This window comes from Cryptomeria japonica, chromosome 10 (genome assembly GCF_030272615.1).
Source record: "Cryptomeria japonica chromosome 10, Sugi_1.0, whole genome shotgun sequence".
NCBI classification, from domain to species: Eukaryota; Viridiplantae; Streptophyta; class Pinopsida; order Cupressales; family Cupressaceae; genus Cryptomeria; species Cryptomeria japonica.
Window position 1 is genome coordinate 50,889,984 of NC_081414.1, and position 144,179 is coordinate 51,034,162.

Below are 144,179 nucleotides of genomic sequence, written 5' to 3' on the forward strand. Positions count from 1 at the left end.
TATATAGTTTATTGATAAAATCTATCAAGCTAATTTCAATAATATATCAATTCTTCACACATTGGGCTTCAAGGTCATGGACTAATCCACACATATTGAATTCACAAATGACAAAAGGAGACCTCTCTTGGCATTTATGTTTGACAAAATACATTGATAAAATGAGAAGAAAGTTCATAAAATTTATGGGCACATTTGAACCTGAGACAAGTGCAAAATTGATACAATGTTGTGCCCTTTGCTCCACAAGTATGTCACTTACTTGTAATGCTTCGTTTGAAAATTTAAGTGAGAAAATTGAAGACTCGATGTTCATTGATCCCCAATTTCATGTATACTGAATATAGTATTCCTACAAAATAGAATTGTACATCCAACTTTTTGAAATCAATGGTTTAGGATTGAGGAGAAGGATGCAAGACAATAGAATTAATCTCAACTGCATGCTTATATTCTAGTATTCTCTTCTTGACTCTCTGTTTGTATCTCTTTTGTGATTGAATAAAAACTTTACTCCTTTTAGTAAAAAAAATATTAATTAAAAAAAAAATTATAATAAAAAAATTAAAATATGTAACTTAATATCATTAATTAAAAAAAAAAAGTGGATAAGAAATACATCTTTTATTATTATCTTCTTTTGATAAGAATATATTTCAATAGTATTTCTTTATTAGGATATTCTTTCTTGTTTTTGTTTTTTTTCTAAAGTTTCAAAAAAAAAATTAAAAAAGAAAAACTTAGCTTTATTCCAATTCTTCTTTGTGCTCTTATTCTTTTAAGAATTAATTTTTAATATTAAAATTTTATTTTAATTATTTGTTTTTTTATGGAATTATTACTAATAGTTAAAAGATATCAAAATTAGTTTATTTATAATTTTTTGTCTTATTAAAATTTTATTATTGCAAAATCATTATATTTGAATTTTTTTTATTTATATAATAAAATAAATTTCAACTCAAACCCTAAACTAAAAGTTTAGAGCAAGAAAGAAAGAGAGAGAAAACTAACCTTTGATTACTCATTTCATGCCAATAATTTAAGGATAGCATGTGTCCTTGGGAAGTTATGCTTAGGGTAGCATGTCATTTGATTATTATCTTCATCTATCTCTCTATCTATCTATCTCCTTATCTCTCTATATATATCCCTCTCTCTCCCTCTCTCCTATCATTCCCTTTTTTTATCTCTCTACTTCTCTATCCTCGCTCTATTTCTCCCTCTTTCCCCATCTTTATATATATCTTTCTCCCTATATCTCTACCTCTTACTATCTCCATCTCTCCATCTTTCCCTCTTTATATCCCTATCTATCCCTCTCCCTCTCTCCCCATCACTCCATCTTTTTATCTCTACTTCTCCTTTCTCTAACGTGTACATAAACAACACTCCCTATTTCTCCCTCCCTATCTCTCAATATTTCCCCTTCTCTATCACTCTCCCTCTCTAAGCCTTTCTCTCTATTACTTGTATCCATCGCCTTCTTTCTATCTCTCTTTCCCCCTCTATCTTTATCTTCGTATATCTGTATCTACCCCTCTTGATCTATATATAATATTTCCACCTCTCTCTCTCTCTCTCTCTCTCTCTCTCTCTCTCTCTCTCTCTCTCTCTCTCTCTCTCTCTCTCTCTCTCTCGCGCGCGCGCGCGCGCATGCATCCCCTCCCTCTTTCCCCTCTCTATTTCTCCCTCATTGATTCTCTCCCTATCCCCTACCTATCTCTTTATGTATACCTCACTCTCCCTCTCTCTCTCTCTCTCTCTCTCTCTCTCTCTCTCTCTCTCTCTCTCTCTCTCTCTCTCTCTCTCTCACACACACAGATTCTCTCCCTATCCCCTACCTATCTCTTTATGTATACCTCACTCTCCCTCTCTCTCTCTCTCTCTCTCTCTCTCTCTCTCTCTCTCTCTCTCACACACACACACACACACACACACATCTCTATTTTTCTATCTCTAGTTCTCTCTATTTGTCTATTTGTTTATCTCTCTCCCTCTCCCCCTCTTTATATGTCCTTATATCTCTCTATCTATCATTGTATCTCACCATCTATATATCTCTCCCTCTTCCTCTATAGATCTCTCTATCTCTTCATGTCTATCTCTTCCTCTCTATCCTTATATATTTATATATTTATCCTTCCCTCTATCTCTCTTCATCTCTCTATCTATTTTTTCTATCTTGCTCTATCTTCATCTCTAACTCTATCTTCATATCTCTCCCTCTATCTCTAGACCTGTTTCTCTCTCTCTCCCTCTATCTCCCTCTCCCTCTCTCTCTCTCTCTTTTTAAACCTATATATCTATATGTCTTTCCATCTATAACTATCTCTCCATATTTTTTCTTTCATCTATACCTCTATCTCTATCTACTTCCCTATTGCAAACATAACATGAGCCTATTGGTAAAGAAAATTTATCATATTCTTGATTTAAAGGTTTTGTTTTTGTTATGATTGGATCCTTGTAAACAAATGCATAGTTGATTTGAAACTATCAGTTTTCCATTGAGATTTTTTTTGCATGAATATTTTCTAAAGGGCTACAAATTAAGCTCATGTACTACACAAATTTATGCAAAAAAATGACCATTTTTTTCATAATTGACCTTCTACACATCTTCGACATACCCATTGCACACCAAGGTGCAATTGCTAGTTTATAGATATTTCTAGAAAAAATCAAATGAAAGATGAAGATGAAATCAAGGATCTAAATTGGAAAAATTGTCATTTCCAAGTGATAAGGTGGTAATGATGATAATGATGAATTATATAATCCAATTTATGATAATTATGAGGATAATCTTTTTTATTTTAATTTCAAAAAGAAAAAAGAAAAGATTATTAAAAAATTAATAATATAATATAATAATTTAAATTCTCAATTTTCCACTTAAATAATATAATATTATATATCATTTTAAAGTATTTATTATTAAAAATATTAATTTAAATTTTTTTAAGAAATTAATTTTTTTTTTAAATTATCCTAAATATTTTTTAAATATGAATTTAGAAACTTACTTTTAATTATGTTTATTATTTAACATTTTTTTGGAAAGATAATCTTTCATTCTTATGCTTTTTAAATATTGATAAAATATTTACAATTTAAATATAAATATAAATATTTAACTATTATATTGAGAGACTAATTAACAATTAGACAGATAAATAGCTGTCACAATTTATGTGAACACACTTGTGCCATCATAATCAATCCCCTGACTACTATTGTGAAGTGTAATTAAAAAACAAGTTTAGATATAATATAAATTCCCTAAGCCTTATTTAATTGCCTTGGTTTAAATTTTCATGAATATATTATATTGTACAAAAGACAAAAAATATTCATTTTTAACTTCATCCAAAATATATGCTTATAGATCCTTTGTTCCCAATCATATCTTTGTTCCTCTGAACCTTGTACAACTGAAGAGCATCTATTCTAGAAACCTTTGGTTTACACCATTTATTTATTCATGGCAACAAGTCAAACCACGGTTCAGAATGACAATGCCCAAATATAAGATATGAGATTCTCCTTTGAATGGACAAGGCCTTACCAAACCTTTGAATTGAGAATTTCACTCTTAACTTCAAGCAAGGATGGAACAGTACAAAAACCTCCAATTTATAAAACTAGTTTTATGCTTAATCTAATTTGCAATTGCTAATGAAACACCAAGATAATTTGATCTGCAAGTCCTCACCCAAAGGTTACAGTAATTAGTTGCAATTGTGGAATAATTCTTTATAGAAAACAACCCCTGCTTCGGTCCTATGACAACATTGATTCAAACAAATGCCAGAGCCCAATCCAACAAAATAAAGTTTTGTGCTCTCAACTTGATTGTAACACCTTTCTCATGGAGCTTCAAGAGTTATTAAACTCTGCCATCTACAAGGCTACATGCACCCTAAGAGACAAATGGGATGAAAAAGAAAGGCTTGAGTAAACTTGGTCAAAGTCAGCTAGAGACTCGATGCGAAGCACAAGCCTGAGAAGACATGTGCCATCAAAATATCTATGAAAAGACTTCCTCGCCTTCCAAACACTTCCAACGAATGTTTGAAGCATTATAAGTAGGTATTGGAGCCCAAGAAACCTCTATATAACTGTTATGCAGACTGAATGTTTAGGTTCTGATATATTTGTAATCTTTCTGAGTACATTGGTACATTCTGCTCGGTCATCAACGCTTCATAGATTCTTGAACACAGTGCACATTTTTTATGACAATGGAAACAGTAATATAATAATATTCGCCTTTGCTTATTAAAAATAGGTTCAAGAATAATCCAAATTATTGCCAAAATTGTAAGAGATAATCTGAAACATTCCGATTTATAACATCCTATTATTGTGTTCTGTATATAAAATATGCCTACCTGAATTTCTAAAGAATCGCAGGAAGAATAAAATTAAATATATGGCCAAACAAATAAGAAACCCAGCTTCTTGGTAGAGCACAGAGATTGGAATGCTAGAAACTATTTCAAACCTTAAACATAAAAGACACAAAAGGTCTAAATATATAACTCGTCCATTCTATAATGCAACTCCATTGCGTGACTCTCAGAAGAATTGGAAATCTAGCAATTGCATTCTCTCCATCATATAACGGGCCTTTTCAATCTCAAATTAGATACACCAGGACTCAGAAAACATGCAATCAATCTAGAAACTTTATGAACGAGCATAGTATCCGATCAGAATGCCCAAAAGACCAACAAGAATAACCAATAGAAAGGAGAAGCCTGGTGCTGGAGCTTTGGGTAATCCTTGTTTCTTCAATGATGCCTGCAAACAAATAAGATTAATTCAAATAAAAGTGAGCGTAGACTAAATACAGAAAGTAGAAAATATGGGAAGACAAAGTTAATAAATATTTAAGCCTTTGAGGTAGGCTATGTCATCCTTGCTGACAAAGTTCTCTGATTATGTATAAATACTTACTGAACATTACGGTATCAAAAAGGTTCTTATTCATTGGTAACTATATAACTTTCATTTATTCATAAGCTTGTTCATAGATAAGTAACCATGCTAAAATACTAGCAGCAAAACAACAATTTGTTTTAGAAAAAGTTCAATGACCGAATTAATGCAACTTATTGTGAGAAAACAAGTAATTGAGAGCAAAAGCAAGAAGATCAACTTCAAAAACCAGAAGAACAAGTTTCATACCAAGAGCAAGAATGCAACCTGTTGAAATAAAGAAGTTATTTATAGTATAATAGTAGAATAGAAACATTTAGGGAACATGATTTAAAGGTAGTTAACGAGTACAGACTGGGCGTACATTAGTGCCAAAAATAGAATCCAATTTCCCAATAAAGTAAGTCAACTGTGGATGTCCATGGAAAAAAAATCAAACTAGCTGAAACATTTTTTAAGAAAATTCCCATAAATATTTTAAATTTGAAATTTCATATGAATGATAGATGTCCACATAGATTGCATGAGTATATGTAAGTTGTAACAATAGAATTGCTGATCAAGAAAAAATTTGGATAAGTTCTGCAAGAAATACAAGTTATGCAGGCAACATGCCATCAGAGATACAGTTCAGAACTACATACACCAAAAGCATTGCTATCAAGGAAATCACTATCATATCCCCAAGAAGTTTATGCACATACCAGTTCTTGCTGTAGGCTTTGACATTGATGAATAGACACATTTCTCTCTTCTTTAAGTTTCGAAAGAGTCACCTCAGTCTGCATGAAGTTTAAACATTTAATCAAGGAGTGAACCTTCCACATATGACAAGGGATATGGCATTACCACAGTGCCCAAAATATAGTTTATATGTTTTCTGATACAGATTAACAGCCCTTTAATTCACCAATCATAAAGGACATCAGATGTGGATTTTTGGAAATTTTGTATCTATAAATGGAGAAAATGGTATTTCAAATACAGCCAAACACAATCCATTTGTTAATATTTCAAATTGATTATAAGTTTATATAGAATCCCAAACAAAAAAGTGAAGATTGGTAAACAGAAAATAGAACTTATTGAAATAAAAAGTTCATATAACATCTGTTCTGAATGTCCAATAATAAATTTTATCAGCTTAAGTGAAAAAAAATATTGTCATCGTATATGTATTCAATGCTGTCATAAACTACCCAATGGCAGAATAGTGATTCTACAGAAGTTCTGTCAAAAATGAGAGGGCTATACGCTATCACTAAATTGTTGATAAAATTGTGGATGATAAATCTCTTTCATCCATTTCTGATGAGCCCATACATTTCATCAACGGTTACAAAATTACAGGTTAAAGGTTTTAGAATGTAAGTCACAGATTCATAGATAAGGACAAAAAACAGAACCTATCAGTCTCATGTTTCCTATCTCTCGTCTTGCTTAAAATATTTGATGCAATCTCATTAACCAAAAATAACTAATTTAGTAGTGAACGGGACCCAAACGATACCTTTGTAATTTTGCCAGCGTAGGCAGGCAGCTATCAGGTAAGGAATACTTTGAGATCCCAGCTATTATAGGTAATAGACATTATGAATTCATACCAATTCAATATGCATGGTATCCTTCTGATATAGTACATTGATACGACTTACCATATAATATGGCAAACCTGATCCGAGATCCTAATTATATCTAAATTGCATAGAGAGATCCTTCACTTAACAGATAATTGTCAAACCTGATCCGAGATCCTAATTATATCTAAATTTCATAGAGAGATCCTTCACTTAATGATGAATTTACAATAGAATATTGTAACAGAGTACACAACAGAGAGCAGATAAGATTTACATCAATAAATATTGTAAAATCATAAACATTAACTTTTTTAAGAGTAGATAACATGCATAATGGCTTTGGTGTTGTGCTGTTTATGATAAGCATCAAGAGAAAATGTAATAGAAAGGGACATGTTAAGACCCCCAATACAATACGGGAAATGCCTAATGCGAAATGACTGGATTTCCTGAATGTGCTAAGGCGTTCACTATTTAAGGCTATGTTGCCTATCATATGATGATAGTTCTATCCAAGAGATGTTACTATAGGAATCCCCTCTCTGCTCTGCTCTGCCATATAGATGTATATGTGAGTAATATGAAGATTTTTGCATTCCTCGTGTGAAGGTTCCTTCTCCATAGCTATCCCAAAAGCTTTCAGGCAATTGAAGATGATAGGTGTTCTTGTTTTTAATAAATTGAAAAAAAAAGATACTATATATATGAATGTAAACCCTAGAGCCAAGATTCAGTTTCAGCCATCATTGGCCAAGCCAATGGCATCAGTTAAGATTAGTGATGATATAAGACATCATTGACCCAGCCAATGGCATCAGTTAAAATAGTGATGTTATAAGATATCATTAGCCAGGCCAATGACATTAATAGTGATGTTATAAGATATCATTAGCCAGGCCAATGACATTAATAGTGATGTTATAAGATATCATTAGCCAGGCCAATGACATTGGCTACATTCGAACCTCAAGGAAAACCAGAAGAGTGAAAATCAAGGAAATAAGAGGACAAAAAGTGATTTGAAGGAAGGATGGATGATGATAGATCTCTTACAAAGTAGCACAAACTGGCCCACCCCAATCCTGGCATATGCATTAATACTCATGGAGGTTAAAAAGGCAATAAGTCCTGCATGAGAAAGTCAGTAAAACAAATATGTGTTGGTCTACACCATCTTCTTGCCACTAAGTGACACCACTGTTTGCTCAAAAATTGCAAAACTCGGGAGATATCACCAGAATCGGCAATCCAATAATGTTTTGCAAACAAAATTAAAATGCAGTGGCAAAGAACCTCGGTGGACTTCATAGTCACTCGAGGAGACCAACCTTAATTTGCAAGCACTACTGAATTGAGGAAGCATGTGTTCAAGCTCATTGCATAGAAAACAAATGTAGTGGAAGGATGGGAAAGAAGTTCATCTACATCAAATAAGTGGGCATCTTCCAAAAAAACAAAAAGGTAACTGGAAGGTAAATGAACTGCAGTTCCTATTCATAAATATAAAACCCTGAAAACCAGTGAATTTTTTTCAGATAGATGATCACACCAAGGATAAGAATAGGGAAGGACATCCAATGTTGAACCCAAAGAACAGCACCAAAAAGCAACTTAAGAAGAACATGACAACTTTGATGGGAGAAGTGTAATACCTATGCATATACTTGTAGTGTAGTGCCTAGCAGCTCATATATGCATATGATTGCCATTTCATGAGCAAAGCAAACGAATATTACCTTGTCAAGGGCAGACTTAGCTTCATCATCAATGCATACAAAGCAAGTTCAAATTTTCATTTATAAATGCTAATCAGGGCAAGAAACTCTGTAATGTCCCCACTTTGAAATATAATTTAATGATAAATGATAATAATAAAATTAAAATTAAAAAATGAAAGAATAAAATTAAATATAGTTAAATTTTAATTAAGTTAATGAATGGTCAAAGACATGAAATGGAAAGTTGTGACTCCCTCAAACATGAGATATAAAAGGGAGAAGAGAAGCTCATTTGAGGGGATAATTTGGAGAATCAGAAGTGCAGATCTGAATGTGAAAGGTTGTGTTCGTTTCAAAAGGCAGAAATAATGAAGAGTTGCACTCTTTCAAAGGGTGCTAATGGTGGAAAGAGTGTGTCTCTTGCCAAAAGGGCATACATGATGAAGAGGTGTGACCTCTCCCTCACATTGGAGGATATAAAAAGGAGAAAGTCTCATTTGAGGAGGACATCCAAGGGAGATCAATTTGAAGAATAATTTATTATTCTCGAAGGGTAGCAATGAAGAGTGATGACTCATTTCTTATGAAGAGGTGTGACTTCCCACAAATGAAGATATGTAATGTCCCCGTTTTCGTGAGCATCAGAGTTCGAGGGATTAGCCTATTATTTGGACTCTCGTAAGCTAACATTCAGGATAGAGAGTCTCAATGGCAGTTCCACTTCTTCAGTTCAGTCTTGATTTCAGTTTCAAGGCCTTTGCAGTTAGTGTATAGGCTTAGTTGAGGGACTTACTATTTATAGCAAGTCAATCTAGCAGTTGTGATATTTTTAGTCAGGGCACTTGGACAGATGGGAGTTATTCAATGTTGACTCCAGCTTCTGATGGCACGTCAAAAGACTGAATATTGAGGGAGATATTAATATTTTAGTGGTTAAGTTATTTAATTAACTTATATGGATATTATAAAGTCATAAAGTGACTTTATTAAAATTATAAGCCACTTCAATATCATAAAGTGACTTTATAAAAAATTAAAAGGTCACTTAAAATATTAAAAGTGATTTTAAATCATTTAAATGTAAAAGTGCGTCCAAGTTGAATTTAAACTATTGGAAAGTGATTTAAATACATTTAATGTATTTAAAATTGCATTTGGGAGTACTTTCTTGGAATTTGTGCTTTTGGGGTTATAAGGAGAAAAAGGCAATTAAAACTCATTATTGATTATTGATTATTTGACATTGCTTGACTTTTCTCAATGGATTGTCTGAGACAAGGGTTTCAGAGGGTTTGCTATTGAAGAACATTCATTCTTCAAGGATCTATGATTCTGAGGCTATGAAAGATCCGCTAAACTATTACAAACTGAGAGGGCTTCATCCAGAAGTCTTTATGTGCTTCAACAGTGGTTTATTTCTTCAGTTATTTACAGTTTTGGAATAAGGAAGGAGGTAATCAGGTTTAGACGCCTCATTAGCAGCATTTTGAATTCAATAAAGGCAGTCGTACACTTCTTTGCTCGTCGTACACTTTCAGCTTGCCACGTGGGGTTCCAGGAAGGACATTTTTTTGGCAAGAGGCTGAAACGCCTCCCTAATTTGCATTCTAAGTGCACAGTTCCCAACGCCTAGCCTATTCAGGCTATTCCATCAACTTTCTAGCTCAAAGAAATCACATTCTGGATTTGTACGCTCATTTTGGTTAGTTTCCCAGTTTTGGCTGGCAAACTTCAAAATTCTTCATTTAAAATAAGTTGAGGACCTATGGGTATGCTATTAGCAATAGAATTAATTGTATCTGTTATCTTATTCATAATTTAGATGTAGATGCTCTCAATTCCGTTTCTATTCAGTTTTATGTGCAATTCTTGCCTGGCACACTTGTTATTTTTTGCTTTAAAATTGTTCAAAAACCTTGAAAATCCAAAAACACATTAGCAATAGTATTTCATGAGAGTTAGAACCAGTAGGATTCTTACAAGATATAAAGAAGAGATTAATTCAATTGAGAAGGGGGAATTGGAGGAACCATCCATAAGATCAAAGAAGACAAGAAGGTCAATGGATCAATATCTAATATCAAAATTAATAAGGGTGAAAATTAGTAGACTTTGATATTTACAAGGGCAAGATTCAGGGCAATCCCAAAAGGGGACATTACAAACTCATAAAAGAAAACAAGAAATGTACTTTGTAGGATAAGCAAGATACTAGAGTGGTCAAAATAGAAACAATACAAGATATTTGCATTAGAAAAAGTACCTTCAAATGGAAAAAATTTCACTATCTTTGAAAGAGGTTTTCCAACAACCAAAGGTTTTCATCCACCAAAGAGGCAGAGAATAAAGCCTGGTCATTGTCCAATTTACCAGTGCCATATGCAGGTCTTTATCAACCATCCATATTAGAATCTAACAAGATCGTTAGACTCTAATGAGGTCCAAAGACAACTCAAAGATTTTTTGGAACAAGGAAATTATTCATCCAAACTCTATCACCATAAAAGTCTCCAATTGTAACCCTTTCAATGAAAGAAAGAATATGGAATATACACATTTATCATAGGGTAGAAAAATATTACTATAAAAAATAGATGTATTCTAAGAATATATAACTTGTTCGATTAGATTTAATATGCCAAGTATTTCACAACACTGAAGTTGAAATTGATCTACCAGCAAGTCGAGGTGGACACATGGAAAACTACTTTCAAGAGAAAGAAAGCAGTACATGAATGGATAGTTTTCATTTGATATTTGCAATGGACCAAGAAATTTAATGAGGATAACAAATGATTTGATATGGTCATTCATAAATATATGTGTGAAGTACTTGGATGACATTATGGATTCAAATAAATTTGCAAAGTAATAACTAGAATTTGGGCTACATGGTTGGAGGAGGTGAAGTAAGCATCAACTTACAAAAAGTAGAGATCGTTATCAATTGCATGAAACCTTTAAAATTTTATGTGAGCAAGAAAATTCATTGCTTCGTTTTCTTCATAATCACAGCTCCTCTAGATGCCATTGTAGCACTATTATGCATAATCCCAAGTTTAGACAATATATATAGTCGAACCTGAGTTACTTGTCTTAGTACTAGTTCATGTTCAGATTTAGGGGTTTGGTTTGTGGGTTTGGTCCAAAACAAAATTAAGGTTGGGTTTATTTTGGGTTTGTCCATACAAAAACATATTTGCAAAAATTTAAGTTCAAAATACCACACATGCCTCATATATTGTATAATAAGGATTCATTCTAAATTGTCTAATTTCATATTTGGGGATTCCTATGGCAGTTGGTCGTCAACCTAGACCCTTTTGGCGGGATCTTTTGGATAAGTTGCGTCGAAAGGTCAATCATTGGACTCATCGTTGGCTTTCTACTACGGCTCGTGTTACACTTCTTCAATCTGTGACAAAGGCTCTTCTTGTTTCTCGAGGTTTTGTGCAGGCTGCTCCAATGTATTTCCTCAAGGAATTTGATGCTTTATCTCGTCAATTCCTCTGGGGAGGTAATTTACAGTCTTTGAAGTGGAGTTTGGTGAAGTGGGATTCTATTTGCCAACCCAAGTATGAGGGTGGCCTTGGTCTTCGCTCTGCAGTTTTACACAACCAAGTTTTGGCTGCTAAGTTATACTGGCGGTGGTGTACCAATCAGCATCAAGTGTGGGCTCGTATCCTTGTAAGTATTTGGGACCCATTCATAGTTGGGATGTTCCTCATTGCCAGATGGAGGGTAGGGGTTCTGTGATATGGCATACTTTGAAAACCGGGGCTCGGCTTATTAAGAATGGGCTCTTTTGGATTTGTAATAAAGGCTCTGAGGCTCTTTTTTGGTTGGACTCTTGGGACGGAAATCCCCCCATTCTTTCTGTGTATCCTCATCTACAACCTCTTTATGATATCTTTGTGGTTGTTGGTTGGACTACGGTTGGGCATTACAAGACTATTCAGCATTTTGGGCCAGCCATTGGTTATAGATGGAAGGGTCATGATGAGTGGCCGCCTAGCGGTTCTGAGGATGCTCGGCGAGAGTTGGCTAATATTTTGTCCTCACGTGATTGTAATTCCTTGTCCGGTCCGGATATTTTAGCTTGGGGCAATGATTCTTCGGGGAAATATTATGGTGCTGCATTTATAAGCAGTTGGTTCGTCAAATTTATGGTGGGGATGAGGTTCCTTGGTGGAAGCATGTGTGGAATAATTTTTCCTAGCCCAAATGTAACTTTTTCATGTGGTTGGTGGTCCAGAACAGGTGTCTTACTTGGGACACTTTGTGCAAGAGAGGTTTTTGTGGGCCTTCTATGTGTTTTCTGTGTTGTAATAGTGAGGAGATGGTCTCCCATCTTTTCTTTCATTGCTCGTTTTCTAGGTGGATTTGGCACTCTTGGTGGGACTGTTGGAAGCGCCCTTGTTGGCATGTTTCTTCCCTTGCTGGATTTTGGGAGTGTTGGGGTCGAGCTCCTGTTCAAACCCCTTTTCTTCAAGTTTTTTGGACTTTAGGGCCTCCTTTTATTATTTGGCACATTTGGCTCGAGAGGAATCGTCGGATTTTTCAAGATGCTAGGTTAGCTATTTAGCATGTATGGTGGATAATTATCCACTCTCTTCGAGAGACTATTATGGCTAAATGTGATTTGTCTGGAGGCCCTGCTTCTGGGGAGATTGATATCTGTAACCATTTTAATCTTCCTCTTTAGGGGGATATTCAAGATTATGGTATGCAGAAGACTAGACAGCTCTTCAAAAATAGATGTCGTCACCCTCTGCGAAAGATCTCTAGAGTAGGTTACCGGAGCCCTCCTCTTGGTATCCTCAAGGTCAATACAGATGGATCTTCAAGAGGCAACCTTGGACATGCGGGTATTGGTGGTGTGGCACAAGACAATTTGGGGCAAGTTCAATTTCTTTTTTCTATCTATAAGGGTTTTCATACGAACAATTACATGGAGGCTCTGGCCATTTTGGTTGCTTTAAAGTGTTGTTGTTCTATTGGTTGGTAGCACATTGTGTTTGAGTATGATTCTCAGGTTGTGGTGACTTTATTGAACCACCAGAGTTGTGATGGTGTTAGTTGGCAGCTTCAAATGATTATCTGTCAGATTCTCTCGCTCTGTGAGTTTTGTGTGTCAATCACTTTCACGCATATTCCCAGGGAATGGAATGGGGTGGCTGACTGCTTGGCCAAGTGGGCTGCTGATTTTGGGGAGGGTTGGTCTATTGAGGATAGGGGACAACTCTCTCCTAAGTTGTCTCAGGTGCTTGATCAGCTTGTTAGTCATGATAAGTCTATGATGTAGTTGTTCTTGTTGGGTTGTTTGCCCTATTTTGTTGTTCCTCTTTCTCTGTTTTCAATAAGTTTTTACCCCTTTTATTGTATAATAAACAAAACCACCATAAAAATAAAAATAAAATATTACAATGTCAATTAGTCAAATTTGAATGTCATGATATATATTATATATTAAAATTAAATTATAAGAATGTCAAGCATCAACAATCAACCATCACTAGTCAAGAATCATCATATGGGTCTTCAAAAATATTATCATCACCATCCATACTAGATGTAGGTACTGGTAAATTAGAAGAACCACAAATAGTGCCACTAGCAGTAGGACCTGGCACTCTCATGCTCACTAGCTAGCTTGTCTTCAACATCAAGTGCAGCAAGCTGGGAAGTGTAACTCAATATGCTTGACTCGATATCCCACTTCCTTGTAGCCACTTTGTGTGAATGGAGGTGGAAGTTTGAATGCACACACACTAAGTTCTCTACTTTTTTTTAGTGTAGTTAAATGTGTTTTAATAAGTAGATGGAATATGTGCTCCAACCTATTAAGACAAAATTAGAGAGCTAAGAGACAAGATTAAAAAAATTAAATTATAAATTATAAATGAAACTTAAATTCAAAAGAATTTGCCTGTAGAAATTGCAATAAAAATTTTATCACAAGAGATCATAGGTGTGTAAATAACTACCACGGAAGTACCACCAACTATGAGCATCATCCTTATACTTGTCATGAAGAGAAATACTACTAAAGTCATTAGAGCATACAAAATCCATGAAATCAATCCTCACTGCATCCCACATGTCAAGATCAATGAAGAATCTATGAAGTGTTGCCTTGTACCCTTGGTTGACTTCAACATCTCTGTAAGGAGAAATTAAAATTATTGTTGACATAGAAAGGGACCTCAACAATATAATATTTGGGGCTCAATGCAAAGGCAAGAAGATGTAGAGGAATGACCATTTGTTACATCTCCCTTCTATATGTTTGTGTAGTTGTTTGAAGAAAATTTCTTTAGGATCTTGCTCTTTTGCATTTATGATGGCTTTCATCTTCTCAATCATTGAGTTGATGCCATCATATATCTCTCCCAAAAAAAGCCTATCTATCTCAATATAACAGATCATACTCAATATGGGCTTAATCAAGCTAGAGAGATACTCAACACAATCCCACCAAATGTCATTTAGGATCAACTACTTAATATTTGTTGCACTTGTAGTGCTAGATTGCCTCCACAACCAATTTGTGGTTGATGACTATGTTAAAAAGTGCCTCACAAACCTTCCCAAGTCATCTCAAAACAATTGTATTGGTGGCAAAACGGGTCTCAACAACCTATTTGAAAATCAAAATTAAAAAATTAAAATTTACAAAACATAAAATTAAAAGCTTTACTAAAGTAAAATATATTTATTAAAATAAATCTTATTGCTTCACTTACCTTCAACAACTCTAATTTCCAGAATATTCTAAATATGACTTGTTACATAAGGTGATTGGTGGTGAATATTTGGATTTCTTTCCTCAACATACAATCCTTTAATCCGATCAATTTTGGTTTTTGTAGCATATGGTTGAAGGAGTGGACAATACAAGGTATCCAAAAAGTGTGAATAATTCTCCTCAAGCAATAACCCAACGGCTCTACAATTTTTGGCATTGTCTGTTATGACTTGCACAATGTTTAGAGGGTCCACTTCCTCAATGTTTGTCATGAGAATGTTAACAATAAATGCACCATCCTTCACCTCCCCTTCACAATCCACTACTCTTAAAAACATTGCCCCTTAACACTACTCTTAAAAACATTGCCCCTTAACACTAATATAACATTGATCAATGGCCAATTTCTTGCATCTTTCCATCCATCGGAAATGATGAACGCCCCTATTTCGCCCAATGAATCCCTTATGGGATTCAATGGCTCCTCTACGAACTTAACCTCCTTTTCTAATAAAGTGATATGCACTTTCTCAAAACTCGGGCCCATATGCCCTTTTGGAGCCTCATTAATTGTCTTCACCATTTGTTGTCAATATGGTGAACAAACAACATTGAAAGCCAATCCATTAGCATAAATACATCTCACTATGTGTTGATCAACAATCTCTCAAGACTCATTTTGAACTGCCATTTCCAACAGTCCCTTTGTTCTCTTATATATAAAGGCCACAAGTTGCTCTTTAGGTGTGGCCAAAAATGGGCGGTCTCTATAGGTTGAAGATTAGAGGGTGGAGGGAGGCTTCATTCCTCGATATCCTTTCTTTAACAAAGGATGATTTGAATTGCGACCTACTGCTTGATCTATTTTTCTTACTCGTTAATATGTGCCATGACTTGTGCTTTTGGATGGGTACACCATTTTTCCCTTGGAAAACTTTGATGCCTAGTCTAAGGATGTAGCACAAATGGCCTTTCACCCGACCGTAAGAACTTGAACACCTAACATCACACCCACTCAAATCCAAACATAACCTCCAACCCTTGGAAGCTTCTATACCATGTTAACATACTTCCAAAGGGAAGAATTTGGGTCTGTTTTGAAGTGAGTTCAACCTATGGAGCTAGAACCGGTTGCCATTGTAATACCTATGACAACAACTTCAATAAACAACACATTTGAAGAATTGAAACAAATGAAAAAAAAAACATATACACTTAAACTCATTTTAAAAAATTAAACATGTGTTATAGATTCATAGAAGAATGAAAACCAAAGAAGAGAGTTCATTTGTAAAAAAACAATGTAGAAAAAAAAAACCAAAAACCTGAAAAAAAACCTAACTTTTGCAAAAATATTTCTCTACAATCTCCGTAGCAACAAATGGGCTCTTGCAAATGTGTAGGAATAGCAAATCAATCACTTTAGAACGTTCACCAATCAATCTTCAACTCTATTTGTGCAATGAAAAGCAAGAATGAAAGTTCAACAAGGATATTTTTATTTTGCATTCACAATAAGAGAAATAACTTTGTTTTTATTTTCAAAATGTCTTAGAGTCCACATTTTAGGATTAGGCAGCATTTTTGGGTTTTTGGTCAAAGTCAAAAGTCAAATTAAAAGAAAAAAAGTTTTAAAAGGGTCAAGTTTGTCGGCTAGGCATGAAAGACAATGGAATTCACTATAGGTCCACCTACTTTCATCTTCTCCAACAGACTCATAGGTCTAGAATGGGACCCTGGACAGCCCTCATTTCGGACTAGATCCAAACTTCTATCCGGGCTAGACTAAACCCAAACCGATAACATAGAGTGTGTCTGTGTATACAGTCATCTTGAGATGAACTGAACAGTCATTTCATATTCATAAAATATGTATTTTTTGTCACATTTTCATGTGAATGAGAATTGGGTTTCACTTTTCTATATCCAAATTCATTCACGATCCATTTTTTGGCCTAACATTGCTATTAGAGCACCCAACGTGAATTTCCCTTCACCAAAACTAAAATTGTACTAAAATTATTTGTTCAATTCTTATTCCATCCATAAGTCCCTTCCAAACACCTAAAAAATCCATCATATAAATCCCAATATCTCCATGGTGTTGTTTCTCACAACCTGCAAGTTGTTTGACTTTGAATGCTGTACGATTCAAATCAAGTTAACTATATAATTTTATACAATTTGTAGACAAAGTATTGTTGTGTCTATGTGTTGAGCATCAGAGATAACTTTTTTAGCGACCTTGCCTCCACTATAAGTAGACACAAATAGTACCAATAGCAGGGTCCTTAACTAGAATGAATTGGTAGTACATACACCTTTTTATTTTTATTTCATTTTTTTTGTTTCCAAAAATCACCAGTTGAAGATAGAAGTTGAATCGACATTCATCACTAAGAACAAAAAATGGTGATGAATTCACATGGGGCCATAGTGAGGGACAATCATATCATGAAGTAGTTAAAGAAGAATAGATAAAGCATGGAGATTGAACAATTTTTTTGGGCATGCAATATAGTATCATCTCAATCGACAACTGAGTCAACTTGAGAAATTTCTAAAAGCAAACTCAGGTCTTCACCAAGTCAATACCTAGATTGATGAAAACCTAAAACTCCAAAAGAAAGCAGGCTATCACTTCGACAAAAACTTTCACAAAAGGCTTGAGCGTCAAATCAAGAAAATGAGGTGCCAAATACACAAAAAAATGTGTCAAAATGAGCAACACAAACATTTGTTTCAAAACCACCCCCGTGGATTATGGTGGGTATGCAACACTATTGAACATAATCCTAAGTGCAAGCAAGCAATGTATATAATAATATTTTATATGTTATTATCTAGATATATTAGAAGCTGAACAGGCATCTTGAAGATGAACTGAACAATCATTTCATATTGACAAGCATGTATTTTGTATCACACTTTCAAGTTAATGAGAATTGGGCTTCGCTTGTCTACTTCTAAAAGCATTCATAGTCCATTTCTTGGCCTAGTGGCAAATCTTTTTTTTTGGGGGGGGGAACTGAACACACTTTATTTAATAAATTGAAGCATAGAATCAGCAATGGTCCAGTTTCGACTTTACCTAACTTGCAACAACCATTCAAGACTGAGATGAAGGCCACTATGCTATCATTCTAAATAGTTGAATGGGGCAGATTCAAATTGTCCTACATAGGACAAAGACTTAGTTGCTCTTATTCAAGAAACAAATATTATACTATATAATTTTTTGGGCAAAGAAACCATTGTTCATACTAGCTGTCAACCTCTTCACTATTTTCAAGCAAAGTAAATTGCAGAAAGCAAGAGGCTTAGAATGAATGAGTTTTCTACAACTCCAATTGGTTATCGAATATGAGAGAATCAAAAAAGGTGAAAAAATTGCAAAGTATTTCAGCAATTACAAGAAACCTGTGTTACATGGTGGTCCCCACACCTCAAACGCTCGTCCCCATCCTCTTGGACATTTCAGGAATGGTTGGGAACATCCCCTGGCCATTCCCCCCAACAAGCAGATTCTAGAAACATCTCAGAAACACATCCCCATTTTAGGGGACAACAAGAAACAGTTAGGGGATGCCTAGCCATCCCCAAGGTGGCTGGGGATGTCTTCAGGTATGCCTAGGCATTCCCTACAACAAAATAATTTTTTATAATATTAAAAAAAAAATCATTTATAACATTAAAAAAGACTGTTAAAATATATCATGACAGCATTATAACAGCAGCGACAATATATCATGGCAGCAGTATACAAGCAATTAAATCATACAGCAGTATAGCAGCAATTAAATTAATCATGACAGCAATAACTGTAGCATAACAGCAATAAATATATCATGATTCCGATTCACAGTTAATGATATAAGTTATATACAAGTTAACACTAGAAACAATTATTTGGATTTCTGATTTTATTGTTCAAAAAAGTCTCAAACTTCAAAATTCTCCATATGGTATTATAGTCAGTTGCAAAAGAGGTTAAAAGTGCATCGGCCATGGTCTGGTACAATGAGGTATTGTGTGAGAAGTGCAAACAAACAATTCATTTTTGGAATATGGTTGGCATGCAGGCTTCTGCAGACATCATCCAAGATCATTTTAACAGTTTTATGTCATATTGCTGTTGTTATACTGATGTTCATTAACTTGTAGAAATCTCTCTCTCTCTCTCTCTCTCTCTCTCTCTCTCTCTCTCTCTCTATATATATATATATATATATATTTTGCTCTCCCCAAAAAATGGCCCTCGAAACATAGCAAGAAACCAAAAATGCTGATTATAAAGGCTTTGCTCATTTCCACTTTAAGGAAGGGCCGCTATACAAACAGAAAGTTATGTGAACCAAAAAATGAAACAATTCAGCTCAATTGGCAGCATATACCTCCAAAACAGCAAGGCACTTTAGGTAAGACTGGCAAATTTTGAAAGGTATGTCTATGAACCTTAAATGGATAAAGATGCTTCCAAGTTCATTAGAGGGTGTGTATTATGTAGCACTGGCAAACCAAGCTATAAGAATTTTGCTGTGTATGCCTTTACTGGTTCCAACTAGGCCATTGGAAAACAATTTTATGGATTTTGTTGTGGGCTTGCTTATGTCAAAGAAGGTACACAGCTCTCTCTTTGTGATAGATCAATTTAGCAAAATGCTAGATTACTAGGTCCACCCTGCACCCAAGTCGTACATGTACGAGGTCTGTACAGAGTATGTCTTCCACTATATCCCAAAGAAACCCAAGAAGGACCCATGGTCCCCAGTCCGTCAAACAAAACAAAAATGTTTTTTTATTTTTTTTAATTAAAAAGTTTAAAAACTTAAATTAATTACACTAACATTTTTTAGATTTATGTTATCGGTATTCTTCTATATTTTATAATATTTTGTATGGCCATACCTGTTGTGAGGTATTCACACATCACCCCATTGCAAATGGGGACCCCCACTTTTTGCTTTCTCGGTTGTGTTAGAGTCTTTGCTATTAATCTTTGCATTGAAGGGATACAGTTTCTCAAGTATCTAGAGGGTCATCATGTTAGGTTGGTCTCCTGAGTGCAGTGAAGTAAGTCATCAAGCATGTGGCAAGAATGATTTATGGGTGGAAGACTTGAGGATAGAACAAACTGAGCAAAGTAGGGTGAAAGGACTAAGTCAAGATTCTTTCCTAAGGATGCGTACCTTGCTCCCTCGCTGGAGCGAAATTTTCCCAAGTACCTTGACCCCATACCTTTCTAAGGGCATAGACTCTCGTACCTTGCAAAGGTCCTAGAGCAAAATTTCACCAAGGTCATGTCCTTGCCAAGGTCCCAGAGCGAATTTCCTCCATAGGTGTTTTTAAGGGTCGAATTGATGGTGCTTTTATGTGGAAAGGTTGGAAAACTTGAGCTCAAAACCAACCAAGTGAAAGAAGATTTCCAAAGTCATGTCCTTAGAGAAGTCTTAGAGCAAGTTTGGTCCAAAACATGTGCGTACCTTCCGAAGGACACAGAGCGAACTTAGACTTATTGATGTACCTTCCTAAGGGTCCAGAGCGAAATTTTGCTAAGTTGAGCGAATTTGTTCAAGCATGTACCTTGTTGAGATTTGAGATCAAAACTAGTAAGTCTTGTACCTTCCAAAGGACATAGAGGGAAATTTTTATCAAGTCTTGTCCTTGGAGAGGTCCAAGAGCGAAATTTTTTATCAAGTCTTGTCCTTGGAGAGGTCCAAGAGCGATTCTCAAGTCTTGTCCTTGGAGAGGTCTAAGAGCGATTTTCAAGTCTTGTCCTTGGAGATGACATAGGGCGATTTTCATTTTTTGTTTCATGTCCTTCCAAAGGTCTTAGAGCGAATTTTTGACCAAGGTCGTGTACCTTCCAAGGGTCATGGAGCGAGATTTTAATTGAGGTCATGTATCTTAGAAAGGACATAGAGCGAATTTTTCATACAAGTCATGTCCTTGGAAAGAACACAGAGCGAATTCTATTCTTGAGTCATGTCCTTGCTAAGGACATAGAGTGAAATTATTATCAAGAGTCTTGTCCTTCCAAGGGTCCTAGAGCGAACTTGTTTCTTGTCCTTCCAAGGGTCCTAGAGCGAATCATGTGTGTACCTTGCCAAGAACCCAAAGCGAAATTCCCAAAGCCAAGCATTTTGGCACCAAAAACTTATTCAAATTCAAATTGCTAAGAGGGAGAGTTCTAATCTATCAAGTCGGCTGGCATGAAAGAGGCAATTTATCTTTTGTTTTTATTAAACCAAGTCGGCCTTAACTCCAAAAGTCATGACTCTACCCTAAATCGCATATATAAGGAGGATCAAATTAATCATTTTAACATCAATTCAAAATGCAATTCCTCTCTAAAAGCGAATTTTGTCAGCAGGTCAGCAAATTACTTCAATTGAACAGTGAATTTCATCAGAATATAGGTGAATTGCTCCAGCACAAGGGCGAAATTGGACATTGAAGGTGCAGACCTGGTAATCAAAGAAGATAAATTCGAGCATTAAAGGTACAGATCTGATGTTTTAGGAAGGCGAATTTACCATAAAGCATCTGAATTATTCAAGAGGGAGCGAATTGTACTCAGCTGGGAGACATATCAATCAGTAAATTCGATCATTAAGACAGCCCAAATTTGCCCTAGGACATTAAGTTTGTCTTCTACATAGTGAATTCATTGATTATTGTCAGTCCTTTGTTCAGATTTAGAAAGAAATCATCAAAAATCAAAGATTAGATCAAGCTGTATATCTTGTGTGTTTGATGTGCAATTGTTCATTTTGCAGGAGGTAAAGAAAGAGATCAAATGGGCCAGGTTGAAGGAAGATCGGAACAAGGATCTAAAGGAGAGAAGTTCAGCACCAAGGTCAAGATACAAGGAAGACCTCTTCAAGAAGCTCCATCAGCATCAAGAACACCTCAAGTGCATGAAGAAGACTCAAAGTGCTAAATACCTACAAGCAGTAGAGTGGGATATCTTCAAGGGTCTCATTCTATCACATTGACATGGAGAGATCATAAGATGGCAAAGGGGAGATCATACAACCATCATAAGGCAAGATATACAAGCAAGGATTGAAGGAATGATTTGACCATGACAAATACTTCCTATCACCACTATGCAAGATCAAGAGGAAACTTCATCAGCAAACACTAGAGCATGAAGGAAGGATAACATGCATGAAGGAAGGATAACATACATGATGGAAGAATGTTTTACAATCTTGAATTCCCTTCGGGAATCCAAGAATCGAAGCAAGTATAATGAAGAACTACATTCAACCAGTTGCATCATTCATCAAGCATATCATGAGCAAGAGGAGGATCAACCAAAGTCATCACAAGACCTACATCGAGCACAATTGAAGAAGCAGATAGTTTCAGAAAAGTTAATCAAAGTTTGCTTCTCATCATCATCATCACATTGAGCAACCGATTAATGTTGAGTATCAAGAGATATCTCTCAACATCCCTTCATGATGGTGAGTCAAATCAAATTTACAAGTGCAAGATTGAGGTAGCATCCCAGTCACTACTCCACCAATCAGAGAGGTCCACATCAACACGTCTTGATTCAATGAACCAAGCTCACCCATAGATGCACAAACTCCAATGTACCTACCCTTGATATCTATTGGTCCACACTCATTGAATGTAATTTTCTCATTGGCTAAGGAGAGTTTGTTATAACAAACCCTAATTAGGGTTTCATTGTAAAATCTTGGCCATTGATGGAGAATCAATCCTAGTCGTTCATTGTAAATGGTCTCTCTATATAAAGCTCAAGCTCTTCATTTGTAAAGGTTAATAGTGGATAGTTAGCTAATAGCGGATAGTTAGTAATAATAGTGAATAGAATAGCAATTTGAATAGAAATTAGATTAGGAGAAGGCAAAGATTATTGCCAAACCTTGTTGTAAAGAACAATTGATTTCATTGAAGTTATGGTGAATTTGATTTGTTATTTCAACAACTCGCGTGGTCTTTGCTTCTCGATTTACTTTTATGTTTATTAGATTGAGTGGAGGAATATGTTGAATGTATTTGTGGAATCCATTTAGTCCATACCACTAGCCTCTTGCTAATTGTAAGTGCGCCTTGTGTGGTCAACTGGAATGATATGAACTTAATTTTGAATCGTTCTACACTCATTGCTTATGCATTAACTTGAATGGTGATCAATGTTTGATGGTATTGATTTGAACATCTTTAAAACGTCCTTAGAAGATTGCACTGAGCATGTGTCAAATTGTTCAAGTTGATGGTGAGACCTCGCTTAGTAGGATTCCATTTAATCATTCATCCATCTTCTTTCATTCTAGGCCTTAGAATAGACCTTCTCAACCCTTTACCTTTTGCCATTTTTTTCAAAATCAAGTTGGTTTAGGACAAAGAGCATCACCATATAGCAACATCAGATGGTCGAGTTCCAGCAAATCAAGCATTCAGGCATTCGAATGTAAGTCCCCTTGTGATTTCAGCATAATCACATCAACCAACGAGCTTATCCACACGTAGTGACCCTACATTCATGAACCTTGGAGTCTTCTCAAGTGATCCTTAAGCTAATATTCAGCATTTGAGAGATTTTGTTCAAAAGAGGATAAAATACTTTTGGGTATTTTATTCTGCGTTCGCATGTGCATAAAAACACATCAAAAATACCCAGACATCAAACCTGTAAAAAGAAATTGGCAAGCCTCCAACCCGTACCAGAACTAAAAACTTGGATAAAACAAGCATATCCTATGTAAGAAATCTGTTTAAGAGCATTAAGCAACAAAATAATTTTTCAGTAATGTTTGGTGTACTTTACATTGCTTGAAACCATTATTTCATACAGGACTCGAGATCTAAAATAGTTCCTCAGCAGAGGCCTTTGCATGTAGATTTCAAAGACTTTGATGCTTAATGAAAATTTATTGTTTTTCACCTTTGAAGTTATTTGTTATGGCTATTAAAATCATTATTTCTTAGTGTTCCTGTAATTGGAAATTTATATGAACTCCATTCAGCTTTTAGTTACCTATCGCTATCAGCTGAAGAAAACTCAAGCCAATCATGATGAGCAATCAATGTACCAAATGCAGAAAGGCAATGCAATAACATGTCTTAGATCATTCACTGATGACTGAAATGCAAATACCTGCTTAAGATCTTCCTTCACATCATTAAAATCATCCTGAGTAACCTCACAGTAATCAGCCAATACCTGCAATAAAACAGCATGTAATTGTATATTAATAATTATATGCCACTCAAACAAAGTATTCCCTAGCCCCATAAAGCAAGATATCACTAGCAATAACCAAGATAAAGAACCGATGTAACTTATACCTCGAATAACAAATAATTTGGACCACAAATAATATGGACCTATTTCTAGAAAAGATTACACAATAAAAATGTAAAAACTAGCCTTACATAACAGATTTTTGAAGATAAAAAATATTAATTAATCATATGGATAAGATATATAATTTCAGCCTCATTGAAACACCAACCAAGAACAAGATACAGAACATAGACCTGAAGTCCCTACGTAACAGATTATTGAACATAAAAAATGATTAATAAATCGATAAGATATATAATTTCAGTCTCAATGAATCACCAACCAAGAAGAAGATACAGAACATAAACCTGTAGTCCAGAATAATTTATAGCCATTATGCATACATTCTAAAACAAAGGAAAAGATAAAAACACACAAACTGATATACTCACATAATCTTTATTATTACCCATACCATCCTGATTTTCATTGTCAAATGACACAACTCCTGGTGATGAACCTCCTGATTTAGCAGAGTTTGGAGGAACATAAACAACCCTTAACTTACACTCCTCAACAGCATTTCCTCTGTGCTTATTGAACTGGAGTAAAACGGTGACTTCAGCCCAGGATTCACCAATAAAAAGGAATAAAAGACAGTATTATTCACAAAAAAAAAAAAAAAAATTAGTGATATTTTGCTCACCACATCCGGAGTGATATCTTTCAGCTCTGTAGCAGCTGGCACAACTACACTCAGAAGAAGGAACTTGTCTTTGCATTGCATGTATGGTGGGGCTTCAGGTTGTGCTTGCATTGTTACTAAAAAGGATACAGATTGCTACTAAATAATTAGGAACAAAAAAAGAAACAAAAAACAATACCATACATCATTATATTCAGGAAACTCAATAAAATGAGTACATGCAATATCAATAGAAGACCGTGGCAAGATAATCCCTGTGTTGGGTCGTACAAGATACTTCTTTGGTGATGTAGTCTTGACCTGCCATAACAAACCCCATCATTCATAAGATCCAAAAACCCAAACAGGCAAAAATAACTTTAAGGAATGCATGAATTCGCTGTTGAATTTTTAATGTAACTAGAAAAGAAAGCTGCCCTACAAATCTAATCATTTTTAAACTTCGAAAGAAGGAGATGAAAACAAAAACCCATAATCCACATAAATATTGATTCTGTACTGCATATAAATACCTTAAAAGCCACATGATTTTCTGTGTTGTTTAGTAGTTGCGATTGACAAGAGCTTTGCTTATTCTGCTCAACTGTTCATCACCATCCAAGAAATTTTACATGTCACCAATATGAGCAAATATTGAAACAGGATTACAACCCAAAAACTTATTTAAAGACAACTAGAACTATACTAAAAATGACAGGAAAATTAAGGTATTCCCCACAGCAAGGTGACGATTCTTTGAGAATTACTCAGAAACGATTAAAATACCAGCAACAACTAAAGCTGTATTAAAATGAGCAAAACTTATTTTAAGATAAATATAAAACTATACTGAAAATAACAATAGAGGCATTCCCAACAGCATGCCAAGGATTCTTTGGGTGTCATTCAGAGACAGCTAAAATGTCGGAAACAACTAAAGCTATACTAAAATGAACAAAAAAGCTAAAGCCACATAATTTTTTTATTGTTAAGCAATGCAATTAACGACAGCTTTGCTTATTCTAACCATCCGTTCATCATCATCCAACAAATTTGCATGTCACCAGCATAAGCAAAAAGTGAAAGAGGATTACAACTAAAACCATAGTAAAAAAAATGTATTTCCTGCAGCATGGCAAGGATTCTTTGGACATTATTCAGAGACATAAACACCAGAGACAAGTAAAGCTATACTGAAATGAACAAAATTATTCTAAGATTAAAGACAACTAAACTATACAGAAAATAACAATAAAATTAAGGTATTTCGACAGCATGACAAGGATTATTTGGGCACTATTCAGAGACAGCTAAAAGCTATTTGAACAGAAAATTAAGGAGCTTTCGACAGCATGACAAGGATTCTTTGGATATGCCTTTGAGTTTTGAATTTGTCACTAAGCATCTGACCTTACGACTACACTCCAGACCCACAGACACTAAGTTATTATCTTAGTAATCGACAATCCTGTCCAGAATCCTGTTAAAATTTTGGGTCAGGCCAAGCTCTAACATGATTAATTTTGTCCCCTTCCACATTTGCAGAATCAACTCTGCGTTTCCTATAAAGAATATAAAAAGTTAAAAATTAAACAGGTCTTTGATAAGATTTCTTAAATAAGGAAATCCCAAAAGTTATGATATAATATTGGACTTATTCCTTTACTAGCGATGACTAACAAACTTATATCCATGCAAGGTTATTCATGCATATTTACCTTCTGTGTGTGTATCTGCACACTTGGTTAATATTGGGCTAGTTTATGGGCTACCTTTTAAATTTGGACAACATTCGTAAGATTTCTAAAAATGGGTCAGGCTGTAATGTGTCATAACAACTATACCACAAATTCGCCATAGGTGCATTTGCGTCATGAGTTAGGTTATGGCCTGCCTTTTTAGCTTAGACTACATTTTTTAATTTTTTAATATGGACCAGGCTGTGATGTATGCTCCGTAATAATAATTATACTACAAGCTGGTCATATGTGCGCTTCGGTCATGGGTTAGGCTCTTCTGAGCATTCCCACTTTTGCAATTATACCATAATCCTTTGCGCAACTAAATCATATTTAGTGAAATTAACCACAATGAGAAATTGCCCATGGTTAGAGAAGTTAAAGTCAAATTTTCAATGTACCTTGGCCAGTTAAACATATTTTTAAAAATAACCAGACTGGGACAGAGCATTCCTTACCCAATTTAAGCACATTTACTTTAATTAACCAAAATGAGAAATTGCCCAAAATAGAGAAGCCACAGTCTGATTTCAAATGTGGACTCCATGTAGATGAAAAAGTGCAGACAATATACATGGTTTCTACTTACATACAAACTTGAGCTCTTCTGGTTGAACACTGAGAAGTTCGTTGGCCATGTTTGCTCTCAAATCAAACACAGATCTATGGATTCCAGTGAATTGCCGAAAATCAAGGAAACTTCTCTGCTGTATACAAAGCAGAAGAGTAAGCCCAAGAAAATAAAATATTCAAATGCTGTAACCTCTGAAGCTCAATATATTATTGAAAAACCGGAAAAAGGAGAAAAAAGAAACAAACAAACAAAATGCACAGGTTACATCGTGAATAACTAAAATCCAGAGAGAATAAATTATTCCGAAAAAAATGCAACAAAATCACTTCTGAGAGTTCTGAATGGCGCAAAATAAACCCTCACCTAAACAACGCCCTGCAATTTCTCTGAATCTTGAAAACTATTACGCGATCGCACTTATAGGAAGAACCGATTGGAGTATTCTGAATTGCAAGAGACAGAATAAACTTAAAATTATATAGCATCTTATTAAACACTCCAAATTGAAAACAAAATTAAAGATTAATCGGATTTACATCGACAAGAAATTAAACGCGAAATTCATCTTCGCCGCTAAAATTAAAAGAAAAACATGGTTAACATCGTAATTAAGATTACTGGTTCCAGGATTACAGACGGTTTGGTATGAACAATGAATGGTAATGCAATCTGAGCAATTTTACCCGGTTAAAATTACGATAAGCTGTGAGGCTGCAACAGTTTTTTGTTGGAGAGAGGTCGCAAGTACGAATCCGTTGCAGAGAAGGATTTTAAAATTAAAATATCCAAAAGCCTGGCCCCACAATTGATTGAATAACTTACTGTTTGTTTTGCTTTCCTCTGTCAAGGAAAAAGTTTTGGGGCGCGGCAGCACTTTCAAATGGAAAAAATGTTTATTTCATTTTAAAAAATTTATGGACGTTGACCCATGTTTTATGTTATCCACTTCTAGGGAAATTGACCCATGCTATTTTCCTTTATGTTATGGGCCTATAGATTAGAGTATTCGAATATAATAATAATTTTATAAGTGATAGGTATTTTGGTGTAAAAACTATTTATAGTATTGTAAAATATGGATTTTTTTATGAATAGGTCTTTTCTATTAGATAATAATATTAAAGTACATATTCACAAAAAAAGGTTAGGGGATACAAGATCACCCTGCAAGAATCAAGAAACCGGAGCCAAAAAACAAAGCTATTCATCAAAAAACTTCCTCAGGTTGCCAAAGCAATGGCAGTCGAGGGGGGAGGATCTTGATCATCTTTCTTGTCCCATACATCAGTGGGGCCAAGAGTCGAGTCCGGCACGGACCATCCATCTTCTGGGTCGTTTTCGTCTTCTCCTTCCTCCCACCTGGGAGGCGAAATAGCCAGAGCCAGGCGAGGAAATATGGATTTTATTACTAGTCATGGATCAGAAACACAAAATTTGTAAAATGTGCAAAATTTGTTGAAAAATAATTGTGTTGTGCAAATTTGTGTTTTTGATTAGGTGTTGTTTTGTATGAAGAATAGCCATTGCCTTTTATTATCACTTATCTTTATAGATATGGTCTTGATTTTTGAATATTTATTTGATTATATCTATCATCTTATGTGTGAATTTTGTTTGACGCATTTTTTATAGTTGTAAAATTAAACCTTATTAAAATTCAAGTTTAAATACAATCATATCATCTCTCTCCTATCAATTGTTTTGGATCATTCTAGTGCACACTTGTGTTGACTTTTGTGCTTAATTATCATATTTTAAGGGCATGCATTCAGTCATTTGGAAAACATATACAAGTATATTGAGATTACTCAAAAGAATTGAACATCATAGGATCATATACGTGTTATCTTAAGTCCATTACATGCTTACTCCTTACCTTTGATCTTTTGTTTAAAGCTCTAAAGTTGATATGTTAAAGATCTAAAGAGAACATGACCCTTACACAAATTTGAACATCAAGAGATTGAGGTAAATGAGTTTTAAGATGTTGATATTGTCAAATTATTCTTATAATAGTAAGTGTCCAAATCGATTATCAAAAAAAATAAGTGTCCAAATCTAAACAAACATGTGCATAGCATCCTTCAATTTTGTTCTTATCAAACAATTTTCTTTTGTTTTCCCTTGTTTACTTTTCTTCTTTCATTTTTTTTTAATTTTTTTTCCTCATTTCTTTATAATTTTGTTTATCATTTTCAATTAATCTTTTTTATTTTTTCCTTATTTTTTATTTATTTTGTAATTAGCTCAACCTCATTTTTGTTATTGTATTTTTTATTTTTTTTTGTTACTTTATTAAATTTTAAATAGTTTTAAAATTTCATTGAATATATATTTTATCAATTTGTTTGTTTTTTTCCTTTTACTTTTTCTTTGATTGTTTGATTCTATTTTAATTTTTTTATTTTTCTTGTTCTAATTGATATATTTTAAATTTAACTAGTTATTGGTTTTCTTTGTTTCTTGTTTCTTGTCCTTTTCTTTTGCTTGTTAACTTTAATCAAACAAATGATGGGTTTGTCCTTCTTACTTTTTCTTTTTCTTATCTTTATTTAACTATTTTTCTTTTTTTTTATTAGGGCATGTTCTTACTTTATCTTCCAAAAACTACCACTTCTTTTAATTTACTTTTTAATTTCTCTAAATCTGCTTATTTCTTAATTAATTCATTTCTATAACCTTTATAAAGTTATTTACACAACCCATCTGTCTAGTATTCTTCTTTCTGATGATGGATCACTAAGTGTGATATAAAACATCAATGAAATAAACATAAACAATTCTTCCTCGTTGAGTGGCTTGTGATACAATCTGAGACGATGATCGTTGACCAATAGTTCAATGGTCTATAACTATACAACACCATTAGGAAAGACTTTAGCAATTTCATAAGGACCCAACCATCGAGTTTGTAGTTTGTTCAGATGATTCTTAAAGTGTGATTCATATAACAATGCCTTGTCTCCCTGTTCGAATTTCTTTGTTTTGATGAATCGGTAATGTCATTTAACCCTCTATGTTTGCACTAATTACATTCTTTGCAGTGCTTCTTTTCTATATTCATCGTGTATTGAGGTGTCCAATTCTCTCCTATGCTCTCAGATTAAATGCCAAGCTAGATGGTTGTTCTTAATGACTTATGTTCAAATTAAATGGGTATAACAACCTTGACTCCACACATCAATTCAAATGGTGTAAATCCTATAGTAGTTTTTCATATGGTCGTGTAAGACCATACTACTTCTTGTAATCTAAAGGCCCAATCTTTCTTAAGAATTGACATTGTTTTGGTAAGGATTGCCTTGAGTTCTTTATTTGTTTGAGGGTGATATGGATTACCCTTCTAATGCCTCGACTTGCACTCATTCGTAAGGGATACTATTAGTGTGGATGTACATTGAGGACCTTGATCTATGACAAGCTCTCTAGGAACTCCATACCTTGTAAAGATTTCTTCATGCAATGATTGTACAACTTTATTGTCATTTGCATGCTTCATTGCTCTCACCTCCACCCACTTAGTTAGGTAGTATGTGCATACCAAGATATATTCCTTAATGTTGGATGGTGGGTTAATTGACCCTATAAAGTCCAAACCCCATTTATTAAAGGGTGCCAAAACCATTTGTGGTTGCAAAGGCATTTCATCTTATTTGGTGTGCTTGCATATTTGTTGGTACCTATCATACTATCTAGTATACTTACTTGAATATTTATGAATAGAAGGGCAATAGTAACTAGTGTTGAGGATTTTGAGAGTTGCTCTTTTTGCTGCAAAATGACCTCCTCGAGGATCATCATGACATGCATGAAGAAAATCATGTATTTCATCTTCTTTGAGGCAATGTCTCATAACATTGTTTGGTCTAATGTAAAAGAGGTAGCTTGCAATCCATGAATAAGAAAAAATTTGTCCACTAGTTGGTGTCTTTCTCTAGGAGAAAAATAAGAAGACGTCTTACTAGAGACCAAATAGTTGGCAATGTCTACATACCAAGGGTCGTGAGTTTGAAGGGAAAATAAATGCTCATCAAGAAAAGAATCATCAATGAGTGGATTTGAACCTGGATTTGTGATTCTAGACAAGAAATCTACAACTGCATTTGCTTTTCCAGGTTTATCAACTATTGTGATGTCAAACTCCTACAACAAAAGTAGCCATCTCACCAACTAGCCTATTACAATTGGTTTGTTCATCAAATACCAAATTGTTGCATGATTTGTATGGACAAAAACTTGATATCCTATAATGTAGTGTCTGAACTTGTTGATGACATAGATAACTGCTAATGTTTCCTTTTTAGTAATAGTGTAATTGAATTCAGTTGCTTGCAGGTTCTTGCTAACCTAATAGATTGCATATTCTATTATCCCTTCTTTTTGTCCCAACATTGCTCCAACTGCATGATTTGATGCATCCATATGAATATGAAATGGTAAGCTCCAATTCAGTCCTCTAAGAACAGGGCCTCTATTAAGACATCCTTTAATTTTTGAAAATCTTGTTGACAAGTGTTAGTCCATTCAAATTTAGCATCTTTTAGTCAACAAAACATATAGTGGGGATGCAATTTTGCTAAAATATTTAATGAACCTTCTATAACAACCTGCATGGGTGAGAAATCTTCTGACATCTTTTTGCTTGGAGGGTATTAACAATTTTTTAATGACCTCTATTTTCATAAGGTCAACTTTTATAACCTTCTAGGAAACATGGTGACCAAGCACCACTCCTTGCATCACCGTGTATCATTTCTCCTTACTTAATGAGAGGTTGTGATCCTTACATCTTTAAAGCACCTTAGTCAAATTAGACAAGGCTTCCTCATAACTATCACCACAAGTAGTGAAGTCATCCATATACACCTCCATACAATCATGTGCGAGATCTGAGAAAATGCTAATAACTACTCTCTAGAATGTTGCAGGTGTGTTGCAAATGTCAAAAGGTACAACAACATATGCATAGGTGCCCCGAGGATAAGTGAATGTTGTTTTGTCCTAATCTTTTAATGCTATTCGGATTTGGTTATAACCACTATCCATAAATGAAAAATATTTATTTCTTGCTAAAGAGTCCAGAACCTTATCAATGAATGGAAGAGGAAAGTGATCCTTCCTTGTTGCAAAGTTGAGTTCTTTGTAGTCTACACAAACTCTCTATTTGCTCCCTTTCTTTGGAACTATAACAAGTGGTGTGACCCACTAACTGTCAAAGAGAATATGTGAATCCTATATTCAACAACTTTTGCAATGCAGTCTTACCTCCTATCTCCTTAATTGTTGGATTCGTTCTCCTTTGGGGTTGTTTGATTGGCCTACAATATTCTTTTATGTAAATCCTACGAGTACAAAGGTTTGGATCTAGTCCCTTCATATCACTATAATCCCAAGCAAAAGCATCCATATGTTCTTGTAGCAAGGAGACTAACTATGTCTGCTATTGTTGATTTTATTGTTGATATTAAGGTGCTTTCCATGAGTAATTTCTACCTAAATAGTAAGGAGGTTCATTGAGGTTGTATTTAAAAATGTTATCCTAGAATCCTCAATGTGTGGCAACAACTGGTGAAGTAGTTGTGCAATTGACAAGTAGCTTTTAGATGAGGTTGCAAGTAACAAGGAATATAGAGGACAAGAAGTGCATGCCAAACATGACAATGCTTCTTCGTGTCTACTATAATCATATTGGAATACATGATCTATGATCGTATCATCATCTTGTCCTTGCAACATAGGAACCCTTTCTATCATCATAAGTGTTTCTAGACTATCTAATTCCTTGTCTCCAAGGTCTGGCCAAATGGCTTGATCACTATCTTGGTGAGGTTGGGTTGAGAGATATAAAAACATTTCTTTTTGTAACATTCACATTTGAAATTATCATTTCCCCTAATATACATCTTGTGAAAGCATCTACTATTACAAGCCATGGTCTCCCTAGAATGAGCAGATACCCCCCATGGTTAGATTTTGGTTGTAGGACAATGAAATCTGTAGGATATTCCTAGTATTCAAGTGTTATTACCAAGTCTTTGACCATCTCCTATGGCTTAACTATGGAACTATCAACAAGTTGTAGGATAGTAGGTGTAGGCCTTAGATTGGGTAGTTGCAAATTTTGCATGGTCTCTTGGGTCATCACATTGATGGTGGATCCTAGGTTAATGAGAGTGTTTGGAATGAGAATCCCATTGATTGTAACATTTACCACATGGCTCCCAAGGTCGGTATATTTGGGAACAATGACTTTTCCCAACATGATGCTTCCCAGTTGACCCACCACATGAACAATCGATGGGTACTTCCTTTTTGTACCTAACTTTTTAATGCATAGCTCCTTAATAGTCTTATTATAGATAGGGACATCATTAATTTTTTGAAACAATGGTATCTTGATATTAACATTGTTTAATTGGCCCAAGAAGTCAAATGTTGGTTCAAACTCGAGTAGAAGCACAAAGTTGTGTAACACTTTTATAAAGGAAATGGTTAATGTTGATTCAATTTTTTAAATTAAATCAATAGATAGTGAAATATATGTTTTAAATTTTGAAATGATGTAAACTAAAAAAATTTACATCCTTTTGTCTATTTTATGTCTGTGATTTTAACAAAAATTTATAAAACTATTTGAATGTAGTTTTTTATAAAGTAAACACTATAATTTAGTTGCTGATAAAATGCTAAAATTGAAGTTACACAAGCCGCCACACTTTATTTAATTAATTTTCTCTTTTTTCTTCAATTTTTTTGTGTATATTGATAACTTGAAACTTTAGTGCATGGATATATTTTTTACTAGTTTTTATAAATATATTATTTTCAATAAATTTGAAAAGTTGTGTGCTAAAATATAACTCTTTCTAATTGTCGCCACTTTTTTTTTAAAATTATTTATCCAAATTAGAAAAGAATTATATCATCTTGACATAGATTCTTTTCTCTACTGCATCATATTTTTTCAAAAGTTATAAATAAATTTTAGTATTTTTCCTTGACACGATAATCAACCTTATATTTTAGTGTTGATGACCTACTTTCAATAAAAACAAAATATTAAATATTAAATATAATTAAAATATTTAAAGATATATATTTTGGAAAATTCACTTATAGATCTATAAAAGGGTTTTTTTACGTTTCAAAAAAAATATTATGTATAAGAGTAGGAGTTGTTGAAACATCGAGTTTTTTATTTTTTATTTTTTTGGTAATTAGACCCAAAGTGGTATAAAATATACATTTAGTAGACATTTCCAATTGGAAAGGTTGTGGCCCATATATAACTTAGCTATAATGAATCTTTGTAGACCATATGTTTGACTAAAATTAATTTTTAGTTAGAATAACTTAAATTCACTTGTGCTAATAAGTTGGCTTGAAACATGACACAATTTTGTGCTTTTACCCACTTTGGTTTTTGCACATTAAGTCTTTCTAGAAATGGTAGTGAAACACCTTTGTTCAATTCTGACTCAGGAAGTGAAGATTGGCTACTCAATGGAGGGTAAACATCAGTTGAAGAATGACATGATGGTACCTTTGTAATTATAAGTTGGGTAAGTGCAACAAGGGTCTTTCTAGAGTGAAGGTGGACATTATTAATATCTAGCACATAAGTAGGAAATCATTGGGCATCATTAGTGTATACCTACTATACTAGATGATTATTTGGGTTAGGTGCAGGTTGTGCTAGCAATTGAGTGGGTTTCGAAAGTTGTGAAGTATAACTGACAAGATTAGGCATAATGGCAAGTTGTGTAGGTGGGGCTAACAACTGTTACATATATCTAGCATTAGGATTATTCCACGGTTAGTTGCCTCTCCATGGTTATTGCTACCAATTTGATTGAGGCATCTATCAAGTTAGGTACCCATTCTAAGATTGAAAAGATTGCCAACCAACTAGAGCAAGTTAGTTTTGCCATTAATCCAAATTGCTGTAAGAGGTATTGTAGGACAAGGGATCTGGAGGCATACTTGGCCTTTATTTCCATGGTTTTCATTGGGCAAGGTAGAACACCTGACCATCTTCATCTTCAAAGGTCTTGAGATCAGTCATGTCCTCTATGTTTGTAACTCATTTACATCTGCAATCTTTTTTTCTTATAGCGACAATGGGGGCAATATTTAGCTAGAACAACATTTGCTTCCTCCTGCTTCTTTCTTTCTTGTAATGCATCCATATGAGTAGCCATGTGATTGATAATATCCTAATTCATATTTGAAAGTAGGTTATTGATTTTCATCCATGAAACTCTTGTAGTAGACCTAGATGTTAGTCCTCGTATGCTTGTTGTCTTCTTCATAGTTGACCTATAATAATTTCTTGCAAGCCTGCACATATCATCCCAAGTAGCTTGAGTGACATGTCCTCCTGCCATTAAGTTTAAGGCATCCAAATAGTCTTCATCAATTTCACGAAATAAAAACATGCTTGAGAGTGTTCGTGTAGATTTTTATGCCTAGATTTTTGTAGGCTAAACATGAAACATTCAAGATAGTATTCTAATGGTTCATCCTCCTTTTGAATCATTCGAAATATATCATCTCCACACAAGCCTCCTCCTCTGCAATAATATTTATACTTATTCAAGAACGTTGTTTTCATACTATCCCAGTCAACCATTGCATCTCTCCCCCAACTCGTGAACTATCTCAAGGCAGAGTCCAGGGAACAATTTTAACCTATGGTTATCTATAGTGTAGTCTTAACTATACCATATGACATCAAACTCAATGAGGAAGGTGTATAGGTTCTTAGTAATAAGCCCATGGAAGTTGGGAAGGGTTGAAGGTTATGTGTTCTTAAGAGCAATATTCCTCTCTTATTTGACAATGGGGAAATGGAAATTTGGAGTCTCTTCATCTTGGTCAGCATGGCAATCTGTATCACCCATTCTAAATCTAAATCTAGAGGTGGAGAATTATGTGGAGTGGAATTTTGGGATGAATTAGAAGGGGCTTGAGAGGTTGGTCATGATGGAGGTGAGTAGTATTCAATTTCTATTGGAGTTGTTCGAATGGTTTGGATATCAGTATTGGGAAAGAATCTTTCATGAGAGTCCCTCCTATGCATGCAAGATATAATCCATTGTTCTAATGCACGTGTAAATGGTTAATAAATATTATGGTGGGTTGTTTAGAATCTAAAAGTCTTACTTCCTGAAAACAAAAATTCTTATTTCTAATAAAGCATAAAAATAAACTAGACAACCCAAATAATTTCATAGCTTGACGCCATCCCCAACAATGATGCCAAAAATGTCAAGCCTTATAATTTCAATTGAGATTATAACATAATTTCACAATTTAGGGATATTTGTCCATGTCAAGCAGTCCTTCATGGTTTAAAGGAATACATTTACTTGTCAACCATAGGTCGTATAACTTGAAATGGTGCAGCACTATATGTGCATTACAAACCTATTTAAGGTCACTATCCTGCGTAAATTGTAAAGATTGCAGTAAAAGAAAGAGCTACAAAACAACTGCTAAAAATAACTATTGCTGAAATAAAAATATCAAGAAATGAACATTTGCAATGTAAACAAAATGTTATACTACAACATCTTAATTTGAGGCAACAAGACAATAATCAAATCAACTACTATTGAGCAAACATTAATTATTCATTACTTTCAAACTATCTATTTTATCTCAATTATGGTTGTTGTAGGAACAGTGAATAATGGAACTATTATTCTACTGAAATTCGGGAAAACTACTTTGGTGCTAAACACTTGAAACAAAACTAGCTAAACTAAGCTAATACTAAGAGTAACTTTACCTCAAGTGGGCCCCCTTGGTTAAGTATTCACAATGAATTCACAAGATTGCACGGTTGGTTTAGAAATGCATTGTATTTTATTCATTAAGATTTACATACTTGCTTCAAAATATAACTGCTAACATACTCACAAAATCATTAACCTTTTCAGGTCGAACCTAAGCTTATTTATAACATTAATCCTATGACTAATTCTCTAACCAACTAAAACTCGATCTCCAAATCTAGGGAGAGATTTATTAATTGAATAAAGGAACCATAAACTTAAAAGAGTCCTATTAGGACTGCAATTTCTAACAACCATTTAAAACATAATTATCCACTTGAATCAACTCAATAGACTACTTAATAATGCGTGCTCAAGTAGTTCAAGTCGTAATTAAGGATGTTCATATGTGAGTGTTGCCCTTAGATAGCTTGATCCACCTAAAACTGCTTTTAACCAGCTCAATGTTGATTTTGTCCATGGTTGTAGGAGCTGACACAGTGCTTGGCTATAGGAACAATAGTTTTTGGGCCAGGAGAAAGTGTTACATAACAGGTTAATATATTCAACATTACAAACCATAGTAATTAACCATTTCCATCCATAACATGCACACTCATAAGCATACATGCATTATATTAGAGTTGTTAACTAAACATATTAAAAGTGCTTAAACGAAGTCTCAATACCATAATAGGTCATACTAGGATTGAGGTTCATAACACTTATACCATAAAACTTAACTAAAGTCTGCAATGTAACTGATAAAAGATGGACAAATTAGAGACCTATCATGCCACACCCAACATATAGTCTATCTAAATTTTCCCAACACTTACTTCTGTTGCCAATCATCAAATCACAAAATTAAAGATTGTCATTTGGCTACTACGAGGGCTAAGTCACCTCCTAAGGTTTATGACCCTCTATGTGATCCAAAGGTTTCAAAACTAGAGGAAAAGTGGACCACAATTACCCACAAGGGGAAAGCTACCGCATCTAACAATGTCAAATCCAATGAACCAACTATTGTGTAGTTGCAACCATCAATGCTAGTTTCAAACCCTTAAGAGAAAGGGAAGGGGGTTACAACTCCCATTGCCACCAAGGCTTTTGTTTGTCCTACTTTTGTGTGAACACCTCAGTTGGCTTCAATACTTTTGACTCAGGCACATAGCTTGTGCTGCTCTCACAACTCTTCCAGGCATGCAAAGGAAGGCGATATTGTTCCTGAAAAGCGAAAGAATGGGCTTTATGGTTTGCTAAAAGCCTATGTTTTCTTGCAAAATCATTTCTCCCCTCTTGCAGATGAGGATGATGTACAAGATTATGAATTGTGAATTTTTGGCCATGTAATGTTTGAGCTCTCACTAACCTCACCATGAAGTATTTTGTGCGGGATACTCAACTGAATTATTTTGGTATTCATGTGTTATGTCTTTAGGAAATTAAGATCTCTACTTTCATGCTATCTACTACATGTCGGGTTATTTGGCTAGGTGGCCTAGTTTTTGCTTCCAATCACAAGGCGGGGTATGGAAGGGTTGTCACCCTTCTTGTGCCATAATGGCAATCTTATGTGGTTGATCATGGATTTAATCCTACTTAGTGACTTTTTTGGATCCTCATATCAATTGATTATCATTCCCTTGGGATATCATTAATGTTTATGCTCCCAGTGACATCGTTGAAAGATCTACTATCTGGTGTTGAATTGTGGATTCATTGTCGCCTTCCACTTGGGTGTTGTGCGGTGACTTTTTAATATGATTGAGGATCCACCTTGGTTGCTCCAGTATGGGTGGAAATGGACAGGTTACAATGGAATCTTTCAATTTTTGGGCATTCCTTCTGCTTTCCAGGCTTCACTAGTGGAGCTTTGGAAAGTGGACCTTACCAGAATAGAAAATAAGCTTTCCTTTTGGATTACCAAACCACTTTCATTAGCTACCAAGTTTTGGGTGTGCTCTAAAATTCTTACAACAACCCATGTTTATTACTCCTCTTGTTGGACTCCATCAAAAGCTTCTTGTTTGAAGTTGGAAAAGTTTTAAATTGATTTCTTGTGGGCCTTTTCTGAAGACCATAAGGGTTTCAAAGAGTTGTCTGGAGTTTTGTTGTCTCCTGTGTGACTTAGGTGGTCTTGGGCTCCTCTCTACCTAAAATAGGGCATGGCCTTTTGTGCAAAATGGATTATTTGTGCCATTTATGGCAATGAAGCCTAGAAAATTCTTCTCAATCATTGCATTTATTTGAGTTATCCTATCAACCAACTTGCCTAGAAGGGGATTGGTTTTCAAACCCTTTTGGTGATGAAAGATGTTGTTCACATCAAAGGAACTTTTGTGGCCAGAAGCATTTGGCATGCTTGGGAAGCTACAAAGCCCTGGCTCTGGTGGGTCAGCTCTAGCTTTCGAGATGGTCTTTCTTTCAACTGGCATAATCTTTGGTGGTCTCCGCTCATTTAGATTTAGGGGCTTCTTGTTGCCCAACTGCCTTGGGCTCATGCCTTGTGTTTTCATGGGTGAGGCATTTGCACTCCCCACAGTTTGTTTTGTAAAGCCTCGATGAATCTTCGCTCTTGGGAAGATATGAAAATCTAGTATTGGATTTCCTAGCCAAATTGAGAGACATTTGACATTGTTTTGTCAGCTCTACCTCTGAATATGCTACACAAAATTGACATTCACTTTATGAAGCCTTGATGAAAAGATTGGCGTTGTTCTCCTGACACTACCTTCTATAATTATAAGCCGCGTCTGGGCTACCGTTGGCTCTTTTCACATCTTCCCATGGTGTCTACTTTGAATCTTTGGTGACACTTGCAATTGCTTCTTTTTCTTTGGCAATGACAATTTCATAATATTTGGCCTATTGTCATTAAGCCTAAGCTCACCCACTTTTCCTGGTGTATTCTTTACCAAGGCTTGTCTTTGGGCTATCGCCTTCGACATATGGCCGTTATGGACCCTCACTATCCATTCTACAGTCAACTAGAATCTTTCAAACACATCTATTGGTTCTATCGCTATGCTCAAAACTTGTGGAGTTAGATTCATGACTTTTTTCGCTCCTTCTGGCCTAAGCCATTTTTCTGGCACATGGCTCTTTTGGGGGATTGGTCTCATTTCCCTTTCAAATATACCTAAACTCGACATGCTTTCAGGGTGGATATTATCTTTTCTCTATGGAAAGATATAAATGTTATTTTGTTTTCTCATGATTCTATTGCCACTGATGCTTTGCTTTTTACTCAAGTGTGTATTTGCAACAATGTGATGCTTTAGATCCAAGTGTAGACAAACAAGGTGGTGTTGGAGGTTTGTCATCTTTAGGAGCTTCTTGAGCATTGGGGCAATGCCCCTTGCATAGTGGCTTGGGTTACTCCCAACAACTTTGCCTCTTGTGGCCATCGACATGGCCACACTTCTTTAACTCGACATTCTCAAACCCCTTGGTAGGCTCCTCGTCACAAATTTGGTGGTGGGAGTGGATCTACTTGGTGGCACTTTGCCTCTCTTGTGTGGAGGCTTTGCGTCTAGTTCGAGCTCGGGGGGGGGGGGGGGGAGGGGGAAGGGAGGGAAGGGGCAGGGTCGACTTATGGTGGTGGTAGTGGATGGCTGACTTCTAGTGGTTGGTGATGGCTGACCTAACTCTTCAAAGGGGTTTCCCAAATCGACTTTGGCGATTTTGCTTGTTCGTGATGACAAAGATAAAGAGGAAGGAGAAGCTGCTGCTAACGAGGGGTGGTCCTTGCCTAACGTCACTCTAGACCCCACTAATGTATGGGGTAAACCGAATGACAAGGATGCCCCTTTGCCAATTTTTGGGATTGTTCTTATCGTTTAAGCAGCTTGTTTCCATTAGTTATTTGTTTTCTAGGCTTTATCCTCATGTCTGTTATTTAGTATACTTGGTATTCTACTTTCCAAGCTTGATGGACTCTACTCGTGTGACTCTAAAATAACTTTCCAAACTATGTTTGTGCAACTCCATGGGGTGACCTTGTGTCCCTCAATAATTTTGTGTATATATGTACTTTAATTTAATTTAATAGAATTTGACATGAACATTCATTTAAAAAAAAATCGGCATAAAATTTTGGAGGCATTAATTAGAATGTTCGACCCTCAGATCCTATCCCCTATTTAAGGGAACAAAATTTGATTCCAACCGGTCTCCCAATCAGTACAGCCAAGCAGTCAAAAGGGCGGACAAGGAGGAGGCCCTTACTTTTCCATTCCACCAAATTATTCTACCACCTTTATCCACGTCTCTTTAATCAAATTTCTGAATATTAAAGATTTTTTTCCGTGACCAAATGAATTCGATGTAACCAAAACAATGTGATGGGTTTTTGCTTAATATTCCAGAGTGAATAGGAGGCGATAAACTTGGTAAGAATCAACGAGGAATGAGGGAAACTTCTTCAATTATGGGTTTTTGTGTGGTGTTTGTTTGTCTCGTTAAAATGCAAGATCTACCTACAGTTAACAACAGTTGCAATGAAACGCATAACTCTTTTATTAGATGATTTAGATTCTTTATCTATCTATCGGCAGTAATCTCAAAATTCCTGTTAAGTCTAATGTGTTTAATGTTAATGATTACAGGTAGAATCCCAATGAAAGCAAAACTATAAATCCAACCCTCGTTTTGCTTTTGTTAGTACAGGCGATTTGGATCTTTGGTAAGAAGCTGCTGTAGAAATTGCAGAGGTAAGTTTTTTCTCAAATGCCTATCTCCACATTGCTGATGTTACAAACCTGGGTTTGTCAGTTTTGGTGATCCTCGATCTCCTTGATTTAAACTCTAACAATGGGCGATACAGGTCTGTTGTTAAGTTATGAAATCATTTCGGACTTTTTTCATTAGAATTTTAATGCATCCGGATCCTCTTACTCTAATGGCATTTTTTCGGTAATGATTACAAGGCAGGCAACTTAGGTCTGATGCTATAGAAGACATGTCCATGGTCATCAGTAGCCCCCTTAATAGCAGTCCTTTACTACCCAGGTTCTAAAATACCTTTACTCTGAAAATCATTAAAAAGCCTCAAACTACCTAGAAGGTCATTGTCCTTGTAGGAAAACATATTACCTCATTTGCGTCAGTCCTCTCCGATAATGAGCCCAGTAGAGAGATAGGAAACGCCAAAACCTAGTTTAATTACACAGTATATTTTTGTAAAGAACATTTCAATTGGATAAACCATAGACAAAATACTCAAATCAAAGAAGAACCTAAGGGTAAGCCAAGATTTTTGAAACGGCCACCATTCATCCTTGATTCCATCCTTGATGCAGAGTGAGTGGTAAAATTTAATTGGCGCCACTATTCTAATTGAGAACTAAACTGCTAGTTGACCTAAAATACTGTTGGTTGAAATGCTTCTGGAATCAACCGTGTAAGTTCTGTTTCCACCAAGGTTTTTTTTATCACACTCCATGATCCATCATTAGGACAAGGAAAAATCTTGTCTGTTTGACCCAAAAGACTGTTGTTTAATTGTGCTGACCAAGAAACTCTTCTATACCAGCCCCATTAACTGTGACTGCAGAAATTTATTGCATTGCATGGGTTATTCTGCTGTTGCTCAAGTCTGTTTGTCATTGGTTGATCATTGAACGTGTAGCAAAAATCATTACTTTGGAGTCTGGACAATAATTTATCCTTAGAGACCAAAGTCTTACATCTATATGCGTAATATTGTGGAATGGGACAAAGATTGCTCTCATACTATGTAAGATTTACCAATGGGCAAATAAATCCAAAATTTTGATGACAAGAACAAGCTACAATAGTGAAAATACATAGACAACTGAAGATTGTAGAATATAATATGATTGCCATTCTAAATTAAAGGATAAAATACAAACAATGGATTGGATTGCCAATCGATGGAGACTCAAGAGTGAGCATTTATGGTAGATGCCACCAAGAGATGTGATGGTACAAATAATGTGGGATAAAGGAGATGGTACAAGTTTTCACCAAACTAGGAAAATACAACTATCTTTATTAAATGCATATTGTTTTTTTGAATAAAGGGGTAAAAACTTTATTGAAAATCAGAGACAAGAATTACATAGAGACCCAGAGCTACAAGGCTCCAGGAAAGAACCACCAAGCCAACCTCAGATAATCCAACTTCATACTCAACCATGTCCTCAGTAAAAATCTTCTGCAAGTCCTGACAATAATCCCCGGAGAGATGCTCCCAACCTTCAACTTTCCAATCACTACTGTGTTCCGAGGCTCACTTGGCCAAACAATCAATTGCTCTATTCCATTCACGAGGGATGTGGATGAAAGAGACCTGTTCCATTAAAGAACTAATTTGGAGAATCTGCTGAACAATCCCTACCAACTGCCACTGAATCCCACTCACCTTCTGCTCCGTCAACAAGTTAACAACAATTTGTGAGTCCGATTCACAAATCACCTTCCTTCGTCCCAATTCCCAACCACGTTCAAGGGCATAGAGAATCGCAAATCCCTCCATAAAGTTATTAGGCTGCCACCCTTTATGCACCGAAAAGAGGAAAACAACCTCCCCCATGCTATTCCTGCCAACCCCACCAACTCCAGCAGGGCCTGGGTTACCCCTAGATGAGCCATCAATGTTAATCTTGATAAACTCATCCTGAAGGGGTATCCACCTTCCCATCCTTTGCACCTTCTTCATGGCCCGTCTACCTCTCCTGACACAAGCTGAGGCCGGAGACGACTCCTGTAGACCAAGCCTACTCACAATATCAGTCTCATCTCTACCCAAAGGAAAATTGACCTCACATTTCGCTTCCACCGTCTCCCGGATCATTGCAATGATCCTATTCCAAATTTGCTGAACAAACAATTTGACCTCACGAAAGATTCTCCTGTTCCTCTCGAGCCATATTTGCCATAGAATGAAGATGGGCCCAATATACCAGACAGTCTGAAGGAAGGAGGACAAGATAGGAGGTCTGCCCAAACTGCTCCAGAACTCCACCAGAGAATCCGCGTGGATACAAGGATGCTTCCACACCCCCCACCAATAATGCCAAATAAGCAGAGAGTAGGGGCATCTGAAGAACAAGTGTGAGGAATCTTCCTCCCTATTACCACACAAAACACAGATAGAGGGTCCTAGAAATCCCCTCTTGCGGATATTGTCCCAGGTTAGACATCTATTCAAAGCCAAAGTCCAAGCAAAGCAATCACACTTCGGCCAAGACACATTACTCCACACCTGTTTCCACCAATTCACCTCTCTTCCCTCAAGTCTTCGGTACATCAATTCCTGATATCCATTAGCCATCGTAAACACGCCCTTAGGATTGGGAGACCAAGCCAGCCCATCCCTACCCTTGAGGGAGCTACAGTGTCTACTTGCCAAAATGTCCTGCAGCTCCTCACACTCTTCCTCCATCCCAGCAACTGGCCACTTATCAAGAGACTTCCACCTCTCCATCTCTAGATGTCCACACCTATACATAGCCTTAAAGTCACTCACCCTTGACCATCCAGCCTCCAAAAACCTCTGGCACAGATTCCCAAGGTTAGGGAACTGATCAAGAATGGGAGGATAGCCATCCCAAGAGTCGTTCCAGAAAAGGACCTCTTCCCCCCTCCTGCAAATCCAAAAGAGTCCTGCCTTAATCAGAGAAGCCCCCCTCTTGAGAGTATACCAGATCGATGAGCTCTTTCCCTCAAGCGGATATCTAGGGATTTCCTCCATCGGGACCTTCTGCATATATTTGTTGGCCAAAATCCTGGCCCAACCCCGATCCTGCTCCACACACCACCTCCAGTACAATTTAGCCGCTAGAGCCTCCCCAAAAGGAATAGACTGCCTTAAACCAAGCCCCCCTGACTGCTTTGGGCTACAAACCAAGTCCCAATTGACAAGACTCCATTTTGAAGAGAAAAGATTGCCTGCCTATAAGAATTGCCTAGCCAAAGAATCCAGACCCTTCAAGAACCGCTTAGGAGCCACATGAAGCATACAATGATAGATCGGAAGAGCCTGAACCACTGATTGAATCAATTGAACCCTCCCAGCAAAGGATAGCCATCTATGAGTCCAGTTCAACTTTCGAGCGGAATTTATCCAAGATACCCTGCCAAGACTCCCTAGGAGGGTTACTAGGAGAGATAGGGATACCCAAATAAATGAAAGGCAAGGAGCCAACTTGGAATCTCAAGATAAGAGCAATCTTCCGTTGAATAGCTTCAGGAGTGTTGAAAATCAAGATAAAAGATTTATCCTTGTTGATCAGTTGGCCTAACGCTACAAGATAAACATCCACGACCATACGCAAATTATTAGCTTCTCTGATCCTAGCAAGCCCCATAAGAGCCGTGTCATCCACAAACTGCAAATGAGACTGCGGTTGCAAGTCATTACCCCATCTCCAACCTTGAATAATGCCCAGACCCACTTTATGCTTAATCAACCTCCCCAGACCCTCAACCAGAAGAATGAATAAATAAGGGGAGAGGGGGTCCCCCTGACGGAGACCCCTAGACGCACCAAACAACTCAGTATGATCTCCATTGATGAGCATAGAGAAAGAAGTAGTCGTAACACAGCTCATAACCCACTGAATCCACTCATCAGCAAAACCAAACGCCTTGAGGATAGTCTGAAGGAAGGACCACCGAACTCTGTTGTACTCCTTAGCCATATCCAGCTTGATAAACATAGCTTTTTCCTTGGAGGTTGCCATAGAATGAATGGTCTCCGTAGCAATGACCACCCCATCCAAAATTTGACACCCTTCCACAAACCCACTCTGCTCCTCAGAGATAACATTCCCCAGGCACTTCTTAAATCTATCCGCTATCAGCTTAGAGATGATCTTATAAATCACATTGCAGAGAGAGATGGGGCGGAACTGGCCTAACCGGTCAGCCCCCTCACACTTGGAGATAAGAGCAATGAAAGTCGCATTCAACGCCCGAAGCATCTGCTTATTCCTCTGGGACTCCTACACAACCTCCAGTAAATCCAGCTTGACAACATCCCAGAATTCTTGAAAGAATTCTACTAGGAACCCATCCGGTCCAGGAGCTTTTCCTTTCCTCATGTGAAAGACAATCCTCTCCAGCTCTTCCAACAAAATAGGACACAAAAGCTGCTCATTCATCTCCCCCGTGACAAGAGAAGGAATGCAAGCGTGAACCTGGTTCTCCTCCCCTGTTTCCCCCTAGGAGTCCTCCCTGAAGAGGGACCGAAAAAACTGAGATGCCTCCCTAGATATCTCCTGCAAGGATAAGCACTGTTCGCCTCTGTCATTAACTAGAACAGGGATGGAATTTCCATGCCTTCTAGCTTTCACTGAGTTGAAGAAGAAAGCAGTGTTCTTGTCCCCCTCCTTCAGCCAATCAATACGAGCTCTCTGCCTCTAGTAAATTTCTTCCCTAAGCTCCCATTCCTCAACCACCTTGACAGCCCTGTCTTCCTCCTTGAGCAAGTCCTCAGACAAACCTTGCTCTTTGATTTCGCTGGTGATCCCATTCAACACAATTAGAGCAGCTTTTTTGGCATGAAAAATGTTCTTGAAGCCTTGTTGGTTCCATTGTTTGAGCTGAAACTTAACAAATTGCAGCTGCTTGGCAAAAGACTACATGGCAGTGCCAAAGGCCGACCTCCCTTTCCTCCACCACTCCGCTACCAGAGCCTGCAAAGAAGGATCCCAAAGCCACATAAGTTGGAATTTGAATGTAGGTGAGTGAGCTACCCGAGCCGAAGAAGAAACCAGCTTGATGGGCCAGTGATCCGACCCTCTCCAGTCAAGGATCTTCGAACTGGTGGACCACCCCTCGCCTATCCAAAAATTAGAAACTAGGAAATGATCCAACCTCTCTGCAATCTAGTACTCTCCCACCCTCCTATTGTTCCAGGTGAACAAGCCATTACCAGGTTTAATGTCAACCAGTTGCAACAAGGAAATATTATCCTGAAAAAGGAAAGAAGAGGGTTCCAACCGCATCACCCCCCCTTCTTTTCACTCAGCTCTAGGATGGCATTGAAGTCTCCTGCCATAATCCAAGGATGAAAGCCTTCGCATACAGGAAATATGAGACCATAAGTTTTGCTTACCCTGAAGATCAGTAGGGGCATAGATGTTAGAAAACAAAATGAGTTCTCCAGTCTCGAGACTAGAGATAACCCCGGATAACGAAGATCAAGAGGCAACCCACCAGACAGGGCGAAACCTTAAGGTGTTCCAAAGATAGGCCACCCCTCCAGAGGAACTCGCTGCCCCAACACATTGACACTCTCCTCGAGTCCACAGCTTCGGCACCAGACCCATCATACTCTCCACTGTAAGTTTAGTTTCTTGCAAAAATAAAACATTAGGCGAATGATTCCTAATCAGATCCCGAACAACTTTTTGTTTGGGGCCGTTGTTCAAGCCCCTCATATTCCAAGAAAGCACAATCATTTTGGAGGATGGAAAAGTGAGAGTCCAAAGTCTTTACCGGCCCTGACTCAACCAAATTCTCCCCCATCTTTTTGATCTTGTCCAAATTCTTCTTTTTGCCAACCTTTGAGCTCTTCTCTGACGCACTTTTCTTAATATCTTTCTGATGCAAACCCAGATGAGCCGGGGTCTTATTGCTTTTGGCCCTAGTCGGTTCCAATTTCAAAGCTATCGGAGATCCCTCCCCCTCAACCAAATTCACCTCAACCCCAGAAGTGAGTCCCAACTAAACCCTTACTGGTTGATCCATCTCCATTTGCTGGCTTCCAACCACTAGTAGGGCCTGGATAGGGTCCTCAATTGCTCTTTCCGAAGACCCCCCTAACGCACCTTGATCTAGTGGGGTTAACCCCGGATTAACTTCCTGATGGCAAAGGTCATCCAGGGTCTCAAATCTGTTAAAGGTATCCTCCTCCTGTCTCTCCTGTAGAGGCCTCTTCTGTCCTTAGTTCCTGTTCTTTGTCTTAACTGGGACAAAACCATCAGTTCCCCCAACCTTGACAGACATAGCAGCTTTCCCTTTTTCAGCCCCATCTTGGCTCGGTTCCAACTGCTGAGGTTGGTGCACCACCGGTTTATATCTAGGGCACTTACGCTGTAAATGACCATACTCATGACACAGACGGCAGCGAAAAGGTAAAGTCTCATAATCTAACTATTGAACCCAATAATAAGAGCTTGCACACATAACTATAGCACCTGGCAAAGGTTTACTAAGATCAATTTCAACACCGATATGCGCAAAGGTCATTATTTATTAAATGTATATTACCTCTCTACTTAGATTCTAATTTATATGCAAGGGAGATGACATTATTTAATTAGATATCTATCTAAGTAAGCTTCTCCTAGGTACACACTAGATGCAAGAAAATAAATATTCAGCAACAGCCTCCATAGGCATGGCTTAGGTGGGCAGGACTGATGGGTTTTGACAAATATCTAGCCATGTTAGAAGCCCATGTACAAAATGATCTCTTTCAAACGATTGCGAAGGATAAAACTTGTCAAAAAACTTCATCCCAAAAGAGAAAGAAGGTCAAGGAGGACTATCAGACCCTCACCAAATTGTATTTCTTTGTATCAATGGTAGATGCTTGACACTAAAAACCATAGTTCCTCAGAGTTTTTTGACAGGGGGATAGGGAGACGGGTTTTGGGGATGGGGGGACCAAGGGCAAGGACCTAAGTTTGGGGACGATGGGGGTGGGTGGGGGGTGGCGCTGATATACATATTGTACTTGAGAAAATAATTATAAAAAGATGTAGAAGAATTACAATTTTGAATTTTCAATTGAAACTCTAGCAAATTAGTAAAATAATAAAGTACTTGAATACTACTAAAATTTGAAGTGAACATTTAACATTAACAATTTAATATTCAAGTTTGAACAATGAAAATGTCAAATTCAAAATTTATATTATATTCAAGATTTCATAAAGATGATTACAAGGAGTACAGTGATGTCAAAATAACAAAATGTAGTGAAGTGAGGCCTCTAATCATCCACAAACTTCTCATCACTAAAACCGTTGGACTTTGTAGGGTCAAGCTCTGCCAAACTAATACCAACCAGCCCTACCTTTGTAACTATAACATCCTCATCAACCTTTGCTGGCTCCTCTAGCTCTACATCTCACCGTGCTGCTGGACTCTCTTTGTACAAAAGCGTCTTGTTGTCAATGAGATGCAAAGCACTATGTACAACCACAAGCTTCTTTGCTCTCCTGGAGGTAAGTCTTTTCCTCTTAAGAGAGTTGTCGAAGCTATAAGTAGACTAGTTCCTCTTAGAAGTCGTAGAACTAGAAACTTGAGATAACAATTATTTAGTCAAAGAAATTTGTCCATGGCGATTCCACCACAAAATTGGGTCCTCTTGTGCCATAGTTGCCATATCCATCTTGGCCGCCTTAGAATAACCCCTAAATGTGGCAAATTTTGTCTACTAAATACGAATGATGGTAGCTTTGCAAGATCACATATATTTTCAATGGCCCTAGTGAACCCTGCCTTCGCCTCAACATCTTGTATGGGTGTAACTCTACCAGACCTATGCTTGTACCACTTGGGGTTCAATGCCATGTGCAAGGGATTGTTGAGCTACTCTTATCTCTGATGAATGATTGGTAGAATGTGCTCATTGTAGAATGCTAATGTGGGGTCCTCTTAAACGACAACCCTCATTTGGTCAAGCATACTATCAATGCACTCATAGATCTCTCCGAGGTTAGGTACATCGACATCCCCATAACTAATGACTTGGAATACTGGAGTAATGGTGGAGACTATATATTTTTCATCACCCCAAAAAACATCACTCTTCACTACATCCTTCACCCTCCTCCCTTGCTTTGTCTTGGATTCAGGCCACTGATTCCATTCTACTATCATAACCATTAGTTGCAATGCCTCTTGCAACTCAAGCATTCTCTCCAGGAGAATGGAATAGGATGCATATCTAGTCTTAATAGGTTTCAATAACTCCTTAGAGAAGCTCTTGAAGAGCGCAAGTGGTTGCAGATAAACATTTGCACATCTCTAGCGTCATTGACCACTACTTTGATCCAATCAATCTTTCCCATGTCCTTGAGTGCATTATTCATATCATGCACACAACAAAGAGTCCATCAAATATGTCAATAAGTTGCCTCAATCAATTTCCCTGCAGCTTTGCACAAATGGGCCACATTTGTCACTACTTGGACCACATTTTGTGGCCTAGCCTCCTCAATAACATCCTTGAGGATCTAAAACTGAAAATCAGCATCTTTGCGATGCCTTGAACAATCAATTGTCTTGAGAAAATATGGGTCCTTTGTACATGTAATCATGACATTGATGAGTGGATGTTCGTCCACCCATCCATGACTATACTGCAACCACTTTGCACCCAACATTCCTTCATTTTCTCTATTAACACATTTATCTTGGAATAGTTCTTATCCAAGATTGTGGTCTTCAATTTTGTCTCCCCTAGTGGCACATATGATGGTCCTCCCCTTGCTACCATCGCCTTTATCGTCTTATGATAAGGAGATCAAGCCACATGGAATGGAATGCCATTGGCAAAGAGGAATTTGTCAATGGCATCATCTATATCATCCTTCAATTGCACATTTAATAACTCTGCAATATCCCCAAATAGGTATAGAGGAAAAAACAACAATATCTCCAAAAATTGGGCACAAAAAAATTGAAACTTTGTTTGCATGTAAGAAATTCTTCAACAAACTCATATGAAATTCAGATTATTGATCTGATTTTTCTGCTAATTTAAATAAATTTCTGAGTATAGAAAAGTTACAGAAAGACACTTTAAATCTGCCCAGAAATTTAAAAAATGATTTACATTATTTTTTTTTTTTTCTGAAATGAAGATGATTAATAGTATGCATATTTAGACACAAACACCTCAGAAATGTCATCAAACCCTAGCTGCCCTTGCCATAACTCCCTGAAAACTAGTGCTAGGTCCTTCCACTTTTCCTTTTTGTTGCTATCTTGAATGATGCTTAGTAATATGAGGACATCTTGCTGTAAATTGTCCAAATCTGAACCTGATGCTTGTATCTCACCTTCAAAAATGGCCTCCAAACCTAATAAAGAATTGTAGCTCTGAAAATGATGTGCTAGGGCATCATAGACCAAAGCCCTTCCACTAAAACACACCCTTTTAACTAGGGGAAGCCCATATGTCTCTCTGCAACTAGGGATATTCAAGGGTTTCAAACCTTAAGCCAAAGAGTGCAACAACAATAGAGAAAATATCGATAACATAATGAGCTCCAAAAGAACCCTAGAATGTTATATAATGCCCCCAAAAGGATGATTTAACCTCAACCATTGATCCATTACCAACTTAATCCAATGCTCCAAATAAAATCCTAAAAAATGAGCCAATAGGCTCCTTGAAATCCCACGCCCCCTTGATCTTTTTGGCACATGCTTAATACAATTACTTAAAGTGCATCTCTCTTAAGTCATTAAACTTAAAAAGAGGGAGAACTTAAGTCTTTGGGCTAGGAGTCACTTAAGTTGCATAAAAAGACATGCCGACAACTTAAGAATACAATAGATTACAAGCCAAAGACTCCAACACTTACCCAATAATGCACTATGTCTTCTCCCTCTTGGGTAGTTCAAGGAAATGGGTTGAGTTGGGGACATCATGAATTCTGTTATTGGGTTAGCAGCTAAACTTTTCAACTTGCGTTTCCCCCTAGCCTCTACTGCATGGGCCCTTGAAGAAGAACTTGGCATATGTGCAACTTGCCTTTGCAAAGTAGAAGAATAATTGTATGGTTAGCCTGATGACCCTATGGCTTGTGAGAGAAAGAAGTAGATATAGGTGCAATTGCATTGTCTTCATTGACACCCCATAGAACAATGCTAAAAAACAATGATGATCTATGCTTGTTAAATAATATTTCTCTCCTTAGGAAGAAACAAGCCCAAAGGTGAATGCAAAAGATCTAACCATTGAAGAAGGGATATGAATGAAAAATACATAAGATGTAGATCTTTGGAAGCTACTCATTTGTTGCCATGTTGGTGTTGAAAGGTGTCATAGTCTAATCAGGAGTCCCTAGCCAATTGAAGAAGGTGATACCATAGAACAATGTGGAAATAGATGTAGAATAGGTGCCAAAGTTGGTTGTAAACTCTCCATAAATTGCTTAGGCTTCTCCAAGCTATTGCTAAATTGTGACAAATGTTGATAAGAGAAGTCAACCACCATGTAAGGGCTTGACATAGACACTCTTTCAATCCAAGTAAGAGATTTGAGCCAATTAGAATCTAGCACTCCTACATAAGGTGTGAATTTGGTAGAGTCAAATGTGTGGATCCAAGAATTGCATGATGTGCCACAATAGAAGCATGTGTAAGTGGAGAAGTAATCGGAGGGTTTGAATGCATCCTCATGGCATCTAGAGAATGAGATACAACTCCATGAGAATTGTCATCAAAGAGGAGACGAATGTCCGCAATGGTGTCCTCTAGATCTACAACATGGGACTTAACAAGCAAGCCAAAAAGATCTGTCAAGTACTAATGTCAGTGAACAACTTGTGGACAACAAGGATGATCTTGGTGAACCAAATCATTGGAAGCTTTATTGAAGCAGCTTTGGACTTTGTAGAAGTAGGAGATGATGGTGTAACCTTAGTGCACATGATTTGACACTACATTGCTCATTCCATGATGTGTTCACACTAGATGCTCGACTACAAAAAACTGTCAAATTTGTTAATGCTAGAGGAGAAGAGCCCTTAGTCTTAGAACGATGACTTAGAGATATAGGAAGCAAATCTCTTCAATTTGCACTAGGAGGTGAGGAAGTTTAAGAATCATGTAATGCTCCTTTCTTGCACCTATTCAATTTGGCCTCCCATTAGCCTATTCCCGGGTTCCCATAGGCAAGTGATTTCAGTTTCCAGCAGAGTTTCTATTTTTAGCATATGTTATTTTTAGTAAGTGCCATTTTGGGCATTTGGTCTTAGCCTCTGTTTCCTCTCAACTTCAAAGTGAAGTGTTTTCGATTTTAGTGCCTTGGTGAGTTTTCTAATGTTGGATGAATAATATTTTATGATTTCACTTAAGTGTTTTAAAAAGTAACTTTATAACTTAAGTGAATAAAGTGTTCATAAAAGTGTCCCCAAAAGCTATGCCTAGGGAAGGGGGGGAAACTTAAGTTAAAAGTTTATTTTATGGTCCCAAAAGTGGACGCCAAGGTGAGAGGAAGGCTTTAAAATGTTTTAAGAGATTGGGGGAAAATTGTTTAAATTCAAATTGGTGTTGCCCAAATTTCTCCCTCCACTCTATAAATATGAGTTTTGGCTCTCATTTGAGATGCTGCTGGAATGAACGTAGAGAGTTATCTTGTTGCTGGTTGAGGACAAAATCCCTCTTCAGTGGTGCTGGTTTCGGTGGTGAGATATCCACCTTAGCTGGTTGGAGTACACAGATTTAGTTTTCAGTGATATTGGCTTGTAGTTGCTAATATGGGTTTGATAATAATGAAGATTTTCAAAGTATTTTGATGTGGGTTCTTGGTTTTTGGTGTGATTGTTTTGGGAGTGTTGTTCAAGTTTTGGTATGTTTAGATGCATTTTCTGAGTGCTGGTCTTCATTTTCAGAGATACTGGATTTCATATTTTTGCTCTAACTCCCTAGACAAATTTTATATCATTCTGGGTATTGGAGAATCAAATTCCTAGCTTTAAGGCTACTCAATTCAATATGTCATTTGCATTATTTTGTGACGAAATGATTTTTAAAACCAAATCGCCCCTCTAGGCCTGGGCGCCACTTCCCACCTTGGCACATGGGATTTCTGTAGGTTTTAATCTGCAATATTTTGGTGTTTGATTTCATTCTTTCTGAGGTGTTGGAGTTTGGAGGAGAGTCCTAGCAGCTGGAAGAAGTTTGGAGTGAGTTGGTGGTAGATTTTATGCATTTTGGTGCTTTGGAGTGGACTTATTTTGCTGGTCAACCTACTGTTCATGACTTGAAATCTCATAAAAAATGTATTTCCACGTCTGGTTATTGTTATACATTGATTTCCAGCTTATGTTTAATGCTACAAAGTTTTATGACGAACTTGTTATTTGAGTATATTGGTTTCCTGTTTCTTTCAATGCAGATATATGTCAAGAATGCATTCAATGTGATAAAGGAAATAACAATCAGCAAACAACAAACTCTTGGTTTCCAATCACTTGCAAACATTAAAAAAAAACAAAATCAGTGCTGCATATTACAAATCAATAGAAGTTTTTGTATGAGAAGGAATATCAAGTGAAGTCTCTATGTCATCATAGTGTTCAAGACTTCATAACAAGCAAGCTCCTCATTTGTATCAATGTCATATGGCAGATTCTCAAAGTCATCGAGGGGTACAAGTTAATTCATAGCAGGATCATCAAAATCTTTATACATCTCCCAAACTTTTGTCTAAAGAGTTTAGCGGTACTCAATGTGTGAGATGGTCCACAATGTGTCACTGTTAGCATGAGAACTAATGAGATTGCCCGCAATGTGTCATTGTCAACAGTAGAACTAGTCAACCCTAGGACATGATCATTTTTGTTAGCTCATACATGCTTCCATTAATAAGTACTTGGTTCAAGAACAAGTCAATAGAGATAGGGAAAGAGTTGAATCCATCTGAAATGCTTTATGTTTCCATCTTGCTAGGACTAATAATTTCTTATTTTCAAGGTGATAATAGAATGATGAATTGAACTATGATTGACTCTTCAAATGAGTCAAATAGAAACCAAACCAATGCACAATCCCCCCAAAAACATTCAATCAAGAGATCTTCTTAGCAAAATATGATTATGGCACTTTATATTTAGCACATTTATAGTTGCCATTGCCCAAATGTGCAATAGTGGACTTCATCTCAGTGGACTACATATGCCATAGAGGACCAAATATTGAAACTACACTTTTAATATAGAATGAGAAATCAAAGTTACCACCATGAAGATGTAAAAAATTACATATTTCCAAGGAGCAATGCCTGAAAAGATTTGTATGAGCCTAAGTGGGCCTTAGAAGTTTCAAAAATGAGAATGAGCCACATAAATTACAATTTTTAGAAAATCTAGACACCAAAGTCTCAAATTATTTGCACCAGTGTAAATCTCTAAAAAAATTATTCTAGATTAAAAAAATGCCTGAAAAATGAAGCTTGTATGCCTGAGAATGGAGCTTGCAAAGTTAGGGTATCAAAATCAAAATACAAATGGAGAGGGTGTAGGTAGGAAGGAAGGTTTTGCTAATTTATTGTTGATATTAGTAGATGGAAAACAACTCTCATGGATAGAAAACCGCCTTATCTTGCCATGCAACTATCACTTATGATTGGATTTGTTTATTACAAGAGGATGCTGGGATATTCAAAGATTTACTCAAAGAATCCAAAACTAGTGTTGGTTTTTTCAAAACTGCCTTGCATGATGGAAAACCATTGTTGTCCTGACTAAATCTGCTCATGGGGCACAATATACTTCTTAGCGGTCGAAATCGTTGTTTATAGTAGAATATCTAGTGGAATTAATGAATTTGCTTGATTAGCAAGCCTAGTAGTAAGTGGGTCCTAGGCGGTGAGGTTTCCTCATTAGTAGCATTGACCAGTGGGAATGCTTGGGAGACATTAACCCTACTAGTATTCTGATCAGTATGAGATACATCTTGAACCCCCCTCCCTTGCAATTAGAAAAACCTGCAACAATAAAAAGTAAATTGAACCTAGAGATGCAATGTCCCCCTTTTGAAATAGGATTTAATAATAAATAATAATAAAATTAAAATATAAAATAATAAAAATAAAATATAATATAATAAAATTTAATTAAGTTTAATGAATGGTCAAAAGGCATGAAACAAAGAGTTGTGACTCCCTCAAACATGAGATATAAAAGGGAGAAGAGTTCATTAGAAAGGGTATATGGAGGAAGGAAGAAAGAATGGAGCATGTGAGTCAAGAAAAAGTTTTTAGAAAGAAAAAAAGGAATGCAAGGAAAATAAGGAAGTGACTCTTTCAAAAGACAGAAATGATGAAGAGTTGTACTCTTTCAAAAGGTGAAATTTGTGCAAGGTTGTGACTCTTTCAAAGGGTAGACATGATGAAGAGGTGTGATTTCTCCTGCACATTGGAAGATATAAAGGGGACAAGGTTTCATTTGAGGAGGACATCCATGTTGAAATATGTAGCTAAGATCGGATTCTAGTTTAAGTTATTCATGTAATTGGGCTGGGCCCCATTGTAACTTATAATAATAGGGCAGGCCCTATTTGGGCGTTCAACTTATGTATTATGTCATTGTTATGGGGCAAGACCTATCAAATATGTAGCTTGTAATTAGACCTTGACCTAAATAATTGTAACGTGTAAAACTCTTGGCATAATATTCTTTCAAGCCGACTTGGGAAAGTTAAAGGGCTAAGTCGCCTATAAATATAAGGCATCAATCATTATTCATACACACATTCAGGAAATACAATCCCTATCTTCTCTGTGATCAGCGAATTATACTCAGAAGTTAGCGAATTACATTTAAAGGACAGCGAACCTTATCAAGGCACAGTGAACTCCCTTGAAGGACTGCGAACTGGTCTAAAGGGGGCAGCGAACATCATCTGAGGGTCAGTGAAACATCATCCTTGTGACAGTGGATCAATCTTGTAGACAGCAACCTCAATCTGCCATCCTCCTTGCCACAACAACAGTTGTATTGCAGATAAGTTTATGATTGCTATCTGCCCTAGGGTTTTGTGCATATTTGCTGACAGCTTCATGTGTTGAAGCTCATTGTAAACTCAATTGGTTATTGCCTAATCTAGATCTTTGGTTGCTGGGTTTTTCCTCCAAGAGGGAGGTTTTCCCAGGATACATGTGTGTTATGTGTATAAGTTACTTTGCATTCTGATTTTCCATTCTATATTGCTAATCTGATTACTTAAAATCAACAATCCAAGGGAGATCCATTTGGAAAATAATTTATTATTTTCAAAAGGCAGCAATGGAGGGTGGTGATTCAAGCCTTAAGAAAGGTGGTGACCCTTTCACGGATGAAGAATAAAAGAGACAATTCCAATCATTCAAGGATCACTTATCAATCATCACTTATGAATCCACAGAAAACAATCATCAATTATCAAATCAAGCAAACAATCAATCAGCAAACCAATCTATCAAATCAGCATTCATTCAATCATTCATTCAACAATATGTCAAACCAACATTCATTTCATTGTAATGCCCTCTAATGGGACCTTCTTATATTCTATCTTAGAATCACAACTTTATTACATAGAGAGAAGAATAGAAGGATACTAACATTAACCAAAGCTTGGTTTAGAACCACGAAGAACAAGGATATTGCTGCCTGTAACTTAACAACAGTTATGATCTGATCTGATCGATGGTGCTGTCTAATGTCTGTAATGTTTATGCATGTTTAATATATATGTACTCATGACATTTGATATCTATATTCATTGTATTTAATATCTACATTTGTTATATTTAATGTCTGAAGAATCTTTAATATCTATACCTACTGTGATTATTAGTACTTTACTAAATTCAGTTATGATTGTTTTCGAGTCTGATACTTCCAGACTATCTCATATTAGTTTGTGAAAAAATGCTATCAAATTAGAATAATAGAATGAAGTATTTATATCTTATTAAATTTCTGATGTTGTCATAGTAAGCAGTGGGTTAGATACTTCATACCCGTGTGGAGTGCATTTACCCTTGTTTTGACTCTTTGTTACTGCTGTGATTCCCTTCAGCCTCCCCCCAATCCTACTTCCTGGTTCTTCCCCTTATACCTTGCTAAATAAAAGGGTTGCACCTCTTGAATAATGAAGGGACATATCTCTCCTAAATTATATCTCTTCACAACATAACAAATCGTATCTTTTCGTGCATAATGATTATTTGTGACCATATCTAATCGTACCTCACATTACTAATTTAGTTGACAATTAATTGCCATCTATCCATACATTAACTCTACTTACCTTGTTAGCCTCTGTTTAGATGCTGCATAACACTTTAGGAATATACCATAATCGTTATCCCTTACTGTTTCCTCATTCATCGATTGCTTCTCAGTATCGTTTTATATTCATCGATCTTCTAACTATTGACAATGAATTGCTATCATTAGACGTTGGCATGGACTAGTACGGGCTCTCTGTTTGATACTTCCTCGCTGTTATCATAATAGTCATTTCAAACTAATCACTGTGTAAGTGTAATCGCTGACTTTGAATACAGATCGCTACATAATGAATCTTATAAACCAGGTATGGATCGTGTGTAATATGGATTAGATCCTTGTTTATTATAATTGTTAGCCTTCATGATTACTCATTATCAATCACTTCTGCTGAATATCACTGTCCATTGTTGAGGGGACAGTCTCTGACATCAGCAGTCCACCTGGTATTTGATTTAATAGTTAACTTTATTTATTGATCAGGCTAAATGCTATTCTATTATATATTGTTTTCTGAATTTATTCATTATTATATTTGTTTCTAATTATATTGTTATGATAATGAATGTTTACTTATTAATTTATTATTGATCAATTACAGTTACACACTGTTATTGATCAAACATTTAAATATCACTATCTTATTAATATGTAAAATTAATTTTATATAAATATTAATTAAATGATATTATTTAATAAATAAAGAAATATTTAATGATTCCAAGTAATCATTTGTTGATAATTATTATATTAATTAATAATAGTTACTTTATTTAGGTTATGTATAATGATCAAGGAGGGGACATGACATTCATCATCACTCATCAATCATCTAATCAGCGATCTCTTAATCATCACTCACCAATACCTGAAATCATGCAATCAAAGGAATTCATTCAGTTGATCAAATCATTCAACAACATGTTGTCCTCATTTTTTGTTTTAAAAAATGATGGACCATTATATAAAATTTTTGTCAAAAAATAAAAATTTAACTCTATGGCACGCTTCTCGAGGCATAATTTTGCTTTGCCCTTTGACTGGCTTAATCCTCAGTCCATCTTCGAACCATGTTTCAAATTTCATCGCATTCTGGGTTCGTTTGCTATGTCTTTCCTTCAATTTCGGGTTTTTCTCCCTGACTGCAAGTGGGAAATTTTCCTTAAGTTGCAAGTTTTAATGTTTTCCTTTGTTTGTCTTTGTAGGGAAATTTTTTAGCTAATTACAAGTGCACTTTATTGAAAAAGAACTTGTAACTTACTTTTTATTTCCCCTTTTGATGCTTTTTGGCTTTTTAAGTCATAATAGGGATTTTTTTGGATAAATTACAAGTTAATTTTAAATGGCAAATTTAAAAAGTCACTTGTAATTCTTTTATAAAGTTTCTATTTTAGTCTTTTTACTTTTAATGGGGATTTTATTCCCCTATTACATGTATTAAGTTATGAAAACTTGTTGAGGGGATTTTATTTTCCCCTTACAAGTTTTTATAACTTGTATTTCTCTCTCAAAAACCCGATTTTGCCTAGAATGGAAATAAAGTGCCATTTTAAATTTGCAATTGAGTTTTAGAAACCCGATTTGCTCCTAGCATGAAAATAAAGGCATTTTGAACTTGCTAAAGGGTTTTTAAAACTTGATTTTGCCTTGTGGAAAGAAAAGTGACATTTCTAAACTTGTAAAATGAAAAGAGAAACCTGATTTTCATTTTTACATGCAAAAATAAAACTTGTTGCATTTTTCCAAGATCCCAACCAGCTTCTTAAGCGATTTTTTTGAAAGTTTCCACCAATTTTTATGGAGATTTTTAAGGAGGAAGAAGGCGTTTTTAATCCATTGCTACTTTCATGCATTTTTAGACTCTCTTCACGCCATTTGGAGATCATGAATGCTGGTTTCATGGTATTTGACAACAAACACGTGTTTTATAAACTCCATGATTTTCTTCCACAAAATGCCACGAATCCTTTCTCTTAAAAGTCGTTTATGCTTCCTTCACTTAGGCGTTGAGGTTAAAGGAAGATTTGACCGGTTCTTGTGCCATTATGCTTGCATTTTGTGCCATGTTTTTGCTGTTTAGTCTCCAAATCCGAGTTTGGAAAACGTGGCTAGGGTTTTGGGAGTTCGATTTATTGCTTATTTAAGGGATTGTCTTCTTGATTCAAAGATTGTTTCATCTTTTGAAGAGGCATTTCGGATTGAAGCAAGGTATGTTTTCTTTTCTTCTTGTTTCATTTTCTTGTTTATTTGTTTTTCCATTCTAGTTGTAAATTTGTATATATGTTGGTTTTGCCCTAAAATCGGTTTTGTGAGAGAGATTTTCCCCTTTGCAAAGCAATTTGTGAATTGCATTGTTCTTCCCCATTTTCCCTCTTTACTTGTATTCGGGATTTTAAATCCCGATTACAAGTTGAATGAAAATAATTGATCTTCCCTTATAGTTATAAGAATTTAACCATCTTTTGGTAAAATTACAATTTGCAAAGATGAAAAACACCCATTCTTCTAAAATCGGGTTTTTAGAACTGGATTGCATGTTGAAAGTTCTTCCCATTCTCTTGAAAATGATATTCCCAAAATCTTCCCATTTTTATTCATCCATATTGCCTATATCCATACTTTCCGTTCACGTCATTTCCCACAAGTCTAAATCTCATTTTCACTCATTTCTCCATTTTCCATTTTACAAGTATACTTGCATTCGGGTTTTAAAAATCCGATTGCATGTTCGTTCTTCTCCAATTGTATACTTGTAAAACTTTCCCCAAGATCCGAAATTGGTCAAAGTCAAATTTCCAACATTCCCATTTATTTCCCATCTTTCTCTCACAATGTTGTGAAGTGCAAGGGCTGGAGTTCTTCCCATTTGAAGGAGGAAAAATGTTAGTTGCAGATGATTATGATGTTGCCTTAACACTTTAAAGTCTTCATCACAGTATACCAAGTTGTCCTTCAATGTCAGATTTACCATCCTCTCCCATTCCGAAGAAGATGAAGTATAAATATGACAAGTACCAGAATGAAGTTTCACCTTCACAAGTTTCCTTTCCTCTAGATCACATCAAGGATACGGAGATAGGGCATGTGGACATGTCAGAATTCATTAAGAGGTAGTAATATGTAGCGGTTGTTGGACAGCCACATTCATCACGCATCTTCTTTTCTAGTGGCTACCCTAGAACCTGATTTTGTTCTTGCTTGCGCCCATCACTTTGACAAGGAGACGAGAACCATTAGAAATGATGATGGTGAGACAATAATCCGCCTTGATGCATATACTATTGATAAAGTTTTCAGAATACCACCAGCACCTGTTTATATGGAAATTTCAAAGGATAGTGCAGCTGAGTACTATGTCAAGAGGTAAAAGGAATGCAACCGTCATATTAACAGGTGGATTCATGAGCCACGAGCCGCCTTCACGAGATGGGCTAAGTTGTACCGTTGTGACTTTAAGTGGGAAATTGGAGACATCATTACTCTCCTTAGCAGGATGATGGGTCTTAAACACTCTAATGTTTTGGAACCTTGGATGTATCAATTTACCATGTTCATAAGGCAGTCCCATCATATATCATGGGGAGAAATTATCAGTGATGCTTTGTGCGAACAACTTGCAGTAGTCCCTACTACCATGAATTTCTACATAAATTCATACTTAGTGTATTTGACAGCATCACTCAAACATTTCCTTGGTCTTTCTACCAAGGGTGATTGTTCGCTTATACCTATGTGGGAATATTATGATCAATTGCCTTTGAGACCCAACAGATTACATTTCAGAAGGGTTCAAGATGCATTCTTTGGTTACTTCATGTGCCAGTTTGACAAGACTCTAAAGAACGGAAGGGTGTCAGATGAAGTATGGGAAAGAGTGAATGAGTATGGGTGCTTGTTTCTTCAATTCCCAACTTTAACTTATGTAAGAGTCGGATGCTACAATGGGCAGCCATACATGCTTCCTAGATACCTGACCGATAGATCATTCTTATGGAGTTGGGAAGACAGATCATGGCTGTGCACGCTCATCAATCTGCGAGACATAAGGTCGGAATGGGGATTTCTACAACAAACCCATTGAAGATTGGCCGGTATTCTCTTGTCACATCCGTCAAAGCCAAAGCTATGGAGACTGAGATGCAAGAGATTAAACTCTAAAGGTTTAAATCAAGGGCAGATTTTGACTACTGGGGTATGAAGGAAAAGATCAAAAGGTCCTGTTGTGACCTTTTTCACACATCGCCCCATTGCAAATGGGGACCCTCTCTTTTCTTGCTTTCTAGGGGTTTGTGTTAGTGTCCTATGGCCTTCCGCTTCAGTTTTACCAAGCCTTGCCTAGTTTTGAATAGTTCAAGCCTTAAGGATTGAAAGTTGGTTTTTGCAAACCAAGTGATTCTAGAGTCAGGACATCGTCAGAGTGCTTAGAAAGGCCAAAGGACGAAGATCGCAATTGATTTGGACGAATTTGGACAACTTTCTATTTTTAGAAAGTTTGCTTTTTTGCTTTTTCCTATTTTTTAGGAAGTTTCGTTTTTGGAGTTTTTAGCCCGATCCCTGGTATGGCTATTTTAAAAAAGTTTTCCCTATTTTTTAGGGATGTCTGCTTTTTGTTTTTTCAGAACGGGAATCTAGGGTTTGCACTAGTTCCACTCGCTTCGACCGGGACCTAAAATTTTTAAGTTTTGACCTAAAAAGCCAGTTCCCTACATTTTAGGGGTCGTGTTGCTTCAGGTGGTTTGCCTAAATATGGATTTCAAATTTCAAGTTAATCTGGTTAAATTTGGTTAAAATGTGAAATTTTGAAATTTTCCAGAATTTTTCTAAGTATGGCTAATGGATAAAGGTTGAGTGTCATGACAGGTGTGCAGAAAGTCCACCCAAGCAAAGGTCCGCAATGTTGGAGAGATGATCAAGATTCGCTATGTTGGAGGTGCTTCAAAGGTCCGCCATGAAAAGAGTCATAAAAGTCCGCTTTGAAGAGGATGGGATGGAGTGCTTCCTAAAGTCCGCCATGCTTGAGGAGGTAGGCCAAAAGTCCGCCCAAGATGGAAGGGGGACCAAGGGAGAGCCTTCAAAACTTCGCCATGCCTTGTAGAGTGGGAGAAGTCCACCATGTAGGAGCCTTCACAAAACTCCGCCCTTGGGGATGGTAGTTAAAACTCCGCCTTGGTTGAGTCATCACCAAAGTTTGTCCAAGGGAGAGTCCTCCAAAGCCTGCCATGTCTTGAAGGAGCTCCAAAGTCCACCCTCCTTGGTGCCACCTCTAAACTCCGCCTTGAAGAGTAAGCTCAAAAGTCCGCCCAAGGTGCAAAGTGTGATGTTGAAGACTCTCTATAAGCTTCGCCATGCCTTGAGGTCACTTCAAAAGCCCGCCATACATGTTGAAGGAGATGCCTTCGAACTCCACCCTTGGTAACCATGTCATAGAAGTCCGCCATGTTAGAGGTGTCCCAAAACTCCGCCATGCTTGGTAGTAGAAGTCTTCCTAAACTCCGCCTTGAAGAGTAAGCTCCAAACTCCACTCCCTTTGATGATGCTTCTAAACTCCGCCATCCTTTGTGATAGACCAAAAGTCCGCCCTTGGAGATGGTTTCAAAGTCCGCTAAAACTTGATGATGAAGATAGTCATGGCATCCTCCAAAGTCCGCCATAGAGCTAGACGAAAAGTCCGCCATGCTGGTTGAAGACTTCATAAAACTCCGCCATGCCTTGAAGAGGTAATAAAAGTCTGCCCAAGTTTGATAAGGAAGATGAAGAAAGTCATCAAAACTCCGCCCTATGCCAAGGAGAAAGTCAAACAAAGTCAAATAAGAGAAAATGCAAGTGATGTCATCAAATCCATGGAAGAATTCGAATTGATAACTGAATTAGAAAGTTTTTTTGAATAAGGAATCTTACAGATTTGAGAAGCAATTCAAACTTAAAATCCAAAATAGAAAGTTTTCAAAAAAAAGGAATATAGGAAGATTGCCAAGGATTTCGAACTTGTAGCCAAATTAGAAACTTTCGGAAGATATTTTTTTGAACTTAGAGAGGTGACAACACTTTCCTAAAGAGTGGAGTTAAAATTGGAAACATGAGTTGGACGATTTTGAGGGTTTCTAATTGAAGATTTAACTTTATTTACAAATACTTCGCTGTAACTTCATTTCTACACTAAGAAGTTCAAAGTTATTAAGGAGAGCATAGTAAAGTATTTTCAGATTGGAGTTCATCTGAAGAAATTTCGACATTGCTTACAGTTGGGCAAGCTTTTTTTGGCAAAAGTTTCACAGATTTTTAAGAAAAGACAACCAGTATAAGGAAGAATTGTTGAATCCTTCCTATACTTTCTGAGTATTTTTGAGAAATTTCCAGCCTTACTTCCATTTATTTGAAGATCCTAGGCACGATGAAATTCCAAGTGGATAAAGACGCCCCTCCGGAGTCAAGGATGACTTCGAAGTGGAAAAATGTTAGCGAAACCAACCTCAAACACATCAATATGAGGGAATTTAAGAAGCGAAAGTTCGGTCTAGACAATCTTGTGCCTACCACAACTGCATGAAAAATGATGAAGAGTGGCATCGTGCATGCCGTTGGCTTCCTCCCCACCATGCAATGCAATGAATTAGTGGTCGAATGTGCTAAACATTACAACCCCACCAATAAAGACATTGCTGGACCTGATGGAAGGGTGCTGGCAAACATCAGTGATGAGGCTATCAGAGAGGCTTTCCGGATCCCAGAGTACCACAACACGGTGTATGTAACAAAGGACGAAGCTGATAGCATGTATCAAGACCACTTGGAGGAATATGACGCCATAGTCAACCATTCCTGGCTGGACAAGCCAAGGAAGGGCGCCTCCAAACTTCAAAGGAAGAGACTGGTAAGAGCATATTTCAAGGAAGACCTTGGAGACATGATCGTTCTGCTCAACAGAATAATGGGAAATCCTCAAGGTGCTCCATTCGAGCCCTGGATGTATTATATCATTAATGAAATAATGAATGGAGTAAAGATGATAGACTGGGCCCGGATGATTAGCGACAACCTAGACAGCCAGCTGAGGAACCTACAAGCGAATAGGACCTTCTTCATGAGTTCGCACCTATTTTATTCCTTGGCCAGAACCTACAGATATAGAGGCCTCACTTGTAGAGGAGAAATAGGGAACAAAGAGAACCAGTTTCCAGTCTATGATTGATATCCCCAGCTCCACATGGAAGAAAAGTTTCATTTTAAAAGAGTAAATGATACCTTGCTCATGAACATCACGCGGACGTTACAAGGTGGACTGCACCAGAGGCTCTCTCAAGAGTCTATGGACTTCATCAGTCGATTTGGATATTGGTATATCCAATATCCAAAGTTCACTTACCTTAGAATTCAAGGATTCTCTGGGCCTCCCTACAAGCTTCCAGTTTACCCTACCAACCGTGTTGTGTTGCTCGAGGTTGTGAGGCAATTGGAGGGGTATATGGCGATTCAAAGGGATAAACAAAATAAGGCAGGAACTTCCTCTCTTACAATTGGTAATGGGCTGGAGACATGTCCATCGTCACAAGCTGCTGCGGCTGCTGAGAAGGAGTTGGCCGGGTATCCCCTTTATCAGTACAAGGCAAGAAGGAATTTCGCTCCATTCCACAGAATAAAGAAGGTTGAAGGAATGGCCTTTGAGCACAAGCCTGATCTAGAAGATTATTGGGCTAACGCAGCGGATAGTTTCGAGGGCAGAAAGAGATTTTGGTCAAGAATTCCTTTGAGCATGGTAAGAGCAACAGAGGTATTCAGAGTAGCTGACCAAGTAGAGGATAGCCTTGAGCTTCAGCAGTCGGATTTCGAAAAAATGAAGAATTGACCACTGGTTTTGATAGATTGGATGAAGGGAGAAAAGTCAGATCTAGCTGACCTCATGAGGACAGTGGTTGAGCATTCCAGGTGGTGGACATCTGAAAGGACAAGGCAATTAAAGTCCAAAGGTGTGACCTTGACCTACGAATTGATGGGAGTGAATGACTCTTTGCCCTCCAATCCTTGTACTTCCGTTGGTAATGCCCAGAATCTAGAAAGTGTTGGGTCTCAGAAGATGAAGGAGTTAGTTAGGAGCTCCGTAAAGGTCACAGGAAAGAAGATTGTAGGGGAAAGAAGGGAGTCCAGCGAAGGCTAGTCCATCCTAAGTGCCGCTTCTATCGTGCCTGATCAGAATGCAGTTGAGGAACAGGAGATGAACATCTGCATGGTTAATGATGAAGAGAGAATGCCTTCTCCTTCGGTTGAGGAAGTAACGAAGGAAGTTGTCCAAAGTCCGAACAGAGAGCAAACTGAAATGCCTACATCTCCCGTAGTCTTCTTAGATGGCATAGCTGCAAACCTAGGAGGGACAGATGACGGATTTGACCAGAATACTGTAGAGCAATCAACTATCCCGGATTGACTAAGGGAAAGAATAAAGGCTAAGGTCCCCAAGGAGGCCTGTTCCGAAGAAATTACAACAACATTCCTGGAGAAGGTGAATGAGCCAATTATAGCTAAACCACGCAAGCCCACCAGAAAGTTTTCTTTGATTCAGCGAGACAATGCAGGATTCAGGACAGTCCAGATAGTGGTGCCTAGAGAAGGAAAAACTAGGGACAACGTCGCCGCAGATGATTACAAGATTACCACCATAGAGCTGGGTAAGCCCACCCAGGACCAAGAGGTGCAGTATTTCGATGACTCTTGTAATGCTCCGAAGACAAGTTTGGCCCATGAGAAAGAAAAGAGGAAGAAGGTTCAAGAAGAAAACCAGCAGTGGAGAAAGTATGTTCTCCATCTTACTAGACCACTTAACCATGAGATCCCGGTTACCCCTCCACAGTCTCTTCAGCAGGAATCGATGAAGGATTATGAGGATACGAAGGGTTCGTTCACACAAGCCAAGGAGTGGATTTCAGACGCTTCAGCGTGTGTTGACATACTGGTAGAAAATTTAGTGTCAGCACACGAGTCGGCCTCTTCGTTGATCAATCGTATCCAGGATCTAGCTATTAATTGGGAGGATGTGGAGGAAATTCAGGATGAAATACTCCCGCATCTGAAGGTTATCCGAGGCTTGCCAAAAAGAAGCCTAGTGGATGCAGGTATCATACAGGCCGGAGATAGGTACGACTTCAGCACATGGTACTATGCCTTGGTCACCTGGATTGAAGTTTTGAAGGAATTCGAGACCAAGTGCTTTGAGACAGATGAAAGTGTTCGGGAGATCTTGAGCAAGGTATTTCATGTAGCATCTAAGGTTTGGAAGAAAGAAAGTATAAGGGAGAAGCATTTGCAGGCAGAAAACCTAAGGGCCAGGATTCAGTCAACCTTCTTCAAGAATTCAGGGATGATTGACAAAGGCGATCTCTCGAAGATTGCAAACTTTCTCTTCATCGATGAAAATTTTCTTGCCCAAGCGGTTGAGTGGGAAAGCATCCTCGCCACATGTACCGATGATGTGGACATCATCGACTTCCAGATTGACAGTTTGCCAAGTGTCACCATGGAGGAGGTCAAGCTTATTGTGTCCAGGTACATCGAATTTGTGAAAGAGAAAAGTGGACGCTCACCTGAGTGAGATTAGCAGCTGTGCCACGTGTCACTTTCTTATTCATTCAAGCTGATAGTGTTTTGGGAAACCCTAATTAGGGTTTATATCTTTCAATCTTGGCCCTTGATCACTGTTTGATCTCGGCCGTTCATTTATTTTGAAAAACTATATAAGGGAGGTTTTTGATGTATTGTTGCGTAAGGTCATTTCCAGATAATATATTGCACATGTGTTTGCTTTGTAATCGCTATTGTTTGAATGATTTGCATGGTTTCAATTTCCCCAACACTTAGTTAAAATTAATTTAGATTTGCTTTCATTGGTGTTAATTTGAATGAAGGATTTGATAAGTGTCAATTGATGGTGTATCTCCGCTCATACTTTTGGTGAATGGATGATTTCCATTTCACCGTGCAAAGTTAGTCTGAGCCCATTCTTTGTGCATCCCAACATCTTAATCATAAGCACAATCCATTGAAGATTGCACCGGCTTTGTGTAGTTGTCCCTAGTGTGGCGAAGCAAAGTTTGGTTTCTCGGGAGCACCCAGTTGATACCGTCTCTGGAGTTCGTAGGAGTAGATTAGCCTTCTTAACCATATCTCTTTTCCCCTTTTTTTGAAAGTCTAAATCCTAGAAAATCCCAAAAAAAGAGAGAGCCTAAAATTGCTAAATCCGTCTAAGTCCAGTAGTTCAAAGACAGTTGTTAAACGTAAGTCCCCCTTGAGATTTTCAGCATACACTGCCCAAGAAGTTATTCCACTAAAGTCGCTTGTTCGCACATATAGACCTTGGAATCAGTAGTGATTTTTTAGGAGAGGATAGAATACCTTCGGGTATCCTATTCTAATGTTTGTTAGATGATAAAACAAACACCAACACGAGTTGGGAAGACAGATCGTGGCTGTGCACGCTCATCAATCTATGAGACATAAGGTCGGAATGGGGATTTCTACAACAAACCCATTGAAGATTGGCCGGTATTCTCTTGTCACATCCATCAAAGCCAAAGCTATGGAGACCGAGATGCAGGAGATTAAACTCAAAAGGTTTAAATCAAGGGCAGATTTTGACTACAGGGGTATGAAGGAAAAGATCAAAAGGTCCTTTCTACATGTGCATCGTATTGAGGATATCTGGGTAGATCTCCGTACAGAAATGGAGGTTCTCAAGATGGACTACTGCAGGCTTACGGTTGAGCAGGTTATTGATCTGAACCTGGTGGACATTCCGCAAGGAATGATTGATGATGGGAATGTGCTCGATCCAGAGTTTGTCTCACGAAGGGTTGAAGAAGCCCCACTTCCTTTAATCCAATGGTCACATAAAGAATGCACTTTCATTCTTGAAAGATTTCAGCCCATCTTAGCTAACACCAACACTTGGCTCAAAGGTAATGGTGTTAGATTCATCAAGATCAAGGTTGGAAAAGAAGATGACTCTACAGGGCCTCTTGGATGTAAGTCTGAGATTTAGGTTGACAACAAGGAAGGTGCATCATCTTCAGGTACTAGGATCAAATTGCGGGTTAGTTAGGCAATAGTGCTTCCTCCCGAGGAGGCGACAGTTCGTGGGAAAGAAAAGTCCCTGCTTCACGTTCATGTGATTGATCCTGATAATCCAGAAGGACAACAATCAGATGATGCTCCTAAGTCACTAGCTTCAGACTCACCTCATGAGATTCCCTCCTCAGTTTCCATGGAGCTGCCTCGATCTCCCCCTGACATAATAGTGGAGGAGTCTCCTCAGAATGCCGTTCCTATTTCAACAGTTGAGCCACCTCTTGATCATCAACAAGAGAGTTCGCTGGAAATTCCCGAGGATACTCCTGCATGTATCCATTTATCAGAGATTGATACCTCTACTTTTGGCTTTGAAGAATTTATGAGGCAATCTTCATGCCCTTTGGTTACCGAGCAAACCATGGTCACCATCCAAACAGATACTCCTCCTAGGGTGATGTTGTGACGTATTCACACATCGCCCCATTGCAAATGGGGACCCCTGCTTTTTGCTTTTTAGGGTTAGTCTTCCTGGCTTAGTCTTTTAGGTTCTTGGCTATTAATCTTTGCATTGGAGAGTTGCCGGTGATTTCGTTAGGATAACAGGGTCTGCTTGAATTGAAGTGGGTTAGTAGGTGGTCCAGGTCAGGGTCTCTTTGGAAGCTTTCTCTAGGTCAGGCCTTGCTCTAGTCTTGGGGTTATGCCTTGATTGAGTTTGGGAGAGTCTTTGCATTATGTCTAGAGCTTTGTTTGATACCGATTCCACTCATTTACCCTTCGAGGAGCAAAGAACATGAAGATTGAGCATGAAAACTTGAGAGTTGAATGAGGAATTTGAGTGATAGTGTCAAATTCGCTCCTGATCCTTCCAAAGGGACAGGAGCGAAATCTTCCTTAGCTCCCTTTTTGACTCCTATTTTCAACAAAACTTCACTTTAAGGCATGACTTGAGGGGAAATTAGCTTGAATCCACCCTTGGAGACGCCTTGGACAAACTTAGACATGGAAATTTGGAGAAAAGGTCATGAATTTGAGCAAAATCACAAAATTCGCTCCTGACCCTTCCAAAGGGTCCAAAGCGAATTTCCTTTGATCTTCTTGTTTAGGTCAAAATCTTTGGTGTGATTGAGGCAAGGTTGATTCATGCAGGCCTTGTGAGTGAGTTGCAACCAAGTGAGATGAAGTTCTATGAGGAATTTGTGCCAAAAAGAGAAATTTCGCTCCTGACCCTTCCAAAGGGTCCATAGCGAAATTCCTAGAGGGGTATTGTTGTGACCATTTCACACATCGCCCCATCGCAAATGGGGACCCCCTCTTTTTGCTTGTTTTTTGCCCGTTTTCGCTTTCGTTTTTAGGGTTTTGTTAGTCAGTTAGTTGTCTGGATTTAGGGCTAAGCCTTAGGGTTTTAAATTTTGCCTTTTCAAGCCAAAATCCAGTCGTTTTTGAGAGCTTTTGAGCTTCTTTTTCTAGAATGCAAATTTTGAATGCAATGATTTCGCCAAAATGGTCTAATTTTCAATTGGAATGTTCATGCAGAGCTTAAATTTGTCTAAGTGTTGACCGTCAATGTGAATTTTTGTCCGATTGAATATTTTGACCAAATTTTAACTTTTTTGAATTTTGATCCTGGGCATTGGAATTGATTTGTTTTCGCTTCGTGAAGTGTTAAAATGTGAAAAATCTTGTTATTTTGGCCTGTAGGAGCAAAATCGCTCCTGTCCCTCAGTGAAGGACGGGAGCTCATTTCCAAATATCTCATCATCCTTGTAGAGTCCAGACAAATTTTACGTTTGAAGTGATGGAGAACGGCGAGATCTTTCCATTGAATATAAATTGAAGATTTTCGCGAGCACAGAAATGCCTCCAGGAGGAAAATCGCTCCTGTCCCTCAGTGAAGGACCGGAGCTACAATTCAAATTTTGTCTTGTCCTTGCAAGATTTTGAAAGCTTAATGATTTGAGGACGTCCAAGGGAAGATACTTTGCCAAATGAATATAATTTGATATGCAAAAACGAAGGAGAATGACCTATATTGACCAAATCGCTCCTGTCCCTCTCCAAGGGACCAGGGCGAAGTACCTTGTAGCTCTCGTCCCTCTCCCAGGGACCATAGCGATTTCCTTCATTTTGCAAAATCCAGACAAGGGTCAAGGCAAGTTTACGTTCAAAAACAAGGGAAAACATGAGATGAACGCATTGAATATAAATTGAAGATTTTTGGGACGTCCATACCAGTGTTAAATGCCTAGTTCGCTCCTGTCCCTCTCCAAGGGACCAGAGCGATTTTTGATATAATTACTTTTCTTGCAAGGTTACAGATGATGTCAGGGCATGGATGAATGGAGTAGAGCATGACAAATCCATTGAATATAAATTTGGAAGGTGACGAAGTGAAATGAAGGCCACAAGAGCAAGTTCGCTCCTGTCCCTCTCCAAGGGACCAGGGCGATACAATGGTTGTATTGCTTCTTGCTCATGTTTGAACCGATCCAAGTCAAGACGAAGGGTGGCGAAGACATTTTAGGGCATTTCTATCAAGCGCAAGGTTGTAAAGGTCATCACATGGAAGGAATGTGCACTCTAAGACCCATATCGCTCCTGTCCCTCTCCAAGGGACCAGAGCGATACTTCCATTAAGACATCGATTTCAAAGGACAAGCAAATATTAATTTACCAAGAGGACTTAAAGGACGTCATCTCACGCAATGAAGATAATTGCAAGTTGGTAAAAATAAGAACAAGCTCGCAATGATGAACTTCGCTCCTGTCCCTCAGGAAGGGACCAGAGCGATATTGGATATCTTGGCCAATCCATGCGAGATTTACGTAAGGTCAAGGTTTCGCAACGTCTTGGAGGATCCATGGTATGATAGGAAGGTGATACACGAAGATTTCAAACGTAAAATAATCACCAAAATGAACATAGAGCTCATATCGCTCCTGTCCTTTGGACAAGGACCAAGGCGATACTATCAAAACACTCACGTTCCTTCAAAGATCAAGGCGAAGCGAGGTTAGGAAGCGCGAAGGACGACGTTTGAAAGACATTGCAAAGGAGATCGAAGTTTTGAAGTCGCCAAGATCAAGGAAGAATCATGGATCGCTCCTGTCCCTCTCCAAGGGACAAGGGCGATGGTCCCTTTAATACGTCCAAACACATAATGAAGACAAATGGAATAAGCGCGAAAGACATGAGCATAGAGGTTGTTCGCCCTACAATGGAAGTTCGAAGGTCGAAGATACAAGATGAACGTGAAGACATGGAGATCGCTCCTGTCCCTCTCCAAGGGACAAGGGCGATATTAGGCAAAACACATGATATTCTTTGAAAATCACGTTAAGACAAGGACGCACAAGGTTTTAAATGACATTTGGAAGATGATACAAGGAAAGGATCGTACCAAAATGGAGAATTTCAAGCAAAAACATTAGGATCGCTCCTGCCCCTCTCCAAGGGACCAGGGCGATGATGGTCATAAGATGCATTTGCTCGCACAAGAAAGAAATTCAAATTCGAAGGACCACCAGATGATCAATTTGGAACGTGGAAATGAAGGAGTTGAACGTTGAAAACGCAAGAATCAAGACCAAAATCATGGATCGCTCCTGTCCCTCTCCAAGGGACCAGAGCGATGAGGTACGTCCCTTTATTTTCATATTTTTGGCGCCAAATTAAACAATTCAAATTTCCTTAAAATGCTAAATCGATTTAAAAATTGAAAAATCCATTTTTATTTGGCATTTAATATGGCGTTATCTCTTATTAATTATTTTTTTGCCTTTATTTAAAATCGAAATTCTCAATTAAAAAACGCAAGGCATTAATAGTTAATTATTTAATTAATAAAAAATCGATTTCAAGCGCTCATTTAAGGAGGTCGGCCTTGTCATTTCATTGCAAATCATTTAAAAAATGGTTTTATTTTTATCAAGTCGGCCTAAGGGGTGAAGGATGAACGCGCTATATAAGGGGAGTGGAATTATCATTTTCTACATCATTATTTTACCTTCCTTCATGCGAATTGAAAGGGCGAGTATAGTGCGAATATTATCCAAGGTGGCGTAGACACTTCAAAGGTGGTGCGAGTTTCATTCATCCAAGGGTGGCGCGCTAAGTTATCAAAAGGTGGTGCGAATATTATCCAAAGGTGGCGCTAATATAGAGTGCGAAGTACGTTGAAGACCAAGGGTGGTGCGAGCTTGAGGATACATTAAGTGCGAATTTGAAGATCCATTTGAGACCACGTCCAAGGCGATAATTGAAGATCACATTCTCTCCAGAGGTGGCGAAGACAATTTTGAGGAGATCATATTGAAGATTATCTTATACCTCAAATTTTGCCTAGGCGAATTTTGTTTTTGCATTCTAGAGTTAGCTCTCTATCGAGGTATGGCGATTTAATTATTGTTGTTTTATTCATTCATCGTCATATTTCAAATTTTGAAATTTTGATTCTTGAATATCTCTTAGCTCAATCGTTGTATTTTAGGAAATGATAACTCTAGAGACTTATCATGAGGTTTCCTAAAATTTATCTCTCTTATTTACGTTATTTATTGCAAAATCTATTTCTTATAATGAAATGTTGTGTAGGTATGGCGACCCCAAAGGCGGGAGCATCCACCAGTCGCTCGGCTCTCATGAAAGAAGATCAGAAGACCGAAGAAGTGGAGACCAAGATCGTGTCCAAGTGGAGCAACATTGGAGATACCGACTTGGGGAACTTTAGCACGAAGAAGTTTCGAGAGGTCCCTTACATCGGCAAGCCATCACCTGTCGCCCGGAGAATTATAGAGTGGCATTATCAAGGCGGCCGGTTTTCCTCCAGCTATTCAGTGCCACGAGTTGATGATCGAGTGTGCCCGTCACTACAATCCACAGTCCAGGACAATTGTGTCCAATGAGGGAAACACTTTGGCGTACCTTTCAGAGGAAGCCATAAGTGAAGCCTTCCATCTTCCAGAGCACAGGGACATGATATACAAGAGCATTGAAGGAGCCAGATCAGTGTACGATGATGATCCAGATGCTTGCCTAAGCATAATCAACAAGAACTGGCTACTTAAGAGTCGTCCCCGTCTGAGCAAAGTACCGAATACACCACACAGGATTGATTTCCAGGAGGAGTACAGAGATTTGATTACCATGCTCAACAGAGTTACAGGAGCACCTCATGCCTTCTATTTTGAGAAATGGATGTTTTACTTCATCCAGGTGATTGTTCAAGGAAAGGGTACAATACATTGGGCTAGGATAATTAGCCATTGCTTGGACGTACAGTTGAGAAGACTCAGGGCTACTAAGTCCTTCCACATGAGTTCATACGTCATCTATGCCTTAATCAGGAGCGTTGAGTACGCAGGACTACCTCACAGAGGAGTGATTGGAAGAGGACCCGGTGAGGTCAGAGTTTGTGAATCCTATACCTACTTGCATCATCCACCAGGGAAGAATTACAAGTTAATCAATGATACTTTCACGATGAACATCACAAGGACGTTGCAAGGAGGGATTCACAACAGATTATCTCAGGATGCCCAGGAATTCATCAAGAGGTACGGTGCTTGGTTCATTCAGTTTCCCAAGTTCACTTACATTAGAGTGTATGGATGTCCTTTACCTCCATACATGTTGCCGAGGTACCCGACAGATAGAATTGTGTTACTTGAAGTAACAAGGCAGTTGGCAGCATATGTGAAGGCATTCAGACACAGACATCAGAATGGAGTTCAGGTACCTATTATTTTGGGTAATTCAGTTGAGGTATGTCCTAATGTCTTAGCCATGGATGACGCAGAGAAGGAATTAGCCTTGTATCCTTTTTCATCTTTTGCTTGGAGGAATAGTTTTGATCCACATGGACACTTAGAGGAGACGGTCGGTAGAAGATTTAGACATGAATACCAAATTGAGGATTTTATGATGAATCTCTTAGATGATCTTGAAGTGAAACGTAAGATACATTCTAGATTGCCTTTGGATTTCATCAGGAAATGTAAGATTTACAGAGTAGCCGACCAAGCTCAGGACAACGGCAGGCACATCCAATCTTCATATGATAGAGAAAGCAAAACAATAAGTTTGAATTGGAATGAGCCCGAGGCCGTGGATTTAGATGATTTGATGGCACCAGTCTTGTCTTGTACTCGCAGATGGGTAGACGTTATCAGAAGTTGAGAGAACAAGGCATAGCCATGTCTTTTACTTTGGAAGAGAAACCAGCCGAAGGTGGAGCCAGTGTTAGTGAAGGCAATCCTAATCCTAGGAATTCAGGTGAAGGTAACCTTCGATGTGCCAGTGAGGGCAATCTCCATTCGAGAGGTTCGGAGAGAAAGGAAAGATCAGAAAAGGAAGAGTCTTCCAAGAAAAAGCAAGGTGCCAACAAAGATCAAGCACCTGGTACTTCTTCCAGACCAGAAGATAGAACAGTTCGAGTGGAAGAGTCCATGGAATCAATGGTACAGAATGACAGACAGGAGGAAGGACAGGCACAGCATGTTTCATCCGATGGATCTCTCCAAGACTATGATTTAGATAATGATAATGAAGTAGCATCTCCTCCCAGACAAGAAGAAATAGTACATAAAGAAATTCAAGTTCAAGAGACAAGATCAAATATCCCAGATTGGTTGAAGGAAAGATTGACTAAGGTGATCGTAATTGAGGACGAGGACAGTACAATTGATTTAGAGAGCCTCGTTGGACGTTCACATATGACAACAGAGAAGAAGAAAGCTACAAAGATGTCCAAGATGATTCGAGATGAGACTGGATCTAGAAAACTGCAGATAGCTACACCGGCAGCAGACAAATATGAGGGTGAGATCCTAGCAGAGGACTATCATATACAGACTATTGAGTTAGGACCATCCACAGCAGAGCAGACTTTAGATGATGCCACCGACACATTTGAGGCATTGAAGGACAAGTTTAGAGAAGAAGTAGAAAAGAATAGAAAGCTTGAGAAAGAGGTCGGTGCATGGAGGACATATTTCAGTCACATCAATGAACCTTTGGGACGTCAGGATCCAGTTAGATCACCATTACAGGCATTGCCCCTTCAATCAATCAATGAAGCAGAAAGATTCAGGAACCTGGTCCAGCGTACATGTAGTTGGATGGATAGATCTCACACGGTGGCCATTGAGTTTGTTACAAGGATGTCGAAGATCACCCACCAGGCTATCCAAGTTCTTGAGATTATTCACAGATTGATGGCAACAGTAGCTGCATTTGCCCATACTAAGGACGTTGTCATCCCTGTCTTGAAAGTTATAAGACACACATCCAGAAGAATTTTAGCACAAGAGAGGATCTTAGAAGGTGATTCTCACAGTTTGTTTCAGTGGTCAACCTTGCTCCATATAAAGAGTGTTCTCTTCGAGGACATCAGTGTTAGATGTGGTCAAGTTGAGGAGGTGATCAATCCGATCCAGGACAGAGTATTTGAGGTACTTCGTACCATTCTTGGCAGAAGGATCGAGGTCGAGACAAATGTGGATTTACAAGAATTTGAGGATAGAATCCAGATCATCTTTCGCAAGGACGCAGATGTTACAGATGAGCAGTATGATCAGATGTATGCCACCATGCTCCTGATTGATAGAACAAAGGAACTTGAACCTACTTGGGACACAGCTCTTCTAGATGCATTTGATCAGGTTATCCACTTAGAAGAGAGTATCAAGAATCTTCCCGAGATTCCAAGCACAGAAATCGAAGGAATCGTGACAAAATTCATTGCATATGCTAAGAAAGAGAATTGGAAAGGGAATAAGATTCTAGATGAAAGGTTGTTACAGATGACATGACATCTTATTTCTCATTGGTTGATACCTCCTAGATTTTTGTATTTAATATTGTTCAGTAAAAAGGAGGTCATTTGTAACAAACCCTAATTAGGGTTTAGGTGTCATGATTTTGTCCATTGATTTATTTTCAATCTGGACCTTTCATTGTAACTGGGGATGCTATTTATACCCCCATTTTTCATTTCATTTGATGATAGAAAAATAGTGAATAAGTGTGAGAGATAATAGTTGATGTAATAGAGAGATTAGAGTTAGAAGCAATTTTTATTTTGTAGCAAGATTGAGTCTTGAAGAGAGAAATTCAAGCAATTGTTGTATATGATGACTTGGAAATCAATAAAATATTGAAGTTATGGTGTTTTGTTGCAAATTTCTTAAGTTATCTTCATGGTTGTTGGATGTACTTGAATCACGCTCAATCAAAGTAGTTTGTTAATTTGAAAGGCTAAGTGTGAGATTTGATATTTGGTAGGATTCGCTATCCAAACCACTAGCTTCTTGCTGATTGTAGGAATGCCTTGCGTGGTCGACTGGAAAACATTTTGAGTCCTTAACCTTCAAGCATTTTCGCATCTAGGATATGTACCTTCGTAGTAGTGTCCTTGGTCTTTGATGCATTGAACACCATTATTACCTTAGAAGATCGCACTAATTTCAATTGAGTTGTTATCTTATGGCAAAATTGAAGTTGGTTGAGTCTTGCCAAATCTCAATCATGCTAAGTCGTTCATAGGGTTAGGCTAGATTAGACTTACTTAAACCCTGTCCTTTTTCCATTTTTTGAAGGTTCCTTTTAGATTAGTAAAATCTTCGAGCTTTTGAATCCGTAAGACGCCTTGGAGGAAACAGCAAATCACATCATACCACTAAAAAAGCTTGTCCACACGTGGAGATCCCACTAAAAGAACCTTGGAGTCTACCTAACTGATCCTTTTTGCAGATCTTCAGCAGTTAGAGACTATTTTCTCAAGAGAGGATAAGATGCCTGTCGGTATTTTATTCTGTGTATGATGGTGTACAAAATACACGTCAACAGGTATGTACCTTCCAGAGGTACACAAGTGAACTTGTCAATAGTTGCATTTTGATCCCAAATTTGAGCAAAGTAAGCCCTTAGGATGCCTTCCTAGTATGGACCAAGGTCAAAACATAAGTAAATTGAAAGATAAATTTAGTGGAAATATGAATTTCGCTCTTGACCCTTCCAAAGGGTCCAGAGCGAAATCCTTGGAAAGACTTAATTCCTCACCAAAAGCATTGAGTAGACATCACTTTGAGAGCAAGTTGGCTTGAGTATGATAAGATAAGGGTGGAAAGGACAAGTCCTAGGCAAGTTGAGTGTGGATAGAGTCTAGAAATGCAAATTTCGCTCCTGACCCTTCCAAAGGGTCCAAAGCGAAATTTCCTAAAACCTCTATTTGCTCCTTGTTTGGGGTCGAAATCTTGGTTCCTAAGGCATGGTTGGGAAAAGATTGATGTGTTCTTGCCTTGCAAGGTGGATTGGAGCAAAGGAAATGATGAAATTGAGACTAAATGGCAAATTTCGCTCCTGACCCTTTCAAAGGGTCCAGAGCGAAATTCACCTAAGCTCCTGACCCTTCCAGAGGGTCCAGAGCGAATTCTCTTGAAACCTCCTTTTGCTCTCAATTTTGTATGAAGCCTAACGTTGATGGAGGTTGATTGAACTTAGAGGCATCCCTAGGCATGCCTTTGAGTGAGTTGTGGTCTCAAAGTGTGAAGAATTTGTCCAAAAATGCCAATTTCGCTCCTGACCCTTCCAAAAGGTCTAGAGGGAAATTCCTAGGAGTTCTTTTGTTTTGCCTAGGCCCTTGAGCGAAACCTATTCTTAAGCATTTTTGGAGGCAAAAGACTTGTTTTTGATGAGAAAAGGATGAGAAATGAAGTTCTATGAAGGAAAATTGAACAAAATGTCAATTTTGCTCCTGACCCTTGGAGAGGGTCCAGAGCGAAAATCTCATTATAGGGCCTGTCCTTGGAGAGGATCCAGAGCAAATTTCATTATAGGTCTTGTCCTTAGAGAGGGTCCAGAGTGAATTTCATTATAGGTCCTGTCCTTGGAGAGGATCCAGAGCGAAATTAATCCTAATGCCTTCTTGTTGATGATTTAAGGTAAGAAATGCTATGTTAGAATGAATATATTATGTATACTTAATCATCTTTTGTTTGTTTTGTAGATCACCAAAATCAAGATGGAGGAAGATCAGGCCAGGACAAGGGCGACCTCTTCCAGTTTCATCATCATCAAGAACACTTCAAATGCATGGAAGAGGACTCAAAGTGCTTCCAAGTTGGAGGACTTCAGGTGTTCAAAGAGTTGAAAGTAATAGACCAAGCTATCCTCAAGGACCTCATTCTACCACATGGAGAAATCATAGGATGTCAAAAGAAGGATCTTACAAACACTTCAAGGCGAAGTGAGCTACTAGAGAAGGTGACTTGACCATGACTTCCTATCACCATAATGCAAAATAAAGGAGGCTTCATCAAACAAATGAGAGTCAAGGAGGTACATCATTCATCGAGTACATCAAGAACGAAGGAGGATCAATCAAGGTCAGTGAAAGGGTACGTTGAAGAAGCAGATAGTTTCAGAAGAGTTAATCAAAGTTAGCTTCTCATCATCATCACATTGAATATCAATAAATACAAAGTTCCTTAATCAAGCACAAATGCAAGACAAGGTGGTATCCCAGTTACTGTTCCTCCAGTTAGATAGGTTCACATCAGCATGTCCAGATTCAATGTACCTGACTCACCAGTGATGGCACAAACTTTGATGTACCTACTTGTTGGTGTCTATTTTATCATCTACCAAACATTAGAATAGGATACCCGAAGGTATTCTATCCTCTCCTGAAAAATCACTACTGATTCCAAGGTCTATATGTGCGAACAAGCGACTTTAGTGAAATAGCTTCTTGGGTAGTGTATGCTGAAAATCTCAAGGGGGACTTACGTTAACAAGTGTCTTTTGAACTGCTGGACTTAATTGGATTTAGCAATTTTACGCTCTCTTTTTTTTTGGATTTTCTGGGATTTAGACTTTCAAAAGAAAGGAGAAAAGAGATAGGGTTTGAGAAGGCTAATCTAATCCTACGAACTCCGGAGACGGTATCAATCAGGTGCTCTCGAGAAACCAAACCTTGCTTCGCCACACTAGGGACAACTACACAAAGCCGGGGCAATCTTCGATGGATTGTGCTTATGATTAAGATATTGGGATGCACAGAGAATGGGCTCAGACTAACTTTGCACGGTAAAATGGAAATCATCCATTCACCAAAAGTATGAGCGGAGATACACCATCAATTGACAGTTATCAAATCCTTCATTCAAATTAACAACAATGAAAGCAAATCTAAAATAATTTTAACGAAATTGAAACCATGCAAATCATTCAAACAATAGGGATTACAAAGCCTTAAGAGAAAGCACACATGCAATATATTATCTGGAAATGACCTTACGCAACAATACATCAAAAACCTCACACTCTCCAAATGAGAGGAGGTAGCCTTATATAGTTTCTCAAAAATAAATGAATGACCGAGATCAAATAGTGATCAAGGGCCCAGATTAAAAGCTACAAACCCTAATTAGGGTTTCCAAAAACACTATCAGCTTGAATGAATAAGAAAGTGACATGTGGCACAACTGCTAATCTCATTGAGGTGAGTGTCCACTTTCCTCTTTCGCAGATTCGATGTACCTGGACACAATAAGCTTGACCTCCTCCATGGTGACACTTGGCAAACTGCTAATTTGGAAGTCGATGATGTCCACCTCATCGGTACATGTGGCGAGGATGCTTTCCCACTCAACCGCTTGGGCAAGAAAGTTTTCATCGATGAAGAGAAAGTTTGCAATCTTCGAGAGATCGCCTTTGTCAATCATCCCTGAATCCTTGAAGAAGCTTGACTGAATCCTGGCTCTCAGGTTTTCTGCCTGCAAATGCTTCTCCCTTATACTTTCTCTCTTCCAGATCTCAGATGCTACATGAAATACCTTGCTCAGGATCTCCCTGACACTTTCCTCTGTCTCAAAGCACTTGGTCTCGGATTTCTTCAAAACTTCAATCCCGGTGACCAAGGCATAATACCATGTGCTGAAGTCGTACCTATCTCTGGCCTGTATGATACCCGCATCCACTAGGCTTCTTTTTGACAAGCCTCGGATAACCTTCAGATGCAGAAGTATTTCATCCTGAATTTCCTCCACATCCTCCCAATTGGTAGCTAGATCCTGGATACGATTGATCAACGAAGAGGCCGACTCATGTGCTGACACTAAATTTTCTACCAGTATATCAGCACGTGCTGAAGCGTCTGAAATCCACTCCTTGGCCTGTGTGAACGAGCCCTTCATATCCTCATAAGCCTTCATTGATTCTTGCTGAAGAGGTTGTGGAGGGGTAACCGGGATCTCAGGGTTAAGTGGTCTAGTAAGATGGAGAACATACTTTCTCCACTGCTAGTTTTCTTCTTCAACCTTCTTTCTCTTTTCTTTCTCATGAGCTAAACTTGTCTTCAAAGCGTTACAAGAGTCATCGAAATACTGGATCTCTTGGTCTTGGGTGGGCTTACCTAGCTCTATGGTGGTGATCTTGTAATCATCTGCTGCGACATTGTCCCTAGTTTTTCCTTCTTTAGGCATCGCTATCAGGACTGTCCTGAATCCTGCACTGTCTCTTTGAATCAGAGAACTTTCTGGCGGGCTTGGGTGGTTTAGCTATAACTAACTCATTCACCTTCCCCAGAAATGCTGTTGTGATTTCTTCGGAAGAGGCCTCCTTGGGTACCTTAGCCTTTATTCTTTCCCTCAGCCAATCTGGGATAGTTGATTGCTCTACAGTATAGCCTTTATTCTTTCCCTCAGCCAATCCGGGATAGTCGATTGCTCTACAGTATTCTGGTCAAATCCATCATCTGTCCCTCTTGGGTTTGCAGCTATGCCATCTAAGAAGACTATGGGAGATGTAGACGTTTCAGTTTGCTCTCTGTTCGGACTTTGGACAACTTCCTTCATTACTTCCTCAACGGAAGGAGAAGGCACTCTTACTTCATCATTAACTATGCATATGTTCATCTCCTGTTCCTCAACTGCATTCTGATCAGGCACGATAGAAGCGACACTTAGGATGGACTGGCCTTCGCTGGACTCCCTTCTTTCCCCTACAATCTTCTTTCCTGTGACCTTTACGGAGCTTCCAACTAACTCCTTCCTCTTTCAAGACCCAATACTTTCTGGATTCCGGGCATTACCTGCAGAGGTATAAGGATTGGAGGACAAAGAGTCATCCACTCCCATCAATTCGTAGGTCAAGGTCACACCTTGGGACTTTAATTGCCTTGTCCTTTCAGATGTGCACCACCTAGAATACTCAACCATTGTCCTCATGAGGTCAGCTAGATTTGACTTTTCTCCCTCTGCCCAATCTATCAAAACTAGTGGTTCATTCTTCATTTTTTCGAAGCCCGACTGCTTAAGCTCAAGGCTATCCTCTACTTGGTCAGCAACTCTGAATACCTCTGTTGCTCTTACCATGCTCAAAGGAATTTTCGACCAAAATCTCTTCCTGATCTCGAAACTATTGGCTGCGTTAGCCCAATAATCTTCTAGATTAGGTCTGTGCTCAAATGTCATTCCTTCGACCTTCTTTATTCTGTGGAATGGATCGAAATTCCTTCTTGCCTTGTACTGATAAAGGGGATACTAGGCTAACTCCTTCTCAGCAGTCACAGCAGCTTGTGACGATGGACATGTCTCCAGCCCATTACCAATTGTAAGAGAGGAAGTTCCTGCCTTCTTTGGTTTATCCCTCTAAATCGCCATATACCCCTCCAATTGCCTCACAACCTCGAGCAACACAACTCGGTTGGTAGGGTAAACTAAAAGCTTGTAGGGAGGCCCAAAGAATCCTTGAATTCTAAGGTAAGTGAACTTTGGATATTGGATATACCAATATCCGAATCGACTGATGAAGTCCATAGACTCTTGAGAGAGCCTCTGGTGCAGTCTACCTTGTAACGTCCGCGTGATGTGCATGAGGAAGGTATCATTAACTCTTTTAAAATGAAACTTTTCTTCCATGTGGAGCTGGGGATATCAATCATAGACTGGAAACTGGTTCTCTTTGTTCCCTATTTCTCCTCTGCAAGTGAGGCCTCTATATCTGTAGGTTCTGGCCAAGGAATAAAACAGGTACGAACTCATGAAGAAGGTCCTATTCGATTGTAGGTTCCTCAGTTGGCTGTCTAGGTTGTCGCTAATCATTTGGGCCCAGTCTATCATCTTTACTCCATTCATTATTTCATTAATGAAATAATACATCCAGGGCTCGAATGGAGCACCTTGAGGATTTCCCATTATTCTATTGAGTAGAACGATCATGTCTCCAATGTCTTCCTTGAAATATGCTCTTACCAGGCTCTTCCTTTGAAGTTTGGAGGCACCCCTCCTTGGCTTGTCCAGCCAGGAATGGTTGACTATGGCGTCATATTCCTTCAAGTGGTCCTGATATCTGCTATCAGCTTCGTCCTTTGTTACATACACCGTGTTGTGGTACTCTAGGATCCGGAAAGCCTCTCTGATGGCCTCATCACTGATGTTCGCCAACACCCTTCCATTAGGTGCAACAATGTCTTTATTGGTGGGGTTGTAATGTTTAGCGCATTCAACTACTAATTTATTGCATTGCATGGTGGGGAGGAAGCCAACAGCATGCACGATGCCACTCTTCATCATCTTTCGTGCGGTTGTGGTAGGCACAAGGTTGTCCAGATCAAACATCCACTTATTAAATCCCCTCAGATTGATGTGTTCGAGGTTGGTGTCGCTAACATTTTTCCTCTTCGAAGTCATCCTTGACTCCGGAGGAGTGTCTTTATCCACTTGAAATTTCATATTGCCTAGGATCTGCAAACAGACAATGAAATTTTAAGTTAGAAATTAATTCGTAATTTGAAGAAAATAAAGGGGCTGCAAATGGCTAAGTGTTTGAAAATTTCATTTTATTCTCATACTTAGCCATAAAAATTGGATTTTCATCTGAAAAACCCTTTAATTTCGAGGGTGGTTGTGATCGTAAATCAACACCAAGTGTTATAATTCCAAACCTCTCTTATACTTAGTCAAAAAAAATGATTTTCCTCCCCTAGAAATTCAAATAAATCCACTAAGCATCATTTCTCAAACTCTGAAAAATACTCAGAAAATACATAAATCTGCATCATGAATTAAATTTCACCTTCGAGTAGATGGAAGTAAGGCTGGAAATTTCTCAAAAAGATTCAGAAAATTTGGGAAGGATTCAACAATTCTTGTACCGGTTGGCTTTTCTTAAAAATCTATGAAACTTTTGCCAAAAAAGCTTGCCCAACTGTAAGCAATGTCGAAATTTCTTCAAATGAACTCCAATCTGAAAACACTTTACTGTGCTCTCCTTAATAGCTTCGAACTTCTTATTGTAGAAATGAAGTTACAACGAAGTATTTGTAAACAAAGTTAAATCTTCAATTAGAAACACTAAAAAAAAATCGTCCAACTCATGTTTCCAATTTTAACTCCACTCTTTAGGAAAGTGTTGTCATCTCTCCAAGTTCGAAAAAATATCTTCCAAAAGTTTCTAAGTTGGCTACAAGTTCGAAATCTTTGGCAATCTTCCAATATTCCCTTTCTGAAAACTTTCTATTTTGGTTTTTAAGTTCGAATTGCTTTATGGATTTTGATGACATCACTTCGAACTTGTTGACTTTGTTTGACTCCAAGGCATAGGGTGGAGTTTTGGAGCTCTCTTCATGGGCGGACTTCCTTCATGTTTGGCAGACTTCTTTCCTCTTCAAGGCATAGGGCGGAGTTTGATGGCCCTTCCATCATAGGGCGGAGTTTTCATGCTCCCTCTATGGCGGACTATCAAGGCATCATGGAGGGTGGAGTTTGAAGGCATCTCCTTCAACATGTATGGTGGACTTTTGAAGTGACCCCAAGGCATGGCAGAGTTTATAGAGGGTCTTCAACATCACACTTTGCACCTTGGGCGGACTTTTGAGCTTACTCTTCAAGGCGGAGTTCAGAGGTGGCACCAAGGAGGGCGGAGTTTTGAGCTCCCTCTTCTTGGTCTTTTTAACATATGGCGGACTTTTAGGCTTCTCTCAACATAGGGCGGGGTTTTAATGACCTTTCCCAGGGCGGACTTTGGAGGACACCAAGGCATGGCAGAGTTTAGAGTGTTCCCCTAGGGCGGAGTTTTGGAGACATGGTGACCAAGGCGGACTTTGAAGGCATCTCCTTCAACATGCATGGTGGACTTTTGATGACCTCACCATCTTCACCAACAAGCTTGGGCGGACTTTTGGAAGTCCACAAGACAGGGCGGAGTTTAGAGCATATCACCAAGGGTGGAGTTCTATGCTCCCTCTTCTTAGCCTCTCCAACATTCATGGCAGACTTTAGACACCTCTCAATATGGCGGACTTTTGATCTACCTTCATCATAGCGGACTTTGATGGCTTCCCAATCATGGCGAACCTTTATCATCTCCCCAACATAGCGGATCTTTGCTTGGGCGGACTTTCTGAACACTTGTCATGACACTCAATCTTATCCATTAGCCATACTTATAAATTTTTTTGGAAAATTTCAAAATTTCACATTTTAACCAAATTTAACCAGATTAACTTGAAATTTTAAATCCATATTTAGGCAAACCATCTGAAGCAATATGACCCCTAAAATGTAGGGAATTGGCTTTTTAGGTCAAAACTTGGAAATTTTGGGTCATGGTCGAAGCAGGTGAGTGGGATTAGTGCAAACCCTAGATTCCCATTTTGAAAAAGCAAAAAGAAGACATCCCTAAAAAATAGGGAAAACTTTCTAAAATAGCCATATCGGGGATCGGGCTAAAAACGCCAAAAATGAAACTTCCTAAAAAATAGGAAAAAGCAAAAAAACAAACTTTCTAAAAATAGAAAGTTGTCCAAATTCGTCCAAATCAATTGCGATCTTCGTCCTTTGGCCTTTCTAAGCACTTTGGCGGTGTTCATGCTCTGGAATCACATGGTTTGTAAAAACTAACTTTCAATCGTTATGCTTGAACTGCTCAAAACTGGGCAAGGCTTGGCAAAACTGAAGCGGAAGGCCATAGGACACTAACAAAAACCCTAGAAAGCAGGAAAAGCGAGGGTCCCCATTTGCAATGGGGCGATGTGTGAAAAAGGTCACAACACTACCCCGGTTTCCTATTGGTTCACAAGCATTAAATGTAATTTTCTCATTGGCTAAAGGAGTTTGTTGTAACAAACCCTAATTAGGGTTTCTATCTTGTAATCTTGGCCATTGATTGTAAATCAATCTGAGCCATTGAATTGTAAAGCGCTCTCTATATAAAGCTCTGGTTCTTCATTTGTGAAGGTTAATAGTGGGTTAATAGAGGTTAGAATAGCTAATAGTCAGTAAAATAGAATAGCAAATAGAATAGCAATTAGAATAGAGTAGGAGGAAAAGGCAAGAAATTGTTGCCTACATTGTAAATGAACTCCATTTTCATTGAAGTTATGGTGAAGTGTGTTGTTTCTTTGCAATATGCATGGTTTCTTGTTGAATCTTCATTTTAGATGGTAAACAATTAGATTGAATGAAAGAAGTTAGTGAATGCACTTGCGTGGAATCTGCCTAGTCCAAACCACTAGCCTCTTACTGACTACAAGTGCGCCTTGCGTGGTCAACTGGCATAGAATGAGCTTAATCTCGAGTCGTTACACGTCTATTGTTCATGCATTAACTTGAATGGTGATCAGTGTCTGATGGTGTAACGATTTGAATATATTCAAAGAATCCCTTAGAAGATCGCACTGAGTTGGTGTCAGATTGTTCAACCTGATGGTGAGACCCAACCCAGTAGGACTCCACCTAGTTGTTCATCTATCTTCTCGCATTCTAGGTCTTAGAGGAGACTTTTTGAGCCCTCAACCTTTTATTATTTCTTTATTTCTTGGTGAATAGTTAGGACTCAAGTTCCAGCAGATTAAACGCTCAGGCAATCAAACGTAAGTCCCCTTGTGATTCCAACATTATCACATCACACCAACAAAGCTTATCCACACGTAGAGACCCTACATATAAGAACCTTGGAGTTATTTCGATTGATCCTTGGGCAAATCTTCAACATTCGAATAACTTTGTTCAAGAGAGGATTCTATGTTCGCATGTGCATGAAAACACATCAACAAAATGGCGCTAGAAGGAGGGCCTGATCGCGATGAACACTGAGCAAATGAAATCCAGATTTTATTAAGTCATATTTAGAAGAGTTAGCCAAAGCTTTTTACCCTCCTCTCACTCTCAACAGAATTAAAGCAGAAGAAAGGAGAGCGAATGCGAACTCTTGAAACCAAGGAAGATCAATCAAGAGCCTTTTCTCAACGCTCGACAGAATTGAAGCACAAGGAAGGCACGAGTGTGGATACATAAGTGAAGCAATTGATGCTGGAAGTCACCCTTCAATTGGACTTGTGAAGAAATGAAGCACTTTTGCGCAGCTGGAACCAATTGAGCTTTCAAGTTGAATCTGAGATATTCAAGATCTCTCTTATTCCAAAAAACCCCCCAAAAAGTAAAAAACAGAAAATCCAAAAAAATAAAAAAAATCAGAAAATTAAAAAAAGGAAAAGATTTCTCGATGGAGCAACGATGATTTCATGGTAAGCAACAAGTTGATATTCCTCAACTTTGGTGGAGACTCAATGCACAGCTTTACCCAGGCCGTTTATCTGAGTTTGCAAGGCCAGGGCAGTGTCGAATCCATGAGACAAATGAACATGATGAAATGCATTGTTTGGAATACTTATCAAGGATGGAGTCAGCAGTACGAGGAAAGATCTTCTTTTGGGATGTTTCTAGACTAGAATCAGAAGAAGGTAGTTTCAGCGTCCCGGAAAGCAAAGATCCTCTTTCAAGCTTCTTATGGATGATCGAGAGTCAGCTTATTTTGAATGGTGAAATGCGTTTAGAAGGTATATTGCTACCATTATGGTGTAGGATTCATAACACACCTCATTCTGAATTTACTTGCTCATTATGTGAAATGGCCATCAACCAAGTCAGATATCAGTTTGGAATGCCACTCTTATCCGAAGAAGAGTGCATTGTGAACGAATCTTGGGGTGCACATCTCGCAGCGGAATTCAGAAGAACATATGAGCAAGATATCACTACACCACCTGAAAGTGAAAGAAGCTAGTTGCACGTCAATGATACAAATGCACTTGATGAGCAATGTATTGCAATAAGTAGCTCACCATGCCTTGCACCTGAAGAAGAATGCCATGAAACGAAAGTTGAAGAAGCAATTGAGAATGCTCAAGCAGTAATAAGGGAAGATCCAAATGTTGAGAAAGCAATCAAAGAAGAAGATGAATCATTCCTTGAAGAATTATCATTTATGCTACACAAGGAGATCCTTGAGAATGAAATATAGGAAGTTTCAACTAGCACCCTTGGAGAACACAATCAAGTTGAGACGTTGAATGAAGAAATACAAACCATCATAAGTGAGCTCAGATATGAAGAACAATTCAAGGGGGCACTCAGAGACACCATCATCATCATGCTATTTGAACTTGAAGGCGCACTAAAGGACTTTATGGAGGAAGTACAAATGGAATCACTGCCAAAATTTTTTCAACATAAGCAAGTTATGGCGAGTGATGTGATTCATCATCAACTTCGGCCTCCCGAGACAATGCTTGAGGATAAGATACCTTGGTATTTTATTTTGTGTTCACATGTGCATGAAAACACATCAACAGGTGACCATGACTGTTCAAACATAAACTGCTTCTCCTTCGCCTTCAGCAGCTACTAAAGAAGAACTAGTTGTTTTACCTCCATGGCTCAGTTCTTTTACCCCAAAGAGGAAGAAGCAAGAAATCTCTCCTGATGTCTTTGATTAACAACAACTCAAGCAGTCTAGACCCAAGGTTGCTAAAAAAGCCAAGACAATCTCAAGAGTAACTGTTGACAACAACAAGATGAAAGTGGCAGAAATTGTTGAGCCCCTTGCGGATAAGCCATGTGAGGAAATGCAAGCTGCTGATTACAGGGTTACAAGGATAGAATTGGGTAAACAAATGCATGAAGTGGTCAAGCATGATTCCGAGCAATCCGTAGCTTCACTAGTACAACGGTATGATCAACTTCTAGCAAAGAAGGACAAGCTAGAAGAGGAGAATAGGCAACTTGTTGCAGCTGTTCATAAAATTACAAAACCTGCTGGTGAAGGGAGTAATCCTACAAGTTCTTCCAGTTCGCAAGAATCAATTTGGGTAGTTGAAAGAGCTGCTTAGAAAGTACAAGTGTTGGATTCTTGGGTGGATCAACTTCATGATTTGTGTGCACGAGTGCTGAAAGACATTTTCCAAATGATGTCTAAGTTGGAGACCATTGAAGAAAAATTGAATCATACCTCTGAGACTTTCAAATAGAATTTGGAAAGGGTTGAAAGTAGCTTGACAATTTGGCGCACAATGCCTCAACAACAGTTGAGTGTTCTTTAGGAGCATGCCATTATTCCTTCCAGGGTCATGTACTTGGAATTTGAAGAACTTCTAGAGAATAAAGCCCTTGTTCTCAAATCCCTCATTGAGGAGATTGATGATGTAATGAGATTGCGAGTTGAAGTATTCCAAGGTGTTGTTTCTCATTTTGAGAAGGCCTCTTGCAACATAACGAGTCAGAATGGAGAGTTGATACTAGAAGAAGAAGTGCTCGCAGATCTACAGATGAGGATTCATAATGAGTGGAGGAGCGAACAATTTTCAGTTGCCTCAATTAAGGTCTTGATGAAACATCAAATCTTTTTGCATAAAATCCAGTCCACTTTGGAGAAGAACGACTCTATGCTTCTTCGATGCCATGACACCATCGTGAAGACCATGGTTGTTGCCAAGAACACCCATGAACCAAATTCTATTGAGCTACGAATGATCATCAAAAGTTTGAAGGATTCATGTTTTCACATGCTGCAGCTTAAGTGTTTTTTCTATAATTGTAATCTTTTAGTTGTAGTTTTTCTTTTGAAAAGTTACATGTAAATTTTTTTTTTGGTAAATTGCAAGTTAAGTTTTTACTTGCACTTTTGTAATTACATGTAAAGCAACTACAAGTTGTGTTCAGTTAGGACTGTAGTTGGAATAAGTCAAAGTTAGTTATTGAATAAGTCGTGGTGGTTGAGAGAATCTCTCAAGTTAGTTAGGATCCTCCCACCTTTTTCTCAAGAATCCTCTTCTATAAATACTTGAGGGGTCTATTGTAATCTTTATCTTTTAGAAAGCAAGCAAAAACTCTACCAAATTTACAGCAAAAAAGTCTTTGAGCTTTCATGTGTGAATTCAAGAATTGAAAGAAATAGAAGAAAATTGCTCAAGCTTTGAGTCTTTGTGCTACATTCTTGAGTTTGTGTTTTATATTATCTTTCTTGCAATTGTTTCTTTAAGAGCTTAATCAAATTTGATTTGTAGTCTTTGTACTACAAGTATTGGAGGTTAATATAAATTTGAGTAAATATTCTTTTGAGAGGAGCTGTAAGACTTTATGCTTGCATTTGTTCTTAAGAGAGTTTAGAAGCAGATTTTGTAAGAAATAGCTGTGAGTCTTTGAGCTCGTACTAGTTCTTACTGTTTTATGTAGAAAAGAATAAGATATTTCAGTCTTTGTGCTGTTATAATTTGTTCTTGATAGCATTAGTATAGAAAATGGTAGATAGGACTTCACATAATCAAGACTTTGAGCTTGATATTGCTGTCCCATCCCGAAGGAAGTGACAGAAGTCTTGGAGCTTTCAGGAAACTTCATTTCCTTTCTCTCATTTCATTTCACAAGTTGTTGTTGCTGTTTTATGTTAAAATTGCTATCACTTTTCTGTGAAGAGAAAAGGATATTGCCTTTCTTGAAAAAAGAAGAAAGACGGTTGTCCCATCCTGTTTTAATTTTAAGTTGTAGATAGATAGGGGGAGCCTTCCCTTAATTAGGAGAGTTTTACTCACACACTGTGGTTGAAACCACAATTTTGTATATTTCTCCAAGTGTACAAAATTTTCAAGCAACACAACAATTGAACCAGATCAGATCTTGTATGTACAATCTGCATTCAGAAAACAACAGGCCTGTGATCTAGCAATGATTGGTATGCAATGTGGTTGAACATATTGTCTAATATATAACTTTTTATATATCTTTTTTCTAGTTATTAATGAGTATTGCTAATCTATTTAGTTTCCTATAATCAGCAAATTAATCTATTTATTCCCCTACAAGCAATCATATATGGATTAGAAGGAAACATGTTAGGGAGAGACAACAGACCAGTTCCCACAATGTAAGCACACCACCCCATGTTGGATGGACGGGAGTTCCCGCCACTTGTGGGCCAAGGAGTCAAGTTGTCCTAGTTGGATGTTCAGTTCCCTTGGGCTTAGTTGTGGCGAACTGTTTCTGGGTGTCTGTTGACGTGTATTTTGTACACTATCAAACACAGAATAAAATACCTAAAGGGTACCTTATCCTCTCTTGAGTAAAGCCTCCGAATGCTGAAGATGTCGCGAAAAGGATCAATCGGGATGACTTCAAGGTTCTTGTATGTAGGGTCTCTACGTGTGGATAAGCTCTCTGTGGTATGATGTGATTTGCTGGAATCACAAGGGGACTTACATTCGATGATTGAACGTCTGATCTGCTTTGAATATTGCTGGAACACAGGCTCTTACTAACTTTGACTTGAAAAAAGGAAAAAAGATGAGGGCGAGGAAAGGATCTAATCCTAACACTAAGAATGTAAGAGCAATGATTGATCTTTGATGAAATTCTAACTAGGTCTTGTTTTGACATCGCAGGACCATCTCCACAAGGCTAGTGCGATCTTCGAAGGAAAGCTTTATGATGTTCAAATCATCACTGCAGGCATAGACACCATCAGGTTGATGCATATCAATGAAGAAGCGACAATTGAAGTTAAGCTTAAGCTGAATGATTCCAGTTGACTACGCAAGGCAAGTCTGCAATCAACAAACTGCTAGTAGTATGGATGTACGAATTCCACCATCAATCAAGCACATTTCTTCCACTCATCTAATAACATGAAATCAAACATGAGAAGTATAAAGACCATGCAAATTGTCGAATCGACCCATAAATTTCACCATTTCTTCAATGAAGTTACAAGTCTTTTACAACAACATCTTGGCAACAATCTTTGCCTTCTCTCTCTACTCTACTCTAATTACTATTCTATTTCTATCTTCTAACTGCTTCCAACTATTCCTAACTATTTCCTAACTATTTCCTAACTGCCTTTACAAAATGAAATGCCCGGGCTTATATAGTGCCCTCAATACAATTCGATGGCTTAGATCAATTCGAGATCAATGGCCAAGATTCAACAATGAAAACCCTAATTAGGGTTTGTTACAACCATTACATAACATTTAATGCTTGACCAATGATAAAATTGTATTGCTTGGACACATGTCCTCTCTAGAAAATTCCACCAATGGATAGCTGGGGTAGGTACATCGGAGTTTGTGCCACCTTCCATGAGTTAGGTACATTGAATCTGGACATGCTGAGGTGGACCACACTGACTGGAGGAGTGATGACTGGGATGCCACCTCATCTGACACTTGTAACTTGGTAAATATTCAACTTGATGTTGTTGAGAAGCTAGCTTTAATTAATTCATCTGGAACTATTTGCTTCTTCAACGAACCCTTGCTCTGACTTCTTGTGTCCTTGATTTGCAGGATGATTGATGTACCTTGCCTTGGAATACTGGATTGGAGAAGTCGCCCTTGATGACGTTAGTCCAAAGAAGGCCGTCCTTGTCGATGCTAGACTGGAGGAGGTCGCCCTTGTCCTTGCTTGATCGTCATGGAGGAGACCGTCCTTGATCTGGCTTGATTTTCCTTGATGAGAGCCTTCCGACTTGTAGATCCTTCGAGTTTGGGAGTCGCCATCTTGATACCTACACAACATTTCAAAATTAGTAACATGTTTTGCAACGTGGAAATATAGACTAGAAAGAGGATTTAAGTTTTAAATTAGGAAACCTCATGATAAATCTTTGAATTATCATTTCCTAAATTTAACTAAGCCACTTGAAATTGAAAATTGAAAATTCAAAATTGAGACTAGGAGAATCTCGCCATACCTCCACTTGAGAACTAAATCTAAGAAAAGATGCAAAATTAAGCAAGTTTGCTAGGCAAAATGTGGATCGAAGTCTTCAAAATGTGCTTCTTCTATCAACTTCACCACCTCTAGCCTTCAACGCCTTGAGGAAAATTCGCTCCACCTCTAGCCTTCAACAAAAATCGCTCCTTCCTAGACCAAATTTCGCCCCTTGTTGCTCTTCTCCAAATCGCACTTGAGTGAATGAGTGAATGATGGATTAACATCGCTCAAGATACCCCCACTATATAGGCGCTGACCATTGCAATTTCCCATAGGCCGACTTGGAAAATAGGCCAAAAATAAATAAAAATTTAATAAAAGAAGAGGCCGACTTTATAAAAACATTAAATAATACCCCAAGCGCTTCAATTTTATTTTTAAATTAATAATAATTAATTTCAAATGCCTTTATAATTAAAAATTTCGATTTTAAGGCTCAAAATTAATTATTAAATGCCATGCGCCATCATTAAATGTCAATATAATTTCAAAATATTTCAAGGTTTTATTGAATTTGGCATTTAATGCAATTTGAAGGATATTGGCGCCCAAGCATGGGAAAATAATAGATATCAACAAGATCGCTCTGGTCCCTTGGAGAGGGACAGGAGCGCCTATACCTTTTGGACCTCACACTTCTTGTTTTTTACGTCCAAGACCTCATTTTTGACATCCAAGATGGCATTTTTACTTAGAATTTTGAGTTCAATTTATTCGATCTTTGAAATGAGTGCACTTTAAAGCATTTTCGCCCTGGTCCCTTGGTGAGGGACAGGAGCGATTTCATCTTTTGTCCTTGGTCTTTGTCCTTTAGATCGCCAAATCAAGTTTGGAGGTAAGCAATGACCTTGTTCATCTCTTCTATGCATGTTCAACCCGCCTCTTCAAGGCAAAAACGTGCTTTCCCAAGATTTTCGCCCTGGTCCTTGAGTGAAGGATAGGAGCGCCATTTAGTTGTTTGTGCAAATTCTTGATCTCATCGTCCTTGAATTACCTTTAAGGCACAAAACATGCTTTCTCCATTTTATCTTAAGTCGTGAAAATGAGAAATGGTATTTCAATCGTTAGGCTATTAGGCATGTTGAACATTTCGCTCTGGTCCCTTAGAGAGGGACAGGAGCGCCCTAGCCATTTTTCATCAACTTGATGGCCTTTGTTACTTCATTCTTCCGTGAAACCTTTTAAACATCATTTTGACCTTGCGTCTTGACTTGGATTCGTCCGAATTTGGAGAGGAAGGTTAGCTAATGTGTTTTTCGCCCAGGTCCCTGGGAGAGGGACAGGAGCGATTTTGCATTTATAAGCTCACTTGTGTTTTGCTAGCTTCGAAAATTATCTTCAACGGATCGATTGCGTCTTCCTTCACCCACCTCAAACGCGAAACTTGCCTTCCTTTTGCCAAAAACTTGCCCTGAGGAAAAATCGCTCTGGTCCCTTGGAGAGGGACAGGAGCGCCCTGGCCTTTATGTGCTCATTTATGCCTTGTTAACTTTCAAAACTATCTTCAATGGGTTGATTACGTCCTCCTTCATGCCTTTGATGTCTCAATTTGTCCAAACAAGGTCAGGAATGACTCCACTAAGCTTTTTCGCTCTGGACCCTTGGTGAGGGACATGAGCGATTCGCCTTGGACCCTTGGAGAGGGACAGGAGCGCTTTTCGCTCCGGATCCTCAGTGAAGGACAGGAGCGAAATTTGACTTTTTGAACTCTCCATCAGGATAATTTTTATAGAATATAACATTTAAGTAATTAAGTTATATTCCATATATACTTTCAGGATGTTTGAGAGTGGTTTCAGACCTCCAGGAGTTATATTGCAAAATCTAGTTTTTGGAGGTTTTTCAGCTTTCAGACTTAGTCAAATTTCAGGATCAGGACATTCCAGACTTAGCCAAATTTCAGGATCAGGACTTTCAGACTTAACCAAATTTTCAGGACATTCCAGACTTAGCCAAATTTCAGGATCAAGACATCACTCAAGCCGGACTTGCTTATCCATGTGATCACCTGGGCGACACTCAAAATGCAAAGGCTAACTAACAAAACCCTAAAAGACCAAAAAAACAAACCCTAAAAAAGCAAAAAACAGGGGTCCCCATTTGCAATGGGGCGATGTGTGAAAACGTCACAACAGTGTCCTATCATGCTTTCCCCTCCAATCCCTACTATGGTTGGTTGTTGGAAGTGGAAAGTATAGAATGGATCCAAATAGGAGATATTGTCTATCATTTCTTAAATGTTAATTGCTTATTTACTTTAAAAGTTCAATACTTATTAGATGATTTAATTATAGAATATTTTTTTGTAAACAAATTATGTTGTTGGAATTGTTACTTTGGGAAAAAATCAGGTATACTCCAATAGGGGACATCACAATAAAATTGAAATAAATCACCTCCTCTACAATGTTAGTGCTAAATATGCCACAAGGAATATGCTAGTGGATTCCAATCCTCTTGTACTTGGGGGACATTGACCCTACCAGCAGTTTGATCCATAGAATCAATAATCTACAAAAAATCGTGATTATACCCGATTTATCCTGAATCTTGGAGCTAGCCGATTTATTCCCCGAAAAAATCCCGATTCATGAAAAAATTATTGACCAATCGTTGACTGAATTTTGAATGATTTTTTGCATTTAAATCACATTAAAATCATGTTAAAACCCCCCCAAAATGGCAAAAAAAGTGAAAAATATCATTGTAAAAACTTGCAAAACCCTAGAAAAACTCATGAGATTACTGAATTGCTTAGAAATAGGGTTGATCCAAGACGAATCAAAGTCAATGTGGAATAAATGTTGAAAAAGTTTGTTATTTTGTCCATTTTCGGGGGTTTCATCATTCCCCACACTTCACTTGTTCAAACCCATGACCTCAATGACCCAACAAAGGCAAAAAATCCACAAGCTTAATGGCCCAACAGAGGTTTGAACCTTGGTGGTTGCCTCACCAATGGAATGTTTCTACTACAACACTAAAAGCCCGAAGACATATATAATATATATAGATATAGATATATGATTTTTAATTTATAGTTGATATAGTTAATTTTTGCTCAAACAAAGACATACAATTCATTATGTGAGCAATATATCCAAAGTGCTCCACAAAATAAATCTGATGACAATAAATAAGCTTACATAGTTGTAATAAAAGAGCCTTCAAAACACAATCATTAAAATTTGTCTCTACCTAAAATAGTAGTTGCAAGCTAGGTATTGCCAAAACCAATGGTTTGCTAATCTATTACTTAAGCTAAACAAATGCCTTTTGTTGAATTCTATCCCATATAAAAGACTTACCAATTGCCATCAAGGAATATAAAGCATTGCAACCGTGGAATATAATTTGATAAGCTTTCTCAAATATTGAACTACCCCTAGAAAACTCCTTGCCTCAATCACAATGAAAGTCTTGGATCACTTCAAAATGGCTTCCACTTTTATTGAATTCCTAACAATAGCTGGATCTCTGTTTGATAAATTTTGATCTAAGCTACTTCAAAGACTTAGCCAATCTTTGATCTCAGACTTAGACAACTATTGGTGTATTTGGTGACTGCCCTTGTAAAACGTTAAATGGATATTTGCCTATGTAATCAGCAATATGAATATAAATAACAAAAATCTATTTTCTACAATTCATGGGATAAACTCTATTTTATTTACTCTCCATATCTCTATGCTATGGAAATGCCCTTAAGTTTTAAAAAAAAAGTAATTTGTCTCTTTTTCTACAATTTTTTATGATTTTTTAAAATCTAAATTTTTACCCATTTTTTCAAAAAATCTTATACTTTTGATTTGCCGATTTTTTCCCCAAAAGATTTTTTGCTATGATATAAAGCATTGCAATTGTGGAATATGATTTGATAAGCTTTCTAAAATATTGAATTAACCCCATAAAAAGGACTCAATCACAATGAAATTCTTGGATCACTTCAAAATGGCTTCCACTTTTACTATTGTCTGTTAACTTTTGATCTTAATTACAACATAGACTTAGCTAATATTTGATCTCAGACTTAGACAACTATTTGGTGTATTTGGTGACTGCTCTCTTAAAAAGTTAACTGAATATTTGCCTATATAATCAGTAATATGAATATAAACAACAAAAAATTATTTTCTACAATTCATGGGTTACTCTATTTTATTTGCTCTTTATATCTCTATGCTATGGAAATGCCCTTAAGTTTAAAAAAAAAAAGAGTCTCTTTTTTTACAATTTTTTTATGTTTTTTTTTAATCTGATTTTTCCTCAATTGTTTGCCGATTTTTTTCCGATTTTTTCAAAAAATCTTATACTTTTGGTTTGCCGATTTTTTCCCCAAATGATTTTTGCTACTATTGATCAGTATGAGGTACCTTCCCCTTGCAATTAAAAAACCTGCAAAAGCAAAAAGTAAATTAAACCTACAAAATTTAAAGAAATCACCTCCTGTACAATGTTAGCTCTAGATGATGCCACAAGGAATATGCTGGTGGATTCCAATCCTCTTGTGCTAGCAAGAGAATATTCATCTATGTAGGGACTAACAAAGCATAAACACAAAGATAACACTGGATGTTGTTAGTTTATTGTAACTTAGTGAAGAAAATAAATAAGGATTCAAATCCTTATAGGGCTGGGCCCTTCTTCTTGATGTAATGTGGAGGCTCAGCTGGCCCCTTCTTCTAGATGTAACGTGGAGACTTAGCTGGGTCCTATTCACATGTAACGTGTAGTTTAAGCAATTAATGTCTAAAGGGCTGGTTCCTATTCCCAAATGTAACGTGTGGACAAGCAATAGGGCTGGGTCCAAAAGGTAACATGGCACAAATTGCAAGTTATGTAGGCCCCAAATTGGGCGCCAAAGTGCAAAGTAGAATATGTAAAATAAAGAATTGGTTAAAGCCAACTTAGAAGACTTAAACATGAATCTTGCATATAAACAAGATTCATTCTACACAATAGACATATATATTATTCATTGCTAGCCTTATGTGAATCAGCCTTCAAAGAGCAGCGAACTATCTTCTTGTGTCAGCGATTCATTCCTAGGAACAGCGAATTGTCTCAGTGGCAGCGAATCATATCCACAGTCAGCAAATTCACTCCTTTGCTCTGCATGACAGCAAACAACAAATCTTGATAGTGCAGATAAGTCTCTCAAGCTATTCCTTGTGCTCTAGTTTGGAATCTTCAGTCTGCTGTTCTTATTTATATGTTACTTCAAGTGCAGTAAGCAAAGTTGTATGCTGATATTGTCTAATATAAACTTGGATCTTGTTGCTGGGTTTTTCACCTCCAAGAGGGAGGTTTTCCTAGGGTAAACTTGTGTTGTGTGCCCGTTCTATTTGTGTGCTTTGATCCTTGTGATTGCATTATTATTTCCTGCTCATTATTGTTAATCTGATCACGAAATTCAATATGGTATCAGAGCCCTAGGTCTGTATAGAGATTGTAATGAGATTTGTGCTTCCTTCTAACCTGTTGTTCAAAAGTTTAGTCCACATGGCTTCTTATATCAGGTCTGAAGATAGGTTGGGGTCACACAAATTTCTCTTCTTGGAAGGTCAGGATAATGATGGCATTGAATGATCTTGCTGAATATGTTAGCAAGAATGCTAAGGAACCTGAGGGTGCAAGTGAGAAAGAAGATTGGAAGAAGGAGGACTTCCAAGCTCAAAGGATAATAATAGACTCCGTCAAAAATCATTTGGTGCCATCCATCTCCATGAAGAAGTCTGCCAGGGAGATGTTCTCTACGTTGGAAAAGATGTACGAAGTCAACAATACCAGCTACATCCTTGCCTTAAGGAATCAGCTCTCCTACATCAAATTAGAGAAAGAAGAACCTGTTGCTGCTTACTTCATGAGAATCTTTGAGTTGAGAGATCGGCTTGCCAACGTTGGGAAGAGCATTGAAGACAATGACCTATCTATGATTGCCCTAAATGGTCTTCCTCCCTCTTGGGAACCATTTGTTCAAGGAATTTGTGCCAGAGTTGAGCTTCCTAAGTTTGATCAATTAATGGTAGATTGCATTCAAGAAGAGTCTCGGTTGACTGCGAAGGGAAAAATTAAGAACCCTTATGATGAGCAACATGTCCTCTTGGCTAAGAAGGAAGACAGCCATTGGAAGAAAAATGATTTCAAGAGAAATAGAGATTTCAGCTTTCCTACCCCTCCTTCAAAAAAAAGACCAAGAGACTTATCCCACATCCGATGTTTCCGATGCAACAAACGTGGCCACTTTGCAAGGGACTGTCAAATTCAGGATGAGCAAGAAGATGCAAACATAAATGAAGTATCAAATCCTCACAATCGTGAAGATTTCCTCTTTTGATCTATTGGTTTGTTGATCCATCCTTAAGTTAAATTCTGTTTTAGATTTAAGCTTGGTTCCAACTTTAAGTCAAAAATTTGTTGTGGATTTATCTTCTAGATAGGGTTTTAGAGGGAGTCCCGTGACATCTTCAAAATACTCTTTATTTCAGTAGAATCTTATTGTTGGTTTCTAATCATTGTGATCTATTGCTCTAATGATGGAATTGATAAATGTGTTACTTGATTATTGCAAATGTTTTCCTTTATCATATTCTATGTTGAAACTAACAAGTGTTTCGGTTATATTCTATGATACATTGGTTGCATCATCCACCCTCTGTGGAGTGCAAGGTGGCAGTTCTGTCTCACCCTCTGTGGAGTGCAAGGTGAGTCCACCCTCTGCGGAGTGCAAGGTGGCGGTTATTTCTTACCCTCTGCGGAGTGCAAGGTGAGTTCACCCTCTGCGGTGTGCAAGGTGATAGATTGTTCTTCTCAGTGAAGAAGCTTATGTATCCTCTGCGGTTGTGCATGATTTATGTTGTATGGTTATACAAATCTTTGAGTATTAATTATTGTAGGTGTGCATATGGAAAGGTCTCTGTCATCCTCTGCGGATGTGCATGATGAAAGATCATGGTGTTACATGCAGTGTAAAGTTATGAAGCGTTGTTTTCATTCTCTGCAAGCATTGCAAGAGAAGATCATGTAAAGGTTCATTGTAACATAATTGCTTGACCAAATCACAAATTGTATATTGATTGTACTATTAGGGCTTGGCCCTAATCTTAAACATTGTAATTATTCATGCCATGGGATTGTCCATATGAATATGGTTATGTATTTATTTTCCTCCCTAGTTAAGAGGGAGTGTTAGTTTATTGTAACTTAGTGAAGAAAATAAATAAGGATTTAAATCCTTATAGGGCTGGGCCCTTCTTCTTGATGTAACGTGGAGACTCAGCTGGGTCCTATTCACATGTAACGTGTAGTTTAAGCAATTGATGTCTATAGGGCTGGGTCCTATTCCCAAATGTAACGTGTGGACAAGCAATAGGGCTGGGTCCAAAAGGTAACGTGGCACAAATTGCAAGTTATGTAGGCCCCAAATTGGGCGCCAAAGTGCAAAGTAGAATATGTAAAATAAAGAATTGGTTAAAGCCGACTTAGAAGACTTAAACATGAATCTTGTATATAAACAAGATTCATTCTACACAATAGACATATATATTATTCATTGCTAGCCTTATGTGAATCAGCTTTCAAAGAGCAGCGAACTATCTTCTTGTGTCAGCGATTCATTCCTAGGAACAGCGAATTGTCTCAGTGGCAGCGAATCATATCCACAGTCAGCAAATTCACTCCTATGCTCTGCATGATAGCAAACAACAAATCTTGATAGTTCAGTTAAGTCTCTCAAGCTATTCCTTGTGCCCTAGTTTGGAATCTTCAGTCTGCTGTTCTTATTTATATGTTGCTTCAAGTGCAGTAAGCAAAGTTGTATGCTGATATTGTCTAATATAAACTTGGATCTTGTTGCTGGGTTTTTCACCTCCAAGAGGGAGGTTTTCCCAGGGTAAACTTGTGTTGTGTGCCCTTTCTATTTGTGTGCTTTGATCCTTGTGACTGCATTATTATTTCCTGCTCATTATTGTTAATCTGATCATGAAATTCAACAGATGTACCTTGGGAAAATCTTTTTGATAAAAACCCAATTTCAAAGCACCATAAACTCAATTTATCATCTCAAGAAAAAGATTATGATACACTTATAGAGTTGTCCATGCAAAACTTTAGTAGCATTAGGCCAACCCAATTGCACTCTTCATGTGATCAAACCAATGGCATATGGGAGCCAGACATCCCATTCTTCATACAAAACTTACCAAAGAATCATTTGGTAGCAAAGCTTACATGCTACATTGCATTCTGCTATTTTACTTTAGTAGCATTAAGCAAACCCAATTGCACTCTTCATGTGATCAAACCGATAGCATAGGGAAGCCAGACATCCCACTCTTCATACATAACTTAACAAAGAATCATTTAGTAGCAAAGCTTACGTGCTACACTGCTTTCTGCTATTATAGACATACTTTTCATTTGGACAATTCATGGGCTAAACTCTATTTTATTTGCTCTCTATATCTCTATGCTGTGGAAATGCCTTTAAATTTAAAAACAAGTAGTTTTTTTCTTTTTCTTGGAATTGAAAAAATATGTCTTATAGACCAAAGTAAACTCTTCAAAGCATAGGCCAAAAATATACTCACAGTAGCTTTTCTTTCAAAGCTTATAATCCTTCACAAATTGGCTTTCAGTACGTGACTGTTTTCCTTTGGAAGGAAAGCATAACTGGTTTCACGTAACCTAAGTGTTAAAGAAGAGCAGAATTGTATGATAGAAAGCTGTTTAAAGATGGATTTTGAGAAATAGCTTGGGATTCTATTGGAGCAAACCTTCTCACTCCACTCCTTTATTTTCTCAAGTATGCCTCTTCTTCAGTCCTTTCTCCTTTTATATATTTTTAGTAGCTCCTTGCTAATTTCAAAGTAAAACTGTAGGGATATTTGAAAGGTAATTTCTACTGAGAAGTGCAATAAAAGAATTTAAAATGACTGCTGGATAGCAGAACAGTTCCAATATGCGTTCATTTGTAGATACAAACCAGCTCGCAGTTGGATCATCTTCCGGTGTATTAATTTTGCACTGGATATTCACAAAGCTTCATATCTAGTTGGATCTCAGTTTATCAATATTACTCTTCCACGAAATGAATACATCAAAAATAACAGTTTACACTGTGAATGGGCGTTTTTTGATCTAATTATAGATCAACTTTGTGGTATACGGGCCTTGTACCATGGGATTTGAACTGCATGATAAGTGTAATTAGTAGGTAACATTGTTTACAATGCTTGTAGCCTCTTGTTTGTTTAGGTAGTAGAGTTAACTTTTTAGTCTATCGCTTGTTTTTTATTAGATGATCTACTTTCTATATCCACTGCTCTACTTTTGATATTCATGGTATTAACATAGTTTCTTTCCATTTAGGTACCGTGGAGTCATGTTTATTTGCAAAACACTGTAAAGTATACAAACTCGTACATGTTTATGCTGACGATTCTGATGATGATTCAGGTGGCAGAGAAAACATTTTTGACAAGAAAGAGATGACACATTCAACTGACTCTGAGAAATGTTTAGTCATGAAAAGTAACTAGCAAAATAGAAAGCAGAGGTAACCAAGTAGTGGAGAGGTCTAGGTTAGCCAATGCCTCCTCCAAATTTAGCAACTGAAGAGCTTAACAATAACAATTCTGAAGGTATGGATGCTTCAAAAATCATCTCTCCACTCAACTCATATGATGCTGTTGTTTTAGGAGGCACCTTTGATAGGTTGCATGATGGGCATCGTCGTCTTCTCAAGGCTGCAGCAGAATTGACAAGGGGAAGAGTGGTTGTTGGTGTGTGCACCGGACCAATGCTGGCAAACAAAGAGCTTGCTCACTTGATTGAACCTGTGGAAAAGAGAATTGGAGCTGTTGAAAGATACATTAAGTCTATCAAACCAGAATTACAAGTGCATGTGGAACCTATCACCGATCCCTATGGTCCATCCATTGTGGATAGTGATCTAGATGCCATCGTTGTTAGCAAGGAAACTTTTGCTGGTGGGCTGTCTGTCAATAAAAGAAGGGCTGAAAGAGGTTTATCTCAATTGAAGTTGGAAGTGGTTGACCTGGTCATCGAAGGGGAAAATGGTGAAAAGCTCAGCTCTACAGCACTGCGTCAAGTTGATGCTTCTGAACAGACCAGGAAGGGATGTTCTGTTGCTTCTGAGCAATGACTCATGATATTATTGATTAGACTAATGTATTTACTGATTTAGTTTATGTTCATTTTGAAGACGATTTTGTCTTGACTATCAGAAAAAATAGCGTACCTGCAATGGGGAAAAACAGTGAAGCAATCATGGCCAAAATTCACATATGAATGGTATCAAATACATGCATTGGTAATCAATGCTTGAATAACTTGAATTTCTTGTCAAGAATAGTTTGTCCATGACTTCATAGTTTTGAAGATATTATGGCTGAAATTCGATGCTTAAGTTGTCTAAACCGAAACCATTAATCGAGAAAGAAATAGTCTTTTAACATTTATCCTGTGTAGCACTAACATATATTGAAACAAAACAAAATTTGCAAAATTTCAAAAAGAAAATTAGTGGAGAGGTCTGCTGTGAGCGTCCATCCATTTGGCCTGAATTCATGCAGGCAATAGCTTTTTGTTACCGAAGGTTTCTACACACCCATAGATTAATCGAAACGTCAAGATTTCCATGTAGAAAAGTTGGTTTTACATCCATTTTCTAAGAAAAATTAAAAATTAATAGCTAAAAGGAATTAAATGGGTTTCTTCTGATTGCACCACTCCGACTTACACCTCTATCTAAATTTCTTTTTTAAATAGCCATTTACATCCAATGGCTTTCCTCCCTTCACAAAACTCGACTAGGGGAAGAGCACCAATAGTTGAGCACCCTAACTTCGCGCTTCTCAAAATCTTACGTGGAAATTTCAAATCATTCCCAATTTTTTACAGTAGCTTACTTGGCAAGTCCCCTGCTTATAACTAAGCTTTCAGCACCACATCATCAAGTATGGTGCCACATCAGCATGCTTTTTGCCAAGGTATCCAAAACAGCCCCCCCAAAAAGTGAGACCAATAGGCGTGCAAAAGAGGCCCCAATAGTTGTGCAGCTGATATGACATCACCTGATTGGTTACTTTTTACAATATTAGTACATTTCCTAACAACTAATGGTACATTTCCTAACAAAAATTGGTATTGTATGTTTCAAACAATAGGTTTTATTTGTTCAATTTTTGAAACAAAAGGTATCAACAAGCCTCACAACAATTGGTATATGCTCAACTACTGGTGCTCTTCCCCTAGATCCCATATGTTACATATTACAAATATTTAATATAATCTTTCATGGCCTTTAACTAGGATTCCTATTCATTTGTAGACAAATCCTCGTTCATAGATCTAGGTTCATTGTCATAACATGATAGAGCTAATAGAAAACTATAATCAAAGGGCCACACCTTTCAATTGAATTTTGTTTCCTCGTGTTTCCTCGTGGACCTTTTGAGAGGTGTAACAAGAGGCTCTTGTTCCTCATTAGAATTTGAAGTTCAACCTTCTCCTCCATCATTTTGTACATCCTATCATTGTTCTATATGTATGATTTTTGAAATTAACATCTTTAGAATACATGTTTAATGCTACATATTCCAAAGCTTATAATCCTTGAAACACTTTCTATCTCTAAAATTAAGCTTAGAATGTCTATCTTTAGGAACTTTAATACATGCTTTGTAAATTTATGGTATTTAACTTATCCATACCTCATAAGGTGTTTTCTCAACCAAAGTAAAAATGGAAAACTTGTTAATCAAGTAACAAGCAATGTGAACTGCTTTAGTTCAAAAGCGTTATACAAGTTTGGCACTACTTAACTTGCTTCTAGCTATGTTCATCAAAGTCTTGTTCATATTTTTTTCTACTTCATTTTTCTATGGATTATATAGATTTCCTTTTTGTCTAACAATCCTTTCACATCTACAATAATTAGTTTCTAGAGAAAAACTCAACACCGTTATCTATTCTATTCTTAAAACTTTACTTTCCTATTTATCTCTTTCTCAACAAATGGTTTAAACTCTTTACTTGTTGAAAATACAATAGATTCATGCTTTAAAAAATAAACCTATCTATATCTAGAGAAGTCATCAATAAAATGAAACACATTAGTGATGTTTTACATTTGAAGGCACAACATTCACAAGACCAAATACATTGCTATGAATAACCTCTAATTTTTCATTAGCTTTGATATAACTAGAATTGAATGAAACTATATGCTATTTCCCATACACATTGCATTGGTGGTTTTTCTTTACTAATCCTTGACTCTAAGGTTCTCACGAAGTTGTGATTTATGTGACCAAATTGTGCACAAGGAGGATACCTATCTTTGACTTAGAGATCATAAAAGATCAACAAATAAGGGAATTTCAGTCACTTCTACACTTTGAACCCTACCAAGCTCGAGAGAGTAATTTTGTAGATCCTTTAGAGAATAAAATAGTCAATACTCAAAAGAAATCCCCACAAAATGGCTTTGTGGGAGTTTCTTTACTTCAATCTATAGATCTATTTCAGGAAGTTAGGTTAATTGATGTAGCTAAAGATAAGTCTTAGCCACAAATCACTTGAGATATATTCAATAAAATAACATACACACAACTAACCTACTTCAATACATTTTGCAACTACTTCAATACAATCATAAAATTACAAAAAAATGTAGCAAAGTTCATAACAATAAACTACATATAATGAATAGACAAAGAAGATTGAAAGAAACAACTTGTGATTTTTCTTGATTTTAGTGGGTGTGAATGGTTGGCCTTCAAGGTTGGCCTTCAAGGTTGATCGATGCCTAATATTACAATAAAGTCAAATTCAAATGAAACACTAATGGCAAAGCAAGCCCTAATTCTCAAATAAGTTTAATATGCTTGGCTCTATCTGTAGAGTTTAAACCATCACATGCCTTTTAGTCCCAATAGTGTGCCTCTACTTAGTAATTCTAAATTAGTCCAAGAAAGAAAGATTCTCACCAAAGATTCTCGTTTCAACATAGAACTATAAAAATACAAAATAATTTTATTGCACTATTTGAATGCAAACTAACATAGATTAACACAAATATCAGCACATGCGAACTCAATTGTTCCTTGAATCTTCTAAAGCTCTTAAATAACTCGTGTGATAAAATAAATTTGAAGGAATAGACACGTCTTCTATTGATTTTTTGATAAAATCTGACTTTGGCATTACAAAATATCATATGAAATAAAAAATCTTTGTTACATTCATTTACTTAGGTTGCAATATAATTTTGAGCTTGACCTAGATGAGCCTTTTTCCTTTACAAATGTAAAAAGACTAACCATTTTCAATTAATCACAAAACTCTTACATAGATTTGGAATTATAGCAAAAAAATGTGGCTCAATAAATGTACATGACTTCAACCCATGCCACTATAATTACCACTTACTTTGCCTCAAAAGTGCTACCCCAAGGTCAAACATGACAATAATATTTGAGAATCCACTCATGAAGATCTATGAATAAATAAGTTACCAACCTACATCCAAATTTGTGTTGAAGACATGAAAATATTCATAAAATGCATTGTATGATCATCCAAAAGACATGAAAAATTGGTCAATACAAGAAAAATAATGGTTACAATAACTCTAGCATAGTCATTGTATCTCTAGCCATCGAATCATGCTTCTACGAACATAAAAATGATTTTAGGGTTTTCATCCATTAGATGTAGAGCCAAACCGAGTTATAGTTGAAACCCTAATTACTTACAACCAATTGTTAGCAAAAACCACTTTAAAAACATAACAAAACTATAGTCTAATCCTCTTGGGAAGTGAAAACATGATGCCCTCAACTATTAATACTTTTCTTGTTCATGTTAGGTCCTCTTTGGCGATCTCATGGCCTTAAGGGATGTTTTGATAAGTTAAATAAAATTGGAAAAACTTAGTGAGACTATTGTACTTCGGAGTTCAAGAGGAACTCATGTCAAAATCTTGTAGTTGGGCTTATTAGACTTCAAAGTTGCTTGGAAAGTCACACTAAAACAAGGTGTAGGGAAGGAGAAGTCCACAAAGGAAACTCCAACACTCAAAAGTCTTTCAAAATGTTGAGGTTAGGATAGACTCGTGAGATAAAATAGGGTATGGAATGGTTGAAAATGTGACTTTGAAAGAGTTCAATATTTTTTAGGGTGTGAAAAAGGTAACATCAATAGGAAATTTTAAAAGAATGATGACATCAACACTATACAATGATGGTGTCAACAAGGATGGACCAACTCATAATTTTGGTAATAGGTTGATGTTAGTATGCCATCATGATGAAGTGAGCATCAAGAGATTTGTGTTGGATGAAAGGATATATTAGTAGGAACAACTCCAAACCATCAAAACACTAAGATAGTTTTTTAGACCAATGGAGATCGAGCATAGAGAGCATGAAGGGAGCTAGTAATTGAGGATTAAAAAGTTGGAAGGCCTAATGCTTGAAGGATTAAAGACAACAAGTGGGATTAAGAGTTGTAGAGGAATGAAGTAAATGATATAAGGGTCAAGGGGTGCTTAAAAACTCAATGCTAATATACTTAATTTAAATATGAAAGAGCATACTTTTGGGGTTGGAAGGGAAGTTGGATGGTCGATTGTCCAAGTCTAAGAACCTAGTAAAAGAGACTAAACTTCAATAAATTGTTATACAAGTTATATAAGCATGAGATTAAGCCCAACACTTCGGTGATAGAAAAACTTTAAATAATAAACAAGCTTTAGAAATTGGATGACTAGCATTATGACCATGACAAGTCTAACAATTTGACAAATTCTATATAGATAAACTTTGACAAGGCTTAATTAGATGTTGAGATTGGGTGGATGAAAATGTAGTGGGGATGGAACTTGATAACCTAAAGACTTGAGAAGACTAACACTTAGGTGAATTTCAATAAAGGGATGATCAAGTGACTAGGATTAGTAGGGAGAGCATGATGAGACAAGAAACCTTGATAGGTTGAAACTTCAACCACATAAGACTTACGGAAATGGCCCTTGCAACTTCAACACAAAGAGTATTTTATACATTTAGAGGATACTTATTATCCTCAATTTTGGCTCGCTCAAATTGTGGGACAACCCCTACAAATTTTGTCCAATTTGTAGCCCATGTGCTCTAAGAATGCATGTCACGATGCTAGTCAAACCCCCTTGTGTGAAGTCAAACTCTCGGGAAATTGTCTTGATTTGAGTCTCAATTTGTCAATTTTAAAATTGATAGATTGATATTTTAGGAGTTAGTTTTTATTTCTTTGTGCATAATCGAAGCTAAAATCCAATTTTGCATAGGTCTCAAGAATAGGTGCAATTCGGAGTTACAACTCCGAACCACACCAATCTTACCCTTTAAGTGCAGTTTGGAGTTACAACTCCGAACTACACCGAAGTCCTTCCCTTTCCATGTGCAGTTCAGAGTTATAACTCTGAACTACACGAAGCTCATACTTTCACATGTGGTTCAAAGTTACAACCCTAGACCACATCAAATCACCTTTTAAACTTTCAATGTTGTAGTTCGGGGTCATAAACCTGAACTACACCAAACATATTACATCGTGATCTTTTCACTGCATAGTTTAGTGTTGTAACCCCAAACTACACAAAGCTCCCATTTGCACTCACAATGTGTAGTTTGGGGTTATAACTCCGAACCACACCTAAAGCGTTTCACTTGTGTAGTTTGGGCTTACAACTCTGAACTACAACTAGTTGGTTCACTAATAAACAAAGTATAGTTCAGGGTTATAAACCCAAACTACACCATTTTAGATATGCTCCCAATTTGTACTAAGTGTAAATCAGAGTTACAAGTCTGATTTGCACCATGGCATTTCAAAGGCATAATATGGATTTTTGAACCCAACTTTTATTAATCCAGAGCATGATTACAAATGGTCTTCAAGCAAATTTTTCAAATTGAAGGAGTGTTTTTCATGGGCTTCTTTTCAATACATAATGATGATGGTTTTCGTCGAACTCTAGAAGATTTGTTCCAAATAATTTTGCAGTTTTTGCTTCCCGACAGATGGCGAAGCTGTCTCCTGGTAAGAAGATCATGTATATATCATGAAGAGTTTTTGAAACAAGATCAACACTTTAGGTGTCTTTTTGTATATATAAATGACATGTAACAACAATACATGTCCAAAGTCAAATAGAACTTTGTTGTTGAATAAGTCAAAATTAGTTGCAACTTTCCCTTTTTTCTCATCAACTCTCCTCCATAAATATGAGGGGCTTCATTGTAAATGATCATCTTTTGGCAATGCAACAAAACTTTGTTGGTTTGGTAAGCACTCTAAAACTTTGTTTCTAGATGTAAATCATATTGCAATCAATAAAAGAGACAAGTTGCTTTCAATATTTGTGTTGGAACAAGTTGTAATGTGATGACATTATTCAGAGTTGATTGTGAGTATTGTGGAGTTATTTGAAAGAGATTTAAACCCAATATTGTAGTCTTTCAGCTACTTATTATGTTTAAAATTAATGTTATGTTGTCAAACTTGATCTTGTAGTCTTTGAGTTACTTATCATATTTGAAGCTAATGTTTCATGCTCAAGCAAAGAGATAACTTGTAGTCTTTGTGCTACTTTCACCTTCTACGCTTGTGCATTTAAGGTGAAGTGTATGTTATAGTCTTTGAACTACATGCATTTCATTTTTGTTCCTGAAACTTTATAGGAAGTCATGGAAAGTCTTTGAGCTTCTATGAGCTTCTTGGTTACTTCTTCTTGTTTGTACTTGAAAGTTCATTGTAAGGAAGAACACCTATTCTGAAAAAAGAGGATACAGTGAAAGTAACACCTTATTGATTAGCTTAATGCACATAATTTTAGCTCCTACTTAAGTGTTAGTGGGTTTAAGTAGCAATAAACAAGGGGAGCCTCTCCTTACAAAGAGGAGAGACTGTGTCTCACACACTGTGGTTGAAAATACCATTTTGCAATTGGTTGAATCAAGTCAGTTGCAAAATATTCACCCAACAATATTGAAGCACAATAAATAGGTAGGGGACACCACATAGCTGATCACAACAATATTTTTGACAAAGTTAAAATTCACTTGAAATTCTAATATCATTGATCAAAGGTGAATCGGATAAAGCCAATACAGTCACAAGAGAAAATAGAGCTAGAATTATGAATTTTTGCATAATGGTTTCAGTTTAATCATTCGCTCTAGTTGGTGATGTGGGTCATTGGCTAGCATAATGAGATCCCATTGATACTCTTTAGGTGAGTAGACCATAAAAGACGGAAAATGATTAGGACATGGAACACTTAATCATGACCAAATAGTGTTAAGACTGCACATACAACAATATATACAAATTTCACCATGTTGTATAACAATCATGGCTGCACAAGGCACACTAAACTTAAACTACATAGTTATGCACAAAAAAGAATAGGTTGAAGCCTAAGAGAATTAATCTTTCAAGAATTTTCTATGCATGGGGAACTCTTGAAACTCATTAATCATTCTTGTGAATCTTCACTACATGTGTTTTCAATGTAATATGTGCCTAGCCACAAGGAATACAATTTTTTATTCCCAACCTTGTTCCATGTCTGGTGTTCCATACTATGATTAGGTTTCCTAATTTGGATTTTCTTTTTCTTATCTTTTTATCAAGAAAGTACTTGACTTGTTGCTAATTATCCATGTTCATAATTTGAGCCTTCCTTATGAATCCATCAAGTTTAATGAGCTGGTATATTCTATCAGTTATGTCATGATCAAACTCTTCATTGTATTCTTGCACAAAATTGTAAACCAGTGTCAAATTGTTGATTGATAGCCTCACACCAACATCATAAACCAATTCAAATGGTGAACAAATTGTGGTTCCTTTGGCATCACCCTATTAGCCCATATAACTAGCCTTAGCCAACTATCCCATTCTTTTTTCTTCTTGCCCAATAACCTTTTTATGATTTTCATCAAGCTCATTGGAAGACTAATCCCATCTATTGCCTTTGGGATGATATAGAGAGGAATATGATAGTGTGATTCTATTCTCATTACAAAGACTATTACATTTAGTTGATCTAAAACACATGACATTATTTACGATTAGATTGGTTAGTATATTGTCAAGGACTATAGCTTGCCTTGTGAGGATAACCTCAACCCATTTAATGAAGAGTATCCATAGCTACAAAGATCCACTTGAAGCCACCACTATATTTTATTTATTTATTTATCCTATAAAATGAATCCCTTACTACTAAAAAGGGGTCTCCATTGTCAACGACCTCAAAGGTTAAGCCCCAAAGTTCTTGAGTTTACCTAATAAACTTTGGCAAGAACCGCATTTTCACACCATTTGGTGTTCATAGCAAATACATATGCTAACCAATAACCAATGCTTTGAATTTGGTGTCCTATGGTTTTAACCATAAAATGTCCTCTACACGATTGCACATTTCTATCAATGCTATGCTGGATTTTTTCTTTATTCAAGCATCTTAAAATGATAGCATCCCTACTCTTTGACATGAGAGTCTCGTCAAAGAAAGTGTATTTTTTAGCATCTAGCTTGAGATTTCTCTTTTGGTTATCTTCCACTCCTTTAGGGTAGGTCATGTGGCATAGATAATCAATATATAACCATACGATCAACACTACAACTACTTAAAATGGTGGATAGAAAGAGTATTCTACGTGAACATTTTTTTACTTGGGAGAATCGCTTCCCGTTGATGATTAAACCCTGACATGAGGATTTCAACCTCTCATCTGAATCCTTCTATAAAATGCTGATTTGGGTTAGACTCCCCAACCTCCCACTTCATTTTTGGGTGGACCAGCTCCTTGAGGAAGTGGGTGAGGCCTTGGGAGATTTTGTTATGGTGGATGTGAAGTCCTCTGATATCCTTCATTCTACCTATGCACGTATTTTGGTAGATATTGATGCTTCTAAGGGGCTGTCAACAGAGATCAAACTTTCGACCCCTGAGGGTTTCTGGATTCAATCTTTGGATTATGAAGGGATTCCCTTCAGATGTAGAAGATGCTTCAAGACTGGGCATGCCGCGGCTAAATGTGATTTAGAGAGAGTTAAAGTGAAGAAGCCCTCTTCATGGTGGAAAGGTGTCTCTTCTCAATATTATACAGTATTCAAGAGCTCTTCTCAAACAGTTGGGCATGATCTTCCCATTAATGGCTCTAAAGTGCATGTGGTAGATTCTGTTGGATTTTCCCCCAAGGTCCCTGTTGATAGTGTTGTCCCTTCAGCTGACGTCTCAAACGGTGTTCTTGCTTCGATTCCTTCTGAGCCAACTGGTGGTTCTGATTTGTCTATTGGAGCTACCCCTATTGCTGGATGTGATAAGATTCTTGTGGGTTTGTTTGCTGGCTTTTCAAGGTTTGCTGGTATCTCCTTGGATGCTGGGTTTCCTGGGTTGGATTTGCTAGTTTGGTAAGCTGAGGCTGCTAAGGTTGAAGAAGGCTGGATTTCAGTTAAAAGCAAACATTCTAAAAGGTCTTCGCCTTCTTTTGATATGACCCTTAGATCCCAAAAGAAGGGATCCAAAGGGAAATCCTAATGTTGGTTGGTTGCTCCTGGTTGGGGGTACTTGTTGTTCGAACTGCCTATAGACTTTCCATGCATATGTTCTTATTTGTCATAAAACTTTTCTTTCTAGAGGGGTCCATCTGCTTAGATTCCCTTTTCTTGGCTTTGATTCGTCTTGTCTTTGTTCTGCTTTGTTTTGTGGACAATTTTGAATATTTTTAGTTATGGGTTTCAGGTCCTCCCTATTAAACCTGCTTTGTACAAGGTTTCGGGTCCCTTAAAAACCTGTTTTTAACTTAATCAAAAAACACTACAACTACTTGCATTATTTTTCCTACTCACTTACATTGTAGATTTGGTTCACTCTAGCCACCTCCAAGTTTGATTGAGCCATTAGCCTTGCAAGACTCTACCATCAAACTAATTTTGTGATTTGAATTTCTATGTCAAACTCTTGGGATCTTGTTCACTTGAACCTTCTATTAGTCACCTCTTGCTAGGTGAAAATCTCTTTCACAATAGCATTTGGTATATATGCAATTACCTTTGCACCAATAAGATCTACATTTTTTATAGCCTTAACAAGGGCATAGGCTTGCTTCTCCATAGCCTCATGTTTCAACTCAATGCCCTCGAGGGACTTACTGAAAAATTAGATGGGGTTCTCCTACCCATCTTGGTTCTTTTGCAACAACATAGAAGCAACAATATGGAAAGAGGAAAAATAAAACAATGGTAAGGGTTTAAAAAAATAGGTGATGCCAAAATAGGTGTCTGTTTTATTGGTTTTTAACACTTTAGAATGTTGTTGTCACCTCACCTTCTAATTATTACTTGAATTTTTCTTCAACATCTTTTATATAGACTTTTTTTTCTTAGAAAACATTGGAACAAATATTTTAAGAAAGTTGATCTATCCAGGAAAGTAGCGTATTCCCTTCATAGTTTTGGGTTGTGCATTTTTTTCAATAATTGTAACCCTTTTTGGATCAATCACAATTCCATCCTTGGACTCTATATGCCTTAAAAATCTTCCTTTTGTAATCCCAAATATGCATTTATTAGAGGTAAGGGAGATACCAAATGCTAAGCACCTCTAAAAGATCCTCTTTAGATGACCACAATGGTCTTCATCTTTCTTAGAAAATGTTGTCAACTCATCTTGGTAAATAATTGGTCTTTGAAAAGTAGCCCCCACATTAGTCAAATCAAATCACATTTTTACATACACATATGTACCCATAAAGTTGTGATTATTGTCTTATAATTGCTAGAATCATTTTCCATGACCTAATTATAACTCAAGAAGTCATCTATTATCAACAATAGCTAGTAGCTTATCACCTTTTGCAACATTGTTATCATGTTTGGTAAAGGGTAATTGTACTTGAGAAAAGACATGTTGACTTTCCTTAAGTCCACACAATTTGATATCTTCATTCTTTTTCCTGATTGGAACTAGATTGAAACCCATGATGAGTGTCTTGGAGGCTTGATTATTCCCCTTTCTTTAATATTTGCAAGCTCTTGCTACATTTTAGGAGCTAAGGTAAGGTTTTTGGTCTTTGCTCTTTCCTAAAATGCATGGCATTAGGTTTCAAAAGAATTTTATGTTAAAACATGACATCTTTGTATGATTTTATGTTATCATATAACCATGCAAACACCTTACAATATTTTTTAGCAACATGATTGACATCTTCCTTATCTTGGGGTCCATTTTCTTTCTAATATAGATTTTTTTTTGTGGAAAATTGTGTGCCTAGGTCTACTTCTAAATCTTTCTCATGTATGGTTGTTGTCTTGGCAAAACTTCTATCAACATTATCATATTTGTCCCTGCAAAAGCAACCAATCCCTTAGGGATTATATTTTTGTTCAAATGTATTTACTCTTTCAACAAAGTGTTGAAATTCAAGTTTCTTGGTTTTCATATTCATCAACGCACATAAGAAATCTAAGTAAATCAAAATCATCATTAAAGACTTTCCAACGATGAATGATATTAGGGATAAAAGAAATGGTTAAAATTTATAACTTTGAAATCCTAGCCAATGCGATGTCCTCTAACCTTGAGTAGATTTAAAAGGAAGTCAACAACCATATTCTTCTCTCTTTACCCAATCTATAGAGAAAACATTAAACTGTTTGATGTTTTCCCTAACTACATTCTTATATTGTTCAATCTTTTATTCTTAGAAGCATACTACCTTTAACTTGGGAGAAAATTAATTACTAATCTCCTAGTACTCTAAGATTTCCAATTTTATGATTCACAAAAAGATTTAACCCCAATAAAAGAGCTTCATACTTTGTTGCATTATTAGTGCACTCAAGTGTTGATTTGTAAGATGATTTGAATGATTCATCTTTAGGAGAAATAATTTCTAAATCCACCTCAAACACCTTTTTTGGAGCAGGCCCTATCAAAATACATTGTCCAAGCTTCATTTGTTGATGTATCTCTCTCTCCAAGGTTGCATGAATAGTCATGACAACTATATAAACTCTTGGCCCCAACCTTGAAGTTATCCATGTTTTTATCAATATAGAAAATGGTTTGATTATCCTCAGTAAGATCCTCCATGTAATACCCTAATTGTTGGTATGTGGTGACTGATCATGCAAGTACTGTATACTCATAATGTATCCTTGCTGGGGTTCGGGGGTGCAACCCTCAAGGAAAAAAAATTGCCCTTTTTTTTGTTGAAAAACCAACATTGAAAAAAACCCTAAAAAAGGCCGACTTTGTATGTTGCCCTAAAAATTGCATGTTAGAAGCGGCTAGAATGTAAAGGGCATTGTAATGGTGTTGTGTTGTTTTACTGGATAATAAGAAAAGATTGGACGATTGTGTTCTGTGAATGTAGCCCATCTTGGGTGAACCATGTTAAATCTCTATGTTATTTGTGTTGTGTATTTTTCTTCATCTTTGTTTATTTGAATTTGCATATAATTGTTAATTTGTATTTGCTTCAGATTTGCCAAAACCCTAACAATTGGTATTAGAGCTGTGTATTTCTGTAAATTGGCAGGTACTTTTAGATTTGAGTGGGAGCAATGGAAGAAACCAAATTCAAGGTCGAGAAGTTCAACGGCTAGAATTACCAATTATGGAAAATGCAGATGAAGGATTACTTGTATCAAAAGAAGCTATGACAACCATTGGAAGGAAATAAACCGTCCACAATGTCAGATGAAGATTGGGATATTCTGGATAGAAAGGCACCGGGGACCATTTGAATCTGCCTTGCACCATCTGTAGAATTCAATATATCAAAAGAAACAACAACTGAAACCCTGATGGAATCACCAACGAATTTGTATGAGAAACCCTCAACTTCGAATAAGATATTTCTTATGAAGCATTTATTTAATATGAAAATGAGTGAAGGAGGATCTGTAGCAAATTATTTAAATGAATTTAATATAGTTACCAACCAATTGACTTATGTAAAAGTTAACTTTGATGAAGAGGCTAGGGCTCTCTTAATTTTATGTTCTTTGTCCGAAAGCTAGAATAGCTTGGTCATGGTTGTAAGTAACTCTGTCTTTGGTACAAACACTTTGAAATTTGATGATGTTGTTGGTGTTATCCTAAGTGAGGAAATGCGACGAAAAATCACAAGTGAGACTTCAACATCATCAGGTACTGTTTTGATTGTAGAGAACATGGGAAGATCAAAGGAAAGAGGAAAAAGCCCAGGAAATCATGAGAAGTCATGAGGGAAGTCAAAGAAAGGATGCTCTTAATCCAAAGGAAGAAATGATCGCTGGTGTTGTGGAAAACCAAGATATTTAAAGAAAGATTGTTGGTCTCAAAAAAACAAACAAGGAGACATAAATGCAGATAACAGTTTAAGGAAGCCAATGTTGCAAGTAATACTTTACAAGATACCTTAATTTTGTGTTTAGATAATGTTATTGATTCTTGGGTAATAGATTCAAGAGCTTCATTTCATGCCACACCCCATAGAAAATATTTTCTACATTATGTTCAAGGTGATTTTGGATAGGTATACTTGGGTGATGATGAGCCCTGTCAGATTGTTGGAAAAGACAAGATAAAAATCAAGTTGTAGAATGGAAATGATTGGTTGTTGAAGGAGGTAAGACATGTCCTTAATTTAAGAAGAAATTTAATTTCTGTAGGACAACTAGGCAGTGAAGGCTTCATAGTTACCTTTACAGACAATGTTTGGAAGGTCACTAAAGGTGCAAAGGTAGGCACATTGCATTTGCGTACTAGTAATACTTATTCCACCTTAGCTGCTACAAAAAAAGTTGTTGCAAAGACAACTACAATAGATGTTGCAAGGACAAATACAAAACCGTGGCACCATAGACTTGGGCACATGAGTGAGAAAGGGATTAAAATCCTTCAATTTAAAAATTTGTTGTCAGGACTGAAACAGATTGATTTAGAGTTTTGTGAAAATTGCGTTTATGGTAAACATAAAAGAGTTAAATTTCTCAAGGTTGGGAAAGAGAAGATGAGTGAGAAGTTAGAGCTTGTGCATTCAAATGTATGGGCACTGACTCAGGTATCATCCTTTTGTGGCTCTTGTTATTATGTTATTTTTATAGCTGATGCAACCAAGAAAACATGGGTGTATTTCCTAAAACAGAAATAAGATGTTTTTGTTCTTTTAAATAAATAGAAATCTTTGGTTGAGAATGACTCAAGAAAAAAGTTAAAGTGTCTCAGATCTGATAATGGAGTCGAGTATTGCAGCAAAGCATTTGAGGATTATTGTTCTTTCAATGGAATCCAAAGGTAGAAGACAATTCCAGAAACCCCACAAGAAAATGGTGTGCCTGAGAGAATGAATAGGACCATCATGGAGCATGAGATAACATGTTGGACTACCCCTAGATTTCTGGGCAGATGTTGTACATATTGTTGTTTATTTGATAAACAAAGGACCTTCAAATCCTTTGGATGGTGGCATTCCAGAGGAAGCATGGACTGGTAAAAAAGTAAATTATTCTTTTATGAAAACCTTTGGTTGTTAAGATTTTGTCCATGTTGATAAAGAAAATAGAACCAAGCTTGATGCTAAATCTCAAAAATGTACCTTCATTGGATATGGAATAGATGACTTTGGTTATCGATTATGGGATTTTGAAAAAAATAAAAATTAGAAGTAGAGATGTTATATTCAATGAGAAGGTCATGTATAAAGAACAAATGCAGGAAAATAAAGCACGAATAGGTCAAAAAGGAATATGTGGTGCTAGATGAGATTCCTGAGAATAAAACGCCATTGGTACCTGATACTTAGCAACAACAAAACATCCCACAAACTCCTGCAAGTGTTAGATGTTCTATGAGGTTAAGTAGACCTCCTGAAAGATTTTCTCCTTCTTTGTATTGTATTTTATTAACTGATTCTGGTGAACCAGAAAGATATGAAGAAGCAATGCATGTGGATGCCAAACACCAATAAGAGCTAGATATGAAAGGGGAAATGGATTCCTTGATGCAGAATCAGACTTGGGACTAAGTCCCATTACTTGCAGTAAAAAGAGCCTTGCCAAATAAATGGGTTTATAGGTTGAAAGAGAAGGATGGAGGACATAAAAGATATAAGGCCATACTCGAGGGAAAAGGTTTTGCACAAAAAAAGGGTATAGATTTTAATGAAATATTTTCTCCAGTTGTAAAAATGACTTCAATTAGAACTGTTCTAAGTCTTGTGGCTACAGAAGACTTGCATCTTGAACAACTAGATGTTAAAACAACTTTTCTCCATGGGGATTTGGACGAGGAAATCTACATGCACCAACCATAGGGATTTTAGGGAATGATATATTCTTATGACAACTATATATACTCTTGGCCCCAACCTTGAAGTTATCCATGTTTTTATCAATATAGAAAATGGTTTGATTATCCTCAATAAGATCCTCCATAATACTCTAATCCCTTGGTTCTTTGTCCAATCTCATTTGAACCCTATTATTAAGAATCATCGCACAAACATAGTCCATTTGAGTAGTTCCTGCCATAATTGCAAACCATATTCTTGACAACATCCCATATTGGGGTGGATTTTCCACCACTATCATATTCCTTGGAATTCTTTTCCAAATAGGACATTAATTTCAAATCAAGTTCTTTCATGACTCTAATGAATAAAATCTCTTTGGAATCTATAGTGAAATATTTCTCAAATGATCTCATGACTTTCATAGCTAATTGATTTATTACATGCAAAAACATCATTAATCATACAATTCCACCTAATATGGAGGCTTGTTCAATGTGGTTCCAAGATACACCTCATGACATTTCATATTCTCTACCTTATGGTTTTGTGTTATCACTTTCATTTCTTCACTACATTCTTAATTTTTACCTTATTTGCCACCTTGTTGATCTACATGTGTCATGAATCAAAGTTATTGCTCTATCTTTATGTTTTGACATTGGGATAGTCTCCATTAATGTCATTGAGACCTTAATTTGACTTAGTATTTGTGTCACATCTAACAAGATGTATTTGGGAAATTATATATTATTTGATGAAGAAATAACAAAAGAAGAGGGCATGTAACCTATAGCACCTTGCTTTACTTTCCCCTTTTTAGCTTTTACTTGTGCTTTTGTGCATTAGAACCTTTTAATTTTTGAGTATTTTGTTTTTATGTTTGGAATTATATAGCATTATGTTTTTTATTTGTTGTAGCTTCTATACTTCACTTTATTCTCTTTACCTAGTTAATTAATTTTCTCCTTTTGCTTCTCCTTACTAGAAATTCCTTTAGCATTTGCAACCATAAGAGCACCTATTGACATAAAAAGCTTGACCAAAGTATAAGTTTTATGCTATTATACGTAGTAAACCTTGGTATGATGCAATAAAAAGGGAGAACTTAATATGCAATAAGTATAAACTGAATTATTCTCTGATTAGGGCAGTGGGATAGGGAGATGGCATTGGAAATCGTTGCAAGGTATTGATGCCCTGGAAGATTAGAAGGTTGAATTGAGAAGAATACTAGGACAAAGAATCATTGCCCTTTCAGTTGAGGAGGATGAGATTAGATGGTGTGGACCCAAATTAGGGAGCTATAAGGTCAAGTTAGGATACAAAACAAAAGAGGCTAGGGTGAACAAGTTGAATTGGCCCTTTTATCTCTTTTGGAACAAGAAAATCCTTCGTAAAGACGTAGAAAGATTGGTACCATGAGACTCAAAAGATGTTTCATGTGTAAAGAAGCTGAGGAAACCACCAATCATTTGCTTCTCTCTTGTCCCTATGCAGAATATTGTTGGAAGTTCTTCATGGATAAACTCACCTAGGCTTGCCCACTTGTATAGGACCTTAATGATTAGTTTCAAATGTGGCCAAGGTTAAGGAGGAAGACTTTATTTGGTTGCATATGGAATGCCATTCCCTCTTGCATTATTTGGGAAATCTGGAAGGAATGGAATAGGAGGATATTTCAAGACAAGGAAATGAGCAAGGAGTCCTTGGTTGCAAAAGTTGAGGTATTGGTAGTAGAATTGTACAATGTGGCGGCTCGCAATGTGGACATTTGTAAGAACTCATTTACAAATTAGGATGATGATTTACTGAATATGTTCAAAGGTTTAAGAGTTCCCTCCATTAATGGGGTCAAGAAGGCTTATATTCCTTCCAACCCTCGTGAGGCAGTCAAGTGGGTTGATCCTACCCAAGATGGATTAGAATTAATTTTGATGGTGCCTCAAAGGAAAACCTTGATGGTGTTGGATATATAATCAGAAAGGAAATTAGAAGGATCTTGATCCACAAGTTAGCTAATCTAGCGATTGCTACGAATAATGAGCCAGAATTCAGGGTTGCTATGGTCGGCTTGGAGTGTGGCTGAGACCTTAATGTCTCAAATGTGCACTTGGCGGGCAATTCTTTGATTACAATCAATGCAATTAGAGAGAAACATACCCCCAATTGGAAACTACATAATTGGATACGCTTGATTCGGGATGTGGTTGGAGACTTGAAATTTCAAGTATCGCATATATACAAAGAAGGTAACACAATGGTGGATGAGTTGGCCAATTTGGCCACGATCATTTCTTGAGTTGTTGGTTGACATGGCGAATGGTGGCAGGGTTTGTTGCTGTCGGAGCATGATCTGCTTTGATGGGATTGGTTCGTGCTACCATTATGCTTTCTTTGGGTGGTTTGTAGGTGGGACGGTATTACACCGAATTCAATATCCCCATTTTTGGAATACATATAGACACACGATGACATTGTGGAATCAATGATGAAATTTAAGCACATTAGAAAGATGTTTGTTTGTGTTTGGCCTGGGTGACGGTTGTGCTAATTTGGAAATGCTACTGATCGAACGACATTATTAATGGTTTGGGATTTTAGGGAATGATATATTCTTATGGCTACCGTCTGGGATTAAATTGCCATCATTGCTCCGGATATTAGAAAATCACTGCAATTCATGTTTCAGCTTTTAAATGGATTTATGGTTTGCCATACTCAACATTCTGATTTCTGCTCTGTCTGAAGATAGTGGTGCTAGGTGGGAGTGAGCTATGGATACCCCTATTAGGTTGGTGTGCAAAAAGTGACATATGACCTTTCTTGGTGAAATTTCTGAGAAGAGGCTTAAAGGGGTGATTCGGTCGAGCCACAATTTGGTCATCCATGCTATTAAAATGGTACTGGGTGAACAATTTCTCATGGAAAATCATAGCTATCGAGTTGACACTGACATTTCCTCCATGTTCTTAGCCTCCCTACTCAATGTAGGCGAGTCCAAGGAGATGGCCAACTCGATTTGCCAGGGTGTTATAAGGAGGAATTTTTTTTCGTGAAAATGGAGATGTCTTGGAGAATGTGGTGATTGGTAAAGGAATTACACTTCCATGGGATTTCTATGTGGTGTAGCAACAAGGTCATGAGGTTGAGAAATTTTCATTGATTACCTCTATGAATCTTGCCTCACTCTCTCACAGGAGGCTTGCAGTGGAAATAAGTATTCTGTTTTTGAAATAACTGTTGAACCTGGTCTCACAGGATGGTGATGGGTGGTTCCACAAATACTTGATGGATGAAGGGTTGATTGAGTGTGGTGTGGACAAAGATGGCCGGAAGGAGGTGACTAATGAGCTTGCGGATGCAGGCACCTCATAAGACTTGATGGAGCTAGAGATGCACAAAGATTGTGGAACCTCATGCCCGGTTAAAGTGAAGTATGCAAGCAAATCTGTGGAGTGAATGGGGAGTTCTATTATATGTCACATATATTGCACACTTCTTTATTCTCACATATATTTAGTTCATATTATTTCACACATATTTCAACACTATTCTATACTCTTATTTCCCACTTCCCTTCTTTATATAGCCTCTTTATGCCTTTTGGCAATGCCTTTTCCATCAAATCCTTTCATAATAGCTCTTAATTATCTTATTCCCATGAATTTTCCTTTTATTAAATAGCATTATACTCTTTTATAGCTTATTTAGGCATATTAGCGGTGTTTTAAGGCTATTTAAGGGGTATATAATGGAATATGGGTCTAGAAATGACCCAAATGACATCTATGGTGTTTTAGAACCTTATTTTCTGCCAGCATTCTCCCCATGCCTAAAACATTGTCTCGTCCTCAAGACAATCTTGGTAAAGTCAACTATATCCTTCATGAATTCCTTTCTTTGCATGGTTCTTCCTTGGTAGAAACCCTCTTTGTTTTTGTGACATGTTCACATTGTAGTCTTACCCGTATTCTTTAGTTATTCTTTTCAACAACGTCCCCCTTAACGTGCTTAGCAACATGCACCTTTGCGCGCTCTTGCCTACTCAAATATTTAAACTTGTTTTGAATGGTCTACCATTTTCACATACTAATATTTATGCTTGTACAACATTTTAAACACACATGTGATGTATTCCAATTATATCCATCAATCCATCCACAATTCATCTGCATACAATCTTCCATAGATTATTTCTTCAACTCTCTATTCTAGCACATATTTTTAAAATGATTCTCTAGTCCACAAAGGTTACAAGGATGAAGATACCAACATATTTATTTTCTATATCCTTTCTTGTGACATTGAGAACATTGTATTTCTTGAAGTGATTTGTTAGTACTTTCTATAGTTGTAATATATCTAATCATTTAGCCTCACAGCTGGTGCAATGGACGTATAATTTTTTCTTACATATCTTATTCTTCCCATCATCTTAAAACCAACATTCTTTGGAGAGCATCCTTTGTCAATATCATCCCAACTATCAATATTTGTGGATTCAGAGTCATCATTATCTCCAACCTTAAACTTTTTATCAAAAGAAGCTTTAGCTGTATCACATTTGTTAGATGATTCATTAAATGAATAACATAAATCATTTGTACTGCATGAGGCATTACATAATGTAGGCTTAGACCTTAGGCATTGATTTTCCTTTTGACATGTTTTAAGCAATCCATCGAATCGATTTTTTTTTAATTTTAATACATTCTTCTCTAAACTTCTTTCCTTTTTTACATCTTCTATCATCTTATTAGCCAACTCAATAAGCAAATTTGACTTTTTTTTGTAGTTCTTCATTGTGTATTTAAACTTTCTTTATTTCTTGTTCAAGATTTTTATTTTCACATAATAATTCATATTTCTCCTTTCCTTGCTGTCAATTATGAATTATACCTTTAAAATTTCAATAATTCTTCTTGAAAAAAATCTCTTATATGCATTAAACCCTCATTTTCTCTCTTCAATCTTTTCCATTGTTTCATATTTGCTTGATTTTTTTTTTCCAAAAGTCTCACTTCTCACATTTTTACCAATAATTTCTTCTTTCCTATAATCTCCCTCCTTATGCAACAACCACCAAGGTCCCACAATAGAACCAAAGTTGAAAGAAAAAACCTTGACCAAAGTGTAAGGTAATATTTTGTTATATTTAGGAAACCTTGGGGTGATGCAATAAAAAGGGAAAACTTATATATGCAATAAGTATAAACTGGTGATGCAATAAAAAGGGAAAACTTATATATGCAATAAGTATAAACTGAATTATAATAAATTACGCACACGACACACACACACACACACACACACGACACACACACACACACACACACACACACACACACACACACACACACACACGCACACACACGCGCCCGCACGCACACACACACACACAAAAATAAAATAAAAAAAATCTCACTCACACTCAAAATCTCACTCACACACCCACACACACAGACACACACACAGACACAGACACAGACACAGACACAGACACACACACACACACACACGCACGCACGCACGCACGCTCACACGCGCGCGCGCGCGCACACACACGCACACGCACACACACACACAAAATCTCACTCACACACACACACACAAAAAAAAAAAAAATCTCACTCACACTCAAAATCTCACTCACACACACAGACACACACACAGACACAGACACAGACACAGACAGACACACACACACACACACACACACACACACACACACACACACACACACACACACACACACACACACACACACACACACACACACACACACACACACACACACCCCCTTATTCTCACATATATTTAGTTCATATTATTCCATACATGTTTCAACACTATTCCACACTCTTATCTCCAACTTTTCTATTTTTATATAGCCTCCTTATGCATTTTCATAATGCCTTTCCATCATTTTCTTTAACTCTTAATTATCTTATTCCCATGAATTTTTCTTTTATTATATAATATTTTACTCTTTAATAGCTTATTTAGGCATATTAGGGGTATTTTAAGGCTATCAAAGATATATATAATGGATATATGGGTCTAGAAATGACCCAAACGACATATTTGGTTTCTCACAACCCTATTTCCTGCCAACAACACCCATTTGAGTTTCCTTGCTTGTTAGATTGTAATTGATTTTAACTTGAGAATGGTTGTTGTAGTCAAAGATCTAATTTATTCATCCAATTCTATTCTCAACTAAAAGTTATTTACCAAAGAGTCCACATTGTGGACGTGGAACTCTTCCTCTTCTTCTTTTTCAAATAAAACTCAAGTTGATGGTGAAAAATTTCCACGTCTCCTATCCTCAATGTCTTTTTTGTGGCATATTTCCTATACAAAAAAATAATCATCCTTACTACATCCCTAAGATAAAAACATATTAAAATTTTGATGATCATGATTTTGCTTTGTGTTTTCTATCACTACACTCATCACAACCATCATCAGGCTTCATGTTTTCTTAAGTGATAACACATTAGATAGTTGATTGTGTCATTTGGAAAGCTAAATAGCATGGCATGCCAATTATGTTATTGACATCAAGCTTTTTTAAGGAGTTTGAGGTCTCCTTTGTTCTACTCCTTTGGATTGTTGTGCTATATGTTTCCCATCATGCCAAGTGGTGTTATAAGGCTAATCTGACAACTTGGGTAACCTCTTCACTATTCAAACTTTTATCATTTGTTGGCCACTTAATAACTAATCTCTTTCAATGCATGCATCACTTGATCCATCTTGCCATCAAATGTTCGGTCTTTGCTACTCTATATCATTGACAATATATTCACATCACTTCTTACTTTGTCAAAAGCTCTTTTTTTTCTCTCTCAATGTATGAGGCAGTTTTGTATGCCTCTCTCAACATATGAGTTTCCTTATCTCTCAATTGATACTCCCTTTTTGTATCATATGAGTTGTAATATAAAACCAAACAAATTGATTTGTTTGGTCTCATGTGAGTAGGGATTTAGAAATTAACTTGACAAATATTATGTTGGAGTATGAAACAAACTCATTAGATCCCTTTCAAATCATAGTGAATTTATGCATGATAAAAAAATGAGATTAGTTTTGTGCCCATATTGCTCCCTAATTTTTTTCTAGAAGTCTTCTCAAGACACCATATGGAATTAGGTAGGCCTTTGTATTATTCTCTAGCTACATCATCTTATGACTAAGCACATAACTTCATCAAGATGTCCTCATATTCTATTTCATAATCATCCACAAAGCTGTTGAAAGATTTGAGATGGTCTCCTTTATAGATAGAGTTGTTTTATTAACATTTTGTGTGTTTGGAGTTTACCTTTGTAGGTATGAATTTTGGATACCATGTTATTCCCATGTATTCTCATGAATTTAAGCTATCTCTACCTTTTTGTAGAGGAGAAAAATTGAACCACTGCAAAAAGTGGTCAAACCCCTCAAGGACTCAATAAATTTCTCTCCACTTCAAGAAAACCGTTGGGGTTTGTTGCAAGATGTGTACCCTTGGTCTTCTTGTGCTATGCAATGCAACGCTCGGGTTTGTGACATGGCTTAATCGCCTCGCGTGGATTCATTAAATCTCATGGTTGTATCAGGCATTAATAGGTCAATCTTTTGGTGCAACAACCATGTTTCTAACAAGTGGTATTAGAGCCTCGGTCACGAGTTCAAACCCCTCACTTCTACTGAGGGGGATTGTTGCAAGGTGTGCACCCTTGGTCTCCTTGTGCTATGCAGTGCAACGCTTGGGTTTGCGACATGGCTTAACCGCCTCTCGTGGATTCATTAAATCTCACGATTGTATTGGGTGTTAACATGTCGATCTTTTGGTGCAACAACAACTGTGTTTCTAACAAGGTTCCCTAACCTCTAAGTTTATTCATGAGGATGAAAAAGGGCATAAAACTATATGATACTGAAAGAAACGAACAAGAATTTTTAATTTCTTCCATAAATCTTCTACAATGAGTTCTTCATAGACATATATGAACAAAATATGATTAGACCTTTTTCTTTTAGTCTATTATATCATATCGAGATGTTTGAGTACCATCTATAGGCCTCTAAACATTTACATCAACAACATCTACAAATTTCAATCAATGAATATAAATTCCTTTTTTTATTTTCCACATCTCAAAGTCATGGCTGAAAAATATTCTATCTTGATCCTTTGTAATGTGTTTGACATGCTTATTTCTTGTAATAAAGATCACAAAGTTCTCCTTTTGTGAAATTTCTCACACAAATAATGATTAGCTCAAAACAAATTCAACCCAATAGCTAGAACCAAAGGTGATTAAACTATGATACCACTTGTAAAGAAGCAAGCTATCTAGAAATAACTTTCTATACTAATCTTGAAGGGAGTGATGTATTAAAAAAATCTAAGTTCCAAACTTATTGTAGACATAAGAGAAACACATTCTTAAGCATATAAGCAATGATTCCCTAACATAATGGTTTGCAAGGGAAAAATTGTTTCGGGAGAAAAAACCCCCCTCTCCAAGATATGCACAATGTATTATCAAATTTGAAAGGGGATTACAAATTTCACTAGCTATAAACTTCAATTTTTTTTACTAGCATTCCAACCTCACATGTGTACCTACAAATTATTAAATCACTCGCTTCCTCAATTACCAATTTATAAACAAAAAATAAGTTGGAAACCACAAATGGTTTTCAAGACCATATTACAAAACGTTCGAAAGATGGCGCTCGAATTGGGCACGACTTCTAATGCCACCCATAAATATTCCTTGCAACCTACTAAAACTAGTAAATCAATAAATCACCTATAATCTCCAATTTGACCCACTCAACATGGGTGTCCAATGTTCTATTATTTTCTTCTCAAAGTAGGCATCATATGACAATTAATAATAATGTTAAAAAAAAGAAGAATCAAAGCATTGTAAAGCTCTATCATTTAAGTATAATATAAGTTCACCAATCAATAAGACACTATCATCTAAATTTTCCTAACTAGCAAGTATAAATGATTTCACATGTATGAAGTTATGATAATCATTAGTAGAAATTATTCACTGACTCACAATGTCATTAATAAAAATAAGAGTGTAACATTATTCGTTCTACTTTTGCATATGCATTTTGACCAACATTGACAAGTCCACGCCTCTTCCTAGGGATGTGGTTGCCATGGTTGGGGAGAGGCCATGGACTTAGTCGTTGGATTATGAGGGCCTCCCCTTTCAATGCTATAGGTGTTTCTCAACCGGTCACTCGACCATGGATTTCTCATTTGTGTCATAAAGGCGTTGCTACTTGGTGGAAGGACACTGATGGCGATCACTTGATTGTCCAAGATTTTGATTCTTCTTCTAATGACTTCTCCTAGGCTATTGATGAGTCTCTTGATGCTAGTGTGATCTCTTCGTGCCCTATGATTCCGATCGATGATCCTCCTACCTGGTGCATGCTTCCTTCTCTGCCTATTGCCCTTATTCATCTCTAGCCTTTGGTGGACGATGCCCCTCCTCATTTACCTTTTGCTTCATGTGCTAGCAAGTCATCTACAAGAGTCTCTCCCCATGCTTCCCCTTGTATTGGTCCTCTTGGTGACAATATTTCTTGGATTGTTGTTAGTCATTGAAGGAAACGTCCTTCTTCCTCCTCTTCCCAAACTCTTCCCTGAGTTGTGGGCTTAAGTCCCACCCACTCTTGATGTGGGTAGTATGCAATCTGTAATTGGTTTGTTCATGGTCTAGGTAGTAGTGTAAGTGGTTTGTTCATGGCCCGTGTAAAGCTATTAGTGGCCTATTTTTGGTTTACATTTCTTTTTGTAGGATTTTGCCAAGATCAAGGGCACAATGAAAAGCATAAAAGAGACAATAGAATGACAAGAACAAACTGTATTCTCATCAATATGCAAAATGATCAACTGAATTAACCAATACAATGAATAAAGGCCTGCTTATATAGGCGAGGCCATATGGATGTATAAGCACACAAATATGACATGTGGCTCAATGAGAAACAAGGGTAGGTAAGAAATACTAAGGGTAGGTAGGAGAAATAATATAATATTCCACAAGAGGTGGATGACCCACCGAATGTGGAGTGTAACAGCAAAATAAGACCACAAAAGGTGAAATTTCTCCTACAAGCTCTATCCCTATGTGCACACTTCCCTAAGTGTCTCAAATCCAAACTACGAAGAGATGCATTATCCTAAGTTAACTTAAGTAAGTGTAATAATATCCAAAATGAATATTTATTTACACCAACACCCCCCCTTAAGTGCAACTTAGGGGAATGAAGACTCAAGTCAACAATGCAAGATGGGTCCCGGCTACTAGGCCATGATAGGTACCCATGTACAATATGCAAATGCAAGCAAAACTATGCAATGCAATCTCTCACAAACGGAGAAAGGGAGAAAACCCAGTGGGAAAAAACTCCCCCCCAAAAGAGAGATATATGTACAAAAGGCTCTCAAAGAAGAAGGACAAAACCTCAAAGAGGAAAAAGTCCCCCCCATAAGAGAGGAAGGAGAAGTCAGCTGACCCCTCCTAATGACACATCCCGCACCCCCAAGAGAGCTCGCAACTGCTGGAACTTACTCTCGGTGAAAGGTTTGGTGAATATGTCAGCAACCTGCGCCGCTGTAGGACAATACTGCAAATCAATGACTTGCTCCTAGATGAGCTCGCAGATATAGTGCATATGAATCTCAATGTGTTTGGTCCGCTAGTGCTGGACCAGATTCTTCGAGATTGCAATAGCACTCTGATTGTCGCAATGTAGAACTGTCGGCCGTGGAGTGGTGAATCCAAACTCTGTGAGAATCTGCTGGAGCCAAATGGTCTCAGTTGCTGCGTTAACAGCACCTCGATACTCAGCATCAGTCGAAGAGAGAGCAATAGCATGTTGCTTCTTGCTCTGCCAACAAATGGGGCCCGAACCAAGCTGAAAACTATAACCAGAAGTAGACTTACGATCAACTAGATCGCCAACCCAATCGAAGTCTGTGTAACCAACCAAGCGAAGTCCTGTGCCTGCTGCATAGTGAATCCCATAGTGATGTGTACCCTGGATGTAATGAAGGATGTGTTTGGCGACTTTCCAATGAAGCTCATGTGGTGCCTGCATGAAGTGGGAAACCATGCCAATTGCAAATGAAATATCAAGGCGTGTATGAGTCAAGTAGATGAGACTACCCACAAGCTGATGATACAAAGTGGCATCAACTGATGGAGAAGAATAGTGAGTCTCAAGCTTGACTCCTGAAAGAAAGGGAGTCGAAGCAGGCTTACAATCAACCATATGAAAGCGCGCAAGTAGATCAAGAGCATACTTGGGCTGCGATAGTGTAATCCCGGAAGGTGACTGTGAAATCTCTATCCCAAGAAAGTAGTGCAAAAGACCCAAGTCAGTCATAGCAAATTTGTCATGCAAAGCAGATTTGACCCTGCTAATGATGGATGAAGTACTCCCTGTAATGATCAAGTCATCAACATAGAGCACACGTATCAAGTGAGAGTCATCCTGTCGCAAAATGTAGACATTCGGATCAGAATGACACCTGGTGAACCCTGCGGAGAGAAGAAAGGAATCCATCTTGGCGTACCAAGCCCTGGGGGCCTGCTTAAGGCCATAGAGAGATTTCCTTAGTTTGCAAACCAAGGAAGTATCCTGGATGAAACCCTGTGGTTGCTCCATATAAATCTCCTCATCAAGATCACCATGAAGAAAAGCACTCTTCACATCCATCTGATGTACAACCCAACCATGAGCTACAACAATAACAAGTGTCAAACGAATGGAGTTCATCTTGGCTACGGGTGCAAAGGTCTCAGTATAGTCAACACTTGCAACCTGCGAGAAACCTTTCGCAACAAGCCGAGCCTTATACTTATCCACACTACCATCCACTGCAAACTTGGTCCGATAGATCCACTTACATCGAACCATCTTTCTCCCCTTAGGGAGATGGACTAGATCCCATGTGTTGTTCCTCATCAAGGAACTATACTCTTCCTCCATAGCTTGGTCCCATTCAGGAATCCTTGATGCTTCCCTAAATGTTTGTGGATTGGAAGCGGTAGCAATGAATGCATGTGGAAGATCCTGATGTTGTGATCGAGTTCTTCGTGTATCTGAAGGATCCCCAACAAGAGAACCCACGGACTCAAGTGTCTGTCGAGCCCAACGAGGTCTAGGTGGAGGTGGAGAACGAGACTCCTCAACTGCAAGTGGACCCTATGGAGGTGTAACCCTGCGAGTCGGAGTTGAGGGAGTCTCATCATCTGAATCACTAACATCACTATCCACAATGGAGGAAGGTGGAGGAGGTAGAGAGGCTAAGCTAGGAGAGCTTTCCTCAAAGTGAACACTCCTCTCAATGAATACCTCATGTGTCTCTGGATCCATCAATCTGTATGCCTTAACACCCTCAGGATATCCAACAAATATGCAAGGTCGACTCTGAGGTTCCAATGCCTTGCGTTTCTGCGGAGGAATGCGAGCCCATGCTAGACACCCAAAGACTCTGAAATGTCTCACAATCGGTTTCCTACCAGCCCAAGCTTCAAAAGGAGTAATACCTTGCAAAGCTTTGTGAGGAACCTGATTCTGGATGTGTGTGGCACAACTGATAGCCTCTGCCCAAAAGGTGGGATCAAGAGAACGTGCATGTATCATATAGCTAGCCATTTCTTTGAGAGTTCTATTCTTGCATTCTGCAACCCCATTCTGCTGTGGAGTGTATGCAACAGAATGCGGAAGATCAATCCCCTCAAATGTACAAAAATCCTCAAGTCTTTTGTTCACATATTCCCTTCCATTATCTGTGCGAAGAATCTTGACCACTTTCCCTGATTGCTTTTCCACACGAGTCTTGAAGTCCTGAAATCTGTCAAATACTTCACTCTTATGAATGAGAAAGTAGACCCAAGTGAAGCAGGAGTAGTCATCAATGAAGGTAAGAACATAGTGGGCCTTACTAAATGAAGGTGCTGGAAATGGACCTGCTACATCGTTGTGAACAAGTTGAAGAACTTCCAAAGCTCTCCAAGTTTTCCCTTTATCAAACTTCTCTTCGGGATGCTTGCCCATGGAACAACCTGAACATACACCCTCTGAAAAACTGATTCGAGGTAAACCTGTGACCATGTCTTTAGTGCTTAGCTGCTGAAGATAGCGGTAGTTGAGGTGACCAAACTGCTCATGCCATAGCTTACTTTCTGAATTTGAATGAGTAAGCAAGGCCCTAGAAGGTGAACTTGGCACAAAGTGGGAGAATGAATAAAGCCTTGAGTTGTCATTGACTTGTCCCACTGCTACCAAGGCATCATCATCAAGTTCCTTTACCACAACTGAATCTGGTGTAAACTCAACCTTTTTCCCATTCCCATAGTGAGTGATTTGGTAGATGGAAAGAAGGTTGGTAGACAAGTTAGGAACATAGAGAACATTTTCAAATGTTCCATCATCCATGTCAACTGAACCTGTCCCTTCAACCTCTACTTGTGTGTCATCACCTATGTAAATGTGAGGTACCTTAGATGGCTCCAATGAAGAAAACTGCTCCTTTGTAGAACCCATGTGATATGAGGCACCCAAGTCAAGTATCCATTGCTATGAAGAACCCGTTGTAGCCACAAATGCTTGCCCTTTTCCCTTAGACTATGAGGAAGTGGAAGGAGATGAATCCTTCTTTGTGTAGGCGGATGACAAGTTGATTTTGTTTTTCTTAAGAAGATTGGTTAACTCATCAACTTGCTTTGCGTGGCATCGATGCTCATCATGACCATACTTCTTGCAATATGCACAAGTTGGTTTATCCTTCTTAGGTGGTGTCCCCTTCTTGGAAGAGGATGAAAAATCACCTTGTGATGGAGAGGATGATTGTCCTTTTTCCTGGTGTGGCTTAGACTTAGATTGCTTCTTCTTCTTGTTGGAATCTTTGCCTTGACTTCCTTGATTCCCTTGATTAGCTACCAAAGCCTTGGACTTTGAAGACTTGAGAAACCCCATGTTCAACAACTTAGATTGTTCCAATATTAACATTTCTGTGAAAGCATCAAATGGAGGCATAACATAAGAACTCCCCACTATCAAACGATGAGTTTGGAAGTTAAACACAAATGCTGCATATTCTGGTGCAAGCTTGTCCAACAAGTTGAATATCAACTGAGCATCCTTTTTGTCAATTCCACAATTCTTAAGCTTTGCTCTTAGCTCATTTGCTTTGGTGACATAATCTTGGATTGTATCAAAACTCTTGGGATCCAAGTTGGTGAGCTCATTGTCAATCTGATAGCCTCTGATTTCATCAACTTGTCCATACAATTTCTGAAACATATCCCAAGCCTCTTTGATTGTTTTACACTTCTCAATGTGAAAAATGAGGTCATCTAATACATACTTGCGTAAGGTTCCAAGAGCCATGCAATTCTTTGTGAGCCATTCTAATTGAGCAATTGGATCAGCCTTAGGATCAGGTGGTACTGTTATTGTTCCATCTATGTATTGTGTGAGACCCTTGTCCATTAATTTACTCCATACTTTAATTTTCCATGATGCATAATTATGTGGAGTTAAAGGTGGAAATTTATTAGGACTCATTGCAACAAAAATGGAAAGAGCACAAAGAGAGGTATTGTATGCGGGAAAAGCGGGCCGATAGAACTCAAAATGTGAAAAATGGAGCTCTATGGAGCCTTGCTCACACACACACACATGACTTCTTGGTGCAAGCTATGGCGTAATGAAGTATCACTCAGCTTCCCAAGGTGGGTCCCATGGTTCTCTATCTTACAATGTCCCTCAAACCAATGTTTTTGCTCTCAGATCACTGAGCAAAATGGTTTAGGGATGGCAAATGTAAGAACGAGGGATGCTTTGATAGATTTTAAAATGAAATGCATCCTAAGCTATGCATGATTCTACAAATGCAATAAACTAGATTATAAGATGACAAGATTAGTATGAATACCATCCTAACATGATATATTTAGTCTATGATTGAGCTAAATGATAAAGAAAGTATTCTAAACATGCATATTTAGACTAATTTCTATATAAAAAGAGGCTAAAATGATGAACATAAAATGGTATGAAAGCTTGAATGTATTTGAGCATAAGTATGATACTACAAACTTGGATTGATCTCTAAAAATGGAGGAATGAGAGCTCTATTTATAGCAAAAATAGGGCAATGGATGGTCAGGATTGAAAAGGTTGATCAAGGTTGAGTTTGAAAGTTGGGGATCTATGTTTGCAATTTGCACCAATGAAATGGTGACAAGTGTCAACATAGGGTTGGGTTGAGAGAAGGGGTTGGAGGCATTAAATGCCTGAGAAGACCCTTGGGTTGGATGAAGGTTAAGTTAGGCAAAAAGTCTCTAACCATGTAAGAGGGTTGAATTAACCATTAATGGTTATGAAGACTTTGGGGATTTAAGTGGTTGAAGACTTGAAGCCTTTAATGGTTATCAAAGATTTTAAGGGTTTGAGAAGTGACTTCCCCTTGCTTAGGGATGTGACAAAGTTTAGAAGATGGGTTAGGCTAATTAGAAGCGATTAGAAGAGTCTAGAAGGGATTAGAAAGGGGTTTAGGAAGGCAAGTGGGAGATGTAGGAAAATGCAAGTGGATGGAGGGATAATAGGATTTAATTGAAATAAAGTTAATTTAATTCAATTTGGTTGTAATTTGGGGAATTAAATAAATTAGATTTATTCAATTTAGGATAACTATTTAATTAAATTTGAATTTAATTAAAAGTGGATAGGGGGGTTTAATTGAATAAAATGATTTATTCATTAAATGGGTATAGTGAATTTAATTTAAATAAATTGAGTAATTTATTTATTTACATAGAGGAATGTGGGTAATTTAATTAAATTGGATTTAATTAAATAGAGAAATGAACATAAAATATTCATTTAGGAATATGGTCATTTTTATACGTCTAGAGGTACAATCACACAAGACACCCCCCCAAATTCACTCAATCAAAGAACCCCCCCCAAATGTGATGATTTGACACTTTATAAGTAGTGCGTATACAATGGGCCACTTGCAAAAAATGGCAAAGTGGACTTCTGATTACAATTTTACAACTGCCTCAATAAGGCCAAAAGAGTCTCAAACTGCAATTTACAAGTACCTAATAGGCCAAATAAGACCAATATCTGAAAGTACAATTTCCACTCAATCTCTGAAATCTGATCATAGATTATGAAAGTAGACGAAAAAATAAGCACTTTAAAAAAAAGCAGCACTTGAAAAGGAGGTCATATGAGCTCAAACGAGGCCTTTGAAGTTGCAGAATTGAGGATTCGACAAGTACAGCTGAAAGAATCCAAAAATTCTGAAAAACCTATGCACCAAAATCAGAAAATAACCACACCACTACGAAGATCACGAAATTTTAGCCCATTTCAAAAAAAATTGCACCAAAAAAGGAGCAAAAATGAGCAAGATATGGCCTTTCAAAGTTGGATTGCAAAACTGAAAAGCCCAATGGAGAGGGGTCAATTTTTTTTCAAAAAATGCTGATGTGGTGCTGACATCAGCAATTCACTGTGTTAAATTTGATGGTCGTATGACCGTCGCAAAAACTTTGCCTCCTTGTTGACTGGGCGTCCGTACTGTACGGACTGCTGATTGGGCATGTGACTGGGCAGGTCTCCTGACAGAGCGTACGGATCTGATGTGGTTGACAGAATGTACGGTTTTAGCCCGCGGGCTAGTGGCCACTTGCCACGTGGCGGACGTGGGGCCGCCTATCTTTGGTGGTCGCTGGCGGAGGAAGCGGCCAGAGCCGAGGGAAGTCAGTGGCGGCGTGCAGAGACCGGCGGGCGAGCGATCGCTGAGCGGCGGGGAGACTTGGGCACCGGCGGGGAGAATAGGTGCTGAGCGGCGGGGAGACCTGGGCGCTCGGGCGGCGGCGGGCGAGCGGTCGCTGAGCGGCGAGTGATGTGACTCGGCGGGTACCGGCGCCGGAGGACGAAACGACCGGCGGCGCCTGCGACAACTGCGACACGCAGGTACGGGGTACGGGGGGGGTCTGCGGACCCCCCAAAAACCAGCAAAAAAAACTTTTTTTTTTTGATTTTTTTTAATTCGCCTTTGATTTTTTTTTTTTCGAAATTTTTGATAAATAAATTTTTTTTTTTGAAAAAAAATTTCGAAATCCGTACGATAATAGCCAAAATGGGGAAAAAATTTTTTCTCACCAAAATAGGTCGACTTTATAGTCGAAATTTATGGAAAGGGCCTCTCGGATTCAACAGTGATGTCCAAATCGCTGTATGACGCCCCCCAAAAAATGAAGATCCCCAAATCCGAAAATAGAAGCCTTCCACGATGTCTCCAAAAACCGATCAATGAAGCCCCAATAGCTCTGATACCATGTAGGATTTTGCCAAGATCAAGGGCACAATGAAAAGCATAAAAGAGACAATAGAATGACAAGAACAAACTGTATTCTCATCAATATGCAAAATGATCAACTGGATTAACCAATACAATGAATAGAGGCCTGCTTATATAGGCAAGGCCATATGGATGTATGAGCACACAAATATGACATGTGGCTCAATGAGAAACAAGGGTAGGTAAGAAATGCTAAGGGTAGGTAGGAGAAATAATATAATATTCCACAAGAGGTGGATGACCCACCGAATGTGGAGTGTAACAGCAAAATAAGACCACAAAAGGTGGAATTTCTCCTACAACCTCTATCCCTATGTGCACACTTCCCTAAGTGTCTCAAATCCAAATTACGAAGAGATGCATTATCCTAAGTTAACTTAAGTAAGTGTAATAATATCCAAAATGAATATTTATTTACACCAACACTTTTCCTTTGGGGTTTTATTTGTACAAGGATGACACCCATGTTTGTTGCTTTTATTAATAAAAAATATCCACATGAATGACTACAAATGTAGCATCACCATATAAAGCATGGGTAGAATAAAGATGAGACGGAAAGGATTGATAATAATGGTTTATAGCTATAATAGAAGGGTAGTTATGGCATATGTATCAAAATGAAGGTAGATATAAATAGGATATGACTAAATTTCTAGGAATTCCATAGTGGAGCTTTCTCATGACTCATCCATTGTGCCACTACATTTGTCACTAAAGCAATTTTATTTCATTGTGAACAAAATGGGATTGCCCTCTTCCCAATTTAATGTTTTTAAAAGTTAAGTAAAAGATGCACTGTGTTTGTGTATTTCATGGAAACAAAGATTGTGAAATAGTAATTATTTTTGTCAACGATAATATAGTTGTTAGAATATGTCTAGTTGTGAACTTAAATGGCTCCAAATTAAAGTCATGGTAGCATAATTTTTGGATCAACAATGTGCTTGACCACATTATATTTGTTAATTTGATGGTTGAAATTGTAGTTGAAGTGAATGGTAGTGGCAATTGGATTGCATAAATAATGCACTATTGTAATAATCGAGAGAGTGATTGTAGATGACTTACATTCTTGCTAGACTTTTTTTTGCATCAAAGCAATAATGTGATATTAGATAACAATGCACTATCTCAATAAGTGTGAATCAATTTTTGTGAAAATATTGAAGTATATTTAATGTATGATTATATTTAGTTAAGTCTTTTTTTTTTTTTTCAAAAAATCAATATTTAAAATAAATAATACAATTTTATAAAGGATAATTTTTGAAGGCATAATTAATTTATGATACGAGTGTTCAATATTATGTAAGTAACAAAAAAAAAGAAGAAGTTAAAATCTGAGTCTAAAATTAATGTTTGAATAAGAGTTACTTATTGATATAGTTTAAACTTTATCACATGAATTTGATGCATTGATAATATTATAAAATTTAAATAATAATTTCATTTATGTACTAACTATTGCCAACATGAATGAATAGAAAAACAAACAAATATTTCAAGATGTGAGATGAAATAAAAATAAATATATTTTTCTTCCTTGAGGAATGAATAACCTCTGGGTAAATAACAACTATTTTTCTTCTCCTTATGCTCCCTTTCATCCTAATAATATATCATAGAGTGTGCTCAAAATGTGGATAGTAAAAAACTGAAAGATCCCCAACTAAAGTCCGATCTGAATTTGCTGATAGTTTCAATTCTTAATCTTTGACCAACGATGAGGATGATTGGATTTTGTTTGGTTTTTGAATTGTTTCTAATTTTTTGTGTTTTTTAATGCCTTGTATGGAGATGTACGCAAGAAATGCATTGAAAGAATTGACTGAAATAGAATTGAATATTCTGAAAACTTTTTAACAACAACTACAGAAACAAATTTTGGAAGCTTTATTGACAATTTGCAAAATAATGGCTTCCAATGCAATTCAACTCCTCCAATGAGGTTTATTCACCATAGTAATAATTATCTAAAACACTTTGATGATCAGACAGGAGATCTGAAGCATATTCCAAAAACTTGCCAGGAGACTCCATCTAGATTGCTTCCAAATCCCTCATAATTTGTTGATTGCTTCCAAATGTGCTGAGATTTGTCCAAATTGATTGCCAAATTATCTTAGCTATGCCGTGACGATGATTTTACCAACAATTACTGCTTCAAAAACCCTCCCAATTATTTATTTGAATCTCCAAGCAACTAAGGATGGTACGACTGCCCTAGGGAGAGGTACGACTATCCAAAAATGTTTCCTATCTGCTGGAAAGTGCCAATAAACCGCCTAGATCTGAGCCTCAACCTCTGAAATTGCAGAAAGATCACACAAACCCTCCGAAAATGGTTCTCTAGACCCGATTTGAAGGTTTCCTTGAGTGCTGACTTGATAGAAATAGCTGGGGTTTCGTCCAACCTGCCCAAAATTGAAGGATTTCGTCTCCAAACCTATTGTACCTTCTATGGCAGCAAATTACAGAGCAAAATAATAAAATCTCCAAAAACATAATGCCAAAGAATTTCACGCACAAGCCCTTATGTCTCCCAATTGCCCTAATTCGAACCCTCATAGCATATTTTGAGATCCCAATGGAATCTTAATTCCTCCAAGGGTACATACAACATGAGGGGTCCATTAGATATTAAACTGGGGCCACTTTTTAATAATTTGATGCTTAGGAATATGTGCCATGGGGTATTATTCATAAAGTGTTATTAAAACACCTTTAAGTTAACTTTTTTCTTCTTTAGAAAAAGTATCTTTAATAACTTTATATTATAAAGTTACTTTTATTAAAATTTTCTATTAATAGAAAAAAGTAACTTATAACCTCTTCTAAGCTTTATTGAATAATTTCCCACCAAGCTCTAAAATTGGCTAAGTACAACTCCTCCCGGTGGACCAAACATCTCCTAACCCCATCATTTGTCTGTGGAGATGACTAACAGACAAATCTAGGATTCTTGAGATATCACTAGAAAAATGGGGACATTACAGTCCTCCCTTTGCAGGATTGCTTGCCCTCAAGCAACATCAAGCAAATTGCTGCTCCACTCTGATAGAATTTACCAAGCAAATCAATTTCTGGATCCCATACAAAGATAAAGAACCCGCTGAAGATGCTGAAGTAAGAGAATATGACATCACATAAGTTATCAAACATACTGTCAAACTAATACCAATCCATGTAATACACCCTTGACTCTATCTCTATCTCCAAAATACATTCGTGAACACTACCAAACTACTGAAAAACTGGTGTACACCCTGCCGAATCCACAAGTGCCAAACGGTCCTTACCAGGACAGTCACTAATCCCTCCAAAACCAAGGAAGAGGTAATTGATGTCATGTGAAGTGGAGTCGGTGACCAATCCACAGTTGAGTGATGGATACCTTCCACTATCATCAAAGGAACCTCTTGAGTAGCCGACATACTAAAAGTATCATCAATCACAACTTCAATCTCATTAAAGGAGCAATCAACAACTGAATTTTCAGAATTAGACAAATCTTGTCCATCATTCAATATAGGATAGTGAAGGTCATGAATATGTAGGAGATTTTTTTTAGCTTGTTGGGCTATCAATTTGGCATGTCGTGCTCTTACCAACCAATCCTCATTCAACCTCTGAGATTGTTCTATATCAGCTGTTCCAAAGTGCACAAAATCTAATTTACTACATAATACACTAATATTAGCTTCCAACCAGCATGCTGTCATTCTTTTAGGCTTGCCATCCGTTTTAGCTCTCAATACCACTTCCTTCCCATCCACTAAGAACTCTAACTGCATCTTATGATAATCAAATGTGTACTTACCAATGGATTGTAGCCACTGCATACCAAGAACCACATCATATTGCTCTATCGGTATCACATAGAAATCATCAGTCAAGAGATAAGTTCCCAACTGAAGGTTACATTGAGGAACTCTCATAGTGCAACTCAAGGTATTACCACTTGCAGCTGTCACTCTAAATCCTGCAAATTTCTCATCCTGTAATCCAAATTTCTCTACAGTCTGCTCACTAAGGAAGTCGTAAGTAGCACCAGTATCTACCAAGCAATCCATTGGCTGCCCCCTACGAGTTCCTTTCAATCGAAAGGGGTAATACCAAGGTACTCCGGACAATGAGGCAATCGTAATGTTGGTAGTAGCCAATGCATCCTCATCACCTGTATCCTGCATGTGCTCATCCCCACCATAAGAAAAAACCTCTATAAGATGTGCCTTGCCTTTTCCAAGGCATCTATGACCTGGTTCCCATGGCTCCTTGCATGGGAAACACAATTTCTCCCTCCTTAATTTGTTCTGTGATTCATGATCCATCTTAAGAAGAGGTGGTGCATTGGGTAACTGTGAAGATGAACTCTGAGAAGGTTTAGAACCTTCAGAAGATTTCCTGTTTTGCTGAGATGTAGAAGGTGGAGGTGTGGTGTCCAAGTCCAAGATAAGCTGTATAGCCTCCTGCAAAGTCTTAGGCTTTAAAGCCTTATATCTCTCATGAAGTCCCTCTATGAAGAGCATAACTACCCTCCTATTAGGCATCTCCGGTACCATCACTGCTATACGCTAAAATTCATTAATATATGTATCCACATGACTCGACTATTTCAGGAGTGCTAAATCCCTGTAATAAAGTTCCACATCTTTCCTGTCAAATTTGAAAATCAGCCTTTCTGTGAACTCTGTGTATGAATGAATGAGAGTGTGATTTTGCATAACCAATCCATGGTGCCATCAGTCATATGCGACACCCTCCAAATGTAGGACAACAATTTGAATGGCCTCATTTTTAGCCATGGGTTTCAAGGAGAGGTATATATCTAGCTTGTGAACCCACGCTCGTGCACTAGTGGAACCACTGCCATCAAAAGTGGATAAAATCAGCTTGTCTATAGCCTTCTTCAAATCATTATTCCACTGTTGTCTAGGTCCCCTGTCATTCTGTCGCTTCATGGAATCAGGATGCTACATACAATATTGATGCAACAGGAATGCATCTCTAACATGTGCTGGTAGACGTGCCCACTCATCGCTGGCAGCCATAACTGTGTCCTGGAAGGTGATTCCATTCTAAGGTTGAACCAATAGTGGGACATCTCTAGGAGTGAACCATGGGAGCATAGGCCTATCCGCTGTCCTAGTATGGGCCCTATCCCTCCGTGGTGAGATGGATGCATTACTCAGGGAAGATGGAATTCTAATGCTACCCCTACTTCCTACAACTAATACTGTCATGCTATGGCTCCTATGCCTTCCCCTATTATTTCCCAAATCCATTATGTCAAGTGTGTCCTGTAACCTTGTAGCGTCGTAAATTGTACGCACTTGCTAAAGCAGTACAATTTCACATCTAGTTTAGCACCCGCCTTGGCGCGGTTTGCATTTTGCATTGCATTTCCCCTTTAGCACTTAATTAATCAAATTAATTAGGTCTAAGGTCCTATTTCATCATCCTCCACATCATAAAGGTGGGCCCTTTCATTAAAGTGTGCCCCTTTTCATTTTATTCCTCCAATACATCATCTAATCAAAAACCCTAATTAGGCCTTCTTTTGAACTTGGGGGCTTGATTTCGGGGGTCAAAACATCTCGAAATCACCTGTAACTTCGGGATTCTCTCTAAAATCATCATATCCGACGACCCTGAAAATTTGGTGAAAAGTTGCCGGGACCATGGCGCCCGGAGTGCACACGGTCCCGGACATTTTTCCCGAAATTTTAGGAGCACGATCCAATCATAAAATAAAGCTTAACCCCAAGAAATTGGCGAGATATTCAATCTCTAGGTCGGCCAAAAGTTGGAATTAAGACCTAGGGTTTCATACATAAGAGCTCTCTTTCTTCATTAGAAAGGATTAGAATTTTGTTTTCAGGACCTTCTTTGCAGCGAAAGAGCAGATCTTTGAAGACTTCAACAACATTCAACATCCTTCTATCAAGCATCCATCAACTTCATTCATTTAGGGCTTTGAAGGCATTGAAGAGCAATAAGGGATCACCGACTGAAGATTGGCTTGTATCCCCCCCCCTTGGGGTTGGGTATGATTTCATGTTGTTATCATGTCTTTGCATAAGCTTTCTTACATCATTTGTATTCATGCTTTAGATCACTTGGCATCTTGATTTGGAGCATTTACATTGTCATTTACAAGCAATTAGGGTTTACTTTCTAGGTTGCTCTAGTTTGCTTACTTGCATTTTAGATCTTGCACACACACAAGGTCTGCACACACACTACTTTTACAATACAACTTGGCTATTCGTGGAGGTGGAAATCACTGAAGTGGGGGTTTGACTAAGGCAAAACCCTATATAGCCACCCAAACACCTTTTCAGATATAAGTGCAGATTTCGGGATTCAGACGACGCCGCAAGTTGCAGATCCGAAAGAAGCAGACGGAGACTGAACAATACACCAAGTTTCAGAGCAGAAGACCAGGACAGGGGCATGGGGTGCCCTGGTCCTGCCAGGACAGGGGCGCTAGGCGCCCTGGTCCCTGGGACAGGGGCGCTGGGCGCCCTGGTCCTCCTGACAGACAAGAAGTTTTGGCAGTTCCGACAGTTTTCCAGGTTGCAAAGTGGCAGTTTCAGGTGCAGTTTCAGGAACAGAATCAGGACAGTGGCGCCCGCGCCCCCGTCCCGAACATTTTCACTCAGATTTTGTCTCCGGGTACGCATCTGCATTCTTGTCTTGTCCTTATGTTTGCAGCTTTCCATTGTTTAAGTTCAATTCTGCAATCTTGTTATTAGTTCATACTTGCATTTTGGGGTTAGGAATTGAACTTGCATAATCTTACCTTTCAATTACAACAAAGGAATAGAAACCCTAATAGGTAGCCCGTGGCTCTCTCTTTCACCAAAAAGAAGTAGCCGATTGTGCGATACCTCTAGGCTCTTTCGTATTCCGTAATGTGTGACAAAAGGTAGGATTAGGACATGTTAGCCTAGTCTCGCTTTTTCCCCCACACAAACCTATTGATTGCTTCAACAATTCTTGGCTGTACTTCAGCCAAGCTCCTCATAATCTCATTAGGATTGAGTGGAATTTGTCTCTCCTGTCTGGGTGGGCTCCTCAGTCCTTCAGGTATATCACCCATATTAGTCTCAAAGGGTGGGTCTGTGACAAAATTTAAACCCACTCTATGTCTCCTGTGTGTGTAATATCTGTAGGTACCAAATCTGCTCCGCTACATAGAATTACTTTGATGACCCCCAGGCTGGCAGGATCATCGCTCTGATACCACTAAAAGATTCCCAACTAAAGTCTGATATGAATTTGCTGATAGTTTCAAATCTTAATCTTTGACTAGCGATGAGGATGATTGGATTTTGTTTGGTTTTTGAGTTGTTTCTAATTTTTTGTGTTTTTAATGCCTTGTATGGAGATGTACGCAAGAAATGTAATGAAATAATTGATTGAAATAGAATTGAATATTCTGAAATTTTTTTAACAACAACTATAGAAACAAATTTTGGAAGCTTTATTATCTAGAGAGAACAAAGTTGCATACCAAGTGATCCCACACCTATCTTGGAATAAGGGTTTTATTGACAATTTGCAAAATAATGGCTTCCAATGCAATTCAACTCCTCCAATGAGGTTTATTCACCATAGTAATAATTATCTAAAACAATTTGATGATCATACAAGAGATCTGAAGCTTTTTCCAAAAACTTGCGAGGAGACTCCATCCAAATTGCTTCCAAATCCCTCAAAATTTGCTAATTGCTTCCAAATGTGCTGAGATTTGTCCAAATTGATTGCCAAATTATCTTAGCTATGCCCTGACGATGATTTTACCAACAATTACTGCTTCAAAAACCCTCCCAATTATTTATTTGAATCTGCAGGCAACTAAGGATGGTACAACTACCCTAGGGAGAGGTACGACTATCCAAAAATGTTTCCTATCTGCTAGAAAATGCCAATAAACCGCCCAGATCTGAGCCTCAACCTTTGAAATTGCAGAAAGATCACACAAACCCTCTGAAAATGGTCCTCTAAACCCGATTTGAAGGTTTCCTTGAGTGCTGACTTGATAGAAATAGCTGGGGTTTCGTCCAACCTACCCAAAATTGAAGGATTTCGTCTCCAAACCCGTTGTACCTTCTATGGCAGCAAATTGTAGAGCAAAATAATAAAATCTCCAAAGACATAATGCTAAAGAATTTTACGCACAAGTCCTTATGTCTCCCAATTGCCCTAATTCGAACCCTCATAGCATATTTTGAGATCCCAATG

At 37.5% G+C, this 144,179-nt stretch overlaps 2 protein-coding genes across 12 annotated transcripts; one reads left to right on the forward strand and one right to left on the reverse strand.

Moving 5' to 3' along the window:
• Nucleotides 1-4,260: 4,260 nt before the first annotated feature.
• Nucleotides 4,261-28,098, reverse strand: LOC131029620 (vesicle-associated protein 2-1). 9 transcript variants are annotated; one of them, XM_057960204.2, is made up of 10 exons: nt 27,943-28,098; nt 27,623-27,702; nt 27,275-27,389; nt 25,480-25,550; nt 25,186-25,267; nt 24,968-25,083; nt 24,714-24,863; nt 24,133-24,198; nt 5,652-5,729; nt 4,261-4,809 (listed from the first exon to the last, which is right to left on the reverse strand). In XM_057960204.2, exons 3-10 carry the CDS (start codon nt 27,321-27,323, stop codon nt 4,696-4,698), a joined length of 726 nt encoding a protein of 241 aa, XP_057816187.2. In that variant the 5' UTR covers nt 27,324-27,389; nt 27,623-27,702; nt 27,943-28,098; the 3' UTR covers nt 4,261-4,695. The 9 variants fall into 9 exon arrangements, with proteins under 9 accessions (XP_057816187.2, XP_057816163.2, XP_057816218.2 ...); XM_057960180.2 differs by having other exon boundaries at nt 27,275-27,392; XM_057960235.2 differs by having other exon boundaries at nt 27,586-27,702.
• A 13,114-nt stretch (nt 28,099-41,212) lies between these two features.
• On the forward strand, nt 41,213-103,526 carry LOC131029665 (phosphopantetheine adenylyltransferase). 3 transcript variants are annotated; one of them, XM_057960262.2, is made up of 3 exons: nt 41,213-41,435; nt 41,652-41,756; nt 102,513-103,526. In XM_057960262.2, exon 3 carries the CDS (start codon nt 102,733-102,735, stop codon nt 103,306-103,308), a length of 576 nt encoding a protein of 191 aa, XP_057816245.1. In that variant the 5' UTR covers nt 41,213-41,435; nt 41,652-41,756; nt 102,513-102,732; the 3' UTR covers nt 103,309-103,526. The 3 variants fall into 3 exon arrangements, with proteins under 3 accessions (XP_057816245.1, XP_057816240.1, XP_057816248.1); XM_057960257.2 differs by having other exon boundaries at nt 102,600-103,526; XM_057960265.2 differs by lacking the exon at nt 41,652-41,756 and having other exon boundaries at nt 102,600-103,526.
• Nucleotides 103,527-144,179: the final 40,653 nt, after the last annotated feature.

Coding starts and splice junctions, on each gene's coding strand:
- LOC131029620 (XM_057960204.2), bottom strand. CDS start 27,323: ATGGCCAACGAACTTCTCAGTGTTCAACCAGAAGAGCTCAAGTTTGTA. Junction 25,551..27,274: donor AGAAGAGCTCAAGTTTGTAT/GTAAGTAGAAAC, acceptor GGTGATGAACAG/TTGAGCAGAATAAGCAAAGC. Junction 25,084..25,185: donor GTCTTCTATTGATATTGCAT/GTACTCATTTTA, acceptor TATCCTTTTTAG/TAACAATGCAAGCACAACCT.
- LOC131029665 (XM_057960262.2), top strand. CDS start 102,733: ATGCCTCCTCCAAATTTAGCAACTGAAGAGCTTAACAATAACAATTCT.